Source organism: Corythoichthys intestinalis, chromosome 6 (assembly GCF_030265065.1).
Source record: "Corythoichthys intestinalis isolate RoL2023-P3 chromosome 6, ASM3026506v1, whole genome shotgun sequence".
Classification (NCBI taxonomy): Eukaryota; Metazoa; Chordata; class Actinopteri; order Syngnathiformes; family Syngnathidae; genus Corythoichthys; species Corythoichthys intestinalis.
Window position 1 is genome coordinate 27522989 of NC_080400.1, and position 120066 is coordinate 27643054.

The 120066-nt window shown below is 38.8% G+C and overlaps 2 protein-coding genes across 3 annotated transcripts; one reads left to right on the top strand and one right to left on the bottom strand.

The window, feature by feature from the left end:
* Positions 1-4843: 4843 nt before the first annotated feature.
* LOC130917453 (rho guanine nucleotide exchange factor 26-like) lies at positions 4844-68657 on the top strand. The gene is made up of 15 exons (XM_057838857.1): positions 4844-5054; positions 5579-6962; positions 7240-7291; positions 7401-7540; positions 17292-17348; positions 19130-19290; positions 31176-31328; positions 31450-31579; positions 32010-32084; positions 32165-32254; positions 32339-32493; positions 42793-43002; positions 63553-63623; positions 63714-63818; positions 64559-68657. Exons 2-15 carry the CDS (start codon positions 5667-5669, stop codon positions 64699-64701), a joined length of 2838 nt encoding a protein of 945 aa, XP_057694840.1. The 5' UTR covers positions 4844-5054; positions 5579-5666; the 3' UTR covers positions 64702-68657.
* Positions 68658-72201: 3544 nt separating this feature from the next.
* Positions 72202-113874, bottom strand: dhx36 (DEAH (Asp-Glu-Ala-His) box polypeptide 36). Of its 2 annotated transcripts, none has more exons than XM_057839458.1 (26): positions 113365-113874; positions 113086-113201; positions 112889-112975; positions 112290-112530; positions 112188-112226; positions 111939-112109; positions 111780-111859; positions 109130-109204; positions 106828-106994; positions 106654-106735; positions 106441-106581; positions 105805-105910; positions 101905-101992; positions 99176-99231; positions 99010-99074; positions 96909-97052; positions 96528-96645; positions 90126-90224; positions 87952-88125; positions 87771-87857; positions 87622-87705; positions 86393-86492; positions 86213-86303; positions 85384-85504; positions 81116-81268; positions 72202-74073 (listed from the first exon to the last, which is right to left on the bottom strand). In XM_057839458.1, exons 1-26 carry the CDS (start codon positions 113596-113598, stop codon positions 73834-73836), a joined length of 3159 nt encoding a protein of 1052 aa, XP_057695441.1. In that variant the 5' UTR covers positions 113599-113874; the 3' UTR covers positions 72202-73833. The 2 variants fall into 2 exon arrangements, with proteins under 2 accessions (XP_057695441.1, XP_057695439.1); XM_057839456.1 differs by having other exon boundaries at positions 101905-101995.
* Positions 113875-120066: the final 6192 nt, after the last annotated feature.

Consider the following 120066-nt stretch of genomic DNA (forward strand, 5'->3'; position numbering starts at 1 on the left):
AATACCACTTGCATATCAAAACAGAAAATAATTATAATAATAATGGATGTTTTACTTTTTTTAACAATAGCTTTTTCTAGATTTTCTTTAAAACTTTGAATTAATAGGGATGTCGGTGTAAAATTCCAAAATATTGTAAATCAATAAATAAAGCAGGTGAATTTGAAGGACTTTAAAAAAATGTTTGTTGTATTGTACTTGTTTGTAAACCTTTACAACCCTCAAGTGGCATGTTGATAAAGTTCTACAATCCCTCTTCCATATCTATTCAAAATCACCTGATGCTTTTCAACAAACATCTCACCTCCAGATGTGTTCCGGTTCTTCTCTCCACCAGCGACGATGGCGTCATTATCCTACATGGGCATGATGCCACAGAGAGCCCACAGGAGGTGGTTGGGGGGGTCAATCACAGGTCATCTAATTGGTACCAGCAAGATGCCCTGTAACCATGGCGACAAGCCTGAGTGCCAACAGTGTGTTCTACGGACACAACGTCTCCGCCTTCCTCGAGTTGTTTTTTCGTGTGCATTTGTGTACATGGAGAACAAGGTTCATCAGCTCTCTCACCGCCGACACATTTACAATAACTGGCGGTTGTTGAGCGACATATGGCTAATGCATATGTAATGAGATGCGAGCGGCCTGTTGTCGGCTCTGTACTGATGGGGGCCCGGAGACACGTGGGTGGCGACAAAGACAAGGGGAGGCGAGGACAACCGACATGCTGAACGCTTAGGTAGCCAATGGCAACAAGTCAAATCATTAGAAAAAGTCATCTTTGTGGTGTAGCTTTATTAAAAGCCAGAAAATGGAGAAAATTAAGAAATATTTTGTTTTCTTTCCTGCGGAAACTACCAATCATTAGTTGAAATCTGAACCTATATGCATATTTTTTGTGCTCTTTATGTAATAAATCTAAGATACCACAACATGGTGCCAAAGCCCCAGTTAAGGAGAAAGGAATTCGCAAACCCAGTACAAAAACACAACAAATCCAGCTGCTGGGTTCGCGATTTGTTCTGTTTTGGCACTGGTTTTGCGAGTACAGTCATATATAGTACCATCATATACTGCATTTATTTATCTATATATGTATTTATTTAGCAGGGATCTCCCTTTGGTTTACGCTAAAGATGAACTCAATTAGACTGAACTTCGTTTCCATGTGAGGGTGCAACATTACATTTCTAAAATGCCCCCTGCAATGCCCCCCCCCCCCCCCCCCAACACACACGCGCGCGCACACACATTGTAAAGATGCTATGTTATGTTTCTTATGCTCAATAAATATCTTTAATTATACCAATAAATTCGAGTTGGTTTAAACAATGCATTGCGTTTCCTCGTAGCTTGACAAATGGTTAACCTGCTCACACAATTTAGCATTTGATTATTCAGTTCAAAACGTAACTACACGAAGACACTGTCGGCTTTCAACAACGCGATATAAAGTGAATTTGTTCACCAAATCAAGGATGTCAAAAACTAAATTGGGGTTTTTCGCTTTTTCATTTGTTAGCATTTTGCTGATGCAAAAGCATTTTTGGCCAAACATTTAACAATCACTTAAAGACGTCTTGGAAATTATAAAAGAAGTCCTACTGTTTGACAAAGTTATTAAAGGTTCTCCGATTACTACAAACAAAACTGAATGAGTTGGAACAATCGAAATTAAATGCAAATTTCTCACCATTATGGTCACTGACACTAGCACTGCACAGGTATGTGATTGCGTCCGATTGGTCTTTCGCTAGACAAAATGGTGGATGTTTTTTCTAGCATTGGCAAATAAGATTTTTTTTTTAAATGATGTATTATGACATTAAATAGCTACGGTATACAAAGCCGGCGATATTTTGTTAGATTTATGCTTGTTGTTTTCATTTTTAATGCTCCATATAAGAATAAAATTATGCTTACTGCAAATACAGTGTGGTTAAAGTTTTTTTTTTTTTTTTTTTTTTTTTTTTTTTTTTTGACAGATATGACATTATGATGTATTTTCAATTAATTATCACAAATTCTGATTTTGGACAATGGACCCAGAGAGCATTAATCTATTTCCTCTTAAAAACAAACAAAAAAAACAACAACAAGAACACTATGATAGGTTCAATGAAGCTTATTTGTCGATGAGAGCATACATGAGTGAGTGTGTATGGACAGGTTTCCCCCCTCCTAGATTGGTCTGTGCAAAGAACCCATTGAGACCATATTGAGGACAAAAGCCATAGAAACTAGATCGATGTTTTTATGTACATGTACTAAAAAGAGGTGCAGAAAATAAATTATATTCAATATATAATTAATTGAAATTGGATACATTACTGCAACACACCTGAGCATCTCTCGTGGCGCTGTACCACTGCACAGTGCCTGAGACTCATCTCTACAATTAATAAAATTCAGTCTTGATTGACACTTAAGAAGGAGGTTACACTTGGTCAGTTTCACAGTTGCTTTAGATTAAATTTCTATTCAATCATAGATGCATTTCCACTTAGATGCATTTCCACTTAGAGGGACCACAGATCTGGAACTCACATTGTATGATTTAAAAAAAAAAAAAAAAAAATATATATATATATATATATATATATATATATATATATATATATATATATATATATATATATATTTGTAATTTACTGGGGTTCATAAGTATTTTTACCCCTGAGAAACAGCAATAATTATGACAGTAAAAGAGTTGTCAGTCTACCTTAAAACAAAAAGTCCACCTATACCCCATGAGTAAACAACAACCCACCCCCCTTTTGAGCTCATTTTTGTCACCTCTGTACCCCACAGTCAGTCATAATCCAACTGCTACCATGGACAAGACCAGAGAGCTTTCGAAAGACACCAGACAAAAAAAATGTTGAGCTCCACAAATTGGAAAATGCCATGGGACAATTGGAAAGCAGCTTGGTGAGAATAAATCAACAGTTGCAACAATTGTTAGAAAATGGAAAAGGCTAAACATTACTGATAATATATGTCGGACAGGGGCTCCATGTAAAATCTCTCCTCGTGGGGCATCACTCATGATTAGCAAAGTGAGGGCTCAGCCTAGAACTGCACGGCAGGAGCTGATCAATGACCTGAAGAGCTCTGGATGCACGATTTCAAAGGCTACTGTCAATACAACACTATACGGCCAATGGTTTAAAATCATGCATTGCTCAGAAGTGTCCTCTGTTGAAGCCAGCACATATGACGGTGCGTCTGAGGTTTGCCAGGGACCATCTGAATGATGCAGAGGGGTCATGGGAGAAAGTCATGTGGTCAGATGAGACCAAAGTAGAACTTTATGGTGAAAACTTCACTCGTCATTTGTGAAGGAAAAAGAAGGATCAGTACAATCCCAAGAACACCATCCCCACTGTGAAGAATGGGGGTGGGAACCTCATGCTTTGGGGCTCCTTTCTGTCAAATGGGGCAGGACGACTCTACTGTATAAAGCAGAGGATAAATGGCGAAATGTATCGTCAGATTTTGATCCACAACCACCTTCCTTCAGTCACAGACTTCAAGATGAGTCGTGGCTGGATCTTCCAGCATGACAATGATCTGAAGCACACAGCCAAGCTGACCAAGGAGTGGCTGCATAAAAAGTATATCAAGGTTCTGGAGTGGCAGAGCCATTCTCCTGACCTCAATCCAAAAGAAAATCATTGTGTTTCCCAACGACAGCCCCGAAACCTGAAAGATCTAGAGAAGATTTGTGTTGCGGATTGGGCCAAAATCTGTTTCCATATGTGAAAACCTGTTGAAGAACTACAGAAAGCGTCTGACCTCTGTTATTGCAAACAAAGGCTTCTGCACTAAATTTTAGCACTCTTTTTCTTAGGGGTACAAGTGCTCATGAACCCCAGTAAATTGCAAAAAAAAAGTATATATATATATATATATATATATATATATATATATATATATATATATATATATATATATATATATATATATATATATATATATATATATATATATATACATATACATATACATACATACATACATAGGTGATAGGCATTACTGTTTATATTACAGTTTTAAAAAAATAAAATGTTAAAATATTTCTATTATAGAATTTCTGTCACTCAAAATGTATTTATCTGCTGATTTTAGTTCAAGGCAATCAAAACAGAAATACTGTACTATAAGATATTTGTATTGTTGAAAAGGATTGAAGAATTGACATCTTAAATCACTACTTTAACATTAATTCTGCAACTCCGCCAAAACTCACATGGTGTCGCACTACAGCAACAAATTAGAAACACCACTCTTAGTGCAAAATTTCAGGCTGTAAATTACAGCAGGGTAAATTACATTTAATTTCAATAATATAAATTAATCTTGCTCCTCAATGAATATTTTATAATTGACTCTTTTACTTTTTTGCTTACAAAAATATATATTTTATTTTTTTCCAGACATTCGTGTCAATTGCAAGAATAATATTAATAATGTGTTGTTGTTGTTTTTTTTTATATACATATATATATATATATATACATATATATATATATATATATATATATATATATATATATATATATATATATATATATATATATATATATATATATATATATATATATATATATATATATATATATATATATATATATATATATATATATATGTATTATTATTATTTATTTTAATAGTGGATAAACATACGCTGTAATTGTCAATTTGTGCTGTATGATACGACTGAGTTTGTCGATACTTCAACACAGGAGTCCCCACATGAGAACCGGACGCGAGGTGTCTCCTTTCTGCTCCAATCTCCGCCCCCTGGCCCAGAATGGCCTCCCCCCAGTCCGGTCCAACCCGCCCTGCTGTTCAGACGCACTCTTTGCCGCGCACTGTGCTGTACTCGCCTGGCCCAATCTACGCTGTTTTGCTCCCCAAATCCGGTTTCATGCACTGTTTCAAGTGTGGGTTTCAATACAATGTTGGATTAAATCCTTGTAATTCAGGAGAGGGATTGGGAGAAAATGATCGACCTTCGGCACGTCAATTGACAGTCGGTTTTGCTTCAGGTGAATATGAAACTTTCAATGACTCGATGCACTTTTTGGTTTTCAGGTGTTTACTTCTGGTGTTAAAATGCTTAAATGTTTATTCTCTTTTGTTTTGGTACACTTCGGGAAATAGTGTCCCAGCATTTCATACTGCTAATCAATGGATTCCATCGACGTTCTTACAAGAAGGTTACATTTTTTACTCATATTTCCCCCAATAATAAACATCAAGCATTATGTCTTTAAAGTTTGCACATTAACAAAAGCCTTGTGTTTTTATTTGGCAAACATGCTTATCAAAAACAAAAGTCTGCAGTCAAGCAATAAGGTTAAAACCCCATCCGTGTATTTAGTGACAAATGTAAAATACTTAATTTCACTGAAATTCCACAAATAAAAATTTCACCAACTGAAACTGAGTGAAACACTGCTCCCATTCCAAATATTATTTGTTTTAGTTGCCAGTCTCATCTGTTAATAAGTAATCTATGGGAATTCAGCCACTGCCAATTGAACTGCTATTGTTCTATGTTTGCCTTCAGGGTTGAGATCGGCTCTCGGCAGGGCGGCGGTGTTTGCCCTGTGGCCTTCCAGCTGTGACACAGATAGGGAAGAGGACACTAGAAGACGATGGATCTCGGCAACGACGTAGACCTGTCGAACAACAACATCATGCCCTTGTGGAAGCGCCATACGGACAACCACAGAAGCCTGCAGGACTCAAGAAAGCCACGGCCGCGAAGCTACCATACCAACGGGGTCATGATGACGGACTTTCCTTCGGAGGACAACAAGCGCACTTTCACCTTGAGCCAACCGGCTGAAAAACTGGTGCTTACATCTCAGTGTGTGGCTAAGAACACTGCTGTGCTGAAGCACGTTTTACACAAACCTTCAAAAAAGTCCAGGGTTGTTCGGAGTATTAGCATCGGACACATCTCCAATGGGCGCTTCTCCTTGTCTAAATTCAAATCTGATTGTAGCAGATCACCTTCGCTGGACAGCAGAACGAGTAATGGAGAGTACTACTCAAGAACTGACAGCAACATAGTGACAGTTTGGCCCGAGAAGTGTGTCCGTTCCCCTCAGGCACTCATTTCCAGTGTGTTTAGTCTAAACTTACCTAAGGAAAAGAGCCCTTCATATCATAATTTATCTTCACCTGAGACAGTTCCACCTGCCCCAAACAATAACAGTCTTGAACTGTCGTTTTCTTCTCCGTCAAGCCCGTATCCTCCTTCTAGACGGACTCCTTCCCACAGCTCCACATCGAGCATCCCCTCACTTTCCTCCCTCACCTCGTCGGACCCGCCGACACCACGCTCCTCCTCGCCGGCTGATAGCCGGCCGCCACTCCCTGGACAGTTGTCTTCCTCACCTGCTCTCTCGCAAGATGCCAGGAATGGTTCATCTTCCCCCTCTCCTTCCCTTTCCCCGTGTATCTCACCAACACCCTCTATTGTCCTTAGCACCAACAGCCCCGCTGCCCTGAAGATGGGCACCCATCAGCTCATCCCCAAGGGTTTAGCCTCAGGTATCCGGCAGAGCAAGACCCCCACATCTGGGCCACAAGGCCAAGGGTTGGCAGGGCTGCTGGGGTTGGATGCTCCCAAGCGGGCTTTAAAAACATGCAGCATGGTGGAGACAGGGCCCTACTTTTCCACGGGAGGGGGTCACGGCGAGGGGACAGATGCGGAAAATGAAAGCCCGGGGACCCTAAGGAGAGGGCTGAGGAGTACATCTTACCGTAGGGCTGTTGTCACAGGCGTCGATCTTGAGGCCCAGGCGCTTTCCATGAAGGGATTAGAGAGTGATAATAAAACTACCATAACCAACCCAGGCAGTCCTTGCGTTTTAAAGCCCACCAGCCCGGGTGCACTGAAGCCTGACAGCCCTACAACTCCTACTGGAACAGGAAAGAGTAAGGTAAGCAATATTGGATTAGTCCTATAAAGATAACAGTATCATCGAGATAGGCAGTCAACAACATAAGTCAGGCACACTACAGGCTTTTTGTGTGTTGCATTAAGTGGCCTTTTATCTGGGTGGAAAAAGTTTGTGTTCTCAAACCCCAAATCAGGACAAAACCTTACAAGGATGGTATGGAGACATATTGTAATGCTAATATTATGATTTGACTAGTACACCAAATACACACACCTCATATGTTTGCACAATCTCACCTATCATATCCTATTTTCAGGTTCCTGACAAGAAAAACATTCTGACCCCTCAACGCACCTTTGACAGCGAAGGTGAGAGGAGGCCTTCACTATTGTATTTCACTCTTAACCCAGCCACTGTTGTTATTAACGATCCTCTCCAAGACATTAATCCTTTCATCTTGAAAAAAATATCTTCCAGAGGAAGAACTGTACCAGAACTATCAGGAAAAGGCATTACATAACGATTCGGATGAGGACGCCGATTCCAGAGAACCTCAAACCGATAGCATCGTGCTGCAATACAGACCTATCAGAACGTCCTGGAGCCAGCTTTCTGTGGTTAGACATTACAGACACTCAACATTTCAGACACATGTTGATGTTAAACATTTTTGAAGACATTATATAATGCCAGTCCCTGGAGATATAGTCAAAAATCAGAACTTTCACATTTGTAGACACATTTTTAATGGTATTTGCTTTCATTGGTAATACAGTGGGGCAAATAAGTATTTAGTCAACCATCAATTGTGCAAGTTCTCCTACATGAAAAGATTAGATAGGCCTATAATTGTCAACATAGGTAAACCTCAACCATGAGAGACAGAATGTGGAAAGAAAAAAAAACACATTGTTTGATTTTTAAAGATTTTATTTCCAAATTAGAGTGGAAAATAAGTATTTGGTCACCTCTAAACAAACAAGATTTCTGTCTGTCAAAGAGGTCTAACTTCTTCTAACGAGGTCTAACAAGGCTCCACTCGTTACCTGTATTAATGGCACCTGTTTTAACTCATTATCGGTATAAAAGACACCTGTCCACAAACTCAGTCAGTCACACTCCAAACTCCACGATTGCCAAGACCAAAGAGCTGTCGAAGGACACCAGAGACAAAATTCTAGACCTGCACCAGGCTGGGAAGACTGAATCCGCAATAGGTAAAACGCTTGGTGTACAGAAATCAACTGTGGGAGCAATTATTAGAAAATGGAAGACATACAAGACCACTGATAATCTCCCTCGATTTGGGGCTCTATGCAAGATCTCACCCCGTGGCGTCAAAATGATAACAAGAAACCATGTTGACAATTACAGGCCTCTCTAATATTTTCAAGTGGGAGAACATGTACAATTAGTGGTTGACTAAATACTTATTTGCCCCACTGTACTTGCGCTTACTGTTTCGTGAATGTATTTGTGAAACTTATATCCAACTTATATACAATATCTAAGCCAATTTAGACTCCATTCATAATCATTTGATGAAACGTGGGGGGAAACTGATCAAACTAAGTAGGTGTACTGAGTATTTGATTTCCTTCAAAATCCCGAGGAGGAGGACTTTTACTTTAATATACAGAGCTTGACAAATGCAGTATGCCATAGACTTCATAATGTAATTGACGGGGCGCGGGGCCGATAAATAGGGGGCCTGCATTGTTGGCCAGGCCATCAAAGCTGACCGAGTGGAATCACAGACAAAGAGCATTTTTCGTTAAAAATTCTTGTGAAAAAATTATTAAATCCCTGAATTCTTAATAGATATGGACGTAAAACAGTCTCAATTCTTGGTTAAACGAAAAAGAAACTGTGTAGATAGTATTTATTTTATGTAAATATGTCAAATGTGTGGCTCGTATTTAAATTCACTGTGGTGCCGCCTTAGCACAACAAAGAGCTTTTTATGTTGAAATTCTTGTGAACAAATGCTTAAATCCCTGAATTTTTTATATATATGGATGTAAAACAGTCTTGATTCTTGGTTAAAAGCAAAAAAAAAAAAATGTGCAGGTAGCATTTATTTTACGTAAATATTGCGAACTATGATGCAAATGTCTTAGCGGCTAATTTCTCAAAAATATTTTACGTTTCAAACAGCATGCATGATACGAAAAATAATAATAATTACCTTGAATCCTCGAAGAAATCGCTCCCGAGACAATCCTTCCTGTATGCATGTGGTACAGCTTTCGTACTTTTTGAACCGAAATCCAATGTTTATAAATAGCTCCTCTGCTTGAAGAAGTTTCGCAGTGCATCGCCGAGCTAACCCGTCAATAATGATGATGTCTATGAGTATGCCATTCCAAGAATCAGTGTTTATTGAAATAAATGCTAATAATTTAGTAAGATTTCATACTGTACAAAAACTGACCATAATTTACCCGTCAATAATGATGATGTCTACGACTATGCCATTCCAAAAATCAGTCTTTATTGACATAAATGCTAATAATTTAGTAAGATTTCATATTGTACAAAAACTGACCACAATTCAATATTCCACACAAAAGCAAACAAACAGTTAAGTCAACTGAAATTTTAGCAACACTATCTCAACCCTAAACCTGACCTTTTCCATATTCACCCACAATGAATTGGTTTTGAAAATAAATGATCCCCCCACCCCACTTCCAGTCTCATCCTGTCTCTTTAACCAATAATAGTATACAGTACAAGGAATGTGCACGCTCTCAAGAATGCTGTCATATCCAGTTCGGTGAGTGTCACTGAATGCTCAGAGTGAAGGCGAACTTCTTCAAGAGTTGGGAGGCAGACAGCCAGCCAGACTTCTTCTTCTGCATAGTCTCATGCCAGTGCGTTTGGCAAGCTGCTTTTATTTTGTCAGACTTAAGTTATGCATACTATTTTGCCTTTGGAGAGATGTGCAGTCATTCGAAGTTTCATAATGCAGTTAGGGATCGGAATGGAGGGAATGTACTCTAGGAAGAGATGAGTGAGTTTGTTTATTTCCAGGCATCCTTACTGGATTGTTTACTTTGTGTACATGATAAAACAGGAAAGGATACATTTTGAAGTTGTGTGCGCACAGTTTCCGGTCAAGTGAGATAAAAAGACACCAACTAGTGGAGTACTCAGAGAAAGCAGACTTGCGCCTAAGCAGCCAAACATTCACATCACATCACATTAGCCCCTTCTCTTCACATCATACCACTTACTGTGCAAATTTGACTTAATTTGATCACGATTAGTCTATTTGTCGCAAAATTACGTTTCTGACATCTGTGACCTTCGACCTTCTCATTCACAGCGAGTCATCCCAATTTAAATTATCAAGTGCTGGCAATGAGTTAATCACCTCTTTCGTTTCATATTACAAACATATCATGCAAATTTGATAATAATCTCTTAAACATACAGATAACATATAGACAGGCATAGAACCGGACACCAAACCATCATCGTTTCACCTTCTGGCGAAGGGCAATAACTTAGCCTGCAACTCCAGACTCACCGCTGTTCCAGCTATAGAGTCTGGCAACTGTTCAGTGGATCAAATTCCCAGGGCGGAGCAAGCCACAGCAAAAAGACAGCGGAGTGGACCAATCAGCGACGGGCGTACGTGACGTTGGTAAAGTGTCAAGAAACTCTAGCGCGAGGACGTAAACATACGATGAGAGCGGAGAACGGAGAAGTTTATTCAACATGGTTAGCGCGAGACTGACTGTTGGTTTTAGCGACTCAATGTGTTTTTGGTCATTTAAAAACTGAATTTACCGCGGATAGGAACATATTCTCTGCTCTCCCGCTTGTCATCTGTGTTGTTGTGGAGACGACTTCCGACGTGCAAGAGTGACGTTGCGTGTTAAAAACACCTCACACAAATTAACGAATTTGATTGCATGGAAGATTTTGTTCGTGCTCGAGAGGCCAATGAATGAGGAGCTAGGCCCCAGACTCTGTAGCTGGAACAGCGCTGAGTCTGGACTTCAAGGCGAGCAATAACTAGTGTTGCACCAATACCATTTTTTGGCCCTGATACCGATACCTGGCTGTGCAGTATCGGCCGATACCGTACCGATACCACTCTGTTTATATATACAATGGGGAGAACAAGTATTTGATACACTGACAATGGGAAAACCCATTGGCAGTGTATCAAATACTTGTTCTCCCCACTATACATATATATATATATATATATATATATATATATATATATATGTATGTATGTATATTAGGGCTGTCAAAATTATCGTGTTAACGGGCGTTAATTAATTTTTTAAATTAATCACGTTAAAATATTTGACGCAATTGACGCAGATGCCCCGCTCAGAGAGATTTAAATGACAGTACACAGTGAAACGCTCACTTGTTGTGTTTTATGGAGTTTTGCCGCCGTCTGCTGGCGCTTGGGTGCGACTGATTTTATAGGCTTCAGCATCCATGAGCATTGTGTAAGTAATTATTGACATCAACAACGGCGGGCTACTAGTTTATTTTTTGATTGAAAATTTTACAAATTTTATTAAAATGAAAACATTAAGAAGGGTTTTAATATAAAATTTCTCTAACTTATAAGTCTTTCTATCCATGGATCGCTTTAACAGAATGTTAATAATGTTAATGCCATCTTGTTGATTTATTGTTATAATAAACAAATAGTCCCTATGTACCGTATGTTGAATGTATATATCCATCTTGTGTCTTATCTTTCCATTCCAACAATAATTTACAGAAAAATATGGCATATTTTATAGATGGTTTGAATTGCGATTAATTGCGATTAATTACGATTAATTAATTTTTAAGCTGTAATTAACTCAATTAAACATTTTAACCGTTTGACAGCCCTAATGTATATATGTTTTTTTTTTCCCAAAGAGCTACATACTTGGATGTGAAATCATTGCTATCATGGCTTTGTCAGGCTGCTGTTTACCTTTGCAAAACAAGAAAAAGACTAATACAAAGTGAATCCAGTAGAGGTTTTGAAAGCATACCTGGTATGGGTGACAATAGTTGAATAAACCTTTGGCTCTCAAAGACCAAAATAGTTCTAAATTTGTGAAATTAAAACATGTGTATTACCAGACCAACAGTAAGAAAGTAAAAATACATTCATAATAACAAACTCTAAATGAACTGATTAAACTTTTTTAAACCTCTCAAAGGCCAAACAGTGCAACTTTAATGAAATTATATGTAATAATAATAATAATTGACCACAGCATCCTGTCTCTATATTAATCTTCCTTTTTGTGCACCAGGAGCAACATAACTCAACTCCTTCTATTGCATCGCACAAATGCAAACAGCGCACATACACACAGCTTAGCCACTTAGCTTAGCTTACTTTGCTTACTTCTTAAGCACCTTTAAAACAGGTCTCAAATTACACCCGAATTCGGTTGGAGTTGGGAAATTGTGTAAAATGTAAATAAAAACAAAATACAATGATTTGAAAATTCAACCTATATTCAATTGAATACACTACAAATACAACATATTTAATGCTCAAACTCATATACTCTATTTTTATTTTTCAAATAATAATTAATTTAGAATTTCATGGCTGCAACACGTGCAGTAAAAGTTGGGAAAGGGCATGTTTACCACTTGGTTACCACTTGGTTACATAACTTTTCCTTTTAATAACACTCAATAAACGTTTTGAAAGAGAGGAGACTATGTCTCTTAGCTTCTCATGTGGAATTCTTTCCCATTCTTGCTTGATAAACCGCTTCAGTTGTTCAACAGTCCGAGGTCTTCTCTGTCAAATTTTTTGCTTCATAATGTGCCACACATTTTCATTGGGAGACAGGTCTGGACTGCAAGTGGGCCAGGGGAGAACCTGGACTTTTTTACTTCGAAGCCACGCTGTTGTAACACGTGCAGAATGTGGCTTGGCATTATCTTGAAATAAGCAGCGGCGTCCATGAAAGATGGCAGCATATTTTGCTCCAAAATCAGCTTAATCATACTTTTCAGCATTTATGTTGCCTTCACAGAAATGTAAGTCACCCATGCCATGGGAACTAATGCACTCCCATACCATCACAGATGCTGGCTTTGAACTTTGCGTTGATAACAGTCCGGATGGTCCGCTTCCTCTTGGACACGATGTCCAGTGTTTCCAAAAACAATTTGAAAAGTGGACTCATCAGACCACAAAACACTTTTCCATTGTGCATCAGTCCATTTTACATGAGCTTGGGCCCAGAGAACCCGGCAGCGTTTCTGGATGTTGTTCATAAACGGCTTTTGCTTTGCATGGTAGAGTTTTAACCCGCACTTACTGATGTAGTGATGAACTGTATTTACTGACAGTGGTTTTCTGAAGTTTTCCTGAGCCCATTTGGTGATATCCTTTACACACTCGTGTCGGTTTTTAAGGCAGTGCCGTCTGAGGGATCGAAGGTCACGGTCATTCAGTCTTGGTTTCTGGCCGTGGCGCTTACGTGCATTGATTTCACCAAATTCTCTGAACCTTTTGATGATATTATGGACCGTAGATGTTGAAATCCCTAAATTCCTTGCAATTTTGCTTTGAGAAATGTTGTTCTTAAACTGTTCAACTATTTTCTCACGCAGTTGTGGACAAAGTGGTGAACCTCGCCCCATCCTTGCTGGTGAATGACTGAGCATGTTTGGGGAGGCTCCTTTTATGGTACCCACCCGTTCCCAATTAGCCTGATCACAAGTGGGATATTCCATATAGCTGTTTGATAAGCTTTTCTCAGCTTTCTCAGTATTTTTTGCCACCTTTCCCAACTTCTACTGGACGTGTTGCAGCCATGAAATTCTAATTTAATTATTATTTGGCAAAAAACAATTAAGTTTATCAGTTTGAACATTAAATATGTTTTCTTTGTAGCGTATTCAATTAAATATGGGTTGAGAAGGATTTTCAAATCGTTGTATTTATTTTTTATTTACATTTTACACAATTTCCCAGCTTCAACTGAATCCGGGTTGTACTACAGCATTTCTTTTAGGAAAAGACAAGAAAAGATAAGTAGCTTTGACTTCGAGATGCTCCAGTTGAGCAGCAATAGCTTGGCTGGTGTGTGTGATCCCTTGAATTCATTCGCATGAAGTACTACGCTTTCCAGTTAGCTGTCAAGCTAAGGAGGGAACGTTGGGAGACTCGGCTGCTCCAGATGTCGGTTTAAAAGCTTATGGCCCCTGCCCTCTCCAGCTTTTTAAAAACACGTTTCGTTACTTTATTTATTATTTTTTTGTGCAGGATAGTCGTCTCCTTAATGTATTTGCGACTTGCGACGCTATACTTAGGTTCTGTGTGAGCCATAAAAAGCACGCTTTCAACGAAGGCAAGGGGCAGGTTACAGACAACAGTCATTTCGGTGATTTTTTTCGGACATCTGTCTTACTGCTTCACTCTTCTTGTCCCACTGCCCAAGGTTTGTTGCTGCGGTCCATCCCCAGCCATTGTACTAGACGCTGAAATATTCCGAAACCGCCGTTATTTTCTTTTTCTACTAGTTTGTTTTTCTTCTATATGAAAAAGCTGCCCCAACATTGGTTGAGAGCAACGATTGCCCCGCTCTCATTGGTCTGGAGTAGGCCAATAGCGATAGCTGCTTGTCATGCATATTAACCACATATGATCACTAAAGTTGCACCGCTACCGATACCAGTATCGGCAGGGGGCGCCGATCCGGCCCGAATTGGTGGTATCGGTATCGACGAGTACCAACATTTAGGGCGCCGATACCATCTACTGGCATCACTTGAATGCAAATGTACTGTCCTCCCCACGTGAGCTAACTTCCCTAATCCCGATGCATGACATTTGTATGTCTTTGTCTCGAAATTACCAAACGAAATTAACACCTTCGTCTTCAATATTAAGGATGTAAACAACAACGCATATCCGTGATGTTACGCTGCTCATCTAACATGGCATTCACAAACGATTAGCATGCGTAAGCTAACGCCCATTGTTGTAGCGCCGATGGGATCAGAAATTTTAAGACCGTGGGAGACTAAGCAAACTCATGTTTTCATGATGAACAATGAGTGGCAAATTAAGAGCGCCGTACTTCAAACTCGTTCTGTTTATGTAAGTCGATTGTCATATGCTGGTGTTGTGCAGTAATGAGCAGAAGTGACTTCTGTGGCCAGAAAACACTCTAGCGGCGCAGCGCGCACTCTAGATATCATCAAATAGCAACCTAGATGTCCTATGTTAGATCCCATGCCAACTCTTGCGCGCACACACTAGATACCATCAAATAGAAACCTAGATGTGCTACATTAGATCCCATGCCATTAGCTGCGTGAGCCCAGAGCGACGCGTAGTCCATATACTACATTGATGAATTAGAAACCACCATGACTGAATGGAAGTTAAGCAGGCCAAATCAATCCATACCAGTGACTATAGATAATGTTGCAAATACTGTTAATTCAGTACATGTTACAGATGGACTCGGACCACAAATAGGTTGTTTTGCTTATATGGTAAATATAGTTGCTAAGAGAGCTGCAGCAATCAACAGTGTGCCCCACTTAACAAACAGTAAAGATTGTTCTAAGCACTTATATACAAAATTTCTTCAGCTCAGTAAGAAGTAAGCACATAAATATTATGCACTAAAATGCTTGTTTATATGATGGCACTGTTATTTTTGCTTGTTAGCAAATAAAAAAAAAAAAATACTAATAACAGTTGTATTTTCTGTTTCAGAGCATTAAATGTATTGAATTGTATCAAAAATCGTACCCAACCGTGACTTAACTGTATCGTTGCATCCCTTATACATATCTTTTTTTTTTTTTGCAAATGGAGTGGTATCGGAATGGGATCGGTATCGGCCGATACTGCACAGCCAGGTATCTGTATTGGTATCGGGCCCAAAAAAATGGTATCGGTGCAACACTAATGATCACACAACACAGAGTGTAGTGAATGTCGGGAGAAAAAAGGCTGCGTTCAGTGTTACCGGACCGGTAGATGGTATCAGTGCCCTGTTTGTTGGTACTCACCGATACCACCATTTCGGGCCGGACCGCCCCCCCCCCCCCCCCCCCCCCCCCCGCCGATACTGGTATCGGTATCGGTACATCAGTAGTAATAACATCCTATATTGTTGTGAAATGGCAGTTCATCGTCATGGAGTCTACCAGAACACAAAAGAGTTAACGTTCAAGATTCAACGTAAGTTCACATATCCTGAAGATATTCACATACTACTTTGTTCCTCCTCTAACAATCAGCGACGATAGAACACGAAAACTTGACTTTCCAGTTGTCTCCATGTGATGCCTCTTTAAAGCAAATTCCCCTGTGTTTCAGATAAATTGCACACAATGTTAAGCATAAGTATTAAGTAGTACAAAAACTTAGTAAATCAACAATCAGTTCCAGGAAATTGATATTTTAAACTTTTACATTCATTACTTATGATGCCCATTCTAAAAAAGTTGATTATTAATTTAATATGCAGCAATATGGAGGTTTTTTACATATGAGTCTTGCTAACGTAGATTAAGTAAATCAAAATGTTGTACTCATTACCCTGCTTCACTACAAATTTATGTGGAAATCTGTTGCTGCGTAACCAACAATTCTTCAAAACACTCTCATGGTCTACTGTTATTTACTTGAAAATGTTCTTAATTTGTATAGCGTTAAACAAAAAAAGTTAAATGAAGCCTTTAAGATTTTGTGGCAACGTCTCAAGAGATATTTACTACCTTGATGCGGCTTTGTTTGTTCCCATTTGGGCTTTAGGCCAGATACTAAAGATGAAGCCGTATCTCTTCCTGGTGTGTTTCCAGCATGACAAGCACTCTTGGATCTTTGCCATTACGGATGTTTTCTTGCATGTTTAATTTTAATGCAAGTTGCCCTCAGGCCTTATTCATGTTGCTCATGCTTTTAATTCAGGCTTACCGTCTTTCACACAAATACACCGCCAGAACCAATACACTGTTCACACCCAGTCCATTCCAAAAGATCGCTTTGGTTTCAATCTTATTCAACACATTTCGAATTCCCCCCTCCAGTCTTACAGCCAAATAATACTCAATGAGCACAATGGTCAGCCATTTGTTACTTTTACGTCAGCGTGTCATCCATCGCCATGGGCGTTCTCGTTCAATGGAGATCCCTTGCGCTGCTTTCAACAACAACTTTGTTGCCACATTCCCTCAGAGTGTGGTATGTAAAGTGTGCTTGTCATTGTGAGCTGGGACAACAGAAGCAATTGCAGTACACTTGCCTTATGAATGCATCGGGGAAATCCTGCAAAGCAAGTTGAAAATGTTACTGTTTATGAAAAAAACTGTTTTACTGACTAAAATGTTGTCTCCCCCAAGGTCAAGAAAAGCGGTCTGTTTGATCAGATGAGCCAGGAAGAACGGAAAAGACAAGAGGTATTGCTTCTAATTGATACTTTAGCCAGCAGACTGGTATGGTCTCATTATTGCTATATTATTTACAGTACGTAGCAATCAATTTAGCGTCATCAAACGATGCTAGAGCAAAGAAAGTGCTTTATTAGTGGTTTTCTACCTTTACAATTCTATTTTTAAAAATATGGCTGTCATTTAAACATTGTGGACAAAAGTCTTAAGACACAAATAATATGCTAACAGCATATGAAGTAGCTTACACACTAAATGCTGCTCCTCGTTTACCCACTAAAAGGCAACAACACTCTAAGCAACATTACCCCGTGTTATACCCTTTATTCCCCATTTCTAAAATGGTGATAATCAACAACAAAAAAGAAAGTTGACTGTGACTGCCGACACTTCAAGGATAGGTGGAAATTGGACTACTGTGTTTCTTCTCTAAAATATGCAACAACTGTGTCTGCGTCATTTGCAAAGAGACAGTCGCTGTTTTTAAGGAGTTCAATGTGAGGCGATATTACCAAACAAGACACACTGACATGTACAACAAGATTACAGGGAAGATATGTAGCGAGAAATTGAAGCAACTTGAAGCTAGTTTAAATTTACAGCAGCAGTATTTCGCAAGAGCCCGAGTGTCGAAAGAGAACGCCACAAAGGCTAGTTGCGAGATTGTTGAAATAATTAATTTAAGGCTGTCAAACGATTAAAATCACAGCTTAAAAATTAATCGTAATTAATCACAATTCAAACCATCTATGAAATATGCCATATTTTTCTGTAAATTATTGTTGGAATGAAAAGATTAGACACATGACGGATATATACATTCAACATAAGGACTGTATTTGTTTATTATAACAATAAATCAACAAGACGGCATTAACATTATTAACATTCTGTTAAAGCGATCCATGGATAGAAAGACTTATAGTTCTTAAAAAATAAATGTTAATACAAGTTATAGAAATGTTATATTAAAACCCCTCTTAATGTTTTCGTTTTAAATAAAATTTGTAAAATTTTCAATCAAAAAATAAACTAGTAGCTAGCCATTGTTGATGTCAATAATTGCACAATGCTCATGGTGCTGAAACCCATTAAATCAGTCGGACCCAAGCGCCAGCAGAGGGCAACAAAACACTAAAAAACACAAGTAACAAGTGGACATGACACTGTGCTGTCATATTAATCTGTTTGAGCGGGGCATGTGCGTTAATTGCGTCAAATATTTTAACGTGATTAATTGAAAAAAATAATTACCTCCCGTTAACGCGATAATTTTGACAGCCCTAAATTAATTTAGAAAAAAAAAATAAAGCAAATGTGACACACAGAATGGCTTGCTAAAATTTGCTCAAATATATTGTTCTACGTAAAGGACGTCAGCCAAGGTCGGCCCTCCACATTTTTACCACACCAAATCTGGCCCCCTTTGCATAAAGTTTGGACACCTCTGTATTAGGTTAATAAAAATGTTATGTCTGGTAGCATAAAATCCCCAAAAGTGCCACAAAAACGTGCCAAAAGGACCATATTTACTCCCATTGAGACTTCAACAAAAAAGATGATGTGTTACAGTGCGGTTAGGTGTCATGTCACGGACACAATCTCTTCACCTACGATTTGCATTTGTTTTTGCACTGTTAACGGCTACGCAACAAAATTAGAATGAACAAAACAAAGCAAAAAGTGAAATGAGTAACACGCTCTACAGTGTGTATGTCGCCTTTTGCCCATACAGGCTACATGTGAATCTCAAACACTTTCATTTTGAGTAAAGTAGTACTTCTCTCCAGGCCATCTTCGAAGTGATCTCCTCTGAGCACTCCTACCTCCACAGTCTAGAGATCCTGATACGGATGTTTAAAAACTCGCCAGAGCTCAGGGAGGCCATGACCAAGACAGAACACCATCACCTCTTCTCCAACATCGCCGACGTCTGTGAGGCAAGCAAAAAGTAAGAAATTCAAACATCCACATTAGTGTATTTCCGTTCTTGATGTTTTCTGTGCAAGTAGACTAAAATTAGAATATAATAAACAAAAGTAGTGTTTTCAGCTGCTCCTGTGCGCCTCGTTAAAAAGTTTGTGGTGTTTTGCTTTTGGCTAATGGGTCATATAATTCCACAGTTAACAACACTTCAACACTTTGGAGCGCAGTCTCACTTAAATCTTAGGTGTGTTTGTTAGCACCATGACATTTGCGCTCTTCTACACTCACAGCTTGGCTTTTTTTCAGCATTCATCTTGAAAGTGGTCTCTGAGGGGCACGAAACAGGTTTTAAGAAGAGATTTTGACTAAAAGGCATATAAAATCAAAAGTGTATTTTTATTGTGTGCTTCAGATTGAAGGTGTTCTATGAACCCCCTGAGTGCATTGTGATTTAGAGAACAGACATGAGCCATTAAATGACTTGTGGTCTTGTAACAGTAGACCTCTAGGAATCCTATAAAACGGTTAGGTGGAAACAGTCTTCTCCAACTGCTGAAAGAATTTGAACATTTACACTTGCAATTGATACAAGACTATATAGTAAGCAATTCAGTTATTTTGATTCCTGGGCGGCGCCAAAACTTGTTTACTTCTGAATGTCATTTACATATTGCTACATTCCAGGGGAGCAACTACCCATTCTTGTTAGGGTATGTGAAATGAAAAGTGGCGCCCTTACAAAACACAACACAATCTCTGACACTTTGTAGCAGCGAACTCTCTCTCTCTTCCTCTAATCAGTTGCGCGTGCAGCCTCACATTACAAACTAAGGCCCAAACGAGACTGCTCATAGCTGCCAGCAAAAATCAATTATCAAATTTGCTGGCAACAATCCAGTTACTTAATGAACAATTTAAAGGTGTAAGGGAAAAAAAAAACGGGAGTGGGAGTAATTTTGACTGGGATCGGGAATAATCAGGGGGGATTCCTGGTGGCGGCACCCCCTGTCGACTCGTGCCCACATGCAGCGCATTCGTTGCTCAACGTGCAGTTGCGCCATTGCTACATTGTTACCACTGATTCCTCACGCCTATTCCTGACACTGATGCTACAACTATGAGAATTAACTGACATTGTTTGTCCCAAATGCCTTTCCTAATTATGTGTGTGGGTGTGAGGATTGCAAAAGGGATGAACATTTACAGTAAATCTCTGAAAGCTTTTCATGGGAAATTTAGGAGACTACGGTTCCATTACAATTCATTACAAAAAATCAGAATTCACCGGAAATGTCACTTTTTTTTATGTATAAACTCATGAATAATAAAGATTGTGTTATGTCATAAACAGTCGAACTAGTGAAGTAAACACGCAACATTTAAAATGTTGTATTGTTTTTTTTTTGTTTTTTTTTTTTATTAATGTTGACAATTTTTTAAAACCTAACTTAGCCATTGCTTGTGTTTTATTTTGTAAAAATAGGACCTTTTAAAGACCATTTGTTGACATTTTGTCATTTATGCTTGCATTCAAACAGCATTAACAACTAATTCCATGACCTGGCCTTTGCCAAACGAGAATGCTTACATACAGTACACTTACAGAATGTACATTGTATGAATGGGTCATGCATTTATTTTAAATACATTTTTCACTATAGATTCTGTTAGGGCTGCAGCTACTGAATATTTTAGTAATCGAGTATTCTACTGAAATTCATTGAATAATCGAGTAATCGGATAAAACTTTTTTTTTTTTTTTTTTTAGGTGAAGAGCAATTATAAATATACATTATAAAACAAGACATTTCACCTAATACTAAACAATTTTTAGACAATGTCTTTATTTTAGATGTACATTGTTGAAAACGGCAACAATTGCATCTCAGATGTGACTAGGGAAAAAAAAGAACAAATTCACTGCTTTCACTTAAAAAACTTAAGATCCAATAAAAAAAACCTTTAAATTCCTTCCTTAAAAATGTCATTATACTTAATAACGCACATCCCTTAAAAGTTAGGTGTTTTTCCCCATGTGTTCCAATTGAATTCCCATTTGTGTCAAGCTCATTTTAAGTTGTAGTTAAATTTTAAGTGAGTCTAAATTGTAAGTCCTGATAGGATTTTGAGTTTTTGCAGTGTTCAAAATATATGTATGGTACCTGCTGTACTGGAGCATATTAGGCACAAGTGCTATTTGGTGTTTTATCCATCAATGACTACTGAGCTAAAATTGAAAGTTAGCTGTATTACACCCTTATCGCTTAACATCGCTGTGTTTTTACAGTTTAAATCAAGCCTGAATGAAAGACACGTTAGCCATGCATCGACAGTAGTCATAATTAATAGAAAACAAGCCCTCCGCAGGGCTAACGTTACGTTAGCAAGGTACAATAACATTAATTTTATTCAGCAACACTGCGTTAACTTAATTTTACCTTGTCCCAAGTAGGTGTGGGCTGATTACTGGTTTCAAGGTATATCGTGGCATGAAAACGTCAAGGTTTCAAAACCGCAAAAAAAATCCATCATACCGTCCCTAAGGTATTTGCTATTTTTTATGTCCCAAAAAATGCATGGAGAAATCCTTCGCAGCTGTACGGCTCAACCCTCCCCCACCAGTTGTTGCTCTGTATCAGTGAGTCAGCTGCGCTACACGAGGGCTGGAGGAGGTGAAACTCCTGAACTTTTTCCTCCATTGAAGAAAACGAAATCGCTAGAATGGGAATACTTCGGCTACAGAAAGTTACTGACGACCGCGACTTAGAGGAGGGCCAACTGACATGAAAAACATGTTTGTGAAGGATAGCTGCCAAGGAGGCAATACCTCCCATATAATTTTGCATGTATATAAAATTAAAGGTTAGTCACACCAGCGTGTTTGGTGAGTCTAGCGGGGGTAAAACGTTTTTGTTTTTCTCTCTGACAACTGTCTGTGTTGAGAAAGTGTGTGTATAATGTAAACATGATGCGAGTTATACGTGCTATATGTGCTTTTTATGGAAAATAATTCAATTATTTTTGTTCTGATGTTAATAATGTTGAGGTGTGGCTGTAGGTTTAAGCTCACCGAAAGAACTGCATTTATTTTAATTTTATTTAGCATAATTGTTTTTTTTTGTTTTTTTGTTTTTTTTTTATTTTAACTTAACATTATAATTATTTTCCAATTTGCTGATATGTTTTGAAAAATAAATATCCTGTTCAATGGAAATATCTTTTTTTAAACCCATATATCTCAAGGTAACACATTTTAGAGCTTTAATTGCAATACCGTGAAACCGTGATAATTTTGCTTAAAGTTATCATACCGCCAGAATCTCATACTGGCACATGCCTAGTCCCAAGTATTGCTCCTCAGCTCTCGGAGCAAACCGGGTGCCTTCGATGGAGCTGGAACATTGAAGACATGCTGTAGTGGTATGCAAGCACTGTCCTAAAGTGAATAAATGAAACCGTGTTTGCCTCAGTGTCCAGCTTGAAATGCTGCCACACTTTTTACATTTTCTGCTTTTTCTTGGTGCATGGTTGGAATCAAATATATCCGCCGCCTCTGTCGTCTTCCTGTTCTCACGTGACATCAGCGCGTTGTGCCGCATTCAAAGTAGTCCGGGCAAAAAGTCCTGCTTAGAGCTGGCGAAATTAAATGATTCCTTGAAGTGGAAAAAATTCTTTGATCAATTTTTAAAATCCAATTATTTGAGTAATCGTTTCAGCTCTAGATTCTATGCATGGTATATTAAGTCGTAGTCTCTAGCTGCATATCAATGCACAAATTCCTTTCCTCTGTTAGGACTTGCGGTGACCCATTGCACATTTTACTCAACGTACCCGAATACCCTCTACACCTACTCACTGTCAGTCACATCATAGAAATTTAAAACTGAGAAATCAGAATCTGGCTTTACCAAGTGTAAGAAAGCTACTTAAACGTCCATCATGCCTGGCTACAGGCCTGTTGTGATGTTGACAGTGCGTGTTGTGATGGATTGTGGGAGGGCTTTAAGTGTTTTCCACACAGGTGTGTTCCTGATTGTATTTCAGTAGGAGCCTCGGGTTATGAGAAAGCTCATTTGCAAGCATTCCTCACGGTATCATCAAAGAGCATCTAAAAAAATTACTGTATTTGTGCAAATAGTGGAAATGCAGAAGCTGAGTAAGATAATATTGGGTGTGGCCTTTATTTACTGTATTTGCGTGACTAGTATATTATGTCAAGTGAAACTCGGCTTTTAAATTGATACGTGCCATTATGGAGAAAAGCTGGAAATAGGAGTGGGAACCTCTTGGTACCTCACGATACGATATGATTTGCGATACAAAGCTCATGATAACGATGATCTGACGATATGGCGATACAACGATTATCGATACATTGCTCAGGAAATCATTCTAGGATATTCTACAAATAACTAATAAACAGAAAAATAAGCGTCTGCTGTGAATTGGAATGAGTTAATCACTAGTAGACGTCCAATCCACTTGAAATGGGAGGGTGGCAGCGAATGAACATTCGTTCATTCACTGCCATCCCTCCCACTTCAAACGGATTGAACGTCTATGGCCGTCATTGGCACCCAACCCAATGAGGTAATTTTGGGCCATTTAAGGCTATTACCTGTTGATTTTCAGTTACTTCCTATTGATTTTGGGGTATTTTATGGATCACTTCCGGTTTATTTTGAGTTAGAGAACAGGAAGTGACTCAAACGCAACAGGAAATGACCTTAATGCCCTAAAATGAACAACAAGTGACCTGTAAATGACCTGAAAATCGGACAGAATGACTGTGAATGCTCTGGTTTTGAATGAACGAATATCCCCAGTCTAAATGGATTGGGCGTCAAGCACTGTCAATGCAGCCTTAGAGTTAACTGAGACACTATTATGGTGGAAGATTTAGCAACTTGTTGAATCCTTTTAAATTTTTTTTTTTTTTTTTTTAAGACATTGACACCTTTTAAAACGATATATCGATAACCTTTTGGGATACAAAGTATCACGATATAACACCATTTCAAATTTTGTCACACCCCTACTGGTAAACGTGTCTGTCTTTGTCTGTGTGGCCTTCTTATTATTGTTGCAATCCACATTGCTCATGACAACAACATGATGCCACAAAGGGCTGGGTCAATGGGGTTTTTCCCACCCTTGACCTGTTACAACCAAGAATAGATGTTTAAGATACCACAGTCTTTTTGATTCTGTGTGGGCATGTTGTCACGAGGAAAGAAAAAGCATTGTCTTCTATAGATAGGCAAACCATCTGTTTGTGTGTTGAGCAGCAGTCGGCTGGAGTAGGAGAATCTTTTGCGAAAGGCCGCAGTCGCTCAAGGACGGCGGTCCTTCCTGTTTGTCATCTTCACATGACATGCTTCACCCTTTTTTTGTGGCATGCTGTTTAACGGACCATCTGTTGATCCTCAGGAAGAGGAAAAGCCTCTGTTGTTGTGTTTAACGTTAGACCATGCCTCTATTTCAAGAGGTGTGGAGTTCCTCTCTTGTGATCTTCCAGGAGAAAGGTGTTGGGGATGTTTCCTGTCTCTCTGACTCCTGCATCTGTCATGTCCTGCATGTTCCCGTGATGGTGCTGAGTAATGTGGCTCTTTCATGCTGAATCTTCAACACAGGGTTTTAGTTTTGACAGTTTGGGGAATTTAATGATTCCATGTATCGTTTTACCACCATCAAATTGCTAAAGGATACATGACAAAATAAGCATTTGGTGTGATGTTAAAAAAAACACTTTTGGGATGACAATTGTTTTCACTGAACTCACAAGCACCTTGCCTGTGTTAATACTACCTGTCACTTTTTTAAAGTAAGCTATTTTGGAGCATTGTGATTTAGTTTTCAAGACAAACAAATTTGGTGTTCTATGATAATACTGTACACTGTACACCTACACACTGAATCCATCAAATGAAAGAATATACAGTTGGGCAAATAAGTATTTAGTCAACCACTAATTGTGCAAGTTCTCCCACTTGAAAATATTAGAGAGGCCTGGAATTGTCAACATGGGTAAACCTCAACCATGAGAGACAGAATGTGAAAAAAAACTGAAAATCACATTGTTTGATTTTTGAAGAATTTATTTGCAAATCATGGTGGAAAATAAGTATTTGGTCAATACCAAAAGTATTATTTTGTTATGTACCCTTTGTTGGCGATAACGGAGGCCAAACGTTTTTTGTAACTCTTCACAAGCTTTTCACACACTGTTTCTGGTATTTTGGCCCATTCCTCCATGCAGATATCCTTAAGAGCAGTGATGTTTTGGGGCTGTCGTTGGGCAACACGGACTTTCAACTCCCTCCACAGATTTTCTATGGGGTTGAGATCAGGAGACTGGCTAGGCCACTCCAGGACCTGGAAATGCTTCTTAAGAAGCCACTCCTTGGTTGCCCTGGCTGTATGTTTGGGATCATTGTCATGCTGAAGGACCCAGCCACGTCTCATCTTCAATGCCCTTGCTAATGGAAGAAGATTTTCACTCAAAATCTCTCAATACATGGCCCCATTCATTCTTTCCTTTACACTGATCAGTCGTCCTGGTCCCTTTGCAGAAAAACAGCCCCAAAGCATGATGTTTCCAACCCCATGCTTCACAGTGGGTATGGTGTTCTTCGGATGCAATTCGGTATTCTTTCTCCTCCAAACACGAGAAGGTGTTTCTACCAAAAAGTTCTATTTTGGTTTCATCTGACCATAACACATTCTCCCAGTCCTCTTCTGCATCATCCAGATGCTCTCTAGTGAACCGCAGACAGGCCTGGATGTGTACTGGCTTCAGCAGGGGGACACGTCTGGCAGTGCAGGATTTAAGTCCCTGGTGGCGCATTGTGTTACTGATGGTAGCCTTTGTTACTGTGGTCCCAGCTCTCTGTAGGTCATTCAGTAGGTCCCCCCGTGTGGTTCTGGGATTTTTGCTCACCGTTCTTGTTATCATTTTGACGCCACGGGATGAGATCTTGCATGGAGCCCCAGATCGAGGGAGATTATCAGTGGTCTTGCATGTCTTCCATTTTCTAGTAATTGCTCCCACAATTGATTTCTTTACATTTCTTTACCTATTGCAGATTCAGTCTTCCCAGCCTGGTGCAGGTCTACAATTTTGTCTCTAGTGTCCTTCGACAGCTCTTTCGTCTTGGCCATAGTGGAGTTTGGAGTGTGACTAACTGAGTTTGTGGACAGGTGTCTCTTATACCGATACTGAGTTAAAACAGGTGTCATTAATACAAGTAACGAGTGGAGCCTCGTTAGACCTCGTTACACCTCGTTAGAAGAAGTTAGACCTCTTTGACAGCCAGTAATCTTGCTTGTTTGTAGGTGACCAAATACTTATTTTCCACTCTAATTTTGAAATAAATTCTTTAAAAACAATTTGATTTTCTGTTTTTTTCCACATTCTGTCTCTCATGGTTGAGGTTTACCCATGTTGACAATTACAGGCCTCTCTAATCTTTTCAAGTAGGAGAACTTGCACAATTGGTGGTTGACTAAATACTTATTTGCCCCACTGTATGACGTCAACAAGGAAAACTTTCTACCATTTCCTTTCTATCATAAACAGCAGAAGAATAAAGGCTAATTTTCCAAATTGCAAGCTGCTTCTCCCAAATACTGGAAAATTGAGCATTTTGTAAAAAAGAATCATATTGGGCAGAACACTGACGCAGTTTTATTTTATTTCTTTATTGTGTAACACCTTTTAACCTCTGAACAGTTGTTTCATAACCAAAGCGTGTGACCAGACAATGTACGTAAAGGAAATTCCCTGTCACACGGCGTCGACATTCTTATGTCGCGTCACCCCCTGACTGATAAATAAATGCGATCATACAGAAAATAATGGTTGACAGAATGTGGATATACACCTAGACACACGTATATTTCCATGGAGAAAATCTGTCAATACAAGGATGTCAATGTTTTAGTGCAGTTGACGTCCAATCAATTTTGACCAGGAGATCATTCGCTGCCAACCCTTCCAGTCAATGGCAGCAACTGAGTTAAATGAATGCCCCATAGACAAGTTTCCTGAGCGAAAATTGGGCTCCAGGACTTTCCGTGTTGTGCGTTTGTTCATATCACTTTGTTGATCGTTCGTTGACAAAATTACTACTACTACAAGGTATTTTTTATCTGTTTAGATTATTATGAGCTCACCACACATGTACATATAAACACAAATAGTAAGTAGTTCTTTTATATTGCAGATTGTCTTCCCTTTCCACCTGTGAACAAAAAACGTGTAACGCTTAAATTTATGCATTTAAGGTTAAAAGCCCGTTTTTTCCATTTATTTATCGTTGAAGCTAATGCAAAGCTAATGATGTCTCAGCTGTGACGCAACACAGAATTGTAGTCAAATTGACCATAAATGTACCTGGCACAGTCTTGGTTCCACATCTGCCTTCATGAACACAAAATTCCCATATTCATGTGTTAGGACACAGTCAACTGGATGCTTCGGAGTTTTTAAGAACCCTGATTGCGTTTCCATCCATTGCCATTAAAGCCATAAAATACAAAACTATTTTGGTTGTGGCGACTCTTAGCCACTTCTTCATGTTGTGATGGCAGATGAATGCGCCATTTTCAAATCGTCCTTTTTGAAGGATTTTATTAAGTAATGCCACTCCAGCTCCACTGTTGTTTTGGTTGAAGAAAGTGTAAAACGGAAGTCGCGAGCAGAAATGCGGAAGTAAATCGTAAGTACCTCGGAAACTTGTCTATAAGGTTTTACTGTAATGTACACAGGAATATACTATAGACGGGCTTTGATTAGCGTTACTCAGTCAGTTACGGGCTAGTATTATTTTTTGGCTTCATTTCACACACATGCCATTACTACCGTATTTTTCGGACTATAAGTCGCAGTTTTTTTTTTTTCCATAGTTTGGCTGGGGGTGCGACTTATACTCAGGAGCGACTTATGTGTGAAATATTAACACATTATGATATAATTTCACATGTTATTTTCGTGTTTTGGAGTGACACTGATGGTTTGGTAAACTTGTTAGCATGTTCTTTATGCTGTAGTTATCTGAATAACTCTTAATAGCTATGGCCACGTTCGCGTTCTGCCTTTGGCAATGTGTGTTCAATTGTATTATTGACTTTTTTATATTGAAATGCATGCTTTTAGTTTGTGGCGCTTTCACGCCCATGTGGGGGCGCACTTGTTTACGCGAAGAAGAGCGCTCACACGCCAGAAGAAGATGGACAGCTACGCGGTGTCTCTGAGCGAGTGGGCAAGAGAGAGAGAGAAACACGGCTGCGAACCTACGTTCATTGTTTATGCTTGTAAAATATCGTTAAGGAGGCAACACCTGTGTTTATCATCTTTTGTGTTGTTGTTGTTGTGTGTTTTTCACCCGCGATCGGACACTTAGAGCCAGTTGTGTGGTTGTTTGAACGATGTGCTAATGCTAGCAAACGCATGCTAACCGTTTGTGTCATTGCTGTAATAGCACCTAATTATCATTTATTTACGTTGATGCGAACCTGTTTGGTATAGAGGGGGAACTTATTTCAGCAAATTATAAGGACGTCCAGCATCGTCATTTGGGAGTTTAGCTCGCTGTATAGCCAGGACCAAGCCATAGCGTCCTGGTGAGGACAGTATATTCGCATTTCGTTGTTCATGCACTGTACACTGTACACTTATTCATTATGTTGTTCTCTGTTGTATTTTTATATTAAATTGCCTTTCAAGATGACATACACACACACTGTTCTATGTGGTGGATTTTATCAAGTAAATTTCCCCCCAAAAATGCGACTTATACTCCGGTGCGACTTATATATGTTTTTTTTTTCTCTTTGTTGGGCATTTTATGGCTGGTGCGACTTATACTCCGGTGCGTCTTATATATGTTTTTTTTCTCTTTGTTGGGCATTTTATGGCTGGTGCGACTTATACTCTGGTGTGATTTGTAGTCCGAAAAATACGGTAACTACCATAAGACAAGTCATGACAGTCAAGTGTAATATCCTTATGCATTTAGCGCTTGAGTTGCGACATATTGTCCCCCTGCTTTCTCTAATGTGCAATGAAAATGAGTGTCAATTGCAGCCACAAGCAGAACTGAATTGAAATCTAAAAGGGTGAATCACTGCTATTTGTTGGTCTTTTTAACATTATTATTTATTTACAACTTTTCTTATCTGTACTTAATCTTGGTTTTACACGTTTTGCATGTGAAATACACATTAGCGAATTAGCTAATTAGCTTAGCGCTCAGCGCTAACTATTAACATTAACATCTCAACTTTTCACTGTGTAGCAGCACTGAAGTGCTATTTCAGACCTTCTCTATTAAAAAAAGATGTAATCGATAAGTACACCTGTTAAAAGTTGTGAATGTTTCGACTCCCAACTCGTGAATGATCTAAAGCAGAATTTTCATAAGATAAGTTCATCACCTCAATTCCTGTTTAAGCTGATGCTACACAATGATTCGGGTGAATTTTACAGGTGTTGTAGGAGTGGGAACCTCTTGGTACCTCACGATACGATACGATTTGCGATAAAAAGCTCACGATAACGATGATCTGATGATGTGGCGATTCAACGATTATCGATACATTAGTCAGAAAATCATTCTAGGATATTCTACAAACAACTAATAAACAGAAAAACAAGCTTCTGCTGTTAATTGGAATTCCTTTAACCAATGTACTTTGTTTTCACAGATTTCTGTACCTTTTCACACGTTTGCAGTGTTACCACTGTACTTAATCTTGGTTTTACACGTTTTGCATGTGAAATACACATTAGCGAATTAGCTAATTAGCTTAGCGCTCAGCGCTAACTATTAACATTAACATCTCAACTTTTCACTGTGTAGCAGCACTGAAGTGCTATTTCAGACCTTCTCTATTAAAAAAAGATGTAATCGATAAGTACACCTGTTAAAAGTTGTGAATGTTTCGACTCCCAACTCGTGAATGATCTAAAGCAGAATTTTCATAAGATAAGTTCATCACCTCAATTCCTGTTTAAGCTGATGCTACACAATGATTCGGGTGAATTTTACAGGTGTTGTAGGAGTGGGAACCTCTTGGTACCTCACGATACGATACGATTTGCGATAAAAAGCTCACGATAACGATGATCTGATGATGTGGCGATTCAACGATTATCGATACATTAGTCAGAAAATCATTCTAGGATATTCTACAAACAACTAATAAACAGAAAAACAAGCTTCTGCTGTTAATTGGAATGAGTTTATCACCAGTAGACGTCCAATCCATTTGAACTGGGAGGGTGGCAAATTTGTTCATTCGCCACCATCCCTCCCATCGATGGCCGTCAGTGGCAGCCAATGAGGTAATTTTGGGCCACTTGAGATAATTTTCCTGTTGATTTTCAGTTACTTCCCATTGATTTTGGGGTATTTTATGGGTCACTTCCTGTCTATTTTGAATTACAGAACATGAAGTGACCTGGGAATCCACCAACTGAATAGGCAATGACTCAAACTCAACAGGAAATGACCTGTAAATGCCCTAAAATGAACAGCAAGTGACCTGTAAATGCCCTGAAAATCGGACTGAATGTCTGTGAATGCTCTGGTTTTGAATGAACAAATTCCCAGTCTAAATGGATTGGGCGTCGAGCACCGTCATTGGTACTCTTAGAGTTAACTCAGACACTATTTTGGTGGAAGATTATGGTAGCAACTTGTTGTCTCCTATTTTTTTTTTTTTTTTAAACATTGACACCTTTTCAAAACAATATCTCGATTTATGGCAGGAGCATATCAATAACCTTTTGGGATATAAAGTATCATGATATATCACCATTTCGATATTTTGTCACACCCATAGTTGTAAATGTATGCCTGAAATGGCAACTTCGGCCTCATTTGTTTGACTGTGTCGTGTCTTTAGGTTCTTTAAGCAACTAGAGGAGAAACACCAGCACAATATTGTGATCGACAGCATCAGTGACATCGTTTGTAAACACGCTGAATCCAACTTTGATCCCTACGTGACGTATTGTTCCAACGAGGTCTACCAGCAGAGAACCCTGCAGAGGCTCCTGTGAGTAACTGTGCACACTCACACGTCTTATCTTATCTGCTGTGGCTTTCATCCAGAATGTACTCACACTTTGACCTTGGAAGTTTGCTAAAGCTACTTTTTCCTCCTCCTCATGCCGCAGGTCCAAGAATCCTGTTTTTAAGGAGGTGCTGAGCAGGATCGAGGGCCACCCGGACTGCAGGAACCTCCCCATGATCTCCTTCCTCATTCTGCCCATGCAGAGGGTCACGCGGTTGCCCTTGCTCATGGACGTGAGTATGCCTGATCTTTGGAATAACGAGACCTTTGCTCTTATATAACTTTTGTTTAGTGACTGTTGCACCGCAAACAGCCTACAGGGCGTGTGCTTTGAGTCAGTAACCACAAACTTTCAGTTCAGGTGACATTACATCATGGCCTAATTTATCCCCTGTCTATGTTGACTCTTCAGTGTCATTATTTTTCTCTTCCTTTCTTGTGCTCCACTTTGACCCCCTTTGCTTCAATATGTTGTTAGTCTCTCCCAAGAGTCTCTTGGGTTTAGTCCACACGGAGGCCTAGAGATCCTGAGAAAGTTTGGTTTCACTTCACTTACTTCCCACAGCTGCTGAGTTTCGACACGCTATCAAGCATTGATAAGGCACAATTTGTTTTTATAGGCACAATGAAATGATCGTTTTTTTTGTGCTCTACTTCCTGCAGACAATTTGCCAGAAGACTCCTAAAGACTCGGCACCGTATGAAGAATGTAAAAAGGCTTTACATGCCGTCAGCAAGGTCAGTGAACAATACAGAACAACATTTATATTTACTGTATGTCAGATCACATATTTTTTAACATTTGTTTGCGTGTGCAGGTGGTTAGAAAATGCAATGAGGGCGCACGTACCATGGAGAGAACTGAGATGATGTATACCATCAATTCCCAGCTGGACTTTAAGATCAAGGTAGCATTTGTTACGACGTAACAGCCAATATTTTATATGTTCGTAAAAGGCTTTTACTAAGTGGAGGTCCTGTCTGATCCTCAGCCTTTCCCGCTGGTTTCATCATCACGGTGGATGGTGAAAAGAGGCGAGCTGACAGCCTTCGTAGAGGACAACGGCCTCTTCCTAAAGCGGACGTCGCGACATCAGGTCTACTTTTTCCTCTTTAACGACGTCCTCATCGTCACCCGAAAGAAGAGGTAAGCAGATGGCAGATTTGGTGCACAACATAACTCACCTTCTGTGACAAATTAGTGTAAATGTAAAGTATAAACCATGGGTGAGAAACATCTTTGCATGGGCCACAGGGTATCCTTCACAAGTCTAATATATATCTGTTAACTAGTGCTGCTAAGTATAAACCTGGCCAATTTAGTCTTCACTGAACTTGACTTGCATGTTGTTTAGAATGCAGGAAGAAAAAAATACCGGGAGGATTCCGACACCAACAAATTGGGAAAATACAGATTCCTTTCTAAAAGGCTGAAGTCATAAATTTGATTCCAAACCACCTATGATTCAGTTCTACTTTAAACAGCAGGTGTCTAAAGCTGCAGCGCTTCTGCTTTAGGGGTGTGCCCTCTTAGGCACCCCACGATTCGATTCGATTACGATTCAGAGTGCAACGATTCGATTACTGAACGATGATCACGGTATTGACGATGATCACGATTATCACGATTATCGATGTGCATTACTAGTTAATACAGTGGCCAAACAAATTTTTGTCCATTATTTATTTAAAATATCCTAAGGATTCAACAGGTGATGGAACCCAGAGAATGATGGAAACCTGCCCATACAACAAAAAGCTGCCCTTAAGCTGCTTTATTTATTTATTTAATGTTTTTTTACAAGAAAGTGCACAAACATTGACCATTTTAAAGGGAGTACTTATTTTTTCAACAATACAACAAAATTTACACAGGAGGAATGAATTCCACATTTTCTGGAAACAAAGCGTCTTTAGAAATAAGACTTCCTTTAACCAATGTACTTTGTTTTCACAGATTTCTGTACCTTTTCACACGTTTGCAGTGTTACCACTGTACTTAATCTTGGTTTTACACGTTTTGCATGTGAAATACACATTAGCGAATTAGCTAATTAGCTTAGCGCTCAGCGCTAACTATTAACATCTCAAAAACAACAACATTAAAGGCTAAACAGTACAAGAGGGCTCGTGTACTCACCTCTTATCGATGCACACGGGTCTTAGCAACACACTCAGGACATGTTTTAATTCAAATGCCTTAAAACTACTGCTGGACATCTGAAAGACAAGGAGCAACAAACTATCTCTCTTCCCCTCTTGCTCTAAAATATAACTTGCGCACAAAAGCGTGACCACCGGGTTGCGCCTCTGTACTTGCCTGTCTTATACACAAATTTATTTTCCAGTCTTTTAAAAAGGAGTAAATCTCTCAGTAACCGGCAGCATCCATCATAACGTGCATGCGCCCATTAACGGTGGCCGGGCGGCAGACGTGTCTTGAATTTCGTTGTGCTACGAGCGGCTGCCATAATGTTATGAGGGAAAATCATCGTTTTTGAACCTTTATGAATCGTAATCGAATCGTCACGTGTCGAATGGCGATGCATGTAATAATCAAATTTTTGGAACGCCTCCATTCTGCTTTATCAGCAATTTTTTTTTTCAACATGCCTGTTATTGAGTCATCAATACGATAACAATGCTAGTGTTAGGCTGAAGGCATCTTGGAAACAGTTTTTTCCTCCAAAAAGAACCCCTAAAATCACTCTCAAACGCTTGGAATCGATTGTCCCCCAACAAGTGCACTCAAAATTCCTAAGAATCATAGAGAAGGGTGGGGAAGAAAAAAAAACATTCCAAATGATGTTTTTTCTGGGAATGGAACCTGGAAGACCAGACGGCTTTGGCGTGTGCAGTCCAGCTCATGTTTAGATGAAGACAGTTTTTGGGAAATGGGAGTGTGAACGAGAGAAGCTGTTATAATATTGGTTTGTTCTGCAGTGTCACGCGACTTGGCTATGTTCATTCGAGCAAAACAAAAAACACAGCCAGAGTACTGCTGCGTTTCAAACAACTATGATATCATAGCTTTTTCAGTTGAAAACATGTTTTACTTGACTTATTTAGCCTCCCTTTTTCACATTGGCATACCGTTCAATAGGATGGAGGCTAAGTGGGTAGTGGCGCATTTGGATGAACACAATTTGGAATCAAATTCTTCAACATTTTGAGGTCATTGTTGAATCTGAGGACTCTTAGGCAGCCAAATGATGGTTCAGTTTGAATATTTTTTTTTAACGTGAACAGATTCCTTGAATATGTAGTGGAAAGCAGACCCTGTGTCAGATTTGGCTGACATGCAGCAGGAAAGCATTGAGTGCCTGGACTGTGCGGGAACACTTATATAACGGCCAAGAATCCACAGCAGCTGGCTTCTCTCTCATCTCCGCCTCCCAAAATGCATTTTTTCCCAAACTGGCATCTTTCAACAGCCACTATTGTTATGCTTTATTCTTCATGTCTTTTTAGTCCTCATGGTTGCAACCTTGTGGGCTGACAGTAGTAATCCCTGCACTGTGTCCTAGTTATTCTGTTTGTTTGACCAAGCTGTAGTCTCAACGCGCTCCAGTTTGCTCCATTTTTATCCATTCGCATGGCTGACATTTTTTTGTAACAAAATGGAATACATATAGTGAACTCATATAACTATATCCAAATGGCCAAAAGTTTTAGAACATCCATTATTTTGTTAACGTAAAGTGAAGTTGTACATGTTCATTGAATAGTTTAGAATGCTTGCCTGGAAATCAAGAAAAGTGATGAAGTGCTTGAGGTTAAGCAGAATAAATTAAATCAATAAATCAGGTTTGTCAAATAAATAAGGTTTCTCAAAACGTGAAAATATCAGAATTTTAAACAGATCAAATCTCCAGACATAAACCCCATCAAGGTGGTTTGCAAACTTGAAGGTACACAGCAGCAATCCCTACACTGTGCCCTAGTTATTCTGTTTGTTTGACCAATCTGTAGTCTCAGCTCACTCCAGTATGCAGTATGTTTATCCACCCACATGGCTGACATTATTTTCGTAACAAAAAGAAATACATATAGCGAAATTATATAAACATATCTAAATGGCCAAAAGTTTTAGAACGTCCATTATTTTGTTAACCTAAAGTGAAGCCGTTCAAGTTCAAGAAAAGTGATTAAAGCAACACTAAGTAACTTTTCAACATTTATAAAATATTTTCATAACATTTGTGATAATATGTCGACTGACAACTAGTTGAATGAGTCATTTTTATATCTTGTGCGGGTCTATATCACTTTCAGCTAGGGGTGTAACGGTATACAAAAATCTAGGTTCGGTACGTACCTCGGTTTTGAGGTCACTGTTCGGTTCATTTTCGGTACAGTAAGAAAACAAAATGCAAAATATAAATGTGCTAGTTGTTTATTACACACCTTTGTGCTTTCAACAATAGGAACATTAGCCTATACAAAGCTAGAATTCTGCTCAAAAAGTAGCGGGTATTTAAACATAATCCAACAACAATTTGCCTTTCAGACCCCGCGTATTGGTCAGCTTTCTTTCTGAAAGAAAGAAGAAAAAAGAAGTCCTGTGCAAAGAGAAAAGCAATCCCAATTACAAAGATTTTAACATGTATTTTACAAATGAAATGCCTCAATGAATCGTTTTTTTTTTTTTTTTTTTTTTGTCTTATGAACGGTTTTCAAAAGCTTTATTGGTGGGTTTTCTTAAGTTAAAGCGCCACACAGAAATTAATAAATTTAATTGTGTAAGCAGGATCTGTGTATTATTCTTATTATTTAATTACAGGTGTTTTAGCTCATTTCATTTTATTTTATTCAAATGGGCTATTATTGATTTTATTATGTGTTTATATTTTACAAAAGTGATCTAGTATTCATTTATATTGTATATTTTATGTTGTATAACTTTAGTTCCTATGTGAATATTAGTTCCTACTTGTTTTGTTGTATTAGGAGGGTTTTGTGTTGAACACGGGGCCTTGTTGGCTATTATTATAGCAGAGAAGACAGCAGTAAAATCAACAAAGACGAGTCATCAGAGATCTGATGGAGTCAAAAAGTGGGTTACGATTGCATATTAGTTTGAAAATCGACCGGATCCACCGTATTTTTACACGAGTGACCTCTTGTCTGCCCGATCCTAGCTACCGGTAGTAGTATTGACGCAGGAGGGTCGCGTCTCACGTCAAATAATAAACTCTGCCGTTCTTTTCGCGTTCGTCGTGTTGAGCTGCTTCTGGGACGCGTCTATGGCTGATTGACTTTCACGCCCGCGTTTCACTGCGTTCTCCAGCGGCCACGTTGTCGCGCTGTTGACGTTTCTGGGTTATATTGTCCTACAGTGTTGGTCCTCATTATAGTAGAGAAGACGGAGTAAATATAATCTACAAAAAGAAACTGTAACCCGATCGACTCACAGCCTCGAAAAGTAAGGGTTACATTACGTCAGAAACTCGTTCGGTATGCCTCCGTTCTGAACCGAACACCACGTACCGAAACGGTTCAATACAAATACATGTACCATTACACCCTTACTTTCAGCGTTAATTAACTTTTTATGAAGAAGGCGGCAGGAACCCTGCCACACTAAGCCACACGGTTGCTAACCGTTATATGCTATTGTTTAGCCACAACTGGATTCATTACCTTATTACTAATTATCCTTCACACAACCGCTGGAAGCAAAAATGTTGTTTAATCCATCTGCAGGAGACCGAGAAAATCATTTTTGATTGATAATTTTACGACACTGCGCGGGTGTGCGCTGGTCTTCATGGCAAATGCAGTCTTCCTTAAGGCAAAACACTACCGCTTTTGTCCACAGGCGTTGCTAAAATTGACCAAAACTGAAAAGTTACCACGTGTTGCTTTAATTGCTCGAGGTTAAGCAGAATAAAAAAAAGGTTTGTCAAATAAATAAGATTCTCAAAACATAAAAACAGATTCTGTCAGGGTCCGCAAACGCAGAAACAAGGATGGACCTTACAACAGACAAAGAACAATTATGAAATACAAAACAAAAAACACACGCGATCGCGGTAAAAAAGGGAAATAACAAAACAGGTCCGTGATAGGAGGTCGACGAGGTTCAATATACAAACGCGAGGGTAAACTTAGGTGGTAGGCAGAGAGCTAACAACACATAAAAATAAACTCACATACCTGCACAAGGCAGAGCCATACAAAACTAAAGCTGCAGGCGACCAAAACCCAAGACGAGTCGAAATTACCAAAATAGCAAGGTATTTCAATGACAAAGATGTTGAATGGCGACCAGCAAGGAAAATATCTCGGCGTTCTTCTCCCGGATGGCCTGCGTTTATATACTATCACTGATGAGCAGGGATTAGCTACAGGTGCAACGTCGGCACGACCCCACAGCCCGCTCTGCAACAAAAACAAAATCTAACCAACAGCAGAACGCGACAGATAAAATCTCCTGACTTAAACCCCATTGTGGTGGTTTGGGATTGGATCCGCTGCCATGAAGTTAGTCAAGAAGTATTTTTGAAAAATATCTGATTTCCACTGTGGCTACAAGGCCAAAATTGTGTTTCTCTGTCCATCTGCCTACTTCAATGAGTTTTAACGTTTAAGTTATTTTGGTTAATGGATTGATTCAATGATTTATTTTGGAGTAATCACGGTGCATGTCTAATGTATTTTTTTTGGGGGGGGGGGGGGGGGGGTTACATCACTTCAAGTCCTACGATCAATTGTTTATTGAATTACAAATGGTCACAGCTCACCTTCATTATACCAGGAATTATATTTATTTTATTTTTCTCTACTAAAAGAATGTACGTATTGACAACTGGATACTCAGAAAACAAAACTACCGTAATTGTCGGACTATAAGCCGCTACATTTTTCCCTCATTTTAAATCCTGCGGCTTATAGTCCAGTGCGGCTTATTTCTTGATTTATTTGGGTTAAAAACCTTATTTGACAGCGGCGCCATAGGACAGTCATAATTATGACATGACACTATCATGGGCATTACTGAATGCTTATGACAGATATAATTTAAGTGTCATCCGGCAAATAATGTCACTAACTCCATTAATGTCCAGCTCGGCTCTTTTACATCCATTCAAAAGTGAGATAATTTGCCGGATAACACTAAACAACATCTGCAATAAGCATTTATTAATTGTCAAGACAAGTGTCATATCATAATTTTAATTGTCTAATGACAGTCTTATGGTGCCACTGTCAAATAATGAAACAACTGGAACAGTAACTGAAGAAATAATTAGCAGAGAACATGAATTTTGATTGTTATTTACATCTGTAGCGCTGCAATGCATGCTAGGAGGCATGTTGGACAACAACAATATTTACAGCAGGGAGCAGTGATGGCCAAATGAAGCTTCTTGAAGCAATGAAGCTTTGCAACCAATTGGTTCACAACTTCATGGTGGTTCATTTGGTTTTAGGACAGTCGTATGATGCCGCTGTCAAATAAAGTGTTACCGGTGAATATATTTTGGTGTAAATATACCATAATACAGTGAGGACGACTGCGGTTTATAGTCCGGTGTAGCTTAATCTATGAACAAATGTCGTTTTCATGTCAAATTTGGTGAGTGGCTGCCTATAGTCAGGTGCACCTTATAGTGCGAAAATTACTGTAAATATATATTTGTGGACCATTAAAAAAAATGTGGAAATGAGTATAATATATAATAGTATAATGACAATATGTTACTTTTTCAAAATAAAAAACATGTTTGTCAAATAAAAACAATTCATCTACCATTAGTATTATTTCCCAGAAGGATAAATAGCTTTAAGATCCAAACACACCTGATTTGCAACAGGATTCCGGAAGGAATTATGTTTGCTGTGAGTGGTTCCACTGTATTAGATTAGCCCACTTAAACAAGCCATTTTTATCCGCCCACTCATGCAGGAATACTCACCACACAACCATGTAGGTTCTGATCGTGTTCTAATCTCCTCCAGCAAATCCCCTCACGCCCGCCATGCAAAAGGCATTCCATATATGTTACCTGTAGGGCTATCAGTCATGAAAAATGTGACAAGAAAGAAATACTGCAGTTGTGTGTAAGAATATTTAGGGATGAACAACACACAGCGGAAATGCTTTGCTGCGCCTTGTCATTAACCTAACATAATACTTAATAAGTGGACCAGCCTGGACATGTTCACTGTTTGGGGCTGTAAATATTTATAGGTCCCAAGTCCTCAGTTTCTCGTCTCCAACTTGTTCAAAATGCTGCTGCTCGATTTTTAACAGATACACCTAGACGTGAACATATTACCCCCGTGCTATCATCGCTCCACTGGCTTCCAGTCCATTTTAGAATTGATTTTAAACTTTTACTGTTTGTTTTTAATTCTATTAATGGCCAGGCTCCTTCTTACTTATCAGAAATTTTAACCATCCGTAACTCTGGCAGGACTCTTCGCTCTACCGGCCAACTTCATTTGCAAGTCCCAAGGTCCAAACTCAAACAGTGGGGAGACCGATCTTTTGCGGTTGCTGCACCCAGGTTATGGAATAGTCTTCCCCCGGAGATCCGCACCACTACAAATTTGGGCCTTTTTAAATCTCGTTTAAAGACACACCTTTTTAGACTCGCCTTTCCCCAAGATTAATTTAGCCTGGTTTTATTTCCTTAGGGTTTTTAATGTTTTCGGATTTTATCTGTTTTATTGTTTTGTTTGCTGTCTGACTAATCGTGATGCGATGTTTCGTTTCTTTTTTTCTTTTCTTTTCTTCCTAATGTCATTGTATAATACTTTCCTGCCTTTTATTTACTATGTGCCATGTTTGTCTTTGTTGTAAAGCACTTTGGGGACCTTTCGGGTTTTGTAAAGGGCTATATAAATAAATTTGATTTGATTTGATTTGAAATAGCGTTACGCACAAAAATGTAAATTAAAAATTAAAGTTTATTATAAGCCAGATGAAGTCTCTTAACATTTACCACGTATGATGATGACGTTTTCTTTATGTTTTCCCCCTTTTCTTTGTTGGAAGCCTTCCTTCTTTGTTCCACATTGGATAGTCAACACTGCTACTAAGTGGTTTATTAAAGACTGAATTAGAAATTTGAAGAGTGAAGAAAAATTGTAATCTGTGTAATTGTAACCATCATTTTGTCTGCTGATACAGTACAACGTGGTTCTTTTCACATATTTTTTTTTACAACATTACTTTTTGGGAGTCAAAATATGTTAACAGATTTCTTTTTCAACATGACATCACTTTGGGGGCGGGATCATAATATTACAATGTTATTGTTAGATTTTTCGTTCAATATTTTGTCATGTTATCACTGACAAAAGGAAAGATTCTTGAAATGTTAGACATTCTCTTAATAACATTGTTCTTTACCCCCTTGTAATATAACTTTAATTTAGGGCTGCAGCTATCGATTATGTTAGTAGTCGATTAATCGATGAACTAGTTAGTTCGAATAATCGGATAAGGAACATTAAAAATTAAGATACCTGAGCTGACCCTCAAACGGTACTTGAAAAAAAACCTTTTTTTTTTTTTTATTTTTATTTTTTTACAATGCTCTTAACAAATGGTTCAGACATATACTGTATTCCCACAAAAAACGGCTAAATATATACACTAAATTGTGAATGCATTAAAAAAATGTTAGCTCAAACAAAAACTTAGCTTATGTTGGTCTTAACAGGGAGCAGTTGGATTCAGCCATGTGAAATGAGGCAGACCAGAGGGCAGTGTATCCACCCTAAGCAATAAAACCAAATGCAAACACTTTCAAAATAAACCATTACAACGCCACTTTAAACGATTACTCGAAGCAATAAAATTTAATTCGTATATTTTTTTCTAATCGAATACTCGAGTTAATCGATTCATCATTGCAGCACTACTTTGATTATAACATAAACTCTGATTTGATGATGATGATTTGTCTATTTGTTTTAATTTTATTATGTTTGAAAAACTGATGCCAGGCTTAAATACATAATTTTTCCATCACATGTTAGCATTAGCTTTGCACGTGGCTATCTACAGTATGCTAATCATTTTTGTTTCATTGCTACCTCTGTCATTGTTCAATTCTTATGTAAAAGCCTAAATTGTTTGGGATGGATGATTTGCGAACAATGGGAAGTGTAGAAGTGGGGGTTGGTCTTCAACAAGTGGTGTTGGTAAGCAATACTCCAATCTTGTTGAGACCCTCGAGAGTGTGACTAGTCTCCCTAACGTGTCGAAACCACGCTCCAAAGTCCGACTGTTGATGCATATAAGTGAGGCTTCAAACACAGAAGCACTGAGACGCCCTTGTATTTGTTTTGGAACAACCTGTGCATGCTCCCTAATGGATAAGCCGTCTCACGTGATGCTGCGTTCTCGTCCAGCAGCACCGCCAGCTCGGCTGTCGTTTCAGTCTCGAGTTGATAAAACCCACATGGGCTCGCCTTAAGCTCCTGTTCTCGGGCGCGCTACATAAACATGTTTCGCATGTCAGATTGCACAATTGGCCCCAGATGTTTCCTACCGAGCGGGTACGCTCACCGACAATAGCTTATATCCAGGGACAGGTACTCCAGGGAAATACAGGCTAAAAAAACAGGTTAAGTTTTAATTTTAACTGCCATAAAGTGTGGCATATAATGGAGCTGTTGATTTATGAGCTTCTCTGGGTGACCATTATTAAGTTTGCGGACTTTAGCCTCCGAGGGGTTTTAAATGTTATGGGTTAAAGAAATATGAGCTCTATTTAATGTTTTGATGAAAGGGGGTTAAATAAAATCTCCATCTGGAATTTCAGACTGTTTTTTCATGTCACTTTTCTGGGCATTGGCCTGAAACAAAAGTGGACAAGAAAAAATTCTGCCTTCGAGGATAGTACCAGAGCCGCAAAAAGAAATTAGAGGATTATGCTTTAGGGAATTCCGCAAAACAGAATGACGGAATGAAGTTGACCTGCTATTTTGTGAAGTTTAACAAACGGCAATACGTTTTCAGAAGTTTTTGCTATTGATTATTTTCTAGAGTAATCACTGCATATTCCTAAGTTACAATTTAAAAAATTCAAAATGGTATCATTGACGGTGAGAGATGTCCAATTGATTTGAACAGCGAGGGCTGGTAGTGATCATTCACTTTACGGCACTTAGAAATGATCATTCAATGCCAATCCTCCCCAGTATATGAGTTAGTTAGATTTTTCAAAGGGATGGGTAGGAAGAATCTGACCTTGCATTGTAAATTTTAATCTCGGAAGCAATTTAACAGGCACACAGCTCCAGTAGATGACAGTCATTCACTATTTAAGATGTGCAATCAGCCCAATTTGTGGGAAAAAGCTGCATTTCGTAACACATATCCATCTTCTACCGCCGATTACTAACACAGTAACAAAAAATAGTAGAATGACACTTTATTTACTGCAGTAGGTTGCTCTAAAAAAATCAAAATTCTCATCCCCAGCGAGGAGAGCTACACTGTCATCGACTACGCCCTGAGGGATGAGATCTGGGTTGGCTCAAGCCAACCTGAGGAGGTCAACCTGTCACCCGTTCGTGGAACCGCCGGCATGCTAAGCTCACGCCAAACTGGCGCCAACCACCTCTTCCGACTGCATTTCCTGAGCAATCACTCTGGCGAAAAGGTGCCCATGATCTTGGGGACGGAGCTACTGTGAGTATAAATAGACCATGGATAATACATAATGACTCCTAAAAAGTCATCATTTAACTGAAAAATTGATATATTAATCCTATTTATGTATAGGGATGGGAATCGAAATCCGATTCCAATTCCGAACCGGTTCCTAGTGTTTCGAGGCCTCGACATCACAATGAAAAACCATTAACGATCCCTTTAACGATTCCTAAAGTCGCGCATTGCGTCATCACGTGACGTGACGTGTCTTGTTGTCCAGACGCATCAAACTAGCATGGCGCCAAGAACCACTCGCTGCAAAGTTTGGCAACACTTCACCAGGAAAGAGGGTGAAAATGAAAGGTTACGATGGTTTAGCACGAGCATTGCAGCCGTAAACATAACAATGACAGTGAGTAGGTTCAAACGCTCGAAAGTGTGTGTTCACTTCACGAGGAAAAATGACAACAAAGCGACTTGCAGTCATTGCAAGGTGGAGATAACTGCATCGGGAGGGAATACGACTGTACTGTCCTTACCGAGACACTAAGGCTCAGTGCTGGCTATAGAGCTAGCTAAACTCCCAAATGACGATGCAGAAGACGTTGGTATAATTTGCTGACTTGATTCAACCATCACTTGAAGAGTGAAACTAAAAATAGAAGTGAAACAGATCAATTTCGTCCCCAATAACAAACAGGTTCGCATCAACGTAAATCAGCGATATTAGCTGCTAATACAGTAATAACAGAAACTGTTAGCATGCAATCGCTAGCATTAGCACATCGTTCAAACCACTACACAACTGGATTTAAGTGTCCGATCGCGAGTGGCAACACACAACAACAACAGAAAAGATGATACATACAGGCGTTGCATCTGTAGATATTTTACAAACATTAACAAAGAACGTAGGCTCGTAGCAGTGTTTCCCTCTCTCACTAACTCGCTCACTCGCTTGGATGCTTTGTAGCTGCACTTTTTCGCGTGTAAGCGCGCTCTTCTTCACGTGAGGGCATTCTTCTTCACGTGAGGAAGTGCAAGGGTGCCCCCACTTGTGCGTAAAAGCACCATAAAAACTAAAAGGCATGCATTTCAATATAATGGTAAATAATGCACTTTAACACATATTGCCAAAGGCAGAACAACGACCTATATGCCAATATATACCAATATTTTTTATTCCTATTAGAAAAATGTTTCAATAAAATGTTACACATTCTTGTGTATTTGCCACTTATTGCCACAGTTAACACTGAGGCTTTGGGCCTCTTTTGACCTCGTTGTGAGTTTGTAAGGTTGTGACTTCTGATTAAACAAAATCAATGCCAATCAAAACGTTTGTTGTTCTTTTTCCCCAAATTAGAATCGATAAAGAATCGAATCATTAAGCAATATCGATAATGGAATCGGAATCGTAAAAATCGTATCAATTCCCATCCCTATTTATGTACATGCAGCAAAGGCTTTTGGCTCTTCTTTTCAGCCAGCAAGTGTTGCAATTGTCAATCAGCCTGAAAGCATATTTCTGTAGAAACTAATACAACGAACAACATCACTCCTACGTCTTTGCGCCCATTTTGGGTTCACAGGGATATTTTGTTACGCCTCCATTGTCGCGGCATGACATTCACCTTTTACTGCCTCCTGTTAATGGGACCTCGGAAATAAAGTTTATTAGTCTGCTCAGCCATTTTGTCTTAGCTCATACTGTGAGGCAAACCGGCTGCTCCAGTGAATTGTTTTGTTGTTGGCCTTCCAACAAAGTTGTTAAAGTAGGCTAAAACTTCTTATTTTATAACATTACTGCATAAGTCTGTCTAAAAAGTACTTTCATTCGGATTAGTTTTATCTGCTTAGAAACTGTTTGTCTGAACTACCAGTTTCATCTCCCTTCTGTACAGTAAATAGAGTGAAGGGGGTTTGTTTAGACAGATTATGTAAAATACTCGTAAACAAAGGAGATCGGTCATATATTTGGTTCTGTACAGGGTTTATTTGTTCCAGCCTTGGTTTGAGAATGAACAGTCATACTTATTACCTCTCAGTGCCAAAATGACAGCGATGTACTTATGTTTAATCCATTTTAAGTGCTCAAATGAATTGGATGTCTATTACCGTCAATAGCAGTCAATGAGTTGACAGTAGCTAGAGGAAATGTTTAAAAACAAAATAATAATATTCTTAACTTTCATACAAGTGCAAAATGGCTAAATGCTGGCAACAGTAAAATGTAAAAAGTAATGGAGACCTGCTGTGGTTTGGGAAGTGAATCTCGTCACATAAAAAATACATAAAGTTTAAATATCTGTTCTTACTCCATTGTACACTGTCAGTTCTTACTCAGTTTTAAATCTTCTAGGTATATTTTTTTAATATTAATATTTTCAGTAAAAAACTTAAACTCCTGATTTTAGCTTTTCACTATTTGACCAAATGACTGAAGAGGTACCTCTTGTAAGCATTTGGGGGCCATATATGAGGAGCCATTGTGACGAGCATGACAAGTTTTGGCCATCTAAATGAGAGGTTACTGCCCTCACTGTGCACCGAGCAATGTGATGGAAACCCCCCTCATCCTTTGATAGCTTAGTGTTAGGGGGCCTTGGCAGGGATGTTACAGTGTGTCTGCACTGTGGTACTCTGGCAAGTGTCCATTCTTCCAGTGGTTGCATAGCAGCGTCCCATTGTTAAATGGGCTATTTCCCACGACCAGTTCCCTCATTCACACACGTGCACGTACACACACGTTGGTTCACTCCCCTAACATGTCTTCATCATCCCGTGTCTGTTCCATCTTTTGTTTTTGATCAAAAAATAAACTAGCTTGCACTTCCGATGCCCATTCTTCTCAAATTAGTGACTAAACATCACGTGACACATGGAAGTTTTCACCTATTAGTCATTCTAATTAAATTGGAACGTAGTATTGAAGCTCATTTAGGACTGCAGACCTCACTAGCTAGTAGGGATGGGACAATATACTCACTCACGATACGATGCACCTCAATATGCCAGGGTCACGATAGATTATAATACGATATAAAATCATGTTTAAAATAAAAAATGCTATGTAAATATAATTTATTTTTGTTTCAGTTGTACATGCAAATACAGTACAGACTCCAGTATAAAGCGGGTGCAAAACGCAATGGCAATCGCCTGTCATTTCACATTTTGTGAATTTTAGGCTGTCTAAAATGTTATCTAAAGCTTGGGAAATTAGCCCCCAAGAGAAAAACAAACCGTTTAAAGCCAGTATGGGAAAGCTATTACTGTAATTCTAAATTACATTGAATAACAAATTATCCTTATAGCACGTTTCTTTCTGTTCATATAATAAGACAACCACATTCACATTTTTTCTTAAAGGGATAAACATTATTATTTTGAGTTAAAATAATTTGATATTAAAACCCCTCTTGATGTTTTCGTTTATATACAATTTGTAAAATTAAGCAGGTCGCCATTGTTGTTGACGTCGCAGGGCAGTGACGTCACTGCGTTACGCTGCCGGGCTTCCAGAGTATGACTCTAGCGACATAAACATGTCATCTGTTCAGCACTTTCAATTTGAACCCGAAAGGAACATTAATGAGCATGACAGCACTGTTGCTATTACACAAAATGAGCAGCAAAAGCAAAATCAACAGGAAAGACGGGATAAGGGGACAAGAGTAAGACAAAACCGGTGTTCTGCCAAAATGTGCTACACCAGCGAAATGTCTACAAGAGGCGAATTTGACACCCACCGTGCGCTTTCAGCCTAATTTGTTTAGATGCATACAGACAGAACATACTAAAGCTGCCTTAACAAAAAACCTAAAAGTAGTTATATCCCATAGGGGCGGTTTAAATACACTATGTGACTAATGAGATCAACAGATCAACAATCTGCTTTAAAGCTACCACGAGAAAACACAAAGCTTAAAAGTATGAGAAGGAAGCACATGCAAAAAGTATTTTTGAGGCAATGAAAAGGTAATAAAAGACGCAATAAAACCACAAATAGCAATTACTCGCCGCTTTTAACCGATGTGCGCGTGTGTTGGACGTCCCGCCGCGTAGGAAGAAATTGCAGAATACTGGTAGTGTTCATCTAGAGACAGTGACAAACTACTTCATCACCCCAGTGTCCATTGCGCGCATAAAACATGGCGCCCTCCGTAGGTCAAAACATGTACTAAATATTATAGATCTTTAAATCCGTGACATATAACATATTTTAGTAAAAGAGAACAATTGTAGCTTATTAGAAAGACAACCTCTGCTGCCACCTGCTGTCAACACTGTTGTCATCCAACATTCCTCATACCTCCCTGCATGCATTGCGGCGCTACTGATGCAAATAATAGTCAAAGTTCATCTTTTGTGCTTATTATTTCTCCATTTACTGGTCCAGTCGTTTCATTAATTGGGAGTTATGCTATTTAGGTTGTTTTTATGTGATCATTTTACTTTCATTTTGAACCGCGAGTTTGAATGATCTGTGATTTATTCTTAATATTTATTTATTTATTTAATAGGGACAGTGCACATTGATGAACATCCAAAAAGATGTAAATATGCCAGATTGTAGCAAGAACATGCTAATTTACATCAGTAGTCCCTAAACAGGTGACACAAAGATACAAAAAGAAAAGAACTAACAAAAGATTACAATAAAACAACACAATACAATACGTTACTAAGGACTTAAAAGTCAGTGATTGCAAGTCTGATTTGCTTTCAACCACTGCTTGAGCTGAGTTTTGAAAGTTCGTATTGTGGGACATTGCCTGATGGCGAGTGGTAAACTGTTCCAGATTTTACTGGCCTTTACAGAGAGAGAATTGTGACCGAAGGCTGTTTTTCTGATTGGAACCTCACAGTCCCCTCTAGAGGAGGCCCTGGTCCCGAGACCTCTTTGAGCCCTTTTTTTTTTTAGAAAGTCCGACATGGGAGGTGGGGTAAATCCATGTAACACCTTGTACATTAGACAGGCAGTTTTTTAAAAAAAATTAAATTCTCAAGGCTCAATAAATAGTACTTTTTTAAAATGTTACACACATGAAATGACATTGGTTTTCTGGCAAAAAACCTTTAACGATTTCTTGTAGAGTGATTCTATGTTACTGCATGTATTTACACCTGCTAGTTACCAACAAGTAATGCAGTATTCAATGTGTGATAAAATCATTGAGTGTAGAAACATTCTAGCAGCCCCAAGTGTTATAAAAGATCTTATTTGTTTAAAATTATTCAAGTTGAATTTTACAGTGTTACAAATTCGTTTAATATGGCTTTTAAAAGAGAGTGTGGAATCAAGTGTAACTCCAAGGTACTTGAATTCGGAGACAATTTGTAGTTCCTGTCCTCCCAAAAATACGCCTGAACGTTTGATGTCCAAAGGTTTCTTTGTAAACATCATACAAACAGTTTTACTTGTGTTTAGTAAAAGGCACGATTTGTTGAGCCAATCATTTACAGGAATCATAGCCGATGTGAGAGCAGAAGCTGCGTCTTGAGTATTTTTTGCACTGGTGAAGATGACGGCGTCATCAGCATACATTTGAGATTCAACATTTACACATGAATTTGGCAGGTCATTAATATACAGAGAAAATAACAGGGGGCCAAGCACTGACCCCTGAGGCAGGCCAAAAGGGACATCCCGAAATGCTGACCTGACACCCCTAATGGCGACACACTGTCTCCTGAATTCTAAATAAGATTTTATCCATTGAATTGTGTCCAATCAAAAATTAAAATGGGTTATTTTAGACAGGAGAATGTCGTCATTTACGGTGTCAAATGACTATCTATTACTTGTCATTGGTTGTGAAATGGGTGGAAGCAGATTCTACTGCTTACGTACTGTAAGTGGGAACTGATCTTCCCTACCACTACCACACGGGTGCCACAAAACTGCTGTTCGCTGCATGTTAATGTTGTTGGGTCAGTACAGCAATCTGTCTAAAAAAAGAGGTGCTCAAGTCTGGTCCCCGAGAGCCCTTATCCAGCTTGTTTTACATGTCTCCCTCCTTTAACACACCTGGATCAAATGATCAGCTCATCAGCAAGCTCTGATAACAATCCTGCATAATAGATTTAGGTGTGTTGGAGGAGGGTGACATAGAAAACACCGGACTTGGGCACCCATATTCTAAAGAATTATTGTATCATATCAGGGGTGTCAAACCGGTCCTCAAAGGGCCGCAGTGGGAGCTGAATTTCATTCCAACCAAACGAGATGAATACCTTTTCAGCAATCTGGTGTCTTACAAGTGTAATCTGTTGATTGCAGTCAGGTGCTGCTTGTTTTAGCAGAAACCTCATTGGTTGAACTGTCTGTGCTGGATCTGTTGGGGGGAAAAGGCCTAGGACCCACTGCGGCCATTGTGGAATCAGATTGACACCCCTGTATTATATCATCTAAAATATATTACACTTCTGGTCTATGTTACTCTATTCATATGGCAGTGCACCTCGTCTATAGCTACATCTAGCCTATATACCCTACCCACCGACATCACAAAACCACGTGCTCGCTGTATGGTTCCGCCCACTTGTCCGTCATTTTGTCTCTGTATTAGCATTGGTTTCAATTGATCGAGGAATTTAAAATGCATTTCATGGAAGACCCGGTGCTTTCTGATGCCGTAAACTCACTGGATGTGTTGCATAAAAAGCGTTATGGAAAAGCTTCGTTCTATACAGTCGCCAGATCCATATTTGATGCCTAAATCGATGATTTTTGACCGGCTGCCTTCGCCGTCTCTGCCTGACCCTGATATTTACAACTATCTTGTTCACACAAAATCAGCCTTTTCTCACGAAAGTTTGAAAAACTTTAAGAGCTTGGAGGCTTATAAATGCTACGTTGCTGGTTGGGTGAAACAGGTCCTCGTACACGAAAATTCGGCAGGAATCTTGTGCTCGAAAGGTGAGTTACGAAATTTTCAATTCAAAATATTTTGTTCTTGCTAACATCCACTGTCAAGTCTAATGTATTTCATGTCATTTGTCAGTGGAGCTAGAGCTTTTAATGTTTATATGGTTTAGCGATAGCACTCTCACTACATACATACGTGTATGTTGTCGGCGATTAGCCTAGCAATGATCTTAATTGTGGTTGTCAGCCCAAAACCCTCTAAATATATATTAAATGCATCTTACCAGATATAAAATGACTACTACATAATCTGTGGTAATCGTTTGGAGCCCAGTTTTCTCGTCGAATTGCAGCAGCCCATCTCGCTCTCTCCTCTCCGTGTCTCTCGGAATCCGGTAGAACTTCAAGTCTCTCCGTCTATCTTCTCTGTTATTGCAACCGACCGCCACACACGCCTTCACCATTTTGATTATTAATGTTAACGAGCAGAAAAACACGCCGTAAATAGGAGGAATGTACGTAGCCGTAACAGGTCAACACGATGTGTTGACGGACAACTGGGCGGCACCAGTCAGGAGAGCGGAGTTATGACGTCACGTGGGTAGGGTCTATACTTCCTTTTTTTTCCCAAGCTCAATGCGTATCATCACGTTTTGTATCGCGATGTCACCAGATGATATTGTGTCCCAAATCTGCTAAGTTTTGTCTTGTGAAGAAATGATTCATTGATAACTAGGGCTGTCAAAATTATCGTGTTAACAGGCGTTATTTAATTTTTTAAATTAATCACGTTAAAATATTTGACGCAATTAACGCAGATGCACCGCTCAGACAGATTTAAATGACAGTACAGTGAAACGCTCACTTGTTGTGTTTTATGGAGTTTTGCCGCCCTCTGCTGGCGCTTGGGTGCGACTGATTTTATAGGCTTCAGCACCCATGAGCATTGTGTTAGTAATTATTGACATCAACAATGGCGGGCTACTAGTTTATTTTTTGATTGAAAATTTTACAAATTTTATTAAAACGAAAACATTAAGAGGGGTTTTAATATAAAATTTCTTAACTTAAAAACTTGTACTAACATTTTTCTTTTAAGAACTACAAGTCTTTCTATCCATGGATCGCTTTAACAGAATGTTAATAATGTTAATGCCATTTTGTTGATTTGTTGTTATAATAAACAAATACAGTCCTTATGTACCGTATGTTGAATGTATATATGCATCTTGTGTCTTATCTTTCCATTCCAACAATAATTTACAGAAAAATATGGCATATTTTATAGATGGTTTGAATTGCGATTAATTGAGATTAATTACGATTAATTAATTTATAAGCTGTAATTAACTCGATTAAAAATTTTAATTGTTTGACAGCCCTATTGATAACTTAAGGCACTGATTAGGTGGGTACATTGTGAACCTTGGTTAACTCATTAGCTACGATTCATGGTGAAGTAAGTTAAGTGATAAATAGACTGATCTGGAATTGGATGGTTGGAGTCTTAGATACATACATATTGGTCTACACACCCCTGTTTGAATGCTGGGTTACAGTGAGATATTTTTTTTCAAAAGAAGAAAGATTTTTACAAGTGTTGGTGAGATTTTGTTATGGTCGGATGAAATCAGGATAGAGCATTTTTTTGTCGTTATTCAAAAAGGTGGGTTTCCAAAGACAATGCTGCTCAGCAACAAAGAACAATACTTCTATACTTTACTTCCAATGAAGTGAAGTATGGTTGTGGCAGCATCATGCTATGGGGCTGTTTTTCATGATATTGTAGGGAATTATGTAGGGTGTACACACATGTGCTACCACACTATCGCAGTCAGTCGCTTATTAACCTCACCCGAACAATAAACATAAGGTTAAATGATCCATCAACCCAATGTTATTATATTGGCATATGTATTTATATTAGTGCTGTCAAATGTATCGCATTAACGGGCGGCAATTAATTTTTTTGAATAATCACGTTAAAATATTTGATGCATTTAACGCATGCGCGGAATGACCCGCTCATGCATTGCTTCAAACAGATTAGAATGACGCCGTTTTTTGCATATTGAGAGCTAAGAGGCAGAGAAAGGCGAGTGGACACAGGCGTTCATTGGACCGCGCCGTTTATTGGCATAAGCTTCGGCAACTCCTTTACAACAAACATAAGTATCATTTAGTGAAAGCACAACAAAAATAATATTCCTATCTCTCAAAAAAAATGTTCACTTAAAGAAAAGAGAACTGGCATTCCCAATGAAAATAGCTACGCAAAATACACACAAAAGGTACTCAGACATTGGTCAAACTTCATTCAAACATTTCGTTTAGCTCAGTACTTCTCGAATAGTGGGGCGCGCCCCCCCAGGGGGGCGCAGAGCGATGCCAGGTGTGGCGCATGTGACCTCGGGGAACATGCTTTTTTTTTTTCTTTTTTTGCGTACTAGAATAAAGTGTACTTGCGCATCCACTCAGTGGGTGGCAGTGGCGCTCTCATTTTCAAAGTGCGCGCAGTATTTTGCGTATCCGCCCGAGAAGTGCCATTTTCGGCTTGGGATCGTCACGACGACCGCCCTCACCTACGGTTCTCCCTTGGCCGCCGAGAATGCGCTTTTTTCAGGCCGGTTGCCTTTTGGCTTTGACATTTAATACAGTGGTAGGTGAGGAAAGACCAGTGTTTACTGTGTCTAAAAATGATTATAGCGGACTGCCGGAAGCCAAATCAATTAAGACGCCACTTAAAGACATTAGACCCCAATCTCATTGATAAGCCACTTGGTTGTTTTTCAGCGAAAACGTGCCGAATATTGCCAATAATCGTCCAGCTTTGTCAGTGTTATAAGTAAACCAGTGAGCACTGTTAGCATGCTCAGTGGAAAATAACCCCACACCATTGCAAACTGGAGGTGATACTGAGAGCAGCGAGCAGCGAAAATAAAAACTCTTTTTGTTTTCTTCTATTCAGTTTTGTTTTTTCGGTCAAATTTTTGGCATATTGTCCTCATGAGTTAATGTTTCTAATCAATTTGAATTTGTTATTATTTACTGATTTTATTTTTCAGTATCAAATGTTAAAAATGTACCTTGGGTGTATTTTTACAGTTTGGATGTGACTTTTTTTTTTTTTAATTCAGGCAAATTGATGCGCGTTAAGTCTTTTCTGTTACAAACAAAACATTAGCCACGTTTACATGCTGACTTTTATTCATACCGATTCAAATCATTCCGAATGTAAATTTCACATCAGCTGTTTACATGTCACGTCATCTATTCCGATCCAGCGCTTACATGTGTCTCCCTTTATTCCGAAAGGACGTTTGACAACTGCCGTCTGACATGCGCAGATTAATCAAAACAAAGCGTCACGTTGCAAAACATGGAGATCGATCGTCAGATCAGCTGTTGTTTTAACTTTTCGAGTGGAAACAAAACTTCAGAATGACACGCCGTTCATTTAAAAAGTTGTGTGGGTGCGCTGTGCATGTGCTTGGAAGCCATGTTGCATGTGACGTTACTTACGTCACCAAGTGACGTCACCACGTCAGTACGGAGCATGTGCAGAAAGAACGCAACCAGACACCATTCCGCTTCCCTGTTTACATGATATAATTTTACTTCTAATCGGTTTGGGAAAAGGAATATTCCACCCCTGTGAATCGGAATAAAATTCCATTCGGTTTGGGCCTGTTCATTCCGAATGAGGTGTTTATATGGAACACATTTATTCGGTTTGAACAAATATTCCGATTGTAATTGGAATATTTGGCTCCATGTAAACGTGGCAATTGTTGATAAAGTTATACTTTATAAGTTGATCTCTGTTATTTTCTGTAATAGAAAAAAAGGACACAATGTGAGGCAGAGGCGTACTTATAATAGTAATATTATAGACAAATGATACTATTTACAGTGGTGGCAAAGTTTTGGGGGGGGCGCGAAACATTTACGTCTTCCTTGGGGGGGCGTAACAGAAAATAATTGAGAAGCACTGGTTTAGCTCAACAAATACACAGGATGGCAATTTTTAGTCACAACATACAAGCTATCAGAGGTCTTGTACGTTGTGAAGCCAGCACTCAAATGACCGTGAAGTACAATGGATGGACAAGTAAACAGGGAACTACGGCGTCAGTCGAGGGACAAAACACACTCATTGGCTTGATTTCTAAGTAATTTAAAACTCGCCATTGACACCTTGTGGTATTTCAATCGCTACCTTATGTAGTTAAAGACACTGTGGAAGAACGGCAGGGAGCCCGTGTGACGTCACCACTCGGCAACGTCAACAATGGCGAGCTGCTAATTTATTTTTTGATTGAAAATTTTACAAATTTTATTAAAACGAAAACATTAAGAGGGGTTTTAATATAAAATGACTTTAACTTGTACTAACATTTATCTTTTAAGAACTACAAGTCTTTCTATCCGTGGATCCCTTTAACAGAAAGAATGTTAATAATGTTAATGCCATCTTGTGAATTTATAGTTATAATAAACAAATACAGTACTTATGTACAGTTTGTTGAATGTATATATACCCGTCTTGTGTCTTCTTTCCATTCCAACAATAATTTATAGAAAAATATGGCATATTTTAGAGATGGTTTGAATTGCAATTAATACAATTAATTAAGTCTTAAGCTATGATTAACTTGATTAAAAATTTTAATTGTTTGACAGCCCTAATTTATATTATATATTTAATATATTTTTATTCATAAATAGTGCCTCAAATAAGTTTTATTTTGAAAATAGGGTGGATCCACCTGCTTATGCTTTAGATGAAAACTATCCATGGCACACAAAAAGAAATGCTACCAGAAAAACCTTGAGTGACAATATTGAGTGCAAGTCTGGTTTAGGGGGGAGTAGATTTGCCATTGTTGTCCAGCTTCTGTGTCCTTTTGTTTCTGTGGCGGGCGCACGCTAGCGTGACCCCATTCTCCGGTCAGTGAATAACTCATAGTCTCCAGGCTGGAACGGAGACACTGTCGCACACAAGTGTTGAGCAGAATAACACAGTTGTTTGTCAAATGTGCAATTCCAACACATAACAGTAATGGTTATGCAATAGCCTGTATTGGAGGAAGGCGTTGTGCACTACTGTTTCAAATTTCTTGTTCTTCGCTACCATATGATTCCACTTATGGGATTGTTATGCTGTTCATTTGTGATTTTCCCACTCGAAAGGAATGAACACAGGCCAATAACCTGTTGAATTTTGGTGTGGATTTACGTACATGTGGCTCCAATGAGTTATGGTTTAGTCAGACGTTATATCTGTACTTCCATCTTAATGAATAGTTATAAACAAGAACCAAGTGGTGGTTCTAGAGGACTACATGCACAAAAGAGATTTGCAATTGTAAGTTAAAATACTGAACAGATATAAGATGAGCATATTTGTAAATTCTTGGTAACCTACACTTCATGGGGCATTTGTGAGATCCAAATTGATAACGATCACATTTTGAAAACTCACCCCCCAAAGTTTCACCCCATGAATTATGTATGTCAAACATGAGTAAACCCACGAAAAAATGTTAAAAGCCCATGCCTGAAAAGGTACAGGTTTCCTGTAATTTTGGTTTTATGTCTATTTTAGTCATTTTATCCATTTCCGTGCGACCTCAAAATAGACCTTTAGAGATTTTGTCTGTTTGCAATCTAAGTTTACCCACCAATACTATTAAAGATAAGTGACGCTACAGTGCAAAAAAAAAGGGTACTTTTTGTCAATCTTTGTAGATTGAGCACTGCTATGATCTTTATTGAGTCAAGGGCATTGCTTGAATTTGAACGGTTCTGATTTCAATTCAACGTTTCGACTCCGGTTCCAAGCAATGCTCGATTACGATTCTTCTAATTGGCAGGATCAAAAAAATTGCATAGTTTATATTATTTCTTACATCTTGATTAATTTATTAAATTATATGAACTTTCAATCAATTATGAATTTCTCACAGAGCTATTTTTAACTTGTATATAAATATCAGTCTTTGAACTTGATTATGATGAAGTTTCTTTCCACTGTGTTCCACTGAGTGCACTTTGACAAGGATGTTTTTTTTTGTTTTTTTTTTTAAAAGCTCACAGAAAAAACATTCACAAATATTCTTTTGCCTATGTTTTAGAGTGTCTTATGCTGCATGCATTTTTAAATGTTTTTGAGTTCCCACTAATGGGCTAATCCAGTTCAGAATATTAAGCAAACAAACAAAAAAACAAACCAGTCAAGATTAGCACCGGATACAATCTAAAATCAGAACGTTTTTGTTGAGTAAAATGATCATATCTGCCTTCTCGGGCAGTAAGCGTGAGCGTTTTGGGTTCATTGGGTGTAGATAAAGCTTGAACGCATAAATATGAGAAAGCAAGAAAAAGTTGCAAATATTACGTAGGGTTAAGGTAGCTGTGAGCCACTTCGCACTTTACATACATGTACCTTAGCTGAGAGCTACCACGAAGCATTAGTATATATTTTTTTCTATTGATTATAATTTAATGTAGATGAGGCAAAATGATAAGGATTTCATTATTTGTAAAACCAATTCTAAAACAAAAGATGCTTTTAACGCTGTTGATTTTAACGGAGGCAGCAACGTGCTATGTAAAGTATGTAGCTGCTTAGCCCGATGTAATAATACGACCTATTCTCGTACCATTCCATCCCATCCATCCATCCATCCATCCATCCATCCATCCATCCATCCATCCATCCATCCATCCATCCATCCATCCATCCATCCACCGCTTAATCTGGGGTCTGGTCGCGGGGGCAACAGAAGACAGACGTCATTTATTGTTTTACTTACCTGGTTCTGACTGGTTAGAGGACCGGCGCAGCACCCAGCTATGCCCTACTTGGCACTTGCATTCCATGAAGCTAGAGGTGTTTCATCTTATTGGTTGTGCAGCCACCTTTGAATAATATAGCTGTGTTGCAAATGTTGCACTGAGCTTACAGGTCATTTTTCTTCGTGAAGTTCAGCCAAACATTTGAACGCCACCGCACCATGTCCATTGTTGAAATCAAGCTGTAATGCACAAACACACGCTTCATGTCGCTTCTTCTTCGTGGTGTTCGGCAGCTATTTTTTTCCGTATGGCGGTCAAGGCATCGAAACATGGAATCAAAATGTTAAAATTCAGATGGTTCCAGGAGATTCGGAGTGTTAGTCCCATCGATGCTCGATGCCCAACCCTAGTCAAGACATGTTTTTTATTGGGACAATTTCATTGGTCTCATTGCATTGGTTTAAATACCATGAAGATGCTTCACTAATGGGAACTCTTTGCTCCAATACAGGAGTTTCCCTTCACGCCGAGAGACATGTTATGTTTTTGTCAATCGTAGGAAAGCACATTTGACCCTTTCTTTAGCCCACGGAACTGTTGGGCAAACACACTGATGTGGGGAACAGAGATGAGGAAGGAAGGATAGAAGAAAACTGTCATCGCTTTTTATCTAGTCGGGAAAGAGGTTGCACATTGCACATAGGCAGGGGTGTAAGAAGATCCCCTGATAATGGATTTATGATGCTTCACATTCTCTAGCTCTTTAGCTATTCACCTAACCAGCCCCACACCTGTCTCCGTATAAACACATAAACATACTCCTACGTCATGTACATATCACAGATAACCATTAAAGTGCTTGTCACTGACATGCATGTACATGATGTGCATTCGAACGTGTCACTATAATGACTAGCTGCTGTCTTTCCCTACTACATCAAGTCACATTTTTGACACATATGCTAATGCTGCTAGTGCTAGTGTATCCTCTTTCTAAAGGAAAAGAGGAATATGGTTGTATTCAAGGCTGAGGGTTAATCAGTTACAAAGCCATCATCTCGTGATAAGAATTTGCAACAGTGCAGTGATGTTGCTAAAGTTAAACCATGTGTTGACTTGAGTCACACTAGTAGGCCACCTAAGATACCATAAGGTCAAAAGTTGTGGGTCATATACAGGAAGGAGCCAAAAGGAGCATATAAGTCAGCTGGAGCCGACACACACAATTCTCAAGAGACCACACTTAAAGTAGTGTGCCATTTTGGTCCGAAGTAACCATCTTATAGTCATTTTGTTTCAAACAGAGATGAGAATTGTGTAATCGACAAGAACTAGCTGAAAGGGCTTCAAAGAACAGACCCAAGTCTTGAAACAATGCTAAAACAATCACGCTAAGTTTAATGAAGACTCAAAATTTTAGTATGTTGGGTTGTGACCAGTCCAGGGTGAATGCCACCTCTCATCCAAAGTCAGCTAGGTTGGACTCCAGCTAACCAGTGAACCTAATGGAGACAAGTGCTCGTCTAAAAGTAGTCCATATAAGGCCTGTTTTATTTTATCTTATTTTTTATTTATTATGACCCTTGACCATTGAGGCAGGCAACGTAAGGACCATTCCACACGTGTCCAAGAAAGGATCACAAGGCAAAGTGTACAATTAAAAAACAATAATCCAAGATGACTCACATATGATTTATATACTTTACGTATAAAAGCACAGGCTTTATATTTTTCAGCATACAGTGGTACCTCTACATTAGGGGTGCACGATATCCATTTTTTGAAACCGATATCGATAACTTCCTGCTCCTCAAGGCCGATACCGATACGATAATCGATAATATATATCTCATTTTTCAATGTATATTCACCTGAGTTTTTGAACACCTGTACAGTACGTCAAAAATACTAGTGGTTGATTTAGCTTGGATTTGCCTTTGACCCAACCAGAATTTTCATGATGACATGAACATTATTATAATGAAAAAAACAAAAAAGGTAACTAAACTTTGCATACTGGAAAAAAAGGAGTGGAAACAAACGCACAAATCCCAATCAGACACCGTGCCAAAAATATTATTAAAAGGGCCGATAATATAATATGTTATCGGATTTATTGGAATGGCGTCATAATTCCTATTATCGGACCGATAATTATCGGACTGATCATTATCGTGCACCTCTACTCTACATACGAAGTTAATTCGTTCCAGGACCTAGTTTGTAAGTCGAAATGGTCGTATGTTGAGCAGGATTTTCCCATAAGAATACAATATAATTCCATTAATTTGTTCCACAGCCCGAAAACCTACACTAAATCCTTAATAAATACTGCTGGTTCTATTACAAATGACAATTACACATAGCAAAACAAATAAATTATAAGTAATAATAATAACAATATTAATAATTTCTGTAATAATGTAACAATTCAGGTACTAATGTGGTGGATGTGTTTTGCGTGATGTACCTGAACGCACTGTGTGGCTGGTGTCACAGAGATAGGTGCAGCAGAGATTTATCTTTCTCTTTTAACCCCATATTGCCAAATGTATCACTTTTGATACACCTAAAGTTTCATGATTTTTAAACTAATTAAGAATTTTGACATTTCTTTTTAGAAAAAAAATGATGAATGCAAGTCAACACATGCATCTGCAGGTTCCATGAAAAAAACAAACAGGATTTAGCAAGGGTTATATATATCCGAGTGCTTATTACACATATTCATTTTGACTTTTCTTTTTACAAATTTGGAAAAAAAGGTTTTATTACGACCTTATTTTTCACATTTTGGGATTCTCTGATGATTGCTTCATATTGCTGGCATTAAGGTGTTCTGTTGTCTGTGTCAGCTGCAGTGGACAGTAGGCGTGTTGTGCACGAGTTTTGGAATAAATGATTAAAAAACCTGACGAAGCTGGCGATTTCTTTGGCGATGTTACAACAATAATAGTCACCTTAACTTATAAAGACTGGCGAACGGACGTCAGAGGAGGACCATCGAGATTGCAGACATTCTACGTCCGTATTTTCAAGCCAGGTCACAGATGCGCACACCACGCACATATTTATCTATCATTTCCATCTTCATTCCAATGGTAAGCGTCACCTTTTTTCACCACCTGCACGAACTTTGGAACCTGTGTTGATTTCTCTAACAAGAAAATCCGCTGTGTGACTGTCTTGCGTCAAAACATAAAAACTGCAGTGCTGTCATAAATCGTATTTCAAGCATGTCGTCGGATGAAGAAACAAATGGCGAGTCAAATTTTAAGTCGGATGTTGAAAAGATCGTGTGACAAAGCGATCGTATGTCGAGGTACCACTGTATTTCTTATGTTTTAACGCTCATGCTCATCTATTCATTTAAATCTCACGCAGCAAGATTCTACCCCGCAGTGGGATGTGGGAACAGGTAAAAACGAGAGCTTAAGTTACATGGATCTTGATCTGTTTGGCTCCGCCCATCATACGTGTGCATTTCCTTCCCATGGATGAGACGACACAAAAAAAAAAAGCATTTCAAAGTCTCTCGGTGGCCTCCTGAGACTTTACCTTTGTGCTGCTTCTGTTCAACTTGTCGGCCTGACAACACACCTCTTTCTTTTGCAAACCTGCTGAGCCGCTCAAATTTACTCAATAAGGCCCATTCTGTTCGCTCTCTCAACATTCAGCACACACACTCACTGAACTTTTTCTTAGGAAGACTGAAGAATCTAATAATGAAAAGCTGCTTATATGAAAACATATTGTTTTTGATATTTTGATTGACATTGAGAGAGAGCTGTTCCTTAATATTTTTTATAATTGTGATTATCTGTTTGTAAATTTCAGCACCCATGAGGCATCATAATAAATGTTTAAAACACATTAATGACGCACTACAAACTACAATCATAAAACAAGAATTTCAAGTGAGTCATCTAGCTAGTCAAACATTAATAGACCATATTCAATGTGGAATTATGTTCTCTCTTTTCTTAATATGGTGACTTCATTTTGATATATATATCATTACTCTTAAGACTGTGCTCAGAATTTAGTTTGCGCATAAAAATGACACATGCTTTATTTTTACATTGTTTCCTTTTGTTTGACTTCTTTACTCAGTGGCTATTTTACTGATGAAAATTATTCATTAAAAATTTCGGATTCCTTGTGTTTAAATATTTTCCGATAACGCATGCCTGCCAAATTTTCACTCATTGAACTCATAGGCTGCCCATTGAAGGTGCCAGACGTCTGATGCCAGAAATGTCAGGTGTGTCAGCCATAATGAAATGGACGTATACCGTAATTAAAAAAAAAAAAAAAAAAAAATCCACTTATATGCCGTACCTGACTATAAGTCGCAGGTGTCCATCTCTTAACATTTACATACAACATGGGTAAACATCAACCATGAGAGACAGAATGTGGGAAAAAAAACAGAAAATCACATTGTTTGATTTTTATTTATTTATTTTTATTTTTTTTTTTTTTAAACCTGCCCTGTTCAGCTGTTTGACACAGAGAATGGAAGTCTAAGTGCCCGGATTCTGAACAGTTTTAATGTTTCACATTGAGAGTCTGACATACTCCCATTGTGATCATTCAAAATACCTTTTTATTATGACAAAGCAGCGAACAGGAAGGGATTATGGGGGGACAGAAGAAAAGAAATACAAGAGAAGAAAGAAAAGAAACACATACACAAACAACAACAAGAAATACATTGAACATCTAAACTAGTTACTAATATGCTGGTGCTATCGTCAGCGAGATGTATTTCCGGTTTACACCATGTGGGGGCCTATTGGCCAGTGAAAGAGGAGAATGGGGGTGGGGGTGTCTATAAGACTATAAGCTAAGTGATTGAAAGGGGGTAGAGTGTACACAAATCAGTTCTGTGATCTAGAACCCAGTAATCGTGTGAATCTCTTATGAGTGTAAGCCCGTTGGCGACCAACCCTACGCCGCCGCATCGCCAATCCCGGCACCGGAACCCCCAACCGGAGCATGCCCTACCACATCCAGCAGCACGCAAGCCCCACCGGGCGCGCGACAGCCACACAGACGGGCGGAGAAATTGTCAAACATCAAACATTGTTTGATTTTTAAAGAATTCATTTCCAAATTAGAGTAGAAAATAAGTATTTGGTCACCTACAAACAAGCAAGATTTCTGGCTGTCAAAGAGGTCTAACTTCTTCTAACAAGATCTAACGAGGCTCCACTCTTTACCTGTATTAATGGAACCTGTTTTAACTCATTATCGGTATAAAAGACACCTGTCCACAATCTCAGTCAGTCACACTCCAAACTCCACTATTTCCAAGACCAAAGAGCTGTCGAAGGACACCAGAGACAAAATTGTAGACCTGCACCAAGCTGGGAACAACTGTGGGAGCAATTATTAGAAAATGGAAGCCATACAAGACCACTGATAATCTCCCTCGATCTGGGGCTCCATGCAAGATCTCACCCCGTGACGTCAAAATGATAACAAGAACGGTGAGCAAAAATCCCAGAACCACACGGGGGGACCTACTGAATTACCTACAGAGAGCTGGGACCACAGTAACAACGGCTACTATCAGTAACACAATGCGCCGCCAGGGACTCAAATCCTGCACTGCCAGACGTGTCCCCCTGCTGAAGAATTATATATCATAATATCATAATGATCATTAACTTATAAATCTAATGTTTTAATAATAAATTAATAATATTATGGCATAAGCGGAGTTTAAGGGGGGGACAGGACCCACCTGGTGGGGGAAAAGTGTCATTGCATGTAATTGACTTTCCTGTATACGGTATGTATAAAAGTTGTAAAGCATTAAAGTAACCAACAAAAATGAATGAAATGAACAACAACAAAATTTATAATCGGTCAAAATTATTTTTATGAACAGACCATGTGACTAGCACCTTAGACAGTCATTTGCTTTGCATATTATTTTTAAAAAATTGGGGAGGGCAATTTTATTTTTCAAAAGATTTTTTTCTTTGTTTTAAAATATTTTTGGGGGATTGAAGGAACTTTTTGGGAGATTGAATGATTTAGACACAAATGTCCTATCCATAATATGGCCCAAAAAACTTTTTAAATAAAAAATTAAGTGTCAAATGCAAATATTTGAGTCTCAAATATTTTTTCGCATTCAAAAAGCTTTTTTTTCTATGATTGAAATTTTTCTTTTTTTGATTGAAGTGATTTTTCGTTTGAAAATATATATTTTTTTGTTTGAAGCAACTTATTTTTTGATTGAATAATCAAGACACAAATGTCCTATCCAAAATGTAGCCCAAACCTAAAACAACATTACTTCAATCAAAAAAGTTGCTTCAATCAAAAAAAACTGACATCAATCAGAACAAAAATTCAAAGAAAAATAGCTTTCAAATGCATTTTTTTGAGTTTCAAATTTAGTTTTGCATTCAAACATTTTTTTTAATCGAAAAATGAAGACACAAATCTACCTCCATGTGGCTCCGCCCGGGGAATACAAATTTAGACTGGGGTAACTACATTGGCACGACACCGGCGGGCATACCATTTTCAATGAATGACAATCTTGGCAAAAAGTATAGCTGTCCTAAGCATCCTGATTTAGAATTCCCCTCAAGAATGATGGGAAACAAAAAAACGCTCATTTTCAACTTATTATACATATTCTTGTAAGTTAATTTTATTGCTGACACTGTGTTTTGGGGTCATCAACATGTTGTTTGCCCCCTGGCCCAAAAGTCAAACTCAGCCTATGTATTGTGGCCTACATTACCCAAAATGTCCACATACTGTATGTGGACGCCAGGTCTTTATGAGGATACGTTTTGGGTGGTTCAAACTGTCCTAAGGTGTACCTAATGTTGTATTCTGTTGACTAATTGTTCCGAAACTTGACACAAAGTGTGTGCTTTTAGAAATGAGCGTGCCCGGTGGATCAGTGCCCTGGGCCACAATGTCAACAAAGAGAAGAGTCAGGACAGGACGAGTAAGACAATCACTCCCCCGTGTGGCTGTTAAGTAAAATGCAAATGGTTACTTGAACTGCCCTAAAGATTAACGGGTATTGCTGTTCTAGATGCAACTCAGGTTGAGGTGATACGAACCTACACAGCTAAGCAGCCAGACGAATTGTCACTGCAGGTGGCTGATGTGGTGCTTGTCTCTCAGACAGTAGAAGATGGTAAGTATTAGTAGTAGCCCACTTTTAAATGTTGCCAAAAAATCCAAAATAAACATAAAAACCAGGGCTGTCAAACGATTAAAAATTTTAATCGAGTTAATTACAGCCTAAAAATCAATTAATCTTAATTAATCGCAATTTCAAACCATCTATAAAATATGCCATATTTTTCTGTAAATTATTGTTGGAATGGAAAGATAAGACACAAGATGGATATATACATTCAGTATATGGTACATAAGTACTGTATTTGTTTATTATAACAATAAATCAACAAGATGGCATTAACATTATTAACATTGCGTTAAAGCGATCCATGGATAGAAAGACTTGTAGTTCTTAAAAGATAAATGTTAATACAAGTTATAGAACCCCTCTTAATGTTTTCGTTTTAATAAAATTTTTGAAATTTTCAATCAAAAAATAAACTAGTAGCCCGCCATTGTTGATGTCAATAACTACACAATGCTCATGGGTGCTGAAGCCCATAAAATCAGTCGCACCCAAGCGCCAGCAGAGGGCGAAAAAACTCCAAAAAACACAAGTAACAAGTGGACATTGCACTGTGCTGTCATTTTAATCTGAGCAGGGCATGTGCGTTAATTGCGTCAAATATTTTAACGTGATTAATTTAAAAAATTAATTACCGCCCGTTAAAGCGATAATTTTGACAGCCCTAATAAAAATGCACAAATTTAAATACTCACTAAATTGAACTGCGGTCTCTTCTTCTCTGCCAGGCTGGTACGAGGGCGAGCGTCTGCGTGACGGTGAGCGCGGCTGGTTCCTGGCAGAGTGTGCAGAGCCAATCACGTGTCAGGCCACCATTGAGCGCAATGTGCAGAGGATGGACCGCCTGCAGGGCCTTGAGACAAATGTTTGACATTGTGGACATTAATGCCTTCAGGGGCAATAGCGGACCTTGGCCTGGGCCTAACTTCATGTCCGTGGCGATAAATAGCAATGAAGACACAAGATGGTTGTCCTTGCCTTGGTGTCATCAACTAAATGCCTTCAAGGTCTCTTTAAAAATAAGAGACAAAAATTGGGGGAGAGTTGCACATTTCGCAAATGAACACTATTACAGTATCCCAACCAAAATAGCAGACATCCAATGGTAAATTCATATCCAGTTTCTATAAGCTTCCCTGGCTGATTTAGATGCGAGTACCCTTGAATGGTCACCTTCCACACACCCAGTAGTGAAGTATAGTACCCGAAGTAACTACAATTGAAACATTGTTAATGTATATCAGGTGCACTCCTGAGGCATGTAAACCAAGCACACTCATGTGCAGACTGACTAGCGTTGTTATCATGTAACTGCACAGATTAATCGTTATCAATGGATTAAGACTACAGTATGTGTTGATCCCTACAGTGTTGTGTTTATGTTTAGTTATCATGAGTTCTCCTTCTGTTTAGCTGCATTTTTCAACCCAAAAATGGTTCAAATTGCCTATAGACAACGCAAGATAAATGTCAAAACATTACATTTATTCAAATGGGGCTCCTCAACTCACTTAGCACAGTTCTCTGACATTTAGATAGTACACATAAACAGCGAATACGTAAGTCATCTTATAACCTGGGTGGGTCACTATTAGGAGTGGGAACCTCTTGGTACCTCAAATTACAATATAATTTACGATACAAAGCTCACAATAACGATGATCTGACCAGGGGTCGCGTTAACCGAATTTTTTCCGTTGTTGACCGGTTTTTTAAAACGGTGACGGAAAAAACAAGTCCATCCGTCATTTTGACAGGTTGCGATTCACACCCCAGACCACAGGGTGGCGAGTGAGCATATTAATTAGCGATTGTCTCTCTTGATGCATGACGTCGTTGGCCTTACTCGGAAAAATGTCAAGGCAACGGAGTGTTTGCCTGGCACGGCCAGACTGTTCTCCCTGTATTTTTCAAACACTGAGAGAAAAGTCTGGGACACAGCCTCTCGAGTAAGTACAAAATCAATCGACAAATCAGATTTGTTTATTTGCGTGACGTGTTCTTCACGAGCAACGTCACTCTTGCGCGCCGAAAGTCGTCTCTACATCAACACGGATGGCGAACGGGTGAGCCGAGAATATGTTCCAATCCTCGGTAAATTCAGTTTTAAATGAGCTAAAACACATCGACACGAGACATTGACAACAGTCTGTCTCGCGCTAGCCATGTTGAATAAACTCTGTTCTCCTCGTATGTTTACTTCCGTGCACAAGTCCCTTGTCCTGCCCTCGTCGCTTTGCTAACGGCACGTCTGCCCGTCGCTGATTGGTGCACTCCGCTGTCTGTTTGCCTCTTGTTAAGCGTGTTCGGAAGGAATATTAATTAAAAATGAATGAAAACTAAATACTATTGAATATGTCATTATTATCATTTTAAAAATGTAAGTGACGGGTAAAAATAGATTATGACCGGATTTTTATGACACTCAGTCAAAATGACAGACAACGAAAAAGTCTAGCGCAACCTCTGGATCTGACGATACAACGATTATCGATACATTGGTCAGGAAATCATTCTAGGATATTCTACAAACAACTAATAAACGAAAAAACATGCTTGTGCTGTGAATTGGAAGGAGTTTATCATTAGTAGACGTTCAGTCCGTTTGAAGTGGAAGGGATGGCAGCGAATGAACGAATGTTCATTAACTTCCAACCTCTCAGTCTATGGCCGGTAGTGGCAGCCAATGCCAGGCAAAGAGGTAATTTTGGGCCATTTACGGTCATTTACCTGTTCATTTTCAGTCACTTCCTTTTGATTTCGTCGTATTTTATGGGTCTCTTCCTGTTTGAGTTACAGAACAGGAAATGACCTGGGAATCACCCAAATCAATAGGCAGCAGGGGTGAAAGTGGCTAGAATTTCTTGCCGGAACTCCCCGACGTGAAGGTCTCCACGGAGCCAGAAATTTTATTTATTTATATATTTTCTTTTTTTCGGAGGGGGGCAAACCTCCTAAAACTACTGAAATGCAAAGAAAACTGTTTTTATTTTATTTTCCCTCAGTTCCTCACATACTAAATGCCAAATCTCAATTTTAACTACTTAAGAACATAGGATGTATATTAAAATTGAAGTTAATGTAAACATTTTTTTTTTTTTAATACGATATAAGTAACATATATTCTGGAAAATAAGTACAAATGACTTATATTATGCAGAGTGAAATGGAATGTATTTTGAAGATCGCGCAAACATTATGACTTTTTTAAATCATAAGGAAATGAATAAGTAGCCTAACATAAATGAAGAAATATAGGTCCAAAGTGCACATTGACAGCTAAGAAGTTCTGAACCTCCCCATCAGAGCAAATAAAACTAAATATGATAAATGAGCCTCCTCAACTCTTTGCTTACTTTTAAAGATTTGATCCATTTTATGTTGCATTGCCCTTTTTTGTCGCATCAATTCAACGATTTTTTTTTTTTTTTTGCTGCTCCAGAAAACATGCACATTTGAACCAATCAGAGCTAACTATCTCTGCTGATCACATGTCAGTATCTCAGCCAATTGAACGGATAAATGAGTTCAGCCATTTCATGCATTCGCACATTGACTTGACTCATCCTCGTCAGACTCTGCTAAATGCAGCAGCTGGGGAAACCTACATGCCGTCCGTGGAATAAAATAAATAATAAATATTGGTGGAACCGGACTACGCTACACAAGCACTTTATTATGCTTGTTGTTAACACTTGTGTATGTAAATCTGATATTGGTAGATTGCTTTCTTCTTGGAGATGAAATGCATGTGTGGCGGCTTAGCATTTTTTTTTTAACATAGCATTTTGACAGTTGCCATCATATTTTCGGAATCAAAGCATCGTGTACGGGAACACCATCCCGGCCCTGAATTTTATACCGGAACTGTGTTCCTGACCGTTCTGGCCCACTTTCACCCCTGATAGGCAGTGACTCAAACTCAACAGAAATGAACTGTAAATGCCCTAAAATGAACAGCAAGTGACCTGTAGATGACCTGAAAATCGGACAGAATGACTGTGAATGCTCTGGTTTTGAATGAACGAACCTTCCCAGTCTAAATGGATTGGGCGTCGAGCACCATCAATGCAGCTTTAGAGTTAACTGAGACACTATTATGGTGGAAGATTTTGGTAGCAAATTGTTGGTGATTTTTTTTTTTTTTAAGACATTGACACTTTTCAAAACAATATCTCGATTCTTGGCAGGCGCACATCGATAACCTTTTGGGATACAAAGTATCACGATATATCACCATTTTGATATTTTGTCACACCCCTAGTTACTATACTGCTAATATTCTTTCATGTGACAAAAATCTCTGCAGTTAATATTTGATTAGGAGCTGTACTTCAGTAATTTTTCCCATGAAGGTGATGTAATTGTGAACATCTCCATAATATGTGTAAAGGGAAAAATGTTTTTTGTTAAAAACTGAAGGCACTTTTTCAAATAAATAAGGAAGATGCACCGTGTGGTTTGAACCCCCGAATTACATGTAAATCAGTTGTGTACCATTCTGTAAATATGTAAAGTCATTACAAATATGAATATTTTCTCAATAAATATTTAGAAACCAATTTATTCATCAAACGTTTCGAAACGCTTTCTTATGCAATTGAATGAGAAAATGTTGTTTTTTTACTTCCACTGTAAATGCTGAAAAAGAGTTTTTGATACAGCTCCATGCATTGGGTTGATTGTACAGATGTACTAAAGTCTCCAGTGATTGTACTGTACAACATGTCAAATGAACCATAAAAAAAATAACATCTTAATTGTTGACCTATTGACATTTGTTTTTACTGTAAAGTGTTTTTGAGCATCTGTTAAAGTGCTCTATGAATACAATGTATTATTATTTTGGGCTTTCTGGTTTTTCTTCATGCATTACTTTATTCATCAGCCAGCCCTTACACACTACTATAAAGTTATCAAGTTTTACAACCCCTCTGGTGGTGAATTTTTCCAAATTGAGAATTTTCACTACAAAATAGAAGAATCATTTTCTTATAGTCACACAAAAAGAAGAGCCTTGATGCTTTCTATGTTTTTTATGTGGTGTATGTTCATTAATAGAACAATATTGGTTTGATGGCTCTGTAAACAGCCGATCGTAAATGAGTTACCACGTTTCGACATCAGGAGGAAAACATTTTTTCACATTGTAAAAAGAAGCATATATTTGTTCCTATATTTTCTGTGGTCAATGCTGCGGGGGTGGGGACTAAACAAACATTTTAAAGCAGGGTTCCCCAACCGCCGGGCCGCGGCCCAGTACCGGTCTGTGTCACATTTGCTACCAGGCCGCACAGAAATAATAATTTATTAACGACTGCATTCATTCATTTTCCATGCCGCTTTTCCTCACGAGGGTCACGGCATTCTGGGTGAATTAACTTTGGCCTGTGCCCATTAAAACACCAATATCACTGTTTAGTCTAGATATAATACTATAGGATAGATAGAATGTCGTATTAGAAATAATAGACTGCTAGCAGTACATCTTGTTTTGTATATGGTAGAAAACACTCAGGTGACTAGAAGTTCCGCTCTGAGACCCCCAATTTGGCCAAATTTAAAATTGTCCGAAATGCATGTGTGATACATCATTGGAAAGCTTAAAATCTCAATTTTCTGGGGGAAGAAAAGTTTTGAACAGGAGGGCTTTTTTTTTTTTTTTTTTTTTTTTTTGGTAAATGTTTTTTACACAGTAAAACCCTATCCGGAGGTGAGAGCACGCGAGAGCAGAATTAGACGCTATGACTTTAACTAGTTATTATCGCGTACTTACCTTGTTTCGATCCAAAAACTCCATGTAGCATATATCACTGAATGTCAAAACACAGCTGTGAATAGTCAGAGCTGGATTTTTTGGAGATTTTATGGGTGAAACAAGGGTCGCGATGCAGAAATCGCAGACATCATTGAGTGATTGAGATTATCTTTTTCATACATTCACCCTTTTAAAACGTTTTTTTTTTTTTTTTTTGGATTGATTATTTGTCACCGACCATATCGTAAAAATGCGACAGGAACAAAACAACAACAACAAAAAACAATTAACAGACACCATTTTTTTCATTCTGACGTCATTTGTTTAAAAGTTTAAAATATGCGAGTGAATAATTTTTTCGTTTTTTTTTTTTAACGAAATATTAGACATCAATTAATGATTCTAAGCTAAAAATGACTGACATTTTAAATAATAAATATAATTAACTACACCCATTTTATGGCTGGGTTGAAACAAAAACGGTTGTAAACGTCTGTAAACGGGGTTTTCCAGGGTAAAACGGACAAATTAAAAATAGTTCGGGGGCTTAATGAGTCATGAATCTGCTATGGCAGCATATACAGAAAAGTATATCTGTATATACTATCAAACACAAGGGTTGTTTTGGCTTAAAATACAGCAGTTTCTTTTAAAGAGGGGTGCAAGAGCAGAAATTGCTTTTTCAGTCTTGTCTCCGTTTTCCGCCATATCTATGTGCGCTTGTCCTCGATAATAACGTATACCGTAGGGCAGGCACATCACATTTGTTCCCGGAAATAATTAGCCCCAACACTAAAATGACTGAAAAAAAAGACATCTTTGGATAGATTTTTTATGGGGAAAAGGGCAAACAAAATCTACGCTACTTCCCCATCTCTAAAGACCCACGAACTATGAAGGAGTGGATTCGTGACCCGTTTGTGAATAAACAGAGTGATTCGACCATGTCTGTGCAACAGGAGGATCAGCTTGTAGAGATCGCAAATGACGGCGACCTTAAACGTACTGCACATTTGAGACAACAACTCTACCGAGGTTCTGGATTAAAGTCTTTCTGGAATATCCTGACATCGCAACGAGAGCACTGAAAACCGTGCTACAATTTTCAACATCGTATCTTTGTGAAGCCGGCTTCTTTCACTCTCCCATCACACCTAGATGGTACCATCTCGTCTCAACGAAACAAGCTCAGGCCTGCCACTGATTCAGCGGATGAGTTATATTTTCCCTGCACTTAACACGACAAGGCTAAAAACAAACGGTATTTTATATTTGCTGTATTTTTCTGCAGCAAATTGCCAGTGTTTTGACCAAATTTGCGTGCGTGTAACGTTAAAAATGGCCGCGAATGCAGCGATTCCAAAGTAAACACTACAAACTTTCTTTAAAGAAAGGAATACCGGTATTAACTTACGTTCGATCCTGGACGGACATGTAGGAAAAGAGTCCAACTGAATATAAAAGAGGGTTTTTTCACCGCCAGAAAAGCCTTGGAGCAAAATTTTATGAGGGTGCAAAATTTGGCAGATCACCGGTCCGTGAAAAAATAAAGACCCACATCACACCGGTCCGTGGTGCATAAAAGGTTGGGGACGCCTGTTTTAAAGTTTTTTTTTGTATTAAAAAGCTAAATTGTTTTGAATTAATGTATTTTCGTTTTAGCAAAGGAGGACAATTAAAACAAATACAGTATATATGGCAGAAAACACTCAGGTGACTTGAAGTTCCGTTCTGAGACCCCCAATTTGGCCAGATTTCAAAATTGTCTGATATGCATGTGTGATACATCATTGGGAAGCTTAAAATCTCAATTTTCTGGGGAAAAAATTGAGATTTTAAAGGGTTTTGCTGTTTAAAAAACGCGAGAGCAGAATTACAGACGCCATAACTTTAACGAGATATAATCGTGTGCTTACCTTGTTTCGATTCAAAAACTCCATGTAGCATGTATAACAGAGTGTCAAGACACAGCTGTGAATGGCCACAGCTGGATTTTTGGGGGGATTTTATGGGTGAAACACTGTAATATAACAAGGGTCTTGATGCAGAAATCGCAGACATCAAGGCGAGGTCAAGATGTTCTTTTTCATATATTTACCCTTTTAAACGTTTTTTTTCCCCCATTTTTCTTTGTTAGGATCAATCATCATCTAAAATATCGGAGAAAATGCAACAGTAACAAAAAATTAATACAATTAAGCGATATTTATGAGGAAAATATCTGTGACTTTTTTACAGACACCATTTTTTTCATTGTGACGTCATGTGTTATAAGTTTAAAATATGCGAGTGAATAATTTTTTAAAGTTTTTTTTTTTAAAACGAAATATTAGACATCAATGAATGATTCTAAGGCAGTGCTTCTCAATTGTTTTCTGTCACGCCCCCCCAAGGAAGACGTAAATGTTTCGCGCCCCCCCAAATTCTGCCGCCACTGTAAATAGTATCATTTGTCTACAATATTACTATTATAAGTACGTCTCTGCCTCACATTGTATCCTTTTTTTTTCCTATTAGAGAAAATAACAGAGATAAACTTATAAAGTATAACTTTATTAACATTGTTTTGTTTGTAACAGAAAAGACTTAACGCCCATCAATTTGCCTGAATTTAAAAAAAAAAAAAAAAACTCACATCCAAACTAAAAAATACACTCAAGGTACATTTTTGACCATTTGATACAGAAAAATAAAATGTAATAAAATCAGTAAATAATAACAAATTAAAATTGATTAGAAACATTCACTCATGAGGACAATGTGCCAAAAAATTTGACCGAAAAAACAAATCTGAATAAAAGAAGAAGAAAAAAGTGTCCTTGGACAGGACAGTTTTTATTTTTGCTGCTCACAGTATTTACCTCCTTTGCAATGGTGTGGAGTTAATTTGCAATGAGCATGCTAACAATGCTCACTGGCTTACTGATATAACACTGACAAAGCAGGACGATTGTTGGCAATATTCGGCACGTTTTCACTGAAAAAATCAAGCGGCTTAACAATGAGATTGGGGTCTAATGTCTTTAAGTGGCGTCTTAATTGATTTGGCTTCTGGCTGTCTGCTATAATTATTTTTAGACACAGTAAACAGTGGTCTTTCATCATCACCCACTGTATTAAAAGTCAAAGCTAAAAGGCAAACGGCACGAAAAAAGTGCATTCACGGCGGCCGAGGTAGAACCGTAGGCGAGGGCGGTCGTCGTGACGATCCCAAGCCGAAAATGGCACTTCTCAGGCGGCGACGTGAGAACCGGACAAGACAGTGGGTCGCTGCGTGAGTGAGTCCGGTCGGAAAACGGCTTTCGAAAATGGCGGTGGCACACTGCTCTTCATATCTGTTGTCTGTGTGTGCTGAGTGCTCTCCTTAGTTCAAAAATACTGCGCGCACTCTGAAAATGAGAGCGCCACTGCCACCTACAGTACTGAGTGGATGTGCAAGTACACTTTATTCCAGTACGGTAAAAAAAAAAAAACCAAAAAAAACATGTTCCCCGAGGTCACATGCGCCCCCCCTGGCATCGCTCTGCGCCCCCCCAGGGGGGCGCGCCCCACTATTTGAGAAGTACTGTTCTAAGGTTAAAATGACATTTTGAATAATAAATGTAATTACCTTTGTTTTATTGCTGGGTTGAAACAAAAGCGGTTGCGCGACATCTGTAAACAGGGCTTTCCAGGGTAAAACGGAAAAATTAAAAATAGTTTGGGGGCTTAATGCGCCATGAATCTGCCATGTCAGTATATAAACATATAGTTCTATCCAACACAACAGTTGTTTTGTCTTAAAATACAACAGTGTCTTTTAAAGAGGAGTGCAAGAGCAGAAACTGCTTTTTCAGTCTTATCTGTGTTTTCCGCCAAATACGTTTTGTGCTCATATTGCACAAAGCATGCGTGGATGTTATGGCAAAATATGTTCTAATTACCCCAATTTGGGCATAAAGCTAAAAATAAATTAAAGGTTTATCAAACACTGATGAAGATATTTTATTTCATATTGTCATAACATTTACACTTTAAATGGTTTCACAAATTCTGTACACTTCTAACACGAATACTGTACTGAGCAGATGTTGGTGTTACATGATGTGCTTTGCAAAATGTTTGCAGGTGATCATTCAAATCACATACAAAAGTCCTGCTTTCACTTATTAATAGTTTAGTTTGTAAGAAATGACTACTAGGTGGGTGGTTTCCCAATAAATAAGCCAGCGACCTGCAATTCAGCTTCTAAGATCTCATCCCGCACTAATTGTCCTCATCGCTGTCCTCGTCATTGAAGTAAATGTGTTGTCCTCTTGGGGTCCACGTCCTGTCGTGGCTTCTGTCGCGACCCCCAACCCTCGCTGCCGTCGTCTCCTGCGTGGTGATGAGATCGATGATGGCCGTGATGACGGCACAATCTTTGGACTGACGGTTCTGCCAGTCCACAGGGGCTGGCCTGCGGATCTTATCCTCCAGAAGAGAATGCAGCTCTTGCTTCAGACTCTGAAGAAAGGATAAGAAAGTATAAGGGTTAGAATTCAAGATGAATGCGCCATCACAGACTGTTTTCCATAGTGAATATATTAAGGGGCCATTCAAATTAGAAGTAAGGCCAGTGCCCCTTCGTTCCAACCCGTGAAACCGCCACTTCCGTTGATTATTACAGGGTCTCTGCAGGTTTCGACAACAGTTAAGACTTTTTTAAAGACCATAACGAATGCAGTTTAAGACTCCTTTCAGATCTATTCAAGCAAAAAAGAAAAGACTTGCAGGAAAAAGCGCAGGTAGTTCACTTTGTAGTTAAGCTATAGACAGCAAGACTGTTCATGCATGTTCTAGATAAAAGTAATACCAATAGATTAGTAAGACCTTTCAAATGTGTATTTAAGACGTTTTGTGAAATTTTAGGAGAATTTTAGACATTTTAAAGCCTTAAATTCAAATTATTGCGTTTAAGACATTTTTAGACTTTTTAAGACCCTGCGGATACCCTACATTTTTCCCTTCCCAATCACAGGATTAATACAATTTTGACTCCCACCCCACGGGAGTCCCGCGGAAGTTCCCGAAATAATTCATGGTCGAATACGCACTGTTTGAATTTTTTAAAAAGACTTTTCTTTAATATTGACTATCAATACATAACATAGTATAAGTAATTCATTTTGGCTCATTATTTAAGTTTGTTTTTATTTTCCAGTATTAAAGGGGAAGTTCAGAATGTTTGACATTAGGCTTAATTTTCAATTTAGCGGGGGTTTAATTAGTCGGTGGAGTTGATTTCAACAAATTCCGTGCAGATAGTTAGCTATTTATTAGTTTCAGGGGTCCTGAGTGGCTAAGCTAGCGTGAGTCAATGAGCCCGTCCTAGCATGCCAATGAAAAAACATATGCACGCATGAAAATAGTGTTGGCTATGTTTTCAGGATGAAGTTATTAAAACCTACCATTGCATGTCAAAAACTGCAGTATGAACAGCAACATTTGTAATCCAGTAGTTCTGTTGGTAACACGGTGCAGAGCGGAGTGATATTTTTTCCACTGGTGTGTTTATGTTGTAGCCAGCAGCAAGTATCCACAGTTTGTATTGTTCCTTGTTCTTCATTGGAAATTAGTAAAAACTGTCATTTACCCATTTCTTCTGTTTCCACAGCCTCTAAATGCACGTTTCACTATGTTGCCGTTCTTCAGTCAAGACTCTGAAGACTGATGAAGAAGGTGGGAAATCGGTGTTTTGCAACCTCCAACCAGCATAAATATCATTGGAACACCACTCGAACTGGGAGGCCATAGTTGCGAAGTCAGAAAAAAAAAAAAAGTACCCCGACTTGACGAGTTGCTTCAATCAGACGTTACTCGACAAAATGTGCTGCCCGTCGAAAAGCAGACCGTCAATAGTAAAACTAAAGAAGGCAGTTTACAGTTGTCCATTTACCTCAGCCGTTGTTTTTCCTCCACTATATGATCGCTTATGAGAAGCCATGTTGGCTGGAGGTCAAAATGTCTTTTGAGAGCCAAAATAAAAAAAACGCTTGGAACGCTTTTAGGTCGCAACTGGTACCATCCGAGTGGGATAAATCCAACTTCCCACCTTCTTCGAATGCAGCATGAGCATGAGTGGCCGAAGCACTCCTCTCTATTGTGGTCGCATTGTGCATCCAAAAAAAAAAAAAAAAATAGTCCCGCAGAAATAAATGAATTACGGCAGTCTGGTGTGACATTATTTTGGCCGAATGGGTATTTTGAACAATGATCCGCATTTTGAATTTATGTGACTATGTTAGATCTGTTAGTATTGTATTTTGTTGACATGCGAGGAAGGAACCATTGACTCGCGCTAACTTAGCCAGTCTGGAGCCCTGAAATTAAAAAATACGTAACTGCACGGAATTTGTTAAAATAAAGTCTACCGACTAATTTAACCCCTGCTAACTCGAAGATTAATCTTAATGTCAACAAATCTGAACTTCATTTTTCTACTATTAACTCACTTCCTAAGATTGCCAAAGATAGACGTCCAGTTTATTTAAACTGTGAGGACTGTCTGTCAACGCTCACGTTTCTATGCCATGCACTCCATTCAGATTGAAAAGGCTGGCAGCAATCATTCACTGTCTCGGATCAAATGGATTGAGCATTTAGCGTCGTCAAATAGCAGCCAGTGAGTTAATGCCGATCGACTTCAAATGGATTTTAAGGCAAAACAGCAATTTAGCAAAGCGCAGATGACGTGAAATTAGTCTTTTAATCTGCCGGTTAGCCACACCTACCATTATTGGGCTCTCGTGTCCCCCAACAGGTGGATGACGTCAGCGGAGTCACGATTTCATCTGATTTAGTATGCAGCCCATTGAGGGGGAATTATTCACAACAAGGAAAACACGACTAAGAGAGTTGCAAAATGTCATTGTTTCAGTCTCTCTACTCCAATATTTTTACAGGAGATTGTTTTTATCCAAGTATTTTTCACCATTACCTAAATAAATGGTTTGAAAAGGACCAGTCAGCCCGTTGAGGGGGAATTATTCAGAACGAGGAAAACGTGATGAAGAGAGCCGCAAAATGTCATTGTTTCAGTCTCTCTACTCAGAATATTCTTTTTATTGAAGTAGTTTTCCCCAATAGCTAAATAAATGACATGGTCATGACAAATAACAGTCTTGTGCTAAATAGAATATGAAATAATAAAAATGCATTTATTCAAAACGACATGGCAAAATTACTCCATAATGATCAAAACTGTCGACTTCACCTGTCGCACCTCCCGACTGATATTTTATGCCACCTAAATCGGGCTTATGTCATTTCCCTTCCCCGGCTTCAGAGAATGTAAACAAACCAAGAGGCGTGACAGCTAGCCGACATGCTAACCTGAACCGAGTGATGTTTAAAAGTCTTCGAAGCGGAAAATCACACATAACAAGCCTGGATCATTCCACATGACGACTGGGTTGTCAATTGTCTTCGCCGATCAGCAAACTGCCCGGCGGAAAGCAATTTACAGCTCATTCCCCTGCTGCTATGGACAAGAGAGCTTGCCGGGGAAGCAGCTGGACAATGACCGCTGAACATTTACATGCCAATCTATGATCAAACGTAAGTAGTCCTGTATTTAAAGAAAGTTTGTAGTGTTTACTTTGTAATCGCTGTGTTCGCGGCTATTTTTAACTCAAAGTTGCAATTTCTGATCGGTCGTAAAATGTGACAGAACACCGGGCACTTGAAGAGGGGAATAAGCCGAGTATACTCGTAGTGCTCTCCTTGTTGGAGAAAGTGCGACAAGCCGCCGGTCGTCGGCCGAGGGGACAAAGATCATGTCACAAAATGCAAGCCACCTACATATTAAAATGATCCCAGTATTTGACATAATACAAAACACGATGTTTACTCACTTCCTCGTAAGTCCCATGGTACCACAGTAGTAGGGCTTGTTTTGGCCAATATCCACCGGTGAATGGGAACCTTTTGAAACCCCCAAAAGGCGCACACGCCTCTCCCTCCTACAGCAAGATTTTTCTGCAGCCGTTTGGCTGGCGTGATGCGAAAAATAAACGTATTAATCCGCAAAATCAGCTGAATCCTTAGTCCTTCTCATACAACAGTACGACTGTATTGTGAAGAGGACTCCTTCCTCCGTACACGTCACAGCGCCCGCTTTCTCAACTCGAGACTGTTGCCGGAAGTCACTCATTTTCATGGCGCGGGATTAAAAAAACTAAACAAATATAGTGATCGCTTTCACACTAGGCATGTGCCGGTATGAGATTTTGACGGTACGATAACCGTGAGCAAAAATACCGCGGTTTCACGGTATCACGGTATTGCAATTATACAGTGCCTTGCAAAAGTATTCGGCCCCCTTGAATCTTGCAACCTTTCGCCACATTTCAGGCTTCAAACATAAAGATATGAAATTTAATTTTTTTGTCAAGAATCAACAACAAGTGGGACACAATCGTGAAGTGGAACAACATTTATTGGATAATTTAAACTTTTTTAACAAATAAAAAACTGAAAAGTGGGGCGTGCAATATTATTCGGCCCCTTTACTTTCAGTGCAGCAAACTCACTCCAGAAGTTCAGTGAGGATCTCTGAATGATCCAATGTTGTCCTAAATGACCGATGATGAGAAATAGAATCCAAATGTGTGTAATCAAGTCTCCGTATAAATGCACCTGCTCTGTGATAGTCTCAGGTTTCTGTTGAAAGTGCAGAGAGCATTATAAAAACCAAGGAACACACCAGGCAGGTCCGAGATACTGTTGTGGAGAAGTTTAAAGCCGGATTTGGATACAAAAAGATTTCCCAAGCTTTAAACATCTCAAGGAGCACTGCGCAAGCCATCATATTGAAATGGAAGGAGCATCAGACCACTGCAAATCTACCAAGACCCGGCCGTCCTTCCAAACTTTCTTCTCAAACAAGGAGAAAACTGATCAGAGATGCAGCCAAGAGGCCCATGATCACTCTGGATGAACTGCAGAGATCTACAGCTGAGGTGGGAGAGTCTGTCCATAGGACAACAATCAGTCGTACACTGCACAAATCTGGCCTTTATGGAAGAGTGGCAAGAAGAAAGCCATTTCTCAAAGATATCCATAAAAAGTCTCGTTTAAAGTTTGCCACAAGCCACCTGGGAGACACACCAAACATGTGGAAAAAGGTGCTCTGGTCAGATGAAACCAAAATTGAACTTTTTGGCCACAATGCAAAACGATATGTTTGGCGTAAAAGCAACACAGCTCATCACCCTGAACACACCATCCCCACTGTCAAACATGGTGGTGGCAGCATCATGGTTTGGGCCTGCTTTTCTTCAGCAGGGACAGGGAAGATGGTTAAAATTGACGGGAAGATGGATGCAGCCAAATACAGGAACATTCTGGAAGAAAACCTGTTGGTATCTGCACAAGACCTGAGACTGGGACGGAGACCTGAATCCAATCGAGAATCTGTGGAAAGAGCTGAAGACTGCTGTTCACAAACACTCTCCATCAAACCTCACTGAGCTCGAGCTGTTTTGCAAGGAAGAATGGGCAAGAATGTCAGTCTCTCGATGTGCAAAACTGATAGAAACATACCCCAAGCGACTTGCAGCTGTAATTGGAGCAAAAGGTGGCGCTACAAAGTATTAACGCAAGGGGGCCGAATAATATTGCACGCCCCACTTTTTAGTTTTTTATTTGTTAAAAAAGTTTAAATTATCCAATAAATTTTCTTCCACTTCACGATTGTGTCCCACTTGTTGTTGATTCTTGACAAAAAAATTCAAATTTTATATCTTTACGTTTGAAGCCTGAAATGTGGCGAAAGGTTGCAAGGTTCAAGGGGGCCGAATACTTTTGCAAGGCACTGTAGCTCCAAAATGTGATATTTTGAGATGTATGGGTTAAAAAAAAAAATTTTTCCATTGAACAGGATTTTTTTTTTTTTTTCAGAACATAGTTGCAAATTGGAACATAAATATATTGTTAAAATAAATAATCACTGATAAAACAAATATTTTAAATAAAATTAAAATAAATATAACTTATAGACTATACCCACAGCCACAGCTCAAGTTGCTCAAGATTAGAGCAAGAACAAAATAATTTCTATAAAAAAGTAAAAACACTTCTGAATATATATTTTTTTTTTTATCATTCTGCATAACTTTTTTTTTTTTTTTTTGGGAGGGTGAAAAAGCGTAATTGAAGTTTCGCCATTTTCAGCCACTGTCTCAACTGTGGTCTACTTGATGTCATGCCTTTGTGTGAAAAAGAACATAAATAATTCATAAGTTAATAAGTTAGTTAAAATGTATAAGTTAGTTAAAATGTAAATATTGTTGTGGAAAGGTTTCATAAAATGTAAATATTGTTGTGGAAAGGTTTCATCAAAAAAAAAAAAAAAAATTAGGAGCGAGACCTCTCCTTGATCCAGCGAACGAGGATTTGTGCTTAGGCCAAGATCATCATTCACAATTAGCGATCTTTGACGCTATTCCTTTTTCCCCTTCATTTAAGCGAATCAAGCTTGTTTTCTCACTCTGCGGCTGTAACACTCGACGAAGTTGCTCTCCCAGCTAAGCCTAGGTTAACATTCGTCTTTGTAAGCTTTTAGTTAGTTTGTATATTGAATTTGAAAGGAAAATGTGTTTTGTTTTTGGCGAACTTTTTCATGATGCTAATCTGTTGAAGCTACTCACACATGGAAAAATACAATTGTACAACGTTGTAAATGTATTCATTTTGTATATTCCACTTACCACGGTTTGACAGCTCAATAAATTGAAGAAAAGTACGCCTTATGTTTGGAGTATTTGTTTTAGGGTTCACTGGCTGTCCAGCCGATAGCGTCACTTTCACACACAGCAACAAACGGGAGGGGGTGAGCGCTGCCGCGCCAATCCACTTCTGGCTGCGTTTTTGACACATGAAAAATAGCGAATACCGTACTACGGTCTGACGGAGAATTTTAGTGGTTTTGAAACCGCGACGTTTTCACACCACGTGAAACTGGTAACCGGCACATGCCTATTTCACACACATCCAAGCTGTCCATTTCATTCAGGAGCATAAAATACCGCGGGTATTATGAAATAAACATGCTTTTTCGTGTCACAGGCACTTTAAAGAATTCTCTAAAAAAGAATAAATAAATAAAACTTATGTTGTGTCCCTCATATCTTAAGACACCAAATGTATAATGTATATCGTGTAATGAATAAATGTGTTTATTTTAATAATCCTTTGTTGCCCACACATTGGGTATTTGCAGGTTCGCCTATTCTTATCATTCGTATATTTCTTCAAACCTGTCCCCAGTTATTTGCTTTTTTTCATTTTATCCTATTTATTGTTTTTTGATCTTGTTGCATCTTGGTGGCTAGAGGGTAAGGTTAATGGGCAATTGGGAGTACTGGTAGATAATCACTATTTGCAGCAGGGTGCTGTTACACATTTTATATAAGTGCATTGAAAATGAACACAATTTAGAGAAAAAAAATCATCAAGATATGCAGGTCTTAATTACTGTTATAATTATCCATACAATTAGCTTTACCTTGACAAGATGAGCAGTTCGCGCCGGTGACCTGAAGACTATCCACTGGTCCACAGCGATGGTCTCCTGGTCGTCATCCTTCTGGATGGTGATGTCACCTCCGAAAAAGAGCAGCGAGAAGGGTGACACTTCGGTGCAGTCGTACAGGAAGATCTGAGGAGACGCAGAAAGTGTGACGCACGGAGCATGACTGGGCCTTTGAAAAGGACCCATTAAAGGTGGATGAAATGTGTCTGCTGCTGCAAGAAGAAATGTCATTTTGTCCTCTCTCCTTATGAAAAGCACTCAGGCAGCAAAGTGAAAATGTGTGAAGCAAGCAGGTCAAGATGAATGTCATTCATTTAGTAGAAAAAAAAAATCCACAATGTGTGCAGACCTTTGTCAAGAGCTTCACATTTATCATCATGAAGAGCTACTATCCAGGTAGTGTAGTGTAATGATTCTAACACCGTTAACTGCCATACGGGTGTCAAATTAGGTTAACTTTAGTTATTCGATCACTGATTGCTGTTTTCAAGGTAAGCTGCCAATAGTGCCGGCCATGTTAGAGTAGTTTAATCTGCCAAGGTGATGCAGCAGTGCTGTAATGCTTGGCGAAGGTAATAAAAAATACCAAAAAGGCTACTTCAGAGAATGTTCAGATTAAAAGAAAGCAAATGTCTTTTTGCAAACTGATAAATAAAATAAAGACGAATAATACGGTAGAGACGATTACGTCGGCCTCATTAAGCAGGAACGTGACAGTCTGCCAGGGATGAATATTTTGTCTTGTTGTAATGTCATTGTCACCTTTCTCCCGTTTCTGCAGGTGTGTGTTTGTGTGACCTTGACAATCTCACACTCTCCAGCACTTAGAATATAAAAGAGAAAGATAACAAGATGATGATAACCATGGCAGCAATCGTGAGGTTGTCTTTGTTTATCTTCTGCAAACCTCTTCTAATTGTGTATGTGTGTGTGAGTGTTTGTCTTCTTGTTTGTGTGTGGACTTTGAAGCACATGAGCGTTTGAGAGGCAGTTGAAAGGCAGTGTTTTAATCAAATATTAATTTGAGTAAGAGCCGCCAACCTTTAACCACTTGCCCTTCTGAGATGCCGCCAAAAGCAACAGAGAGAGAGAGAGACACACACACACACACACACAGTTTCGCCTTTTACACTGGGTTGAAAGGCAACATTGGACAAGCGTGTGATTGTTTCTATCAAATCTGTCATGTCGAAACCTACTGTGGCTATCATGCAACCAAGAGTACAGTGCCCTTTAATGTACAAAATGGCAATTTTCTGTCTTGTATACTGTATTTTCGGACTATAAGTCGTAGTTTTTTTTTCATAGTTTGGCTGGGGGTGCGACTTATACTCTGGAGCGACTTATGTGTGAAACTATTAACACATTATTATATCATTTCACATGTTATTTGGGTGTTTTGGAGTGACATCGATGGTTTGGTAAACTTGCCCAAATGCCCAACGAAGAGGAAAAAAACATAAGTCGCACCGGAGTATAAGTCGCATTTTTGGGGGACATTTACTTGATAAAAATCCAACACATAGAACAGATATGTCATCTTGAAAGGCAATTTAAAATAAAAATACAATACAGAACAACATGCTGATTAAGTGTACAGTATGATAATGTTACATGATGCATGAACAACGAAATGCGAACGTGGCCGGTATGTTAACGTACCATAGCCATAGTATTGAGAGTTATTCAGATAACTATAGCATAAAGAACATGCTAACAAGTTTACCAAACCATCAGTGTCACTCCAAAACATCAAAATAACATGTGAAATGATATAATATTGTGTTAATAATTCACACATAAGTCGCTCCAGAGTATAAGTCGCAGCCCCAGCCAAACTATGAAAAAACACTCATAGTCCGAAAAATACGGTGTATATGCATATACATGCATATATATATATATATATATATATATATATATATATATATATTTTTTTTTTTTTTTTTTTTTAATTTTTTTTCTAGGTAAAGAGCAATTACAAATATACATGAGAAAACAAGACATTTTATCTAATATTGAACCATTTTTAGTCAATCAATGTCTTTATTTTCGATGTACATTGTTGAAAACAACCAGCAATTGCACCTTAGATGTGACTAGGAAAAATATAAAGACTAATTCACTGCTTTCACTCAAAAAACTTCTGGATCTTATTAAAAAAAAAAATTTTTTTTTAATCTTATTTCTTACCTAAAAATGTCATTATGCTTGATAACACACATCACTTAAAGGTTAAGTGTTTTCCCCACGTGTTTCAATTGACTTTTCATTTGTGTCAAGCTATTTTTAAGTTCTAGTTAAGTTTAGTAGTCTAAACTGTAAGTCCTGATAGGATTTTGAGTTTTTGCAGTTTTTGCAGTGTTCAAAATAAATGTATGATACCTGCTGTATTGGAGCACATAAGGGACCAGTGCTACTTGGTGTTTTATCCAGCAATGACTACTGAGCTAAAATTGACAGTTAGCTTTAATACGTTTTCATTTTACACCCTCATCACTATACGGCGCTGTTCTTACAGATTAACAAAAGCCTTTATGTAAGACACGTTAGACACGCATCAACATTAGTCATAATTAATAGAAACCTAGCCCTCCACAGGGCTAACGTTACGTGGGCAATGGACAGTAACGTTAATGTTATTTATCAGTGCTGATAAGTCTACTGCTTAAAGATGGCGGCTGTTTCCAAACGCCTCAGAGTCTGTCATTTCGCATCTAGTTCTATATGCATGTGATATCTGTGAGACGCACCACCGTAGCATCATGCGGGCATAGTATGTAGCGGCTGTCGGCTGCATTCAGTTATTATTGCTTCTTCCTCTACGCACGTTGTCCCACGTTAAAAGTAGTCCGTGCAAAATGGATGCTTAGAGCTGGCAAAATTAAACGATTCCTCGAGGCGAATAAAATTACTCTGATCAATTTTTAAACTCAGGTTACTGGAGTATTTGTTTCAGCTCTAATATATATATATATATATATATATATATATATATATATATATATATACACATACATACATACATACATATATATATATTTATATACAGTGGGGAGAACAAGTATTTGATACACTGCCAATGGGTTTTCCCATTGTGAGTGTATCAAATACTTGTTCTCCCCACTGTATGTACATACATACATACATACATACATACATACATACATACACACACACACACACACACACACACACACGTATATATCGCATTGATGAAGTTCAAATGATATATCGTTCAGGCTTATTTTAGAGCCATAAAAATGAAGCCCATGTATAACAGAATTCAATAATGCTAAAGATTGGGAAGTGAAATTTAACACCGTATGTCTGTAGCCTTGCTGAGGTGAAAGCAATCGTCGCTATTCAAAAATTGTTTTATCAATTACAAGTCATACATGAAATTGTACTGTGATATATAAAGGGTACCTACCCCTGTCCAAATACCAGTTTGTTGTCAAATACAGGGTGACCCCAAAACCTTTTTAACAATCCAATAAAACCAAGGATGATGGAAGAAAAATATATATATTTATAGTAATTGAAACCTTAAAACGCTCCATTTAAGAAACAATGATCGAATTTAAATTAAAAAAAAAAAAAAAAAACGTTCTTTATATGGCGTCCTCCTATACGACTGCATTCTTGAAATCTGCTGTTAAGATTCTAAAGTGACTCCTCTTCTGAGCTAGGATACTGTGAATTTCATCCTGAATTGACCATGGTTACTAAAATGGCAGATTGTCTACTTGCTCAAGGTCACTGTCTCACAGTGCTGGCACTTGCTCATTTCTGCCAATACGCAAAAATTCCATTTATCTTTTTTCAACAGTGGTCAACAGCATATTTCAAGAACACATTCAAGCAGGAGGACGTCATTTAAAGAGTCTCTTAAAAAATCCATAATTGTTTCTTAAATGACATGTTAAAATGTTTTAATTACAATAAATAAAATATTTTTCTTCCATCAATCAATCTTGGTGTTGTTGGATTGTTTAAAAGTTCTAATTTTTTTGGGGTCACCCTGGATAAAAACAGATGAGCTCCAGATATGTCAGCTCATCATTATCTCTTTAGTTTTTGTTATATCAGAGAAAATGCCATTCGAACAAGGGTGTTTAGACATTTTATATCCATTTAATATCCACGGTCTTTCAAGATAGGATGCCATGTCACAGTTAAAGCAAAATCACACATTTGCCAGAAAAAAAAAAAAAAAAAAAAAAAAAAGAGTTACTCACGCTGCTGGTTCTCATCTTGAGGTGATAGATGAGCCATGTGTAGTTGAAGTTGGTCTCCTCATAATTGACGGACTTTGGGTGGATGCAAACCTTCCCGTCATGCTGAGTGTACACTTTAACCCTACATGAGAGTCTTTATGTTACGAAAAAATATACCAACAATACAATTTGGTCAACTAAAATCTGATGACAAATGTCCAAAAGGCTAATAATATCAAATTCGAGTTAAAAGTACTAAACCAAATGTGTATACAGTAACGCCATCAACCAGCTATTTATTTCTACTAACTTACTTTTCATCCTACCTGTATCTACCCCTTATTTAATTATTTCTGTTGTGCCTCGTGAAGCAGTGACGAACTAACACCTGTAGATGGCGTTGTACATCTAGGTTTAAAATTGAACAACTAGACTTGAGTGCAATGATTCTATCAAACAAATTCAGATGGCGTGCTATTCAATTTATGTTTGAAAAGGCAGACTTCAGATAACTTTGGATTTCATTGTTTATGCTGCTGCGGAATCTGCCAGCTTCTTGACTGTTTTTTTCATTTTAAACTATGCCGATGTGCTGCTCAGAGGGAGCACAACTGAGATCAGTGTGTTTTAGACTGCCGTGTTTGCAGTGGCGTGGTGTGAGCTAGACAAAACCATCACAGTGACAGCAGGGAAGCACCTGCTCTCAGCTTGAAAGTCTGGTTTGGCTATGGAATAAACAAGACTACTTATTAAAGGTTGAACTAAACGTGACAAGAAATGATGTGGCACCACAACTAGAGATGGCAGCTCAAAAGTTTAGATGGTGATCAACAATAAAAGTTTAGCTCACCCGGGTCTCTTTTTACTGTGTGATGGTCGGATCATGGCTACCTTAGGATACAGCCCAGCGACAATCACTGCTTTGATCAACTTCTCGTTATCTAAGGGAAAACCGAACAGATGCTATTCCTTTAAAGCTGAACACACCATTATTCAAACAAAAATTAGAATGCTTCTCTTGTCTATCCACCTGAGTTGACATTAGAGTTGGGGTCTTTAGGGTCCTTGCTGCTGACAAAGCCTGCGTGCATGAGATGTTCAGCAAATTGGCCCTTCATGTTGTGTAGCATCTAAACAACAAAGACAGGAAGGAAGGCGGGAAAATCTTTTTTTCTAAACATTTCTGATAAATGCAATTGGAGGCTGTCAAGCACGTCATTACAACAGATGGTACTTAAATATTTTAAATACTAAAATCCACTGGCAACAATTATCAAATAAAATATGACTTGATATGCTGACCCAAAAGCTACAATTATTACATTAGAGTTTCTCCAGACTAGGCATGTGCCGGTGTGAGATTCTGATGGTATGATAACCTTAGGCCAAAATATCACGGTTTCAGAGTATCACGGTATTGCAATTACCGTATTGCAAAAATGTTCAGGAGTTTCACCTCCTCCAGCCATGGTGTAACACAGCTGACTCATTGACACTGAGCAAAAACCGGTGAGGGATTTCTCCCTGCATTTGTTTGACATAAAAAATAGCCAATACCGTAGGAACTGTATGATGGAAAATTTTTGCGGTTTTGAAACCGAGACGTTTTCATACCACGGCATACCTTTAAACTGGTAAATGGCTCATGTCTACACAAGACCCTTTTTTTAAAAGCCCAAACAATTGCTGTACATTTGATTGACACAGGGCAAACTGGATGCATACAGTGTGTGTATGTATATATATATATATATATATATATATATACATATACATATACATATATATACACACACACACACGTTTTAAATTGTTATACAATTATTAGATTTAAAAATGCAACAAATAAATACAATACAATGCAGAAGTTTCATTTCAATATAATGTAATTTGTTAAAGTCCATAACTAAAGTCAAGATGCTTAGAAATGTCTTATTTTTTTAAACATAAGCAATGCTTCATATTACTGCGCTCAGGTAATAATACTGTGCTTAGGTAGCATAGGTGTTAATAACGTATTTTTTTTTTGTAGTTGTTTTTTCCTCTTCTGCCTGCCTCTTATCTTTATGTACCCCCTAAACCATTTCCAGTTCACTGCTTTCTTGAAATAAATAAAGCATAATGAACAACCACAAACTCCCATGTGGCACATGAAAACTGTTCAAACCACAAGGACACTCATATTCCTATCCTCTGGGTCTAAGCAGCTGAACAGGATAGGTTAAAAATATAAATAAATAAATATATAACTGTGCTCACTTGAAGTGTGTTGGCAGACAGGAAGTTGTCCCAGCAGAAATCTCGCTCGCACCGACCACCACGCTGTTTAGCTTCTTGCCAGCCCTGCCCAAAATATGAATGAGGATTTATGATTCATATACAACAAATGGAGCTGCTATCAGTACTACCTGAAAAGCATTAACCACAGTGAGGTGATCGCTTTTAGTGTTCCTGGACAGCATTTTCCTCCTCTTGTCTGCCATCTCCTCTTTGCCCTGAGAGGCAGGAAGTCATGTGACAGTTTGAGGACACCATGTTTGCCACGTGTTTTGCTCCCACTGGTACAGCTTTCATCTTAGAGCAACCTACCAGGGGTATGAAGAAAGGGTCTTTGAAGCTGAGGGAAGCGGCGATGGTGAGCACGGGGTCGAGGCAGCCTAGCAGTGCTCCAAACAGAATGAGCTTTCCGATGTGAGGCTCAACAGGCAGGCGAGCCAGGTGGACACCGAGCGCCGTCAGGTTCTCCGAGTGGTCCAAGGCGTTCTGACAAACACAAAATAAAAAAACACAAATGTCAACTCATTGAGGTGAAAACAGGTTTTATAGATGTCATTTTAAAATTCAATTGAATGCATTTGCATTAATGCATTCACTTTACTGCTGCAACGATGAATCGATTAACTCGAGTATTGGATTAGAAAAAAAAGATCCGAATTAAATTTTGCTGCTTCGAGTATTCGTTTAATTATCGTGGCGTTGTAATGGTTTGTTTTGAAAGTGTTTGCATTTAGTTGTATTGATTTGGGTGGATACACTGCCCTCTAGTGTGCCTCATTTCACATGGCTGACTCCAGCTGCTCCCTGTTAAGACCAACATCAGCCAAGTTTTTGTTTGCGCTCATGTTTTTTTTAAATGCATTTGTAATTTAGTTGATAGGTATATTTAACAGTTTTTTGTGGGCATATGTGTTTGAACCATTTGTTAAGAGCATGGTTAAAAAAAAACGTTACCATTTTATAGCATTTAACCTGGCAGAATTTTGCTATGTAAGTTAGCCAATAGTTCTTTTGTTGTACATAGATCCTCATTAAAAAAATTTTTTATACCGTTTGAGGCTCAGCTCAGGGTATTTTCATTTTTCATGTTCCTTATCCGATTACTTGATTATTCGAACTAAGTAGTTCATCGATTAATCGACTACTAAAATAATCGATAGCTGCAGCCCTATTTTGAACATTGCAAAAACTCAAAATCCTATCAGCGTAATGACATTTTTTGGTCAGAAATATGATATATATGTATATTTTTTTTAATAAGAGATCTGGAAGTTTTTTGAGTGAAAGCCGTGAATTAGTTTTTTTTCTTCTTTCTATTCACACCTGAGATGCAATTGTTGGCTGTTTTCAACAATGTACATCGAAAATAAAGACATTGATTGTCTGGAAATGGTTCTATCTTAGGTGAAATGCCTTGTTTTCTCATGTATATTTATAATTGCTCTTCACCTAAAAAATGTTTTATCCGATTACTCGATTCATCGATAGAATTTTCAGTCGAATACTCGATTACTAAAATATTCGATAGCTGCAGCCCTAATTCACTTTATTGCTAAGTGTATTTAAATGGCCAGATAAAGCTTTTTGTATGTGTTTTACTTCCTTTTTACACGGATTTAATTTGTTTTGCAAAAAAAAAAAAAAAAAAAAAAAAAAGAGTTCTGGCGATTAATAAATATAGCCAACCAAGAACCATGCAAGGATTGAACAGCGTTCAGTTATCAAGTTTTGGTTGCTGAAGGGTGCATTGCAAAGCAATTGAAATTCATAGGAGAATGTCAACTATGTATGGTGCCACGTTTCAGCCCAAAAAATGTTTGAAAAAAAGTTTGAAAGTGACGAAGTCACAAGTGTTGTGAGCAACTGGTCGAGACATCAGTCCAAAGATTTTACACTGAGAGAATACGGAAGCTTGTGCACAGAATGGAAAAGTGCATGACAGTGCAGGGAGACTATGTTGGAAAATAAAAATTCACTTCTATTTGTACTAGAAGTCCTTCTACTGAAAAAATTCACCTTATTTATTGAATGACCCTCGTATACTACATTAGCTGGCAATGACAGCGCAGGATGTCCAATCCATCTTAACCTGGAGGAGTTGGCAGGAAATGATCACTGCCAGCCCTCCCAGTCAAAATGTATTGGATGTTTATAGTCATCAATGATACTAAACCATTAGCATTCACAGCCAGACATTTCAGTTTAAATGAATTGGACTATCCAGCATGGTCACTGGCAGCCAATGAGCTAATAATCCTCATATGGCACTCCAAAATTGTAAATGACTGCCAGAGGTTTTTGAATATATTTTTGCCCAATTTTATTAGTTTTTTAGTCTCAACCTAATTCTCAGCTTTGACAAACTCAATTTAGCTGCAACCTGCCTAACAGACACAAAAAGATTCTAAACTTGAATAGCTTCAACTGAAGACATACCGTAAGTGTATCTGTTTGTATTGTAAATATTCTTTGTTTCTGTGTCCTACCAGGTCTTTAAGGTTCTTTATGGCCAGATTCACAGCCTTTTCAGTAGGAGGGTCCAGAGCTTTCTGCAAGAAGTGAGCGATTCCCCCAAGCTTTAATATCTAGAGAATACAACACCAATCACACACCAATATATATGAATTACACACAGATAAAAAATGGGACCACATTTATTGTAGTTCTCATAGTAAACATGCAAACTGATGAAATAAGTCCACCACTCACCAGCTGATTTTACAGTGAAAAGGTACGGAAATACCTCGAAGCTCAACCTCAGGCACAACATTAATAAACCACTCAATAAAGCCACTGGCGCAAACACTCTATGAGAGTGACCTTTGCCTATGTGTTCCATTAGCATGTGCTGAGGCAGGAGCTGAGTGGATTGGGAGGCTATACATGGACGATGGCAGAAATAAATGGCAAACCATTGCTGAAAAAGCGATGCCCTCACCTGGGGGCGTCAGGTGAACATTAAGTCCTTTATGTTAAGTGCAGGGTTTATTTTCTCTCCGTCCATTTCAATGTAAAAGAAAACCTCTATATAAGAATGCATTTACGGGCTCTACAAAAACCATAACACCACTTTAGCCTAAGGCTATTTTTGGAAGTCACTCAACTCAACTATTTAACGAATTCAAACATTTTTGCTTTCAACCATAAAAGAAATTCTTTTATATTGGGATTTAGCATTGAAGCGGTGCAGACAGAGCTCTGTAATATAGCTCGAGGAAAAAAAAAAAAAACAATTTCATAAATACTGTATATAATTATATATATATATATATATATATATATATATATATATACACATACTATATATATATATATATGGCGGAAAACACAGACAAGTCTGAAAAAGCAGACAAAATGTCTATATGCAGCCATAGCAGTTTCATGGCGCATTAGGCCCCCAACTATTTTTAATTTGTACGTTTTACCCTGGAGACCCCCGTTTACAGACACCGCCCAATGGCTTTGGTTTCAACCCAGCCATAAAAAGAAGGTAAGTAATTATATTATTCGAAAGGTCTATCATTTTTAGCTTAGAATCATTAAGTGTCTAATATTTAATTTAAAAAAATATATATTAAAAAAAACACCTCTATAAAATTATTCACTCGCATATTTTAAGCTTTTAAACAAATGATGTCACAATGAAACAAATAGTGTGTGAATAGGTCACGGATATCTACCTCTTGCCTTGCACAACCAAACTGTTCTCCCTGTATTTTTTAAACACTGTGAGAAATAGTCTGGGACCCAGCCCCTTAATGGTCTCTCGAGTCCAGACGAAATCGACCATGCAATCAGATTTGTTTATTTGCGTGACGTATTCTTAACGAGCAACGTCACTCTTGCGCGTGGGAAGTCGTCTCCACCACAACACAGATGGCGAACGGGAGAGCCGAGAATATGTTCCAATCCGCGGTAAATTCAGTTTTAAATGACCAAAAAACACATCCAGTCGCTAAAACCTCAGCAACTGTCTCGCGCTAGCCATATTGAATAAACTTATCCGTTCTCCTCGTATATTTACGCCCTGACGTTAAAGTTTCTTCTCGCTTTACCAACGTCACATCAGCCCGTCGCTGATTGGTCCACTCCGCTGTCTGTTTGCAATGGCTTGCTCCGCCCTGTGAATTTGATCCGCCGAACGGTCACCAGACTCTATAGCTCTGCTCGAACAACGGTGAGTTTGGAGTTCAGGCTAATCTACCTCATAACTATTGTATTTTTTTTTGTTACTGTCGCATTTCCCCTGATATTTTAGGTGATAAATAATCGATCCAAACAAAGGAAAATTGAAAAAAAAGAAAAAACGTTTAAAAGGGTAAATATTTGAAAAAGAAAATCTCGACGACTGCTTGATGTCTACGATTTTTGCATTGCGACCCTTGTAATATTACCGTGTTTCACCCATAAAATCCCCCAAAAGTCTGGCTGTGGCCATTTACAGCTATGTCTTGACACTTGGTGAGACATGCACACAGAGTTTTTGGATCGAAACAAGGTAAGTACACGATAATATCTCGTTAAAATCTTGGTGTCTTTAATTATGCTCTCTCATGCTCTCACCTCCAGTTAGGGCTTAGGGCTTTTAATTTTTTTTTTTTTTTTTTTTATGCCCTCCTGTTCAATTTTTTTCTTCCCCCAGAAAATGGAAATTTTAAGCTTTCCAATGATATATCACACATGCAAAAAGGACAATTTTGAAATTTGGCCAAATTGGGGTCTCAGTGCGGAATTTCAAGTCACCTGAGTTTTTTCCGCCATATACATATTCTAGTATCTTCAAAGTAGCCACCCTATGCTCTGATTACTTTTTTGCACACTCTTGCCATTCTCTTAATGGGCCTCAAGAGGGAGTCACCCAAAATAATTTTTGACTTCATGAGTATGCTTTTTCAGGGTTAATTAGTGGAATTATTGCTTTATCAATGAGGTTGGGATCTTTATTTGTGTTGCATTGAATGAAGTGTGTCTAAACTTTTGGCCTATACTGTATATATACATACATATGTGTGTATTCAGTAAGGAGCAGAAGTATTTGCACCCCTTGTGATTTTGCAAGTTTACCCACAAAGAAAATAGGAAGAGAAACAAAGTTTCAGCTCCATCCAAAGACTTTCTATTGGATTGAGGTCTGGAGACTGACTAAGCCATTCCAGAACTCTGATATGGTTTCTACGCAGTCACTCCTTGGTCAGCTTTGCTGCCTGCTTCGGATCATTGTCATGTTGGACGATCCAGCCATAACTCATCTTCAAATCTCTGACTGAGGGAAGGAGGTTATGGCTCAAAATGTCATGATACATTTCATCATTCATCCTCTGCTTTATACAGTACAGTCGTCATATGCCCTTTGCCAAAAAGCAGCCCCTTACATACAGCACATCCATTTTACCTTGACTATGATTAATGTATGATTATCTGAAAAAATGTCTGCATGGGCTGCAGATAAAAAAATATTTTAAAATAAATAATGTAGAAAATAAATAAATACATTTCAAATAAATGCAAGTCATCAGCCAATCAAACGTTCATTTGAAGGGAAAAATGGACCGGCACATGCAAGTGAAAAGAGGTAAATCTAAGTCTTAACATAATGAAAATTATTAACTTAATAATGGTAGGGACAATACTATCCTTACAGCATTTTGGAAGATAAAATTACCTATATAACTGAACTCATTATGACATGCAAATAAGGTTGCTTAAAAGTTGGTGGGGACAATTTGGGCATCCTGAAAAGTTGGAAGTGTTATGTCCCTGCAGTCCCTATGCAAACCTACACTCCTGCTCTGAACAAAGAATATTACGTGAATGAGTCATTACGTACATGTTATTGCCATCTACTAGTCCTTCTTAAAAAATAGCATATTGTGATGAAGTTCATTATTTTCTGTAATGTACTGATAAACATTAGACTTTCATATATTTAAGATTCATTACACACAACTGAAGCAGTTCAAGCCTTTTATTGTTTTAATATTGAAGCTTTTGGCAAAAGAGTCATGAAAAACCAAAAATCCCTATCTCAAATAATTAGCATATCGTGAAAAAGGTACTCTAAAGAACCTACTAACCTAATCATCTGAATCAACAAATTAACTCAAAACCCCTGTGAAAGATTACTGAGGCTTTTAAAAACTCCCAGCCTGGTTCATTACTCAAAACCGCAATCATTGGCAAGACTGCCGACCTGACTGCTGTCCAGAAGGCCATCATTGACACCCTCAAGCTAGAGGCTTGGACACAGAAAGAAATTTCTGAGCGAATAGGCTGTTCCCAGTGTGCTGTATCAAGGCACCTCAGTGGGAAGTCTGTGGGAAGGAACAAGTGTGGCAGGAAAAGCTGCGCAACCAGAAGAGGTGATCGTACCCTGAGAAAGATGGTGGAGAAGGGCCGATTCCAGACCTTGGGGGTCCTGCAGAAACAGTGGACTGAGTCTGGAGTAGACGTGCCGGTTACCGGTTTCACGGTTTACTGTGGTGTGAAAACGTCGCGGTTTCAAAACCACAAAAATTTTCCGTCATACCTTAGTACGGTATTCGCTATTTTTCATGTGCCAAAATGCAGCCGAAGTGGCTTGGTACGGCAGCGCTCACCCTTCCCCTGTTTGTTGCCGTGAGTGTCAGTGACGCTATTCTGCTGAACAGCCAGCAAACCCCAAAAACACCCTCCAAACACACAGCGTACTTTTCTTCAATTTATTGAGCTCTCAAATCGTGCTTAAATATACAAATGAATACATTTAAAACGTTGTACAATTGTATTTTTCCACGTGTGATTAGGTTCAACAGGATAGCAGTAGCACCATTAAAAAGTTCACTAAAAACAAAACACACATTTTCCTTTCAAATTCAATATACAAACTAACTAAAACTTACAAAGACGAATGTTAGCCTAGGCTAAGCTGGGATAGCAGCTTCGTCGAGATTTTATGTCTCACAGCCGCTGAGTGAGAAACAAGCTTGAGTGGAAGAAGGGGGGAAGAAAAAGGATCGCGTCAAAGATCGCAAATTGAGAAAGGAGGTCTCACTCCTCACTTATTTTTTTTTTTAGATGAAACCTTTCCTCAACAATATTTACATTTTAACTAATTCATAAAAATAACTTATACATTTTTAACCAACTTATTAACTTAAGAATTCTTTGTTCTTTTTAACACAAAGGCATGGCATCATGTAGACTAGAGTTGACACAGTGGCTGAAAATGGCAAAACTTCACTTGAGCTCCCCCCCCCCCCCCCTCAAAAAAAGTCATACAGTATATATTTTTAATTTTATTTAGAAGTGTTTTTACTTTTTTATAGCAATTATTTTGTTCTTACTCTAATATTGAGCAACTTGAGCTGTGGCTGTGGGTATAGTCTAGGTTCTATTTATTTTAATTTTATATAAAATATTTGTTATTTTATGTTAATTTATTTATTTTCACATTATATTCATGTTCCAATTTGCAAATATGTTTTGAAAAAAAATCCTGTTCAATGGAAAAAAAATTTTTTTTTTCTTTTTAAAAAAAAAAAAAAAAAAAAAACATACATCTCAAAATTTTGGAGCTATAATTGCAATACCGTGATACCGTGAAACCGCGGTATTTTTGTTCACGGTTATCGTACCGTCAAAATCTCATACCGGCACATGCCTAGTCTGGAGTAGAAACATCCAGAGCCACCGTGCACTGGCGTGTGCTGGAAATGGGCTACAGGTGCCGCATTCCCCAGGTCAAGCCACTATTGAACCTGAAACAGCGGCAGAAGCGCCTGACCTGGGCTAGAGAGAAGCAGTAGTGGACTGTTGCTCAAATTTTGCATATCAATCAGAAATCAAGGTGCCAGAGTTTGGAGGAAGACTGGTCAGAAGGAAATGCCAAAATGCCTAAAGTCCAGTGTCAAGTGTCCACAGTCGGTGATGGTCTGGGGTGCCATGTCAGCTGCTGGTGTTGGTCTACTGTGTTTTATCAAGGGCAGGGTCAATGCAGCAAGCTATCAGGAGATTTTGGTACACTTCATGCTTCCAACTGCTGAAAAGCTTTATGGAGATGAAGATTTCATTTTTCAGCACCACCTGGCACCTGCTCACAGTGCCAAAACCACTGGTAAATGGTTTACAGACTATGGCATTACTGTGCTCAATTTTCCTGCCAACTCTCCTACCCTGAACCCCATAGAGAATCTGTGGGATATTGTGAAGAGGAAGTTAAGAGACACCAGACCCAACACTATGGATGAGCTGAAGGCCACTATTGAAGAATCCTAGGCCTCCATAACACTTCAGCAGTGCCACAGGCTGATTGCCTCCATGCAACGCCGCATTGAGGCAGTCATTTCTGCTAAAGGATTCCCGACCTAGTATTGGGTGCATAGCTGATATAATTAATTGAAGGTTGACTTTTTTTGTAGTAAAAAAAACTTTTTTGTATTGGTCGGATGAAATATGCTAATTTTTTTAGATAGGGATTTTTGGTTTTTCTTGACTTTTTTTGCCAAAATCATCAATATTAAAAAAAATAAAAGGCTTCAACTACTTCAGTTGTGTGTAATGAATCTAAAATATATGAAAGTCCAATGTTTATCAGTACATTACAGAAAATAATTAACTTTATCACAATATGCTAATTTTTTTTAGAAGGACTAGTATATAAAATAGAGACTCAGAATAAAACAGGCTTTAACAGGTAGCATGAAACAGGCAAGGGAACTAAAATGCTGTTTACTCGAAGCATAAGAACTAAAAGGCATGGGGAAGATAATATGACATTTGAGTTAATATGGACATGGCCTAAATGTGTCACACTGCTCAAAAATATGATTTTCAAACAATTCAGTGCATCCTACAAAATTTTCGCTTTGAGCTGTCTGCCTGTAATTGGTAGCAAATAATAGCAAATAGACCTTGATCTGCAGGCATAGCTCCTCCAGTGGCGTTCTCATGATTTCTGGTAATTGGTAAGCATCCAGAAGGCTGGCTCGGAGACCGTTGTACAGATGATAGCACTTCCCCGGGCACACTCTATGCATACACATGAAGAATAGAACGGGAAAATAAAACTTATGTCGGGGGGGGGGGGGACTAATTGAGATTCAATGGCACGAATCTACACTGAAGAAGCAGCTTGGGCTAATTGGGTCTGGCTCCACTCTGATATCAGAAAGAACCAACAGACCTATGACTTTTGGGTATGATATAATGAAGATTGGCACCAAATGTAATCACAGTGGCTCTAACATCCATACAAAGGACGAAATGGTGAACGAACAAAGGCAAATACACACCTCCCAGCACGGCCTTTCCTCTGTTTGGCATTGGCCAGGCTCACCCACTCGGCAGTCATTGTACTAATGTTGTTGTTGGTGTCAAAATTGGTTTCCTTGATTTTGCCTCCATCAATCACAAAAACCACATCATCTATTGTGATGCTGAGAGAGAGCGGGGAGGGAATTAGGAATGAAATCAAGTCAGATGGAAAACCAGTTCAAAGCAATCAGTTAAAAAATGCTTGGTTTTGACTCGCATTCATGCTCGGGTAGAAAATAAAATTGAGCCCTAAAGGAACTTTAGTGCCTATTTTTAGAAAAAACATGGAGTGCTCAAGCAGCTTCTTTAACTTGTGCATGAACAAATGGGTAAATTGCCAGTTAGTCAGCCCTTTCCAAGCCAATATTGCAGTCCTTTGTCATTTATAACTGCTATGCACACATACAGTGGGGAGAACAAGTATTTGATACACTGCCGATTTTGCTGGTTTTCCCACTTGCAAATCATGTAGAGGTCTGTAATTTGTATCATAAGTTCTCTTCAACTATGAGGGACGGAATCTAATACAAAAAAAAAAAAAAAACAATCACGTTGTATGATTTTTAAATAATAAATTAGCATTTAATTGCATGAAATAAGTATTTGATACATCACAAAAATCAAACTCAATATTTGGTACAGAAACTTTTGTTTTCTATTACAGATACCAAACGTTTCCTGTAGTCCTTGACAAGGTTTGCACACACTGCAGCAGGGATTTTGGCCCACTCCTCCATGCAGATCTTCTCCAGAGCCTTCAGGTTTCGGGGCTGCTGCTGGACAACACGGACTTTCAGCTCCCTCCATAGATTTTCTATCGGGTTCAGATCTGGTGACTGGCTAGGCCACTCCAGGACCTTAAGATGCTTCTTACGGAGCCACTCTTTAGTTGCCTTGGCTGTGTGCTTTGGGTCGTTGTCATGCTGGAAGACCCAGCCACAACCCATCTTCAGGGCTCTCACTGAAGGAAGGACGTTGTCAGCCAAGATCTGGCGATACATAGCCCCATCCATCCTCCCCTCAATACGGTGCAGTCGTCCTGTACCCTTGGCAGAGAAGCAGCCCCAAAAAAATTATGTTTCCTCCTCCATGTTTCACGGTTGGGATGGTGTTCTTGGGGTTGTACTCATCCTTCTTTTTCCTCCAAACACGACGAGCCGAGTTTAGACCAGAAAGTTCCATTTTGGTCTCATCCGACCACATGACCTTCTCCCATTGCTCCTCTGGATCATCCAGATGGTCAGTGGCAAACTTCAGACATGTCTGGACATGCACTGGCTTCAGCAGCGGGACCTTGCGTGCGCTGTAGGATTTTAATCCATGATGGCGTAATGTGTTTCCGATGGTTTTCTTCGAGACTGTGGTTCCAGCTCTCTTCAGGTCATTGACCAGGTCCTGCCGTGTAGTTCTGGGCTGTTCCCTCACCTTCCTCATTATCAGTGATGCCCCACGAGGTGAGATCTTGCATGGAGCCCCAGAACGAGGCAGACTGACCGTCAACTTGAACTTCTTCCATTTTCTAATAATCGCTCCAACAGTTGTTACCTTCTCACCAAGCTGCTTGCTTATTTTCCTGTAGCCCATCCCAGCCTTGTGCAGGTCTATTATTTTATCCCTGATGTCCTTACACAGCTCTTTGGTCTTGGCCATTGTGGAGAGGTTGGAGTTTGTTTGTTTGAGCATGTGAACAGGTGTCTTTTATACAGTTAACAAGTTCAAACAGGTGCAGTTACTTCCGGTAATGAGTGGAGAACAGGAGGGGTTCTTAAAAAAGAAAGAACTAAGAGCCGAAATATTTACTAGTTGGTAATGTATCAAATACTTATTTCATGCAGTTAAATACAAATTTATTATTTAAAAAATTATACAATGTGATTTTCTGGATTTTTGTATTAGATTCCGTCCCTCACAGTTGAAGAGAACTTATGATACAAATTACAGACGTCTACATGGCTTGCAAGTGGGAAAACCAGCAAAATCGGCAGTGTAGCAAATACTTGTTCTCCCCACTGTACACACAAGTGGTAAAAGCCTCAAGTAAAAATAAACTTTTGTCATAGTGAGCCATTCTACACTTACCTCGTTTCAGCGATATTGGTAGCGATCACAATCTTCCGCACGCCAGGTGGAGGCCGTTTGAACACCTGGGAAGTGTGGGGAATGAGGTTGAGATTGGATTCTGGCTAAATTGAAAAGGAGAAATAAAGCTGGACATTTGTCCGAGGGGTAGGCGGCAAATACTGACCTGAGTCTGATTAACCGTTGGCATGAGGGAGTGCAGAGGGATGATAACAAAACGATCTGAGCACAACAGGAAGCACAAACAAGACAGTGCTGGTAAGAGCAGAGTAAAAGTAGCAGCTGTGTCGACCTGCTGCTACATACTACAGCCTTAACATCAATGTTTCATGAAGTATATTTCCCACCGAGTTAAAATAAAAAGATGTGTGAAATGTAGACTTTAGGCTAAAATTTGGGGTGTAACAGTACACAAAAATCCTGGTTCGGTACGTACCTCGGTTTTGAGGTCACGGTTCGGTTCATTTTCGGTACAGTAAGAAAACAAAAAATGCAAAATATAAATGTGCTAGTTGTCTATTACACACCTTTGTGCTTTCAACAATAGGAACATTAGCCTATACAAAGCTAGAATTCTGCTTAAAAAGTAGCGGGTATTTAAAGATAATCCATCAACAATTTGCCTTTCAGACCCCGCGTATTGGTCAGCTTTCTTTCTGAAAGAAAGAAGAAAAAAGAAGTCCTGTGCGAATAAGAAAAGCAATCCCAATGACAAAGATTTTAACATGTATTTTACAAATGAAATGCCTTTTGAAACATTTTTTTTCTTATGGACCGTTTTCAAAAGCTTTATTGGTGGATTTTCTCAAGTTAAAGCGCCACACAGAAATTAATAAATTTAATTGTGTAAGCAGGATGGGTATATTATTCTTATTATTACAGGTGTTTGAGCTCATTTCAATTTATTTCATTTAAATGGGCTATTATTTATTTTATTATGTGTTTATATTTTACAAATGTGATGTAGTATTCATTTATATTGTATATTTTATGTTGTATAACTTTAGTTCCTATGTGAATATTAGTTCCTACTTGTTTTGTTGTGGTAGGCGGGTTTTGTATTAAACACGGGGCCGTTTTGGTTATTATTATAGCAGAGAAGACAGCAGTAAATCAACAAAGACAAGTCAAATGTGCCCCGATCTACCACTCAAGAGATCTGATGGACTCAAAAAGTAGGTTACAATTGCATATTAGTTTGAAAATCGACCGGATCCACTGTATTTTTACACGAGTGACTTCCGGCCTGATCCTAGCTACCGGTAGTAGTATTGAAGCAGGAGGGCCGCGTCTCGCGTCAAATAATAAACTCTGCCGTTCTTTTCGCGTGCGTCGCATTGAGCCGCTTCTGGGACGCATCAAACACACGGCCGCACTGCGACTGGTGTGCATTGGCTGATTGACTCTAACGCCAGCGTTTCACTGCGTTCTCGCGGCAGCCACGTGGTCGCGCCGTTGACGTTTCTGGGTTATACTGTCCTACCGTGTTGAAGAGAAGACGGAGTAAATATAATCTACACAAAGAAACTGTAACCCGATCGACTCGCAGCCTCGAAAAGTAAGGGTTATATTACTTCAGGTTCCGAACCGAGCACCACGTACCGGTAACGGTTCAATACGATCACATGTACCGTTACACCCTTAGCTAAAATCTAAGCAATTTATTAGCATCGAGGAAGACATTTTATGCTGATATCTCAATATGGGTTAAAATACTAGATTTTCATAATTTATTAAAACCAAAGTGAAAGGTGATTAATTGATGATGTAAATGATCATTTTTAAGCAAAGCACAGCAGTCCCAAACATTAATAACACCTCCATTTTATGAAAAGACATACTGACAGATTGGTACAGAACCAAAATAATAAAGGATTCTAATTAACGGTATGAGTCACTGAATGCTGTAACTGTTCCCTTTGAATTACTATAGATACAGTGTAGTTACAGTGAAGTTTTTTTTTTAATTATTTAAGTTTCACGGCTGCAGCTATTGATTATTTAGGTAATTGATTAATCTATCCATTAGTTAGTTCGAATAATTGAGTAGTCGGGTTACGAACATTTAATGCGTTGCAGAATAAATTTTCGGATATGTAAAACAAATTAAGTGTTTATGCTTGCAATAATATTTATTTTGGCTTGCCAACACATTCAAAAGAGCATTAAATGTGAATACAAAATAAAATTCCTAAGTGTTTCTTCAAACAATGCAGAATTTGCATTCATTTCACAAAAGCAATATTTGTATTTAAAAATAGAATTAAAATAGCTGAGTTTAGCCTCAAACGATATAAAAAAAAACCAATAAGAATTTAAGTACAACTAAAGAACAATTGGCTAACTTGCATTGTAAAATTCCACTAGCTTAAACACTCTTAAATGCTGCTAATCGTTCAAACAAATAATCCCACATAAAAGTGATAAACTAAATAACAAATGCAAACAAAAACATACCTTGTTGGTCTTAACAGGGAGCAGCTGGATTCAGCTATGTTAGACAAGTTATGGCCTATTCATTGTTGCCACTAAAGGGCAGTGTATCCACCCAAATAAATAAATGCAACACTTTAAAAACACAACATTACAACGTCATTGTAATTAAACGAATCATTGAAGCTGCTAAATTTGATTCAAAGCTTTTTTCTAATCGAATTACTCAGGTTAATCGATTAATCGTTGCAGCAATAAACAGTTTACATAAGTATCTATTGTTTGTATTTATTCATCCAATTCACGTGCACACGACACTTTGGCACCAAAGCCAGCACAGACCACTTAAGTACAGTATTTGTGGTTGCCATGATAGTATCTGATAGTTTTTAGAACTTTAAGAGGTTATCAAAGGGAATTCACAAGACATGTATTACTGTGAAAATATGTGTGTGTGTTTACCTGATCTGAACATTTGCTGTGCCATCAACAAGTCATTGAGGCTGCTGATGTTGTCCCAGCCAGGCAAAAAAACTAAAATGGCTCCTTCCTGCTAGACAAAAGATGGTGAATCACTTAGGAGTTGTCTGCCAAAAGTAAGGTAACCCTTGTTTTACACAAACACTTATAAACTCCCTGCTCCATATTGAGTGCAATTTGACACTTCCTGTCAAACTCATTCAAACAGTGTGTTAGGACTTAGAATGCACCTTAAATTGGACTATTTTGTGATTGATGATTTTTCATCAACATCAACAAAGCATCTGCTTGATAAGAGGAAAGGAAATTCACTCTGAATTATATTAAATTGGTTAAAAATAACCAATCTATCATTTCAGAAAGAGCAGACAGGGAAAACTTTGATTTGCCATCAGTATTGCTGAATTCAAAAGGCAGCAAATTATTAGTAGTAGTCACAACTCTTCAGTAGGGGGTCGGGAACCTTCTTGACCGAGAGAGACCGAGAGAACATCCAACATATTTTAAAATCCATGAGAGCAATCTAGTACGAGGGTCACTGAATACAATCAATGGAAATGGATGAGTATTTTGGAAAGAGAAAAGTTCCTGGGGAGAAGGGTCGGGTAACAAAAAGACTATTATTGTTGTGGTGATGAAGACAGTCACATTCCGAGGTGCCCTTCAGTTCAGAAGGTATTTATTCCGAGGAGACGAAATAACCAAATGGTTATGGAAAGCATTGTATTTTAATATTGAGATAACATTTTCAAAAGTTCAAGCCTTGGCTGTACCACACAAATCAAGGTGAGTATTAAGAATTATAACTTTTATTTTTATTAATCATAATTGTACTGTTTTGACTTAAGTTATGGAGTTGAAATGTCCATTTATTGTAATTTGGCATATTCCTAACCCCAAAAAAATTACAAAACAGATGGCAAATTAGCATTGAAATAAGTATTTTTCATCTCATTGAAACAAATCATTATTTTTGTTTTAAATCAGTTTGCACTATGGATTAACTTTAAAACAATCACAAAATTAACTCCCACAAAGGCACTTCAGTTTCGATTTAATTGTATTGAGTACTGTAATTTGAGAAAACATGGGATTGAAAAGGTGTTGTCATTATGGGCAATCCATTGAATGTGTTTCAGAATATAGAACAGGTCAGAATGATGTCAAAGATGACATTACAGACTGATATGTGGGGAGGGCTGTACCCTTGCTTGAACCAACTGTCGGCTATTGCGATAACTGCACATTTCAACAGTGAGAGTTTTCTCTGCAATTAACATGAGGTCAACTGTACAATGTACAGAACTGGACAATGTAAGTTGAGATGCTTGTGTGTCTAGATCTCTTTTTTTATTCATGTGTAGGTGAAGAAAGACCTGAGGAACCTACTGCTGCGGCACCATTTGGCAGCATGCCTCAAATCAACTATAAATGGACCACCTTTTGCTGATTTCCATTGCCAAACAGCCCTCAATTTGTTTTTTAAAAAAATCGAACAAAATCAAGTGCAAGCAGTTTGCAAACTTTGAAAATAGAGCTTGCTTATGGTTCTTCTTGGAAAAAATAGTTGTTGGTAAAAAAAAAGAAATTGTTTGAAATAATTTCGTCACGGCATGCTATCCGACTCCGATACTGCCCACCACCACCAAAGCTTCAAAAAATTCTAGGGGTAACTCTGTTTAGTTTAGCAAGGAGAAGTGTGAGAGTCATTTTTCAAGTGTCCCAGAGCTCGCGAAACTTTAAAAAAGTGCATTTATCAAGGTTTCGGAGGGCGTGATTTGCGTGCATCCGTCCGCTGAAACAGCCTGCCTGCCCCTCTGCTATTGGATGCATTGTTAGCGTCAGCGCTGTGAAAATAGAACATTTTCTATTTTGGGCCCCGCCCCTCAACAAAAATTCACTCAAGACTTTCCGCTCCTTCCAAAATGACCGTGGCCGAGAATTCACCTTCCCACTTACACAATGAATGGGTTTCCCCGCACCCTTTCACACCAGGCTGTCACTGATGAAAAACGACCTTTAACATTACAGGTTGGCAGAGTGCCAGATGCACTCATCAAAAGAGCCAGATATGGCTTGCAAGACATAGGTTCTCAACCCCTGCTCTGCAGGCTTCTGTTAACTTTTAGAGGAACTCTTAGTACACTAATTTGCCTGATCATGACTTCAAATTTTCACCAAAGCATCTACAAAAATCTGCATGTCTCCGGTTTTCTAATCCCTGAGGACTTCGTCTTAAATTACGCAATCACAGATCACAGTTGGTCGCTTCTTTCATTCATGATTACGTTATGCTCGTTGCTTTTGTCTTCAGTAGTGTGAAATACATCACAATGAATTGTCTGCTCGGCTGGCTAAACGTCGGCATGACTGACAGACACAAGGGCTTCTCATGAAAAGAGCTAATTAATCTGTCTCTTTGCATCAATCACTTGTGTTTTCAACTTGCTTTCCATCCGATTGACCATCGGCAGTCCAAGTTTAAAAAGCTGTGTGTCAGACTCATCTTTGACTTGGCACACCTCCTCTTTCTTTTGATAATGTGCACATGATGGATTTGACCTTTTCATTTTTTACTTTTTCAATCACTAACTGTAATTCTAATCATTTCCCAAGAATGATCTCCCAAACCCACTGCCCCGTCTCACATCTTTCACAATTGGCAACTCCACAAGGACACATACTAACCCATTCACTAAAGAGTTATTGACAATTTACTAACATTTTTTAGCAACGGAAAAAACTTCACCTCAGCTTTATTATCCTGCCTTTCACATAATCCACCCCCAATTGTCAATTGATGGCAATGTTATCGCGCTATTACTATTTTTGCCATGTTCCTAGCAAGCCTGACAAGCCATCCCGACTTTCACCATGTATAAGTCAGTCTGGTCTGCTGCAGTTTGGGCTGGATTTCAAAATCGATGCTAGAGGTGGGGCTGACAAGCACAGACGAAATCTGAAAGAGCCAATCACAAATGCACGGATGTGACGTAAACAGAATGTGACTCACGCTGCAGGTTGTATATTTTATAGTTCACAATCATGTCATTCAGTCAGGATTACAGCCATTTTTGTGTGAAAAATGGTGTGTTATCGAGTAAAGTACTTGTTTTTAAAAAAAAAAAAAAACGCTAAAAGGCCATTTGAAAGAATCGCAGAGATGGGGCTGCCTTTGACTCGATCTGACAGCAGATCATAGAGTATGTGCAAAGTTTGGTGTTCTTTCACGTTTTGAACACATTAGGTTTGTACAATACCAGGATGCTGATAAAAAAAAATGCCTTTGAGTCCTACAGTTATAACCCAACAGCAGCTTCTTTGTCAGGTATACTGGAAAAAATATGAGAACGCACAACAATTTCCATTACTCCGGGGAGTGTAAAGAAAGATTTGCCTTCGCTCCCCTTATGACGCATCACAAAGTCCCTTCTCGCATGCTGTGATTATTGGTCAATATTGGACCAGAGCAGAACAAACTGACTTGCCATCTATCTTGTCCATATCGAAAGCCAGGCTTGTTCCCAGGACTCTGCCATTGATTTTAGGCCAAACATTAAAAAAAAGAAAGAAAGGAACTAAAATCTTGGCCACACATTGATATTATTCATGACAGTAACCAAGGACAATATAACATTGAGCCAGAGATAGAACGAACATGCAACAGGAAAGCATCTGTTCAAATGCTCATTAACACTGATCTGCTGCCCAGGAGCCGTGTCATTTCCTTTGATCTTATGTCACTGAGTGCATGGATGCTAAACCTGCTGTTCCTTCCATCTGTTGTACCTCCAGACATACATTTTGCAAGAATAATGACACTCAGTTTGGATTTTTTGTATTGTGCCTGTGCCCAGTAAAATTATATTGAGGCAAACTCACCTCTTCGTTAAGCACAATATGTCGGATAAGCACCAAGATGAGTTCCAAATCAATCTTGTCGTCACTATCCAGCATCTCGAGAGAAGCAATGGTGCTCTCTGAGTATCTGGGGGATAAAATGTGAAAATCATGTCGTATTATTATTAATTGTTTTGACAAAGCTAGCACATTGAACAAGAGGTTTGCATGGTTACCTCAATACAGAGGTTCATGTGGTTTCTACTTAAAACAATTCTTCCCATATTTGAGAAATGCGCCATGTACTTAGATTCAACTGAACCTTTTAAATTACCCATGAGTCTAAGGACGGGTGTGAATTGTTCTTTGTATACACAATATGTGGTCAGCTGATAAAAGCTGCAGAGCACCCATTATGAGGATGAGCGCTACAGAAAATGAATCTGAGGTCCGTTTAACAAACCACTAGAAGACAAGTGAATCACCTGGCTTTGTTATCAAGCTGTTTTACAGTTTAAGTAAATCCTGCCATCTGAAAATGTTAATGATGACACATAATGACATATTCACTGATTTTAAACCAAAAAAAAAAAGTCAGTCAAAATGGATTGGACGTCCAGCACCGTCAGTAAGAACCAATTAGTTAATTTAGCTATCAAAAGCTTCTCTTTAATGCACCTAGCCTTGAGTGTGCGAGCGTAACAAGGCCAGCTCTCCTTGTATTCGGCTTCCTTATTTTCCTTTTCAGGTCTGGAGTGGCGTCCTTGCCAGAAGCCTCTTTTCCAGGCAGGACGACGGTCTGGGTTCTTGGGACGATACCTTGTGGGGGGGAAAAAAAAGACAGGGTTTTCAACCTAACTGCTACATTTATATTTAAGTTCAAAATTATACCTTGTCATCTCTACAACATCCTCTAAAAGGAACTCCTCCACTGGAAAGGTCAGGCCTGGGATGTGGATCATGGGGCAATTGTCTAGAGGATGTGTCACAGAAGAAGAGCAATCAATTCCTCCAGTCAAATCATAAGTGCTGAAATATGACTCTTGCAATTTAAGAAGCAAATACCAAAGTACTTGGAGAATTTCTCAGCATTGAGCGTAGCACTCATCAGGATGACCTTGAGGTCATGTCGCACATCAAGCAGATCCTTGACAATAGTGAGCAACACATCAGAGTGCAGGCTCCTCTCATGGATCTCATCCAGAACCAAGTGGCTGATACTTGATAATCTCCTGATAAGGACAGAAAGGTGCAAGATTCAGGCATTTTTTCGTGTTCTTCATATTGATTTCATGGCTATGGTCTAATTGGCTAAATTCCTTCATGTGTTTTACAGCTGTTGGCTCGCTAAATAGTCTATGCGTTTCTAGCAGGAAATCGAAGGATAAATTGATCACAACAATGAAATTGTGCTACCCAGTGGCAGTAAAAGAGTCATACACAGTTCTTGCAAGTTTAACCTAGTTAACTTTAGGTTTTTTTTAAGACCGCTTGGAATAGAATTTATTGCCAATTCCAAGGCAAATTTCAAGACCGACCTGAAAAAAAAAATCTAACTCCTAAAAAGACACCAGATTTGTGCAAAAGTGTTGTCCTGTTTTGTTGGAAAGAAATCCTGCACTCACTGCGGCCCGATGTGGAACAGTTTGGGGACCCCTGCTTTAAGTAGAGCTGGGAATCTTTGGGCACCTAACGATTCGATTACGATTACGATTCAGAGGCTCCGATTCGATTATAAAACGATTATTGATGCACCCCCCTCCTTTTTTTATTTTTTATTTATTTTTTTTTTTTTTTTAAGTTTTGTACATTAGTTCCAAAATTGTTCAAAAATACTCTCAGGCTAAACCAAACTACTATTTCAGTATCAAGTTAACATATAGCAGTAAACAAATATACAAAAATAACATTAAATAAAAAAACTCCAGTCCCCATTCTGTATCAGCAGCTTTAAACTACATTCAATTAATTTAATGTTATGAATCAACCGTTAAAGTTGTAAAGTTGCTCCCGTTATTCCATAATTTCCCTTTTGTCTACTTTTGACATGTGAAAGTTTTAAAACTATTTTAAAGATAGATTCAAGTTAATATTTTACCGATTTAGGAGTATTTTAGATAAAAAGTTAATTAGGTTTGCTTGGAAGGTTCGCTACAACAGCCTTGCAGGGAAGTTTACTGCTTTAAGATGGCGGCCGTTTCTAACGCCCACATCTAGCTTTTTGCAGATGTGCTGCTACCGCTACCGAGTCTATATTGCATCTAGTCCTATATAAATGATATCTACCGTAACATTATGTAGCTGTACATGTAGCAGCTTTTCGGCAGCAGTCAGGTATGTTGTTGTGTTTTTTTATCTCGTGGCATGAGTTGAGCTAGAGCCGTGAGTTGAGCGTTGGCATTACCCGAGGGGCCGGGTAATGAGAAGCATGATGTTTTGCTACTCCCGCTCCGTTCCGTCCTGAAGACCGCGCGGCGCGCTGAGTGTGTTGTACTTCCGCTTTACTTGGCATATTTCAATAATCGGAATTTGGATGTTTGTGAATCGTTCTCGAATCTTCCACGGCCGAATCGCGAATAATCTAAGAATCGGAAATTTTTAACACCTCTAGCTTTAAGGGGTATTTAAATGTCACCAACTCGTTTTATATGTAGGAATTCTGTCTGTTTCAGTTGCAGTTGTTTTTCCCCTACTGTCCTCTTTAAATTGATTTGAACCGCACGACAAAAAGTTGCCTGTAGGTATTAAAATGGTCAACGTTTGACTATTCAGAAAAACATGGAAGGTAAAATATTAATCTGATTCGTCAGGTTTTGAAATATGTATCCCTTGTTATTGAAATACTTGCATTCAGCATGATGTACAACATTAGCTCAGCGATTCACAATGCTTATAACTGGGATAAATTGATCCCAACTGCGTTTGGTACCATAAACGCTCATCTGTAAATAAAACATTGGGTTCTTTCGACAGAAAATATTTATGAATCATACTACAAGTAGAAATGTGCTGTACTAACCTTCCGGTCCACTGCTGTGTAAACATGAGGCAAAATAGCTCAAGCATTTTATTAGACTGCTCTTAGTCCTAGAATGACTCACATAGGTCAAGTTGTGACAAATTAAAAATGAGCACTAATAAAATAAATAAGGGTGGCACCGTTGCTTTGTACCAAGGATACTCGTGATGATAGAATGAGCAAGCGGATGACTCAACCGTGTTTGTGCGTGTATTCTCTGCCTAAGAATATGGGGTGTCCATACTAATTTATCCGGCACTGACAACAGACACAAATTAATGTAGCCGAGCAGGAAGAAGAGCCAGCTGACGTAGCCGAAAAAGAAATGAAGCAACGAGGGACACTCACGGGTCTGAGCGAAGCCACTGAAGGATAATGCCCGTTGTACAGTACAGGATGGAACCTTGTTTCCTTGGTAACTGGCTGGGGAAAGACAAAGGGGGCCCTTAGAGATGACAGAATGGTAAATAAAATTTGGAATTTTTCAGAAAATATGTTCTTTGAAAAGGATCATAACGTCTCAGATAGGAGGTCATTATTTTCCCATTTTCTGACAGGCGGTGTTCATTATCCGTTGCCCATTATCCATTGCCATCTGTGTTACCTTGATCTCCTCTATCATTCATTCTCCATATCACGTACAGCCTCAAACAACTCCGATTTAGGGAGCTTTCATTTTGTTCACTTATCTAATTACAATATACAGTCACAGCATTAGTGACGTTTGCACAAATTAATGAAATCTAAAACATGACTATGTCAGACAGAGACATGTTTTGAATTATTGATTTGTTGCTATTTGGAGTAAAACTTTATGAATTCCGCTTTTTTTTTTTTTTAAAATGGGGAAGAAAAAAAATGTGATAGAGGAAAAAAACATGAGTTTTGGATTTTCCACCATTAAAAAAAAAAAAAAAACAGCTGTCAGATCTAAAACATTTTTATATCAATTCAATACAATGATAATGACTACTCAGCGTGTCATAAATTTGAGACTATAAGGCACACCTGACTGTAAGGTGCACCCACAATATTTTCCAAGAAAACTGTATTTGTTGATAAATAAGCCACACTTGACTATAATATTTTGTTAAGGGCTATTTACACCAGAAGACATACAGCTTATTAGCCTGTAAAAATCCAAAATTAGCCACACGCAGGTTTGCAAGCGGGAGGAAAAGTATCGGCTTATAGTCTGAAATTTACGGTAATTAGGAAAGATGAATATGAATATGCAACACCCTATTTCTATGAATTTGTATCAGCATTCACATTGTCAAATGATTTTATTCTTTGAAAGTCCTTTTGCTCCATCACTGGTGAGCTGCAGGTATTTTTAGAGCAGGCCTGTCAGGTACTCATGCGGTCATTGGGGACACCACTTAAATAAAAATATCTATAGCAGGGGTCGGGAACCTTTTTGACCGAGAGAGCCAAAACACCAAACATATTTTAAAGTATGATTCCACAAGAGCCATACAATGAGAGTCTCTGCAACCCTCTCTGTCTGGACTACCTTCCCTCTCTTTGTCACCATTCGGTCACATTTTCCAGTCTGAATGACATTCAAATGTCCCCACTGTAGATCCTGGTGGTGTGGATCAGTGAGTCAATGTCTCACTCGCTCCTAGTGTACAGCTTGATGTCAACCATGTAGAAGAGGTGACCGACTGTGGCCCCACTCTTAAGTCGGTATCCAAAACCAGACAGTTTTGTAATCAATTGCCTCTGAGGTTTCAGGCCTATGCTGAACGGCAGAAGATGAACACGTATATACATATACAATGGAGCAAATAAGTATTTAGTCAACCACTAATTGTGCAAGTTCTCCCACTTAAAAATATTAGAGAGGCCTGGAATTGTCAACATGGGTAAACCTCAACCCTGAGAGACAGAATGTGGAAAACCCCCCAGAAATTCACATTTTCTGTAACTCTTCACAAGCTTTTCACACACTGTTGATGGTATTTTGGCCCATTCTTCCATGCAGATCTCCTCTAGAGCAGTGATGTTTTGGGGCTGTCGTTGGGCAACACGGACTTTCAACTCCCTCCACAGATTTTCTATGGGGTTGAGATCTGGAGATTGGCTAGGCCACTCCAGGACGTTGAAATGCTTCTTACGAAGCCACTCCTTTGTTGCCCTGGCTGTGTGTTTGGGATCATTGTCATGCTGTCTTCAATGCCCTTGCTGATGAAAATCTCTTGATACATGGCCCCATTCATTACACAGATCAGTCGTCCTGGTCCCTCTGCAGAAAAACAGCCCCAAAGCATGATGTTTCCAACCCTATGCTTCACAGTGGGTATGGTGTTCTTCAGATGCAATTCAGTATTATTTCTCCTCCAAACACGAGAACCTGTGTTTCTACCAAAGTTCTATTTTGGTTTCATCTGACCATAACACATTCTCACAGTCCTCTTCTGGATCATCCAAATGCTCTCTAGCGAACCGCAGACGGGCCTGGACGTGTACTTTCTTCAGCAGGGGGACATTTCTGGCAGTGCAGGATTTGAGTCCCTGGTGGCGCATTGTGTTACTGATAGTAGCCTTTGTTACTGTGGTTACTTATGGATTTCTTTTTATCGGCTAATGAGCTGTATGTGTCTGTGTAAATGTCCCATAATACTATGTGGAGACCTGCAACATCCAAATACCATCTAGTGGTCGGCGCGGCATATAGTCTGGTGCGCCATGTAGTTAAAAGAAAATGAGACTATAATTTGCATGTTAAATTGTCACCAAGTTCCAAGGCTATTCTTCGGTCTTAATATGGGTATACATAAACCATTTGGGCCAAATTTTAGCAACTTCCCACCAAATATAATCTGCAATAGTTATACACGAGCAATTCATTTTCTTGCATTTTCCCCAATTTTTAAATTGAGTTATACTGGTAATGGGTCACATTTAATAAAGACTGAGACTTTTAAATTGAGTTATACTGGTAATGGGTCACATTTAATAAAGACTGAGACTAAGTCATTTATGCACTTACCTCTGCAAGCGAATTTGATAACCACATGAATTTCGGCTGCCAACTTTTTCTGCCCTCTCGGCAGCCACACGTTCTGCCACCTGTGTGAGATGCAAATGGGCAGATAAGACAGGAAATCGAGCCATGTGATGACATAAGATAAACCTCAGGGTGTCACACCGAGATGGCGCTGATGCGACGAGGCTGGGTGCAAACGACACGACACATTGAGCCCATGCCACGGCTGATGTGGTCATCCAAGATGAATTGGGTCACCTGGGTGGTTTTTCCACAGCCCGTTTCGCCGCTCACCACCAGCACTTGGTTGGAGTTGATCAACTGAACTAGTTCCTAGGCGGCAAAATGTTGTTAAATGTAAGATGCAGGTAAATACAGCGTAGCTATTCTTATTCAAAATTAGGAATTAACCTCTTTCTTTCCATAGGATGGCAACTTCTCTCTGAACATCTGAGGAAAAAGGCAAAGACATATTAGTAAATATTGCAAAGCAATGAGAGAAACACCACATACCAGCATTTCCCTGTACTTTGGGTATGATATCTTAGTCTGCAGATCTTTCTTCAAAGACTCATCCAGCAAGACATCTCTGGTTATTTCTTGCAGTAAGAACTCTAGACATCGGTCTTTCTGCCTTGGTTTTTCTTTTGCTTCATTTTTGTCCATTTGCTGCTGCTCCACATCATCATTACCATCATTGTCATCATCATCATCAGCATCATCCCAAGTGTCAGGGATCTCATCTTTAAAGGGCCTGCAAAATGGAAGTCATCATCAATAAACAATTTGACAAGCAAAAGACAGTGTTGTTTAGAAGCCTGTCAAATCTGAATTAATTAAAAAAAAATGTTAAGAACAAATCTTCAAAATTGGGGAAAAATAATGCTGATCGGTCATTTTTCAGAAGTTGTAGGCATGTCTGCTGACCTGGCTAAAGCCACACCCTACCTAAGCTCCGAAATGTCAATCGACTGTATCCAATTGTTAAAACATGGATAATGGATGCTACTTTGTCTAACGTGTTTTCTGTGCCATTACTTTCACGCGCACCTAGTTATGACCTCCGGAGGTAAAAGTGTTGAGCAAATGATCGCTCCTTGCTGGGTGATTACCGTTTCTTGTTGGCTGCGCCAATGTCCTCTTCTTCCTTGAATTTGATCTTCTGTTTTTCCTCTTCTGTCATGTCTCCATCAAAGTAGCTGCACAAAGCATATAAGCCAGAGCCATGACTGTCATCAACAAACTTTCCTGGATTCTGATTTGGTGCTGTTGATATGTCTATTACAAAAAAAATAAATCAAGTTCCCACCAGTGACTACTTTTACTGGGCGGTGGTCTATTTAGACCAGGCTGGTCATTGGACACTGAGTCGAGGAGTTTCATAATGTGCTGCTCTCTGGTCTCATCCATCTGGACAACTGCCCGCTATAAACATGCATGCAAAAATGAAGCATTGATACTTACTGTACATGTTTGTAAAAGCCGTGCAATATCTTAGTTCTGCACGTAATTCGCACAAAATATGGTTATAAATAGTCCTAACAAACAGTTCCCACTCACACATCTTGTTGAATGAGTGTAAACATACCGATCTCCGGTCTGCCTGTTTTTTCTTCACGGCTCCATATCTTGCGTACCACAAGCCAATCTCACGGCCCTTCAAATGTGATGGATGGCGACCTCCGCTGTTGTCATGGTCGAAGTCGCCACTACAACCACCTCCACGGTGGTCGGCTCTTTCTCTGCTGCCATCACGATAGCCTCTACTACTACCCCCTCTTCTGCCTCGCCAACCACCTCCACCTCCGGACTTATAACTCATACCGCCGCGTAAAAAACAGTTGGGGTTGGCACAAAGGTATAGAACTTGTCAACACAAGCGTTAGCATACAGCAGTAGCATTAGCTTAGCGCTAAAGAGGTTCAACGGTAGGAGCAGAGACTTAAATTTGGAACGCAAGCCTACTAGCATTGATTTTGGTTAAAAGGGTACCTATTTTGTAATATGTTATTTCAAAGTAATACAAAGAACGAGCTATCAAGAGATTTTCACCTGCTTGTTTCCATCCATTCACAGTGTCGCACACGTATGACGTCACCGGCCGTTGCTGTTTAAAAATTACGTCGAGAACTGTGATTGGTGTACGCGTTCAATAATAATAATAATAATAATAATGCATTTTATTTATAACGCACTTTACATTTGAAAAACAAATCTCAAAAGTGCACATTACCGTATAAAAAAGAAAAAAGACTAAGAATAAAAGAGTAAAAGCAAAATTAGAAACACAGCTAAAATCAGATAAAATAAGAGATAAAATTAGCCTAGGTAAGCTTTTTGAAAAAGGTACGTTTTTAGTCTTTTTTTTGTCTGCGGGGCTCTGAGGTGGTCTAGGAGGGCGTTTCACAGACGGGGAGGAGGTTGGAAGACCTGTGGGTCGATGGGGAGTGAGAGAGAGAGAGAGAGAGAGAGAGAGAGAGAGAGAGAGAGAGAGAGAGAGAGAGAGAGAGAGAGAGAGAGAGAGAGAGAGACTGAAAAAGGATGCCATTTACATTTTCTGTAAAATAATAATAATATCAATAAATAAATAAATAAATAAATAATAATCCTGATGCTGCAAGACCCTGGAAATGCATTTTTTTTAGTGTTCGTTTGACCTCATGGCTCAAGCTGATGTTTTTATAAAAAATAGTACCCAGACTATGTTGCCAGTACAAAGTCAGCTCCCAAGTCACAAGTCAGTGATGCATCGGGATTCGGAAATGACCTTTTGTCTCAGCCTTAAAGGTTGCGGCTAAATGAAAAAGATCTAGTTTGATGGCTTATAGAGTCTACCCACGCACCACGTGTTCGCTGTAGGGTTCCGCCCACTTGTCCGTCATTTTGACTCTGTATTTGCATTGTTTTCAATTGATGGCGCAATTTAAAATGCATTTCATGGAAGACCCGGTTCTTTCTGATGCCGCAAACTCACTGGATCTGTTGCATAAAAGGCGTTATGAGGAAAAGCTTCGTTCTATACAGTCGCCAGATCCATATTTGATGCCCAAATCGATGTTTTTCGACCCACTGTCTTCGCCCTGTCTGCCTGACATCTGCTACGCTGATATTTAAAATGATCTTGTCCACACAAAATCAGCCTATTCTCACGAAAAACTTCAAGAGCTTGGACGCTTATAAATACTTCGTTGCTGGTTGGGTGAAACAGGTCCTCGTTTGGCAGGAATCTATCTTGTGCTTGGAAAGGTGAGTTACGAAATTTTCTTTTGTTATTGCTAACATCCACTGTCAAGTCTAATGTATTTCATGTCGTTTGTCAATGGAGTTAAGGCTTTTAATGTTTATATGGTTTAGCGATAGCACGCACTACATACATACGTGTATGTTGTCGGCGATTAGCCTAGCAATGATCTTAATTGTGGTTATTTGTCAGCCCCGTAGACGAGGCCAGTTTCCCTCACTTGGTACCAGCTAAATATTATTCAAAAAATAACGATGGTGGAAGAAAGGGAAGTCACAAACATCTTGAATTTGAAACTATGTCGTACTACGTCGTATGTTGTCGGCGATTAGCCTAGCAATGATCTTAATTGTGGTTATTTGTCAGCCCCGTAGACGAGGCCAGTTTCTTTTACTTGGTACCAGCTAAATATTATTCAAAAAATAACGATGGTGGAAGAAAGGGAAGTCACAAACATCTTGAATTTGAAACTATGTCGTACTACGTCGTATGTTGTCGGCGATTAGCCTAGCAATGATCTTAATTGTGGTTGTCAGGCCAAAACCCTTTAAATATATATTAAATGCATCTTACCGGATATAAAATGACTACTACATAGTCTGTGGTGATTTTTTGGTGTCCAATTTTCACGTCGAATTGCAGCCGTCCATTTCGCTCTTCTATTTGGATCCCTCGGAATACGGTAAAATTTCAAGTCTCTCCTTCCATCTTCTCTGTTAGTGCAACCAACAGCCACACACGCCTTCACCATTTTGATTATTAATGTTAAGGAGCAGAAAAACACGCCGTAAATAGGAGAAATGTACGTAGCCGTAATAGGTTAACACTATGTTTTGACGGACAAGTGGGCGGAACCCTACGCGAACACGTGGTACGTGGGTAGACTCTATAGAGTACTCTCTATTCAGCCAAGTGTCCCCCTGTTTATATAACCTAATACTGTGGTGTACACTAGGCCAGCACTCAGCAGAGAGTATCCCCTGAAATTGAAACAATGATGTCAGGCCTGTTATGCTGGAACAGAGCAAAACCAAAAGAGAACCATATCAGTATAACTAAACCCCCAAGTGACCAAAAGGTATTCAACACTTTACTCAACCTACGGGTAAAGACTCGACATTCCCAACAGTCATTTTAAAGATTATTATTATTATTATTATTATTATTGAAATTAATTGATTATTCTTCTTTATTTATTTATCTATTTATTTATCTATGTATTTTTAGCTTTCCTTGATCAGACACTTTCTAAGCCTCTCTTAGTTTAATTTGTCTGGAATATGACCAATTAAAATCATGCAGCTGTCACATTTTATCTCTTTATGCAAAGTGGACACTTCGTATCATAGAATAGTGACATAAGCTCATGTGTGAGAACATAAGGAGTGCAATACGGTGTGAGGAAGTCTCACATAATTCCCTTTTCACCACTTTACATCTACCCCATCTTCCACTTCCCACTCACTGTCTTGACATATCATTATCACTTTCCAATGTTCCATGTACAAATGCACATGCACGCATATGCACGCTCACACACACCTACTACTCTACTCAGACTTCATTACTTCATTTGTGGACCAGGCGGAGCCTGAGATCGTCAGCTTCCCCGTCTTTCAGGGTCATTCAAATGTTTATGAAAGCTTGCCCAAGGTAGGTTTAGACCATTTTTTAAAAACACTGTGCCGCTGCACACTACAGTGTCAAGTCATAGTGTCTGGTGTGGTGTGAAAACTTACCTTAATGAAAATGTTTTTTGGAAATGAATCCATATACAGCGCTGGCCAAAAGTATTGGCACCCCTGCAATTCTGTCAGATAATGCTCAACTTCTCCCAGAAAATGTTACAATTACAAATGCTTTGGAGGTAATATCTTCATTTATTTTGCTTGCAATGAAAAAACACAAAAGAGAATGATAAAAAAAAATTTATCATTTTACACAAAACTCCAAAAATGGGCCGGACAAAAGTATTGGCACCCTCAGTCTAATACTTGGTAGCACGACCTTTAAAAATATCTGCGAACAACCGCTTCCGGTATCCATCAGTAAGTTTCTTCCAATGCTCTGTTGGAATTTTAGACGATTCTTCTTTGGCCAACTTCTCCAGGACTCTGAGATTTGAAGGGTGCCTTCTCCAAACTGCCATTTTTAGATTTCTCCACAGGTGTTCTATGGGATTCAGGTCTGGACTGATTGCTAGCCACTTTAGAAGTCTCCAGTACTTTCTCTCAAACCATTTTCTAGTGCTTTTGAAGTGTGTTTTGGGTCTTTGTCCTGCTGGAAGACCCATGACCTCTGAGGGAGACCCAGCTTTCTCACACTGGGCCCAACATTACACTGCAAAATTTGTTGGTAGTCTTCAGACTTCATAATGCCATGCACACGGTCAAGCAGCCCAGTGCCAGAGGAAGCTAAGCAACCCCAAAACATAAGGGAACCTCCGCCATGTTTGACGTTGGGGACCGTGTTCTTTACTTTGGAGGCCTCGTTTTTTTCCTGTAAACTTTATGTTGATGCCTTTTCCCAAAAAGCTCTACTTTTGTCTCATCTGACCAGAGAACATTCGTCCAAAACGTTTTTGGCTTTCCCAGGTAAGTTTTGGCAAACTCCAGCCTGGCTTTTTTATATTTCTGGGTCAGAAGTGGGGTCTTCCTCGGTATCCTACCATAGATTCCCTTTTTATTCAGACGCCGACGGATAGTACGGGTTGACACCGTTGTACCCTTGAAACTGCAGGACAGCTTGAACTAGTTTGGATGTGAGTCGAAGTTCGCACAATCTTTCGTTGAAATCTCTCGTCAATTTTTCTTTTCGGTCCAAATCTAGGGAGGTTAGCCACAGTGCCATGGGCTTTACACTTATTGATGACACTGCGCATGGTAGACACAGGAACATTCAGGTCTTTAGAGATGAACTTGTAGCCTTGAGATTGCCCATGCTTCCGCATAATTTTGCTTCTCAAGTCCTCAGACAGTTCTTTGGTCTTCTTTCTTTTCTCCATGCTTAATTTGGTAAACACAAGGACACAGGACAGAGGTTGAGTCAACTTTAATCCATTTTAACTGGCTGCACGTGTGGTTTAGTTACCGCCACCACCTGTTATGTGCCACAGGTAAGTAAAAGGTTCTGTTAATTACACAAATTAGAGAAGCAACACATTATTTTTCCAAGGTGCCAATACTTTTTTCTGGCCCATTTTTGGAGTTTTGTTTAAAATGATAATGATTTATGTTTTTCTTTCCTTCTCTTTTGTGTTTTTTCCATTTCAAGCAAAATAATTGAAGATATTACTAGCAAAGCATTTGTAATCGCAATCATTTTCTGGGAGAAATTGAGCATTATCTGACAGAATTGCAGGGGTGCCAATAATTTTGGCCAGCAGTGTATGTGATGTTGCTGAGTGTCTGTGTTGCCCAAAGGTCAGTAATCATATAGCCTAATACGCTGTCATATCAGTAAGGCCTTGTTCAGACTGGCAGTCAAAATCTGGTTTTTGCAAGACAAATTGAAACCACATAGGAGAGGTAGTTTCCTATCAGATGCTTCTCAGTCTGAACACCTCAGATGGGTTTTGACTATCCTTGACATCACTATATGTTGGATGACACCTTCGTTGCTACAGCAACCTGTCAGGTGTGTCAATAATGTGGGCCAGATCTGATTTGGACACTTGCTAAAAATTGTGTGAACAGTCAGCCCTAAAAATCTGATTTGAGGAGGAATCCAACTGGAGTCAGATATGACTGCAGTCTGAACGCAGCCTAAGTGGCAACAGGTATCTAATTACTTTGTGCTCATTCAGATGCAGTTGACAGTGGCATTTGGCTAGTTACTAGCTGCTAGCAAAACTACAACAGTGACATCCATGGAAAAGGTTTGAAAAGAAAAGACTCTCACACAGAACTGGACACCATAGACAATATTCGGACACAGATAAATGTCTTATGTATGAGTGGCGTTCAAAAGAAAGCAAAGATTGTTCCCTCGCCAAGTCTCTGGTACGTGACAAAACAGCAAAAGCTATCTTTGAATCGGAATTAACAATAGACTAAAGAAGATCTGGAAATAGCAGGATTCATTTTCACTGGGCATGCAATGACAACAACTCTCCTAATACAACAGGCCCAGGTGTCAAAGCGAGTGACTAAAAATCTTTCCATCCGTCTGTCCGTCCGTCCGTCCGTCCGTCCGTCCATCCATCCTTCCATCTTCAACCGCATAGAAATTCATTTTTAACATTCTTTGCTGGTGGTGTGGTTCTTTAAGGCAAAAAATATGTTTTGGCTCCAAAAAGGTTGAATAATATTGGTTTAGACAGCGCACAGCATCACTTTCTCTTTAAATGCCACCATAATCTTTTAATTTTACAGATTCTATCTCTAATTTGTATACAGTGTGTATTTTGTCCAATCCCTTAAATTTTTAAAAACATGTTGCTAAATATTTATGTCGTAAAAACACCTCTTTCACCTGAGGTTTTTATGATTCACTGGGCCAGTGGATCATTTGTATGCACCATTGGTTGCCCCAAGGCTACCAAAACAGGGTGTGCAAAGGAATCATCAGCAGTGAGCAATGGAAAATATCCCGCTTTCTTCATCCCTCACAGTCCTCACAATTTGAAAAGCTCTCTCTTCTTAGTTCTCTCCCACTCATCCCCTTCTCTCTGATTCAGCTGCAGTCCTTCACATTTTCTCCTGCTGATCGGCGAATTGGGAGTAACAGATAAAACCAAGGATATATTTTACGGGCGCTTGACAGTCAACAAATTAAGTTTGTTCTTTCAAGGTATTTTGTGTCTTCTTCTTACATAAAACATATGAGCAATAGGCACCTAACAATTAAAACAGATTTCTTTCCATGCTGTGCGGCTATTGCTGTGACGTAAAAGACCTTGGGTACGACAAAAAAGAACAAGGCCAGTGTATGTTATTACAGGTACTTACATACAGGTACCAGTACCTTATTCACCTTTTCTATATTTTATGATTGTTCTAGCTGTACTTGCACAGCACATTGCACTCAAACAAATTATATATTGTTACC

Coding starts and splice junctions, on each gene's coding strand:
- LOC130917453 (XM_057838857.1), top strand. CDS start 5,667: ATGGATCTCGGCAACGACGTAGACCTGTCGAACAACAACATCATGCCC. Junction 17,349..19,129: donor AAGAACGGAAAAGACAAGAG/GTATTGCTTCTA, acceptor ACTTCTCTCCAG/GCCATCTTCGAAGTGATCTC. Junction 31,329..31,449: donor AGAACCCTGCAGAGGCTCCT/GTGAGTAACTGT, acceptor CTCATGCCGCAG/GTCCAAGAATCCTGTTTTTA.
- dhx36 (XM_057839456.1), bottom strand. CDS start 113,598: ATGAGTTATAAGTCCGGAGGTGGAGGTGGTTGGCGAGGCAGAAGAGGG. Junction 113,202..113,364: donor AACAGGCAGACCGGAGATCG/GTATGTTTACAC, acceptor GCATGTTTATAG/CGGGCAGTTGTCCAGATGGA. Junction 87,858..87,951: donor ACCCTTTCTTCATACCCCTG/GTAGGTTGCTCT, acceptor CCTGCCTCTCAG/GGCAAAGAGGAGATGGCAGA.